The sequence below is a fragment of the Vitis vinifera genome, chromosome 17, assembly GCF_030704535.1.
Source record: "Vitis vinifera cultivar Pinot Noir 40024 chromosome 17, ASM3070453v1".
Taxonomy (NCBI): domain Eukaryota; kingdom Viridiplantae; phylum Streptophyta; class Magnoliopsida; order Vitales; family Vitaceae; genus Vitis; species Vitis vinifera.
This window is the reverse complement of record NC_081821.1, coordinates 12577738-12721916: the sequence shown is the minus strand read 5'-3', so window position 1 is coordinate 12721916 and position 144179 is coordinate 12577738. Positions and strand designations below refer to the sequence as shown.

At 35.3% G+C, this 144179-nt stretch overlaps 9 protein-coding genes across 22 annotated transcripts; 4 read left to right on the top strand and 5 right to left on the bottom strand.

Annotated features, from left to right (window-relative positions):
- Positions 1-2934: 2934 nt before the first annotated feature.
- Positions 2935-13292, top strand: LOC100256953 (uncharacterized). The gene is made up of 20 exons (XM_002276465.4): positions 2935-3131; positions 3223-3309; positions 3591-3659; positions 3768-3900; positions 4000-4046; positions 4178-4264; positions 6136-6197; positions 6579-6621; positions 6727-6807; positions 7223-7339; positions 7932-8037; positions 8648-8711; positions 9135-9177; positions 9566-9835; positions 9918-10079; positions 10459-10587; positions 11620-11769; positions 12072-12158; positions 12732-12800; positions 12914-13292. The coding sequence occupies exons 1-20, from the start codon at positions 3000-3002 to the stop codon at positions 13022-13024; spliced, it is 2049 nt and encodes a 682-aa protein (XP_002276501.1). The 5' UTR covers positions 2935-2999; the 3' UTR covers positions 13025-13292.
- Positions 13293-39138: 25846 nt separating this feature from the next.
- On the bottom strand, positions 39139-43181 carry LOC109121447 (two-component response regulator ORR26). Its single transcript, XM_019226626.2, has 5 exons — positions 42888-43181; positions 41461-41613; positions 41000-41365; positions 40763-40881; positions 39139-40315 (listed from the first exon to the last, which is right to left on the bottom strand). The coding sequence occupies exons 1-5, from the start codon at positions 42910-42912 to the stop codon at positions 39614-39616; spliced, it is 1365 nt and encodes a 454-aa protein (XP_019082171.2). The 5' UTR covers positions 42913-43181; the 3' UTR covers positions 39139-39613.
- A 10751-nt stretch (positions 43182-53932) lies between these two features.
- LOC100250227 (two-component response regulator ORR26) lies at positions 53933-57956 on the bottom strand. 2 transcript variants are annotated; one of them, XM_002274637.4, is made up of 5 exons: positions 57713-57956; positions 56569-56721; positions 56091-56480; positions 55854-55930; positions 53933-55114 (listed from the first exon to the last, which is right to left on the bottom strand). In XM_002274637.4, the coding sequence occupies exons 1-5, from the start codon at positions 57837-57839 to the stop codon at positions 54149-54151; spliced, it is 1713 nt and encodes a 570-aa protein (XP_002274673.1). In that variant the 5' UTR covers positions 57840-57956; the 3' UTR covers positions 53933-54148. The 2 variants fall into 2 exon arrangements, with proteins under 2 accessions (XP_002274673.1, XP_010663038.1); XM_010664736.3 differs by having other exon boundaries at positions 55854-55927.
- A 10056-nt stretch (positions 57957-68012) lies between these two features.
- On the top strand, positions 68013-70073 carry LOC100245103 (adenine/guanine permease AZG2). The gene has a single exon (XM_002274667.4). It carries the CDS (start codon positions 68273-68275, stop codon positions 69857-69859), a length of 1587 nt encoding a protein of 528 aa, XP_002274703.1. The 5' UTR covers positions 68013-68272; the 3' UTR covers positions 69860-70073.
- A 196-nt stretch (positions 70074-70269) lies between these two features.
- Positions 70270-95143, bottom strand: LOC104882266 (uncharacterized). Of its 5 annotated transcripts, none has more exons than XM_010664740.3 (6): positions 94968-95143; positions 75276-75452; positions 72143-73130; positions 71645-71719; positions 71291-71466; positions 70270-70696 (listed from the first exon to the last, which is right to left on the bottom strand). In XM_010664740.3, exons 2-6 carry the CDS (start codon positions 75408-75410, stop codon positions 70445-70447), a joined length of 1626 nt encoding a protein of 541 aa, XP_010663042.1. In that variant the 5' UTR covers positions 75411-75452; positions 94968-95143; the 3' UTR covers positions 70270-70444. The 5 variants fall into 5 exon arrangements, with proteins under 5 accessions (XP_010663042.1, XP_010663041.1, XP_019081883.1 ...); XM_010664739.3 differs by lacking the exon at positions 94968-95143 and adding an exon at positions 76359-76494; XM_019226338.2 differs by lacking the exon at positions 94968-95143 and adding an exon at positions 76359-76483 and having other exon boundaries at positions 75276-75447.
- A 14455-nt stretch (positions 95144-109598) lies between these two features.
- On the top strand, positions 109599-116050 carry LOC100251822 (E3 ubiquitin-protein ligase AIRP2). 4 transcript variants are annotated; one of them, XR_009464555.1, is made up of 7 exons: positions 109599-109966; positions 110591-110753; positions 110886-110952; positions 111282-111516; positions 111624-111786; positions 114152-115097; positions 115188-116050. XR_009464555.1 is itself a non-coding variant. In XM_002276684.5 (5 exons), exons 1-5 carry the CDS (start codon positions 109884-109886, stop codon positions 111832-111834), a joined length of 759 nt encoding a protein of 252 aa, XP_002276720.1. In that variant the 5' UTR covers positions 109605-109883; the 3' UTR covers positions 111835-112036. The 4 variants fall into 4 exon arrangements, 1 of the variants encoding a protein (XP_002276720.1); XR_009464556.1 differs by having other exon boundaries at positions 109603-109966; positions 113098-115097; XR_787981.3 differs by lacking the exon at positions 115188-116050 and adding an exon at positions 113098-113190 and having other exon boundaries at positions 109603-109966; positions 114152-114248.
- LOC100251794 (GDSL esterase/lipase At3g48460) lies at positions 114318-115894 on the bottom strand. Its single transcript, XM_002274774.5, has 2 exons — positions 115247-115894; positions 114318-115047 (listed from the first exon to the last, which is right to left on the bottom strand). The coding sequence occupies exons 1-2, from the start codon at positions 115892-115894 to the stop codon at positions 114541-114543; spliced, it is 1155 nt and encodes a 384-aa protein (XP_002274810.1). The 3' UTR covers positions 114318-114540.
- Positions 116051-117999: 1949 nt separating the features above from the next.
- On the bottom strand, positions 118000-125932 carry LOC100246682 (phosphopantothenoylcysteine decarboxylase). 6 transcript variants are annotated; one of them, XM_010664749.3, is made up of 6 exons: positions 125719-125903; positions 125558-125605; positions 124788-125389; positions 123564-123656; positions 120598-120945; positions 118000-118610 (listed from the first exon to the last, which is right to left on the bottom strand). In XM_010664749.3, the coding sequence occupies exons 5-6, from the start codon at positions 120943-120945 to the stop codon at positions 118317-118319; spliced, it is 642 nt and encodes a 213-aa protein (XP_010663051.1). In that variant the 5' UTR covers positions 123564-123656; positions 124788-125389; positions 125558-125605; positions 125719-125903; the 3' UTR covers positions 118000-118316. The 6 variants fall into 6 exon arrangements, with proteins under 6 accessions (XP_010663051.1, XP_002276901.1, XP_010663049.1 ...); XM_002276865.5 differs by lacking the exon at positions 124788-125389; XM_010664747.3 differs by lacking the exon at positions 123564-123656 and having other exon boundaries at positions 125558-125623; positions 125719-125901.
- A 5474-nt stretch (positions 125933-131406) lies between these two features.
- LOC132252770 (uncharacterized) lies at positions 131407-135304 on the top strand. Its single transcript, XM_059733970.1, has 4 exons — positions 131407-132475; positions 132710-133294; positions 133420-134552; positions 134653-135304. The coding sequence occupies exons 2-4, from the start codon at positions 132736-132738 to the stop codon at positions 135187-135189; spliced, it is 2229 nt and encodes a 742-aa protein (XP_059589953.1). The 5' UTR covers positions 131407-132475; positions 132710-132735; the 3' UTR covers positions 135190-135304.
- Positions 135305-144179: the final 8875 nt, after the last annotated feature.

Sequence of the window (144179 nt, the reverse complement as noted above, 5' to 3'; positions counted from 1 at the left end):
ATGCATGTGATATATTTCGTGCTCTATATTGTGTACTGACTTTGTTTTTATGATAGCGCATCGCTCGTTCGTGGCCCAGGTATGCATCCGTTCCTATTCTAGTCATTCTCTATGCATGTTCTGATTCCCATATGTGCATAATCGACTCGAGTATCCATTGATTTTCCTATCGATTGTCACGTCAGCTTCATTTTATTTGTAGAGACCCGACTTTAGGGACTTAGAGGAGTGCTACGGTCTCTACCGTACCTTCTCGATAAGTAACCTGACCCCCGAACCCGATCCGGTTTTTCACAGACCACCTTTTCCAAAACCAGGAGTCACACTTAGGGTTTTCTTTCTTATTTTGTTTACCCTTTAAAAATAAAACAAAAATAAGTGGCGACTCCAAGTCAATTTTTCTTAATCAATAAAAATCAATTTTTCGAAATAAAAATCGAGTTTGCCATCGAGTGGGAAACGCATGAGCCGAAATGCGGGGTCCACAAAAATGCTTTCCTTAAAAATGTGAGCTTGAAAGAGGAGTTATAACTTTAGTCAAATCTAGAGTCAAGATAATCTTTACTATTTTATAAAATGTATTATCTTTTGAAGAATACTTATTCTCAAATAAATATTTATCATTATAAAAATAGTGTTTGAATTGTTTAATAACTTCTAAATGTTTTAAATATATTTAGATAAAACTTTTAAAAATGGTCTCATATAATTTGGAGTAGATTTAGAGTACAGTGTTTTTAAAAACACGTAATAAAAATTCTAGATATTAAATAAAAAATAATTTTTTATTTTTTATTAAAATAATTAATTATAACTCATATAATTATATCAAACACACATTATTAGTTTTCATGCTGGTGGGTATATAAAACACTGCCATATTACAGCAATTGTTTTGGATTACCGTTAAAAAAGTTAGAAGAACCACTATTATTTCAGATTTGTTTCGTTGACATTTCACTTCATGGAATTATCCTTAAAAAAACCTTTAAAACGAGAAAAAATGGTTTATTTATATATTTTTGGATAAATTATACAATATTTTTTATTATATATATAAAAAAAAGTCTATTGTTTTATTTTATTTTTTACATGCATAAAACAAACAAATTCTTTCTAAAATTTATTTTCCCATTTTGAAAATAGAAAAATATTCTTAAAAAAAAAAATCGTGCAGAACTTAAAAAACATTTTGCCATAATTTTATTTTGGACTATGGTTATAATGTAAAAATGGAAAAAGATAATTGCTATCAAATAAAATAAATTCAATCACAACCATAAAATATATAGAAATTATTTCCTTATAATTTTTATCAAATAGTTAAAATCAAATATAAATATAAAAAAAATACACCATTAGTTAAGCGTTCACAATAAAATAGAGGATTATTTGATCAAAAAGGTAAGTGAAAACTCAAATTTGAAATTTAGAGTTTGTTTGGCAAAGTTTTTAAAAACTGTTTTCTATTTTTAAAAATAGAAAATAGTTTTTAAAAATTTATAACACTGTTTACTTATTGTTCTTTGTTTCTAATTTTTAAAAACAAAGTGAAATAAAGAACATCTTTTAGAGAACAAGTAAAATTTGTTTTTACTATACCTTTTTAAAAATAAAATAAAATAAAAAGACACATACACTCCATTATTTATCTTCTACATAGAATTATTATTTTTTTAATTTTTTTCACTAAGCAAATTAACTCTAAATTAAATAAGCTTAATGCGTTGGATTTGTTAACATGCCTATTAATTTTTTAAAATAATTAAAAACTTAAATAATAAACTCATTAATACCATAAATTTATGAATATAACAAAATATCATTTTTCTAACATATAATAAAATAGTATATTTTCTACTTAAAATATAATTTATGATTTTATTATAATATTATTATTTATGTTTTACTAAAAACTATATATTTTTTGGTATATCTATAATTACAATTTTTTTTTCATTTTCAATAAGACTTCAATTAAATTTAATTAATTAATATTATATAAATTGAATTTAAAATGTTTTTACAAAATCAAAACAACTTTTTAAAAAAAGAAAAGAAAAAGAAACAATTTTTTCGAAAAAGTCCTTTTGTTTTTTATTTTTAAAATTCTTTTATAAAAATAACTTACCAAATATCCTCAATTTTATAAAAAATTTTAGAAATTTTTTATTACTTTTTTTTTATTCTTTGACTTAAAAAATTTCTAAAAAAAACATAAGAAATCATGATCAAACAATTTTTTTTTTAAAATAATTAAAGTACTTATTTGTATTAAAAATGAATATTAAAATGATTTTTATGTTATAGAAAATTTTGTTTTACAACAATGAAAAAATTGTTTCATAATTAAAAAAAAATATTTATCTTTAACTCATACATAATTATAAATTTAATTTTTATTTTTTAATAAGACTTAATTTGAATTTAATTTCATATTATTATAAATTAATTGTATAAAATAAAAGTAATAGGTTGTCTTTAAAAACAATATACATATTTTTTCATTCAAACAAGTTTCTTGTTTTTTATTTAAAAAAACCATTTTTTAAATATCTTGCCAAACACTCTAGCTTTTAAAAAATTATAAAAAAAAACCATTTTTTTGTTCTCTATTTAAAAACACACCATCCTTAACCCTTTTACCTTTTTTTGTCTCATTTTTCGACAAAAATGTTATATTATTTTCTTGTAAAAATAACCTCTTGTTTGAAAACTTAAATATAAATGCTTGAAATGGTGAAAGACATTTATGCTAAAAATGAATTATTTTTCAAGAAAAAGTATGGGAAGGGTTAGATTCATAATTTGAGAATTATTTCATCTTTTTTAATAAAATATTTTTTAAATAAAATTATTTATTTATTATTAAATCGAAAATTTGGTGTTCATGATACGACGTCGTTATATACCGGCAATAACAACCCTACGGTGTCTCGCGGCCTCTTCTGTTCTGAACTGTGAGTTGTTTCGACAGCGTAGTAGCAGCGGAGTGGGAAATGGGGAAGAAAACGAAAAAGCCCGGGAAAGGAAAGGAGAAAACAGAGAAAAAAACTGCGAAAGCTGAGGAAAAGAGAGCTCGCAGAGAGAACAAGAAGATCTCCGAAGAAGATGACATCGATGCCATTCTGGTATAATCTATATTTCTCTTAATCGAATTTATTTTCGCAAGAAACAGATGGGAATTGAATCATGAATGATGTTGTGTATTTGGTTCCGCAGTTGAGCATACAGAAGGAGGAGGCTAAGAAGAAGGAAGTTCACATCGACGAAAATGTCCCTGCGCCGACGCCTCGCTCCAACTGTTCCGTACTGTTCTTTCCTTCTTCTCACTTATTTTTTTTTTTTTCTGATAAATTTCTGAGTCTTACACATGTTTTGGTTTAAGAAGTTCTGTTTTAATCGCAAAACCTGAGAGAATGAATGGGCATGTTTTCAAAGTCCAATCATTTCAAAGTCCAATAAATGCCATTCTGTTTATTGGTTTTATTTTCGAAAACAAAAGGGTTTATGAAAAAATCGTTTTGATTGTGTTACCAAACAAGCTTGAATTTTACTTCAATTTGATGATTTTGTTATTCATGGTGTAGCTGACGATGAATCCCTTGAAAGAGACGGAGCTGATTCTTTATGGAGGTGAATTCTACAATGGCAACAAGGTTAACTTTTGTATAATTGAGACATGATGTTCTGTTTTTAGAGAATCTTGATTTGATGCTAATCTTTGCTCATATTTGGAATGTGTATATGGAATTGGGATGTTTCAGACATTTGTATATGGTGATCTTTATCGACATGATATTGAGAAGCAGGAGTGGAAATTGATATCTAGCCCTAATAGTCCACCTCCTCGTAGTTCTCATCAAGCTGTTGCTTGGAAGAATTATCTCTATATCTTTGGTAGATTGACAAAATCCTGGTCCTATTTCTTTAAAAGAAATTGTGACAACATATGTTTGGAATTTGGGATATAATGATATAACTGTTGTTTTTCAATAGGTGGTGAGTTTACGTCCCCGAATCAAGAGTGCTTCCATCACTACAAGGTACGACACTTGCCATGTTTCTTCTTATTTTGAAGAAAACAATGTAGTTTATTGTTCATTGGAGTCTTGGTTGTGTTTCTATAATTTGTGGTCAAGGTTAGAACAATGCATTTGCTATTTTGCTGTTGCAGGACTTTTGGGTGTTGGACCTGAAAACAAATCAATGGGAACAACTAAATCTGAAAGGATGTCCAAGTCCACGGTCAGGTCATCGAATGGTGAGTTCTGATCTATTAAAGGGTGTCCAACTAATCACAAGAAGATCTTGCTATTCTTGTTTTCACTGTTTTTTTGGAAATAGGCTTTAATGAAACTTGAGTAGCATGCCTGTTATTCCCACACACATATCTGTAATCAGTAAAACACAATTTACAATGGAGAATTCAATTTAAACATAGTTTTGGTGCAGTAGCAGTGGAGTGGATGTGATGAAATTTGCCATGGTGCTTTTGGTGGAAGTGGTGTTATGAAAGAGAGGATGATGGAAGTGGTGGAGACAATTGGAAATGTTAGTTTGTGTGGATGGTAGTGGTTGTGTCAAGTTTTTGACAACTTTCCTTCAAATGATGAATGATGAATCCTCTTTAACCTAAAAGTTTACCTTAGAATTCATAAGGGATTTACTTGTATATACATTGTTTCATTCGATCTTTTTGGGTCCTAACTTCGCCTCAATTTTGATCCATGAGAGACTTTTCTAACCATGACATTTTTGTTCTCTTGAGCATTATGTTTAAATATATTCAACCTTTTGTTTCTGATAAAGAAAAGGGAAAAAAGAAAAGAGATAAGAATAACATCGACTAGTGGATGTGGTGGTGACAAGGTGGGGGTGATATTGTAGTATAGGAAGCTGGAACTAAAGGTGGAGAAGGTGGCTCTGGAGCTGGTTTTGTAGCAAAGATGGAGTTGGTGGTGGTGATGCCATTAATGGATGTGGTGTTGTGACATAGTGATGGTGGTGGGGATGTCCATGGTGGTTAAATTAGACTATGAAAGATTCAGATTTGTTTTATTGCTCCAGGAAATGTTTGGGTTGGGTAATCATTCCTTAATGGAGTTTCTTGGTTGTTTGGAAGGGATTAGACTAGCTTAGGTTCTTAGTTTCTTTTTCTGCTTGTTTTCTTTTTGCCTTTGTGATTTTTGTATACTTACTATGTACAAAGCCACACCTCTCAACCTTTTTAGGTAATTATTAAGATATCTCTTATTTCAATATTCAAAGGAGAAGAAAAGAAATCTGTTGGTGTCAGTAGGCAGGAGCACTATGGTAGCTTTGTTTTGAAGGTTGAGATGGGATGTTTACTGTTAATTAAAACAGAGGGTAAAAAATTATCTTCACTTAGAACTTAAATATTCAAACTAAACATGAGAATTTTAAACTCGAAGGATTTTGGAGTTTTGGAATCTAGAAACCTGTTGATTTTGGTCAAAAAAAGGCTGGCTTGGGTGAAGTCCCAAGATTTCAAAATCCATGGCTCTAATTCTTTCCAAGAGGTACAGGTTGTATGACCAACTCAAAATTGTGTCTTTGTTTACTAGTAGTACCTTTACATTCTCTCTTAACTCTTTTGAGATTGAGTGCTCCTTTTGTTTGGACAATTAAACACCAACATGTATGTTAGAATGTATGAGTGTCATAAATTAATTAGAGGACTATGCTTACTGGAGTGACTACCTATTTTATTTGAGGAATGGTGAGTAAAAAGATATAATTCCATATGGTTAAGTCAGAAGATCCATGGGTTGAACTAATTGCCGAAATATGCAGAAAAAAATATATATTTTCTTGAAATTTGATTTAAGTTGAGCATGTTTATGCTTATTCTGTAGCTTAAGGAGAAGTAATTAGTACTTGGAATATATATCACTGAGGATATCTATTCATTTCACCAGCACCATGAAAAGTCATGAAAATTATTCTTTGTTGTAATATTTCTTGTGATTGCACATGTATGATTCAACACTGAATTATGAGGGTTCTAATGTCTGTATTCTATAGGAATGTATCATAGGTCATTTATTCATCTTATTTGATATTTTGCACTTTTTCACTTTTTAAATTAATTTTATTTTGGACATGTTACAGGTTTTATACAAGCACAAGATTATTGTTTTTGGTGGCTTCTATGACACTCTCAGAGAAGTAAGGTTGTTTTTTTGGCCTTTATCAAGCATTGTTAAGGTGGCATGAATCTGATGAAGAAGTTTGGCTCTTGCTTAAGTTGCTCAAGAAAGCATGGTTGATGTATATTGCTCAAAAAAAAAAAAAAAAAAAAAAAGAAGAAAGAAAAAAGAAAAAAGAGTATTATTTTCCCCACTAATTTGAGATTTTCAGCTTGTGGCAATTTGGAGGATCAAAGGCAAAACTTTTTAGTTGTTTAAGAAAATCTGAAAGATGGTGGCTGAACCAAAAAATGTAGAACCTTGGTAGTTATAATGCCATTTACTTGCCATGGCATTTCATTCTACCATGTGAAGGTTGATATATTTTTTTTCCTTTTTTTTTTTTTTCTATTTTATGTTTTGCAGGTATTTTAATGATTTGCATGTATTTGACCTGGATCAGTTCAAGGTGAACATATTTGGCCATTATTGTACTATGCTAACATTATGTAACTTTTTTAAGTTAAGGTCCATGTTTGTTGTTTTATTGAAGTAATTGCAATTTGCATTGCAGTGGCAAGAAATAAAACCTAGGCTTGGTTCCATGTGGCCAAGTGCCAGGAGTGGTTTTCAGTTTTTTGTGTTCCAAGATGAGGTGGGTGATATAGAGATCCTCTTTATTATGGTTGTTGTGGAATATTCTCTGCTTATATTGAACTTAGTTTCTAATTTAAATATTGCATGTGTTTATTGGTTTATTTAATTGCATGCAAGGTGTGCTGCAGTGTCCAGTTTTTATAACTGTCAGTTATATATGGGAATTCGTTTCAGGTTTAGGAGGAATTTATCATATGACTATGAATTCTTGTTTGATTTGTGGGTACATTTTAATGTGTTTTAGAAACTGATGGTCCTTCCAATTTTACTAACTTGATGATTTGATATAAAATTTGTAATGTCAATGCTCCTTTTATGAATTTTATGGTGCCTTCTTTTTCCTCAGTATTAAGTAAAGTACGCTTGACAGAAAGTTGAATCTTACATTTTGCTTAATACCTTTATCATTTCAGATCTTTCTGTATGGTGGCTACTCCAAAGAAGTTTCATCTGATAAAAACAACTCAGAGAAAGGAATTGTTCATTCAGACATGTGGTCCCTTGACCCTAGGACTTGGGAGTGGAACAAGGTCTGTCTTGTTTTCTTGCGCTGTTTCTATGGTGCTTGTTTATAAAACTATATTATTGTCTATTTAAAAAAGAAAAAAAAGAAGAAAAAAAGAAAGTGGTCTGGATTGTTTTCTTTTTGTAACTAATCAGTGATGTATATGTCAAGAAAGGGAGGATTAAATGGTTTTTCCATGTTCAAGGTTTGAATCTTATGTCTGTGGTTCATTGTGCTGCATGCCTTACTTTTTATAGTTTATTCATTTAGTTTCAGGTACTTCATTTATTTGTAAGTCAAAATATTTTAGTGACATTGCTCCTAATAATTATATCACAAACCCTTGTAGAGGATTTGCAACCAAATGTTGGATATAAATCATTTAGTTATTTTTTTATATAATTCATAGGAATATTAATAATTCTGTAATCTTTTCAATATCAAATGATAATTCATGACAATTTTAGAAACTCATGCCTTGCCTTAGTTATACATTTGCATATATCTTCTTTAAATAAATTAATGCTAAGTAACTAAAAATTTTTGACCGCCCTACTTCTCCATCAAAGAGCATGCCTGATGTCTATGTTTCTACTTCTGATTTTCCTTTCTAATAGGTGAAGAAATCTGGGATGCCTCCTGGACCTCGTGCTGGGTTTTCTATGTGTGTCCATAAAAAAAGGGCTGTGCTATTTGGGGGTGTAGTTGATATGGAAGTTGAAGGTCAGTTTCTTTTACTTATACTAATTTCTTTTTCCTTTTTGTGTTTTTGTTACTTAAGTGGCAAAGGGGATGTATATCTGATAGAGTTTTGATTGATTTATACTCTCCTTTCAAATATATCTTGCCGCTGTTGGATCATGGTTTTTGGTCTGAGCTTCCTCTGTTCTGTACTTCTCTGCACCAAAGTTTTAGAATTTTATGAGCTTGGAGCTGTAAGATTCAGTGTTTCCTCCTATTGAAAAAAGATAATAATAATAAAAATAAAAATAAAGACAAAGACAAAACCATAATCTTTCTTTTCATCCGTAACAGGGACACCTAGGTTAATAGGATGCATGTCATGTAAATCAAGTGGAAAAGGCCCCACTCAACCAGTTGGGAAGGGGCTTTGTTGACTGCAGTTGGTTTTCTTCCCCATTTCTGAATTTAAATAGACATATATAACAGATACATGCCAGTTGAACCAGAATTAAGTCATGATTTCATTTGTGAAAAAGATTAAGATTTTGATTTCATTTATGAAAAAGATCAAGACTTTGATTTCATTTGTGAAAAAGATCAAGACTTTGATTTTATTTATTTATTTATTTTCTTTTATTGTTTTTTTCAGGAGATGTAATGATGAGCTTATTCTTGAATGAGCTCTATGGATTCCAATTAGATACTCACCGCTGGTGAGTTCCATGCCACCTCATTTTAACTTTCAGCAAAGGTCAAATGATTTAACTTAATATCAGTCCCCTTTTCATTCTCACATATTTGTTGTGACATTGATTTGGTACTTTTGTGATTTTCTTCCTATTTATGGCATTGATTTGGTACTGTTGGACTTTTGTAGTACAACTATGGTGCTTCTTTATGTAAACAGTGTGCTACCTATTAGCCTAAATGGTTCTCTAGGTAAAAGGAAAATAATAATATATTTCCCAGTGGATCCAATACGAGGCACTGTAATGCAGAAAAATTATATTCATCTTTTTCTTTTATCTCCTCCATCTTGAATTATTTTACAATACAGTGATTGAAGTTTTATTTGAACACTTTTTTCTGAAGATGTGGTCCAACTCAGTGAAAAATTGTTCAAACTTTTCATTTAGGTACCCATTGGAGCTGCGGAAGGAAAAATCAACTAAAGATAAGGTATTCTCTAGCAAATTTGTTATATTAATAGTTATTATTAGAATGTGCCAACACTACTCCATCATTATCTGTGTTAACATTTCATGTGTGTATACCTGTCTGTCTTATTTAGTTGTGGGCTATGTCAATGAAGCAAAAAGCTGTGTTATTACATTTATATAACGATGCAACTATACTCATGTTCATATGGCAGAAACATATGGAGTTAAAATTTTCTCATGTTTAGTTATTCTTGCATTTTCCCCAGAAACTACCTATTTTTGTTTTTGGAATAAATTGCTTAATCATCAACATATTTTATAGTTTCATGCAGGAATTATTTGGAACCTATTAATGTGGTATTTGTATTCTCTTGATACCATATGGTGGTTGTTGATTGCTTTTGCAGGTCAAAAAGAGTTCTGATAAAAAATATAATGGGGCTACTCTTGACAATAAGATTGGTTCTATTGATCTAGAGAAGTGTGAGGAGAATGATGGAGATGATAATTTGGAATCCCATGAAGAAGCAGCTGACCTAGAAAGTAGCATTGATGAAATATCTCGTCATATGACAACAAACATTACTGTTAATGATGGTGGACCATCCATCAAGTCTGATGGAAGACCTCATGAATCTGGTGCCCAATTGGATCTACAAAATTCCATTTCATCTGAGGTTTGTGATAGTGGATTGCAATGATTGTCTGTCACATTTATTTTCTTCCAATATTGATTTGGGAATCTGGTTTAACTTCTAGATTGTGAAACCTTGTGGCCGTATCAATTGCTCCATGGTTGTTGGAAAAGACACACTATATATTTATGGGGGCATGATGGAAGTCAAGGATCAAGAAATTACACTTGATGATTTGTATTGCCTTAATCTCAGCAAACTTGATGAATGGAAGTGCATCATACCGGTTTGTTGCATTTCCTTCCCTTTTACATGATTCTTGCTACTTGTGCTTGCTACTTGTCAAGTCTTAACTAAATCTTGAACTGATCATTAAGATCAAATGTGGCTGGATCTCATATAGTATGAAAAATAATCAATTCTTTGGGATGCTTTTTTTGGTGCTTCACTTCTATGTATACTTGTTTTTCCTATCAAAATAGATATAGTATGACAAGGTCCCTTGAAGCTTGCATCTGGATGGAATGCCATGCTTTCTTTGATTTTATAAATGAAATTGTTATAGACATCCTTATTTGTTTTACAAAACATAGTTTTGTCAGGCAGACATCTTGAACTGATTCTATCTGCCTTACAGTGCCTGCTCTTTTCCTTTTGGACTTCAGGCTTCTAAATCTGAGTGGATAGAAGCTTCAGAGGAAGAAGATGAGGATGAAGACGAAGATGATAGTGAAGATGAAGACTGCAATAGTGGAAGCAATAGTGATGAGACTGACGACGATGATGATGTAGAGGTGTCTCTCTTTCATTGATTAGCAAGAATACCTGTGTTGCTTTGTAATTAGCTAGCTCTTGATCCTATTGTGAATTAATTACTCCTTTTCTCTAAAAGGAGTTTTAGGTATATGCTCCCCCACACATCTTCTCTCTCTCTCTCTCCTCTCTCTCTCTCTCTCTCACACACACACACACACACCCTTCACACGCACACAACTTGCCAATGTCAAGCTTGCTTGGTGAAATTACACAGACACACTGCACACACACAACTTGCCAAGATCAAGCTTACTGTGCATCACAAAATGAATAAAAGAAAAAAGAAAAAAATACCCAAGTACCAAAAACTATAAGAATGCAAATTTCCAAACCATGAAAAACTCAAGCACCTTCTCGAGCAGATAAAGCATTTCATTGTCTCTTCCATAAAGTCTACATTGTTTCTTCTAAATTAGTGCATTTCCATATCTCAAGAGCGATTCTAACTCGTGGTGAAATATAAAGGTGAGATCAATTGGAGTATCTGTTTTAGGTAGTAGGGTGCATTGGCATGAATTCATATGCCTTTTCAGATGATTCTGACACCATTTAACTCTGACTAAATTGACCTAAAGCATCCCTGCTTCCATTTACCCAAGATCCACTGCTAATACAATGTCGAAATCATAACCTCACACTCTGATCAATCAGTAATAGATGTGAGAGAGAGAGAGAGGGAGAGGGAGGGAGGGAGGGAGGGAGAGAGGGAGTGAATTGAAGCATTCTGTAATGGATGAGAGCGAGGAAGCGAATTGAAGCATTCGGTAATAGATGTGTGTGTGTAAGAGAGGGAGAGAGATAAGGAGGGAAGGAGGGAATTGAAGCATTCTGTAATATAATGCATGCATTGAACAGAGGTGGTATTTGGAGCTTGGAGAAACATTCTGTGTTAGTTTCAACGTATGCACACACACATGCATGCCCAAAACTAAAACAATTTTAGATGTTTTGCATTGAACAAATGTGTGCCTTCTTTGATTTGTTCTCTACTTTTTGTTCATTCTATGAAGGCTAAGGATGGATCAAGATCCCTCGAAATGGGAGATGCTGTTGCTATAATCAAAGGTGAAGGAAAGAATCTTCGGAGGAAGGAGAAGCGGGCTAGAATAGAGCAGATCAGAGCCAATCTTGGCCTTTCAGATTCACAGAGAACCCCAATTGTACTATTTTTTAATTTTGTTTCAATTTTTATAACTTTTCTTAGATTTCATTCTGGGCTATAGGAACTGATTTCCCATTTCCTGAATCTTTTAAGGAAATGCATTTACATCATGCACTCCTGATAATAAAGGGAGGAGCTTTGCTCATGAACTCCTGATAATAAAGGGAGGATCTTTGCTCGGACCTGCTGATTGTAGTTAGTTTTGTGTTGTGCATCTAAAGGCACATTTAAACTCCATTCTTTTCATCTCATCCATCATTACTTTGTCAACTGATTGCTTATCATTTGTATTTTGTGAAGCCTGGAGAAACCTTGAAGGACTTCTATAAGCGTACCAATTTGTACTGGCAAATGGCAGCACATGAGCACACTCAACACACTGGAAAGGTCTGTTCATAAGTTTTAATATTAGCTGGTAGACATTTTGCTCTCTTAGCTCTTGTTCATTGTCTTCAATTTGCTTGACCAATCAATTGAGGTGAAGGTATATTTTATTTCAATTCTTGAATGTCCTGCTTCCTTTTTTGGTTGTGGTGGTGCTGGTGGTGGTTGTGGTTGTGATTGGTGTGTGTGGGTATGGCATAGTGGGTAGAGACTTAAGAGGGGGTTGAGGGATGGTTGTTGGTGGAGAGCTTTGTTGGTTCTTGCTAGGTCTTGATCTGTCTCTTTGTGCTCTGGATAATGTTGAGCAGCTCTGTTCCCTGCAGTAATGTTTTTCCTTTCACTATGCTGATGATTTTATTTACTTGAATCCTGATTTCAAATCTTCTTCTATTTAGACAATGAAAGGTGATGAGAAAGGAAAGAATCCTTGAAATTTTCTGAATGGTTTTGCTTTTGCCATACTTTTCTAATACTTGCCATGTGGTACTAATGGTGTTGAATAGAAGTCTCCCTATGCATTGTGTACTCTCTATGAACGCATTAAAGTGTGTTGATATGGTCTCCTTGGAACTGCAGGAGCTACGAAAGGATGGTTTTGATCTTGCTGAAGCTCGATACAGAGAGCTTAAACCAATCCTTGATGAGGTGATTCTTTTAATTTGTTTTCCAAGATGTGTATGGTGCTGCCAACCGAAGATGAAACATAATTATATTAATAAGAGTATGGCATCATGTCTATCTTCTTCGTGTGCATACAGTTGGCCATACTAGAGGCAGAGCAGAAGGCTGAAGAGGCTGAAGGAGTGGAGACTAGTATGAGAAAGAGAGGCAACAAGAAAAACAGCAAGCGTTCAGCTCCCCAAAAGTAGTTCGAGCTTCAAGATGTACCATCAGTATGAATTATTCAGGTGATTTAGTTGTAATATTAAAAATGTCACAGTTTTCAGTACAAATACACGGACACATGCCTGCCTGCGCAGCCCCGCAAGCACACACACCGTACATGCACCCACCTTGGTGCTGCACTGAGTTGTTTTTAAATATTATTAGCAGGAATTGATCCAATTTTTTGAGGCATTGTTGTACATTGTGGTGGTTTTGTTTGCCAAATATAATAGAGCTGAATTAGCTTTTACAGATGCTTACGATATATCACATTCTTTCTGTTATTATTGAAAGCAAATTGGATTTAAAGTAGTGGTCAGTTTTGAGGAAAATCTTTATGGAAATGCTTTTTAATTTAATTTTATTTTTTGTAGTTCTTTTACAACTGATTCTATATAAGTTTAGGTAAAATTATGTTAAAAAATTATTCAATGATTGATACAGCAATTTTCCCAGAAAATCAGCACACCACAGCACTTCAAATTGCAGTACCAAACACACATTAAACAACTCAAAAAGGAGGTATAAGGCAATACGCCAAGGATGATTTTAGAAATATAAATGAGAATATTTCAGCAATAACTAGTGCTGTTGATCGTGAAGTTAGAAGGTTAGGTTAGTCAAAGCAGTGTGCTTGGCATGGATACATCAAAACGGTACATATTTCTACATTTATCTCACTACATCAACCAAAGAAAATGCTCTCTGGTTTTCCAGTTGCTAACAATGGTAGCCAACCCCTGAGGCCTGGCTTGTGCCGTGAATAGACCTTGGTCTACAACAGGATTTTGAATTGAATCTCAATCATTACTCCATTTAAACCCCAAGTGATCATAATAGCATGTCTCCTCCAGTTCAGCAAGAATTTCTGAATTGTAGTAGTTGAAAAGGTCCATGTCCTGGAGCCCAATGCTCTCGGTATAAGCACATCCGACTTGAGACCCCAAGGAGGAATCGCCTACTGCAAATACCTTTTGTTGGGAGGGCTCCCAGTCGTTCAAGCAATTCAGATTGACCACCTGATTTTTCATGCCAACTTTTGAAGCAGGAGATAGCATCTGAGGTTTTTGGATCTGCAATCCAGCGATTGTCACTTCTGGATTGCGAGCACAGAGGTGTGATCATGACAGAGCCGGACTTATCTCTTTCTGGAACTGAAGTTTCCAGACCAACAGCATAAGCAGAATATTGGAGATCAACTTGGAGAAGATGCTGTGAAGCAGACTGCAGTGCATGACTAAAGTCATCATCCAGCAGAGCACACAGATCAGGATCTTGATCTGGCGGCTGTTTAAATTGCTCCATTAGGACTTCATTTCGCGTCTGGGTGGTCGTATGATTGGTAGTTGAAAGAATGGGAAAGAATGGTTTTAGAACTAACACTTGCCTCTGACGGTCAAGGAAATTACTTGCTGAAGTTTCTTTGAGATCCACAGACAAAATCGAAGCTGTAGCCTTCTTATCAGCTTCACGGCAGATTCTTGTGCCCATGTCTATGAGAAGCGTATTGTTGCCTGTATACAGAGTTGAGGTTTGAAAGCCAAAACTTCCAGGACGGGTGAAATCTTGCTGCTTCATCCCTTGAGAAGTTTTTACTTCATTTTCCTTCAGCAACTTACTCAGGTAGAACCGGTACTTCTGCATAAAGGATAAAATTTCTTAGAGAAAATCCACTGACAGGCAACCATATCAAACAGTCAATAAAGAATTTTCCTTTTCTACATATGTTTCACTGCTGTTAAGGAGCCAACTCTTAAGGTTTCAACAGAATTTAAATCTTGTTTACTTTTGTATTGAAGTAATGGTCATTTCTACCAATTTTGTGTTCAACGTTTTATGTTCCCATCAAATAGACAGCAAGGAATTACTCGATCCCTTATATACATGGTCCTGAACACTTGCATGTCTGGGACTAATTGACCAAAGCTTTGCTTACAAACCATTATTGAAAGCTCAACACAGTCATCTGTGCTTATTGAACTTGAACAGAGACCTCTTTAGCTTTCAGAGTTAAGCTTACACCAGGATGTGATTGTCCTAAAGTGGTAGAATTATTTTTTCATCATGTAACCTAGCTAATTGTCATTTATCATTGTGACATAACCAGAGAACAAAATGAGAGAATTACCTGCAGATGGCTAGCAATATTTTCTCTTCAACCAGAGTGCACCGAGTCAAACTAGACTTAGTTCCCACTAATCATATAGCTAAAGACCAAGGACCATATGTAAAGTTTCGACGAATTAGTTTCGGTACAAGATGAATCTATGTAGCAAACAACTTTAAAGTTGAGATTAAGGGTATTAGAATGTGTAAATTGGAATTGTGTAGAGGATGTACCCTATTCCTATATGATATATATATATATATATATATATATATATATATATATATATATATATCTATGTAGCAAACAACTTTAAAGTTGAGATTAAGGGTATTAGAATGTGTAAATTGGAATTGTGTAGAGGATGTACCCTATTCCTATATGATATATATATATATATATATATATATATATATATTATATATATATAGTGCTCTGGATATCGGATTGAAACTTGGTCTCCGAGTTCATCCTTCTTGGTTTAGTTTTTCAATTTAAATTTTCATGATTCAGTAATGGAGTTATATTTGGGAACAACATACTTTGGTTCTGGATTTATTTTGGATAAGTTTTATGATTCTTGACATTGATAACTATGTGTTGTCTAATACTAATGATAGTTATTATTTGTTAATGACTATTTCTAGAAATGCGTGTGATAATGTGATCATATGACATGCTAGACTTGGACATATTGGATAAAGAAGAATGAATAGACTAGTTAGAGAAAATCTTCTTGGTCAATTCACTAAAAAAACAAAAATTGATATGTTAATTTGTGAATGTTGTCTAGTTGATAAAACTACAAGAAACCCATACGAAAAGGGAACTAGAACTGAAATACCATTGCAATTGATCTGTTTTGATATTTGTGGTCCTATGAGTATTAGAGCAAGGTATGGGGCCTTTTACTTCATCACATTTATAGACGACTTTACTCGTTACAGTCATGTTTATCTTATTTCTCATAAGTTGGAAACATTAGATTGTTTTAGACACTACATTAATTTAGTTAAGAATCAATTGGACAAAAGATTAAAACATAAGGAACAAACTAGGGTAGAGAATATCTATCAAAACAATTTAAAGATTTATGTGATGAAAAGAGTATTATCACACAATAAACTATTCCAAGGACTCCACAACAAAATGGTGTTGCTAAGAAGAGGAATAGAATGTTGTTAGACATGTTTAGGTCAATGGTGGCTCAAACAAATCCTCTTATTTCATATTGGGGAGACACATTATTGACTACTTCTCATGTATTTAACCAAGTACCCTCAAAGTTTGTTCCATCTACTCCATATGAGTTATGAAATTACCAAAAGCCTGATCCTAGCAATTTACGACCTTAAGGGTCAATGGCCTATTTTCATAATCCTTCTCATAAATATGGAAAATTGAGTCCTAGAGGAAAGAAATGTATCTTCATAAGATATAGTGAACACTCCAAAGGGTATATGTTCATAGGTGAACATGAAGATGAACAATAACTGAATTAGAATCACGAGATGTCACGTTCTTAGAGGACGATTTTCCATGTATGGGTGAGATTGATAGGGATTTACATCTTTATGAAATGATGGATCCCGAAATAAGATCCATACCTGAACATCAATTGATGCTTGAATCGAGTGGGAGTGAACTAGTACTTGTAGCAAGTATAGTAAAAGAGTCAATGTTGATAAAAAAGTTCTCGATAAATTATTCATTGACGACGATTTGAGATTAAAGGAGAAGTTCATATTGTCACTCAATATGATGATGTTGAGCCTAATTCGGTTCAAAAGACTCTTACTTGTCCAGCTAAGGATGAATGAAGAAAAGCAATGGAAGAGGAATTGGAGTGAATGCAAAAGAATCAAGTCTAAGACTTGGTGTGGACCCGCATTTCTCATGTGCGCCCCCACTCGATCGGTGAGACTCGTTTTTTATTAGTGAAAAACTTTGTTTTGGAAAAATCGGAGTCACCACTTATTTTATTTTATTTTAAAGGGAAAATAAATTAAGAAATAAAACCCTAAAAAGGTTACTTATTGGGAAGGTACCTCTAGGAGGTAGCACCCCTCTAAGCCCTATAAAAGTCTCTACTGACTAAGTTAAGGGAAATGTGGCAATTAATTGGTTAATTATAGATACCTAGGTAGACTAAGGTGATTTCAGAATTAACATACCAAGCCAGAAAGTCCAATCATGATCATAAAAGAGAGTCAAAGTGTGTACCTGAACTACTTCTTAAGCACTATCATAAAACATCAAAGTTAGTTCAAATAATATATCATCCAACATGCGCTTTATCAGAAATAATCGAACAATGAAGCATATATATCAAGACACCCAAGCACTATCAAACATAGACATAATTCACAGTGACAAGCATATTCACGGAATTTAGAAGGTGGGTGTTAGAGGGTGTACCTAGATAGCATAAGTAACTTGTAACGTGCTTCCGTAAGACATGAGGGGTTAGATAATAAATAATAAAATAAAGAAATCCTAGCATGCTTGTTATCTAATTAGCATAGCAAAAATGATCAAAATATACAAAATCATCAATTTTCACATACATCTTGTATACAATTCTTAAAAAAAAAATAGATAGATTACAATAAGTAGCAAATGTGGCAACAAAGATGAATTTTGAAAAAGAATGATTTTTATGTAAGGGTTTCACCAATTCCCCAATTGATATGCACAAATCTAGCCCAGAATTATCCCATTTATTTGGGACCACAAGCTTGGATTCGTGTCTTACCCAAAACCATAATTTTTATTGAAAACTAAGAAAGAGGCAAACTAATCAAGACATGATTGCATGTTATTTAAAAAAAAAAGAAATTTTGATTCTAAAGACTCTAAATGATTTTTTTTTTTAAATAAAAATTTTAAAGGGGTCTTTTGAGAAAAATGTTTTGTTTTAAAATAAAATAAATTAATTTTAAAAAACAGCATAATATAAGAAACAAAATACCAAACAAAAACAAAAGAAAATGAAATCACAGAGTAAATTTTTTTTTTTTAGTAATTAACAAAAATGATAAAGATGAAGGTAGAGGCCAATCTTCATGATTTTCCAATGGCCTTTAAAAATTGAATTTTAACAAATGAACACCCAAAACAATAAATTAAGAATTTTGGACCAAACTAAACAATGAAGCATTGATCAAGAACTATCCACTAGAATATCGAAAGCACATAAAATAAAACACGATTGGATCACAAACTAAAATTAACAAACTTGAAAACATGGAAACAATAAATATGAGATTAATTAAATCAATTAGCTGAAATCCCAAAAAACACACATGATAAATATTTAAAAACTAAAGAGTAAAATCAATGAGTTAAAAAAAATATGCAAACGAACTACAAAATGAAATATTTGATAAATCAAAGCCTAAATTAACGAACTTCGAAATATGCAAACTAAAACACAAGATTAACTAAATTAATTAACTACGATTCTAAATAGCAGCAAAATTAATGACAAATCAAAACCTAAATTAATAAACTTTGAAAACATACAAACAATAACATAAGGTTAACTAAATTAATCAATTGAAATTCCAAAAAAAACTTAAAAATCGCAATAGTCAATCAAACTTACGAATCATCAATTAAAAAAGTAAGCATGGATTAAGCTATGATTAAAATTATGACTAACTTAACAAATATTAAGAATTAATCAAACTAGCAAGTTATCAAATAAAAATAAGCATAAATTAAACTAAAACTACAATTATACCTAACTTAATAACTAACTAGAATTAATATAACTAGCCAATTATTAGTTTAAAATAAGCATGAACTAAACTAAAGACCAAAATTATAATTAACAACTAGCAAGAAGTAATCTAACTAACTAATTATCAACTTCAAATTGACACGAATTAAATTAATACAAAGCAAAATTTTAAACCTTTAAAATTTATACAATGAATCAAAGACAACACTAAACAAAATTCAGATTTTTTTTTTTTTTTTTATGGCATGGGAAATAAACTAATAAAACAAACCTAAAACAAGATTAGAAACCATTATCAACCTTTGCAAGATATATATATTTTTTTTTAATAACATGGAGAGCATCCTAACAACATGAAACTAAGTGTGACAAAAACAAGTAAATGTTAAATCTATTAGACTTCATAAGGTAAAAAATTACATAACATGGGAGTGAATAGCATTCTAATACCAAGAGACCATGAACAATGAATAAATAAATAAGTACATAAAATAATATTAAAACTAGTCAAACTTTGCAACATAAAGATTTAAATAACATGGCTAAAAACAATAAAACTAAATTCTAAACTGTAAACTGCTTAACAGGAGACTTTTCAAATGCGTGGAAGACAATATGTACATTCCAATGACCTCTAGGATTCCTTCCCAAAAGCCTGAATCCCTCTCCTAAACATGGACTGATTCCTTCCCAAATAGCAGCCTCCTATGCCCTCTCCTAAATACAGACTGATCCCCTCCCAAACAGCAGTCTCTTAAGCTATTTCAAAACACAGACTGATCACCCTTACAACAGTCCCAAAATGCTCTTTCAAAAACCCGGACTAATCACCCTTACAGCAGCCCCAAAATACTCTTTCAAAAACCCGGACTGATCACCTTTACAGCAACCCCAAAATGCTATTTCAAAAACCCAAACTGATCACCCTTATAACAGCCCCAAAATGCTCTTTCAAAAACCTGGACTGATCACCCTTACAGCAACCTCAAAAATCCCCTTCAAAAACCCGGACTGATCACCTTTATAGCAGCTCCAAAATGCTCTTTCAAAAACCCTAACTGATTACCCTTACAACAACCTCAAAAATGCCCCTTCAAAACATGGAATGATTCATCAAATTCTCAAAAATGACAGTCTCACTTATTCTATGAAACATGGACTGATTTCCTCCAAACAATAGCCTCAAAAATCCCATTTCCAAAACACGGATTGATTCCTCAAATTCTCAAAAATGACAACCTCACTTCTTCTATCTGAAACATGGACTAATTTCCTCACAAAAAAAAAAAAAAAATCTATTTTCCAAAACACGGACTAATTCCTAAAATTCTCAAAAATGACAGCCTCACTTCTTCTCTCTGAAACATGGACTGATTTCCTCCCAAAAAAAATATTTTTTCCAAAACATGGACTGATTCCTCAAATTCTCAAAAATGAAAACCTCACTTCTTCTCTCTGAAACATGGATTGATTTCCTCACAAAAAAAAAAAAAAAAAAAAAAAAAAAAAAAACCTTTTCCAAAACATGGACTGGTTCCTCAAATTCTCAAAAATGACAGTTTCACTTCTTCCCTTTCAAACATGGACTCATTTCCTCCAAAAAAAAAAAAATCCAAAAAAACTAGCCTCACTTCTTCTCTTCTCTTCTATATCTTCCCCAAACGTGAACCCTCACTCCCCAGAATGATCCAACTGCCGCTCCCTCAATGGTGCGTCTCTCACGCCAAGAATGGTGCAGTTGTTCTTGAATTTCCCTCAAGGGTACGTCTCTCTTTTCAGACCACCTTCTTCATTTTTTTCTTTTTTCTTGAACACAACCTCACTTCCTGTCCACATACACGCTGCACCATTTCCTTTCACTTGCCAAAACCCAGTATTCTTAATCTTCTTCCCATAATCATCCCGTTGACTCCACCAACCACCTTCATCATGCTAATCTTTTTCCCATAATCATCCTTTTCAATAATCTTCTTTCCAATATGGAGTATGTAAAATCCTGGGTAACATAATAATAATAATAATAATAATAATAATAATAATAATAATAATAATAACAAATAAAAAAATAGAAGAAATAAGGGTTAGAATAATTAAAAAAAAACATGTAACTAATAATTAAAAATCCAAATTACGTCATTTTAAAAGAAATTAAAAATATAGATCACTTGCATAACTAAAATGAATTATCAACTCAAGCAATTCCTTATCAAAATAAATTAATATATAGATAAATAAAAATGAAATGAATATGATTATTAAGCTCATGCAATTTTCTAAAAATAAGTAAATAAATGAATAAAACTAATAAATAGAGAAAGATAAAAAAACAAAAGCAAAAACAAAATCAAGCACATGCAAGTCATACGAGCTATGCAACCGTGCAAGCCATGCGAACCATGCATCCATGCAAAAAATTATCTAAATGGGCTTAGGGTGCCTAAGTGGGCCTAAGGTGATGCCTAATGGGATAAGTGTGCCTAAATGGACCTAGGGTGCCTAAGTGGGCCTAAGGTGGTGCCTAAGGTGCCTAAGTGAGCCTAGTGTCACGGACTTATTCGTTCACTAAGCTCGTGCGGCACTTAGACAAGCCAAGACGCTTGATCTTGCTAAGTCAGCCTTGCTCCCCAATGCTTCGCTTGTTAGGCTAAGACACTCGCGACTCAAAAGCTTAAGAAGCTTGGTAGGCAACTCCTTAAAGAATGGAAGCTCTATTAACTCAAGAAAGCCTTTACAAGTGCTTGGAAGCTCACTTGCTTGGTGCCTTGGCCAAATGAGGCCCTCACTTATTTATAAGCACCAATGGAACTCTCTGGAACCTTGGAGGGTTCCTTACAACTCAAGACTATTCTAGAATGTCCTACATCTTTCTAGGTATAAGCCTATATACAAGGATATACAAGAGACTTCTGGAATTCTCTAGAAAGCCCTAGACTCCTCTCATGTCTTCCACCATAGTTTAGAATTGTGTGGATTCCTCCAGGCTTCTCTAGAACCTTTCACACTCTTCCCACTCTAGGAGTCTCCAAAAGCTTCCTGGCTCTATATAAGGCCATGGGGAGGCTCATTTGAATCAACTTGTGACACTAGGGTGGTGCCTAATGGGCCTAGGGTGCTTAAGTGGGCCTAGGGTAGTGCCTAATGGACCAAGTATATCTAAATGGGCCTAAGGTGCCTAATGGGCCTAGAGTGCTTAAATGGGCCTAGGGTGGTGCCTAATGGGCCAAATGTGCCTGAATGGGCCTAAGGTGCCTAAATGGGTTTAGGGTGCCTAAATGGACTTAGTGTGCCTAAATGGGCCTAAGGTGCTTAAACGGGCCTAAGGTGCTTAAACGGGCCTAGGGTGCCTAAATGGGCCTAGGGTGCCTAAATGGGCCTAGGGTGCCTAAACGGGCGTAGGGTGCCTAAATGGGCGTAGGGTGCCTAAATGGGCGTAGGGTGCCTAAATGGGCCTAAGGTGCCTAAGTGGGCTTAAGGTGCCCAAAAAAATTCCATTTTTTTTCCAAAACACAAACTGATTCCTCAAATTCTCAAAAATGACAACCTCACTTCTTCTCTCTGAAACATGGACTGATTTCCTCACAAAAAAAAAAAAAAAAAAAAACCCTTTTCCAAAACACGGACTGGTTCCTCAAATTCTCAAAAATGATAGCCTCATTTCTTCCCTCTCAAACATGGACTGATTTCCTCCAAAAAAAAAAAAAATCCATAAAAACTAGCCTCACTTCTTCTCTTCTCTTCTGTATCTTCCCCAAACGTGCACCCTTACTCCCCAGAATGATCCAACTACCGCTACCTCAATGGTGCGTCTCTCACGCCAAGACTGATGCAGTTGTCCTCAAATTTCCCTCAAGGGTGCGTCTTTCTTTTCAGACCACCTTTTTTTTTTTTTTTTTCTTTTTTCTTGAACACAACCTCACTTCCTATCCACATACACGCTGCACCATTTCCTTTCACTTGTCAAAACCCAGTCTTCTTAATCTTCTTCCCATAATCATCCTGTTGACTCCACCAGCCACCTTCATCATGCTAATCTTTTTCCCATAATCATCATTTCCCATAATCATCCTTTTCAATAATCTTCTTTCCAATATGGAGTATGTAAAATCTTGGGCAACAAAATAATAATAATAATAATAATAACAAATTAAAAAAAAGAAAAGAAATAAGGGTTAGAATAATAAATAAATAAATACATGTAACTAATAATTAAAAATCCAAATTACATCATTTTAAAATAAATTAAAAATATAGATCACTTGCATAACTAAAATGAATTATCGACTCAAGCAATTCGTTATCAAAATAAATTAATAAATAGATAAATAAAAACGAAATGAATATGATTATTAAGCTCATGCAATTTTCTAAAAATAAGTAAATAAATGAATAAAACTAATAAATAGAGAAAGATAAAAAACAAAAAACAAAAACAAAATCAAGCACATGCAAGCCATATGAGCTATGCAACCGTGCAAGCCATGCAAACCATGCATCCATGCAAAAAATTATCTAAATGGGCTTAGGGTGCCTAAGTGGGCCTAATGTGATGCCTAATGGGATAAGTGTGCCTAAATGGACCTAGTAGGCTTAGGGTGCCTAAGTGGGCCTAAGGTGGTGCCTAACGGGCCTAAGATGCCTAAGTGGGCCTAGGGTGGTGCCTAATGGGCCTAGGGTGCCTAAGTGGGCCTAAGGTGCCTAAGTGGGCCTAGGGTAGTGCCTAATGGACCAAGTATATCTAAATGGGCCTAAGGTGCCTAATGGGCCTAGGGTGGTGTGTAATGGGCCAAATGTGGTTGAATGGGCCTAGGGTGCCTAAATAGGTCTAGGGTGCCTAAATGGACCTAGTGTGCCTAAATGAGCCTAGGGTGCCTAAATAGGTCTAGGATGCCTAAATAGGTCTAGGGTGCCTAAATGGACCTAGTGTGTCTAAATGGGCCTAGGGTGCCTAAGTGGACCTAAGGTGCCTACGTGGGCCTAAGGTGGTGCCTAATGGGCCAAGTGTATCTAAGTGGGCCTAAAGTGGTACCTAATGGGCCTAAGGTACCTAAGTGAGCCTAATGTCACGGACTTAGTCGTTCACTAAGCTCGTGTGGCACTTAGGCAAGTCAAGACGCTTGTTCTTGGTAAGTCAGCCTTGCTCCCCAATGCTTAGCTTTCTAGGCTAAGACACTCGCGACTCAAAAGCTTAAGAAGCTTAATATGCAACTCTTTAAAGAATGGAAGCTCTTACTAACTCAAGGAAACCTTTACAAGTGCTTGGAAGCTCACTTGCTTGGTTAGGAAGTGATTTGGGTGGTGTCTTAGCCAAATGAGGGTCTCACCTATTTATAGGCACCAATGGAACTATCTGGAACCTTGGAGGGTTCCTTACAAATCAAGAATATTCTAGAACATCCTACCCTATTCTATGTACAACCCTATGTACAAGAATATACAAGAGATTCCTAGAAGTCTCTAGAAAGCCTTGGACTCCTCTCATGCTTTCCACCATAATGTAGAGATATGTGGACATCTCTAGGCATTTCTAGAACCTTCCACACTCTTCCCACCAATGGCTTAGTGTAGATGACTCTAGGAGTCTCCAGAAGCTTCCCTCCTCCTATATAAGCCCATGAGGAGGGTCATTTGAAGCATCTTGTGACAATAAGGTACCTAAGTGGGCCTAGGGTGGTGCCTAATGGGCCTAAGGTGCCTAAGTGAGCCTAATGTCACAGGATGCTTCAAATGACCCTCCCCATGGGCTTATATAGGAGGAGGGAAGCTTCTAGAGACTCTTGGAGCCATCTACACTAAGCCATTGGTGGGAAGAGTGTGGAAGGTTCTAGAAATGCCTAGAGATGTCCACACATCTCTACACTATGGAGGAAGGTATGGGAGGAGTCCAAGGCTTTCTAGAGACTTCTAGGAATCTCTTGTATATTCTTGTACATAGGGTTGTACATAGAATAGGGTAGGATGTTCTAGAATATTCTTGATTTGTAAGGAACCCTCCAAGGTTCCAGAGAGTTCCCTTGGTGCCTATAAATAGGTGAGGGTCTCATTTGGCCAAGGCACCACCCAAAATCACTTCCTAACCAAGCAAGTGAGCTTCCAAGCACTTGTAAAAGCTTCCTTGGGTTAATAAGAGCTTCCATTCTTTAAAGAGTTGCCTACTAAGCTTCTTAAGCTTTCGAGTCATGAGCGTCTTAGCCTAGCAAGCTAAGCATTGGGAGCAAGGCTGACTTAGCAAGATCAAGCATCTTGACTTGCCTAAGTGCCACACGAGCTTAGTGAACGACTAAGTCCGTGACACTAAGGTACCTAAGTGGGCCTAGGGTGGTGCCTAATGGGCCAAGTATATTTAAATGGGCTTAAGGTGCCTAAATGATCCTAAGTCTAAATAGGGCTACCAAGAGTCATAATGGGGTTAGGTAAATCCCTCAACCAAAGTCCCCAAGGTGGCTTAGAAAAGATTGGCTACATGAGTAGTAATAAGCCACCAAGGAATTGCTGTAAAGTATCGAACAAATACCTAATAGGACATGTGCTAGGAGGACAAAATGGAGGGTTTACACTTGGTTGATCTACCTTCAGATTGAAAAACTATTGGAACAAATTGGTTCTTAAAATAAAATGAAAGGTAGATGGATCCATTGAAAATAATAAAGCTTGATTAGTGACTAAAGGGTATACCCAACAAGAGGGTATAAATTATGAGGAAACCATATCTCTAGTAGTTAGGTTAATTTGTCTCAATTCGCCTCATTCTAGCTATAATAGCCCATATGGATTTAGAGCTACACGAACTGGATTTTAAAACAACTTTCCTTAATAGGGAGTTGAATGAAGAAATCTATATGGAACAACTAGTAGATTTCATTATCTAAGGCCAAGAGCACAAAGTGTGCAAGTTAAATCGATTAATTTATGGCTTTAAACAATCATCCAAACAGTGGTACTTAAGGTTTCGTTGTGCAATAACTTTGTATGTTTTCATAATGATTATAAGGAACATTGTGTTTATATTAAGAAAAATACAAATAATGTGTTATTATCTTTATACATGGATGATATACTTATAGGTGAAAATGATTTGGAGTTTGTTTTAACCATCTAAAGATGGTTGTCATCTTTTTTTGAGATGAAAGATATGGGAGAAGCATTTTACATTCTTGGAGTAAAGATCCATAGTGATCGTTATCATAAACTAGTGACTTTTTTACAATAGCACTCTATTAAGAATATCCTTGAATGATTTAATATGCAAGATTGCAATCCCATTGGCACTCCATTTGCAAGAAGTGAAAACATAAGTAAAGAAATAACTCCAAAGACTCCAAAAGAAAAGAGAAAAATAACTAATGTACCTTAATCTAGTGTTGTTGGGAGTTTAATGTATGCTATAATGTGTACAAGACTATATATATATGCTATGTTGTTGGGATGGTGAGTCCTTACCACGAAAATCATAGAATGATGCATTGGAAAACAATAAAGAGAATTCTTCAGTATCTAAAAAAAGAAGCATTGTGGACTATTCCATTTGTTATCAAGGCAAAGAATTTCAATTAGTGGGTTATTCACATGCCATTTGGGTAGGTGATTTAGATGAGGGGAAATCAACATCTAGATACACATTCTTGCTTAATAATGGTGTCAGCTTATAGAAAAGCAAGAAACAAACTTGTATAGCTTTGTCAACCATGGAAGCTGAATTTATTGTTTGTTCAGTTGTAATATAAAAATCCGTATGGTTGAAAAGATTTTTGCAAAGCTTGGGAATAGTTAAGGATATTTTTTAGCCAATGACAATATTTAGTGACAGTCAATTTGGGACCATTTATGTAAAGGACCCGAAATATCATGGAAGAACTAAGCATATAAATTCTAAGAATAATTTTATAAGAGATATTATTGCACAAAAGGAAATGATCCTGAATATTTACCTACATGTGAAATGGTTGTTGATCCATTCATGAAATCCATTCTAAGAAACATATTTTCTATAGATGTGAATCCATTAGGATTGTGTAGGTTATGATTTATATGGATCATATGTCATGGATCATTATTGATTAGATACAAGAACTTTATACATGATAAGATGATATGGGTATTTGTTATTCATCTAATTGAATATGTAATTGATACTTACATATATATGTATGTCAACAGGCAGAGGTTAGCTCTCTCACATGAGCAACCACCCCAGTCAATATGTTTATGAATTAGGATGAGATACAGTATACTAATAATGATAAATGAGTGAAAAGTATACAGGACATGATGAGTGTCGCCTTGATTAAGTATCAAGATAAGGTCTATAATAAATGACATCTTGACCAAATGTAACTGCCTATAATTACATTTATCTGTTTGAACCAAATTTGAGTTTTAGCATAAAAAGTTTAAAAAGAACCATAGATGTAAAACTCAAACAAGCTACTAGTGTAAAGCTCTTAATTGAGGTGTGTATGATGCTAGTTTGACATACACTCTTTAAGTGAAGAGAAACCACCATAGCATGTATTTCATATTACATGTGTTTGAATGTGACTAATAAGGAAAGTGAGTGATTAATCCCTGCATCCTCACTGTGTGAGATCCTTAGGGCTTATTACAATTATAATAGCCTATTATTGTACTCTTTGTAGTTTTGACTATGTATTGAGGTGACAAATTAATGTTACTACTTTGGTATGTTTCCGACAGAAATGAAATAATTTATCTTTATGGGACATATTGGGCAAGTAGTTAATTTGAATCTAAAAGGCATGAGTGTGGACCCACATTTTTTTCACATGTGTCCCCACTCAATTAGCGAGACTCACTTTAGATTTAAGGAAAAATTATGTTTTATAAAAATTTGGAGTCACCACTTACTTTTATTTATTTTTAAAGGGGAAATCAAGTAAGAGTAAAACCCCTAAAATGACTCTTAACTTTTGGAAAAGTTGTCTGTGAAAAACTCGAGTCTGGGTCTAAGGATTAGGTTACCTATTGGGAAGGTACCTCCAAAGTGATAACACCCCTTTAAGCCCTAAAGATGTCTATACTAGCTAGTTTGAGAAAAGTATGACAATTAATTAATTGATTGAAGGTACCTAGGTAAGGCTAAGGTGATTTCAAAAGTCTGTTAATTCTAACAAGCCAAACAAGGATTCAAACCACAATCATAATCATAAAGAATGAATAATATGTGTGCTTAAATCTATAACTTAAATGCTATCACAAAACACCAAAGTTAGTTTAGGTATTATATCACTCAACATGCACTTTATTAGAGGAAATCAAATGAACATCAAGGCACCCTAACTCAAATGGTGCGTCATACGGAGATATTTTGTGGTGTGCATGGCTGGTTATTTCCCCTCAAAGTTGCAGCCCACGTGGAGGTGCATTGGACTATGCGACTGTCATATGCTAATAAGTAGCCCACATTTTCTCTCAGAAAATCTGGGCAACATCCCCTCTATATCCTAAGTGGTGCATGCCTCTTTTAAAATTTTGGTAGTGTACCCTTAAAGATGGTAGCCCACCCCATTTTTAGATGATCGTGGAGAGCTTTTCAATGGGCAGCCTTCTCCAGATTTCTATGGGTCGAATCCTCTTCAAAATCATTATCTAGAACGCTTCATATATCTCTAAAAAATCACTCACCAGAACGCTCAAAATCCCCCCTTCCTCTGGACATGGCAGCTCTCCCTTCTAAAAATTAATAAATCTTTACCTTCCTTCATGGAGTGGTTGCATCTCTGAGCTTACCTAGAAATCATCACTACTCAATACCAGATAATCGAATTGCTCCCAAGCTTGGACTCGAGACGAAAAGCCACTCTAAAGAAACCTTGTAGTGGAGGTCAAATTCATATTTCTTGATGGTTGTTGTAGGTGGCATAATGCCAAACATACATGATGGTCATGAGGAGGAGAGTTAGGAGGATGGGTTTGGACCAAAATTGCTATCTGGGTCCTTTTTAGCTAAACCAAATGGTGAAGTGGGTGATCATGCATGCAAAGACTGCATGCACAAGGGAAGGTTGAAAAAAAAAAAACTAGTAGGAAATGAGTGGTGGAGGAAGTGGACCCCATGACAAAGGAATTCCTCTTTTTTTTTTTTTTTTATTCAGTTTTGGGACTGTCCAACTAATTCTTGCATTAAGATCTTCAGTTCTTGAGCTTATTGTTTAGATGCATGGAAACACAGTGAAACATGGAGCTCGAGACCCACATTTTGAACCATTTCAACTACTGCAAGGGAACCAGACCAGACATACTTTCCCATAGCTTAGCAGTCTTAATGTTTACAGGCTCAACATCTGGGTAAATAGTTAACTATTTTAGCATCTTCAAGGAAACAATCTGTCATTTTAACATTCCTTAGATATGGCTTCATGAATTTGAACAAGTGAGGAAGTGCAACAATCAAGAACTCCAAAAGATGATAGATTCGAAATATGTGGCTTATCTTAGAAAGGTGATGCCATAGATAAATGTGCTCTCCCATGAATACCAAAACATCATATTCACTTTTCAACAGCTTTTAATAATCATCAAAGTGGATAATTCCAGGAAGACCCAATTTTCTCGATTAGGACTTTTAGAGCTACCTTGATGAGTCTTCTTCTTGTGAAACATCTGGATACAAAGTAGCATCAATTGGCCCATTTATGATCTGACCCTCTTCTGAATTATTTTCAACAATCCCATGAACCCTTTTAAGCTGAAGAATGGCCATCCGTGGGAAGTTCATCTAATAAAAGGATACGTAAAATAATGACATAGACCTATAATGTTCTGCAGATGAAAACGTGAGCACAGTTGCATACATGGCAGGAAATGCATCAACACAAACCAAAGTTGTAGTAAGCACAACCTAACACCATCCTCAGAAATGGGGGAACAGAGAGAGGACAGGGAGAACCAGATATAGATGAACAAAATGTCCCAAAACAGAGTATGGTCCAGAAGAACAAACAAAAGACCTATTAAATGGAAACCCATTTCATGTAGAAATCAATGGGATCTATGATCAGTGGCACAATTGAAACCACATTGATAGGTCCCAATCAGTACAAGCACAACAAACACAAAGAAAGTATTCTCTTTGGGTGAGAATGAACCACAAATTCATTAACTTCTGATCTCCCTTTTCCATTCTCTTCTTTCCAAAGTTATACATCAAAGAAACAACTAAAATGAATCTAATGGTGTCCGAGTCTGTAGGAGACTCATTCACCCACTACCCATGACTTGTAGTCGTGCTAATAACCGCCCTAAAACAAAAGTAAACCAGCAAATATTAAACCAGCAAATACAATAAAAGGAAATGATGCTGAAGTAGGAAAAATGGGCTTGGCTTCTAAACATGGACATCAGTCCATATAGCGTGAGTTGGGCCTCGGGGTCCGACAGGATCTTCTGGGCTTATCATTGCCCACCCCATGAAGAGGATGCTTGTCCTCAAGCATCAGATGAGGAAACTGGTGGCAAATAGTATCTGTGGACTCCCAGGTGGCTTTTTCGTGGGGTAGATGCTTCCAATGCACCAAGCTTTCTTCCATGAAGGTGTCGCCCTGCTTAATCCATCGTGTATCAAGTATCTGTTGAGGTTCAAGGGTTATGACGCCATTATCTGCAAGTGGAGGTAAGTCAAGTGGAGTGACAGTTGGAGTGCCATTGTATGGTTTAAGCAAAGAGACATGGAACACGGGGTGAATTCGAGCTGTAGGTGGCAATTGCAGGCGGTATGCTACTGCTCCGATTTTCTCCAAAATATGATAGGGTCCATAGTAGCGGCTGGATAATTTTTTATGAGCTCGTTTGAAGACTGTTTGCTGACGATATGGACGGAGCTTTAATAGGACTTGATCACCAACTGCGAATTGGATATCTCTTCGCTTGGAGTCGGCTTGTTGCTTCATTCGGTTCATGGAAATCTCTAAATTTGTCTTGAGTTGGTGGAGCAGCTCGTCATGATGCAGGAGCGTTTGATCCACTTCATGAACTGGGGAAAGGCCCTCCGGATAGGCTGGGATAAGTGGTGGAAGGCGGCCATAAAAAGCTTGGTACGGTGTCATTTTTGTTGAGGCGTGGTAGGTGGTATTGTACCAATACTCTGCCCAAGCGAGATAAGTACTCCATTTTCGCGGCCATTGGTGAACGAAGCAGCGCAAATATTGTTCAACATAGCGGTTAACAACTTCAGTTTGGCCGTCTGTTTGTGGATGGTAAGCTGAACTGAGCATGAGTTTGGAGCCGGAGAGTTTGAAGAATTCTTGCCAGAATTTGCTGATGAAGATTGGGTCGCGATCACTGATGATGGAGCGTGGCATTCCATGGAGTTTGACAACTCCCTCAATAAAGTTTTCTACAACAACTTTGGCCGTAAATGGGTGAGTTAAGGGAATAAAGTGGGCAAACTTAGTGAGCCTATCGACGACCACCAGAATTGTGTCTTTTCCATGAGAAGTGGGCAACCCTTCAATGAAGTCGAGAGTGATGTCCTCCCAAACCTGTGCAGGAATTGGTAAGGGCTGTAATAATCCCGCCGGTGCCTTGGTCTTTGGTTTAATGCTTTGACATACCTCACATTTCTGGACATACTCTTGAACAACTTTATGCATCTTTGGCCAATAAAATTGTTGCTGCAATCTTCTATAAGTTCGAAGGATCCCCGAGTGCCCTCCAACTTTAGAATCGTGAACTTCATACAACAATTTAGCCCTTAAGGAGTGATCAGCAGGCACCATAACCTTCCCTTTGTAAAGCAGCAAACCATCACGCCAAGTCAAGTTGCCATGAGGAGGATCACCTGCCTTTTTTCCCAAAAGCTGCACATAGGAATCTGATTTAGAGGCCTCGCGGATCTGCTTCCAAATATCCACCTCCGAAAAATGAAGAGCAACCAATAATGGGCTTTCTTGCCGCCTAGATAAAGCATCTGCAACAGAGTTTTCACGACCCGGTCGAAAGATGATTTCATAATCGTACCCCAGTAATTTGGCCACCCATTTTTGCTGCTCCGGAGTTGCAACACGTCGATCTAAGAAAAATTTGAGGCTTCGTTGATCGGTTTTGATGTAGAATTTGCGGCCAAGTAAATATGGTCTCCACAATCGTATTGCTTCCACGATGGCTAGCATTTCCTTTGCATAGATTGACCAAGTTTGCTTAGTGATTCCCAAGGCTCAACTCATATAGGCAATTGGTCTATTTTGTTGAGTTAGAACAACGCCGATTCCGTTTCCCAATGCATCCGTTTCAATGGTGAAAGGTTCGGTAAAGTTTGGCATGGCTAGTGTGGGGGTGGATGTCATGGCTTGTTTCAAAGCTAAGAAAGCCGCTTCCGCTTCATCATTCCATTGAAACTTCCCTTTTTTGAGGAGGTTAGTTAATTGTCGAGCTATTAATCCATACCCTTGAACAAACTTGTGGTAGTAGCCGGTGAGGCCTAAGAATCCACGGAGCTCGGTAATGTTGGAGGGTCTTGGCCAAGCAACCATTGCTTCAATTTTCTTTTCATCAACTTTGACTCCACGATGTGTAATTATGTGGCCCAAATACTCTAGCTCTTGTTTGCCGAATGCACATTTGCTCATCTTGATGTAGAATTGGTGTTGCCGAAGGACGGCTAATGTAAGTTGGACATGCTCCAAATGCTGCTCCCATGTCGGACTGTAAATTAAAATGTCATAAAAAAACACCAAGATGAACTTCCGCAAATACGGTCGAAAAATCGAGTTCATTATTGCTAAGAATGTAGATGGTGCGTTGCATAGCCCAAATGGCATAACCAAGTACTCATAGTGGCCATTGTGAGTGCGGAAAGCAGTTTTAGGAATATCAGGGGTACTAACTCGTATTTGGTGGTATCCTGCCTTGAGATCCAGCTTAGTAAAAAATGCAGCTCTGTGTAACTTATCAAGCATATCATCTACTGTTAGAATTGGGAAACGATCCTTTACGGTGGCAGCGTTTAATGCTCGGTAGTCTGTGCAGAATCGCCATGTGCCATCTTTTTTCTTCACTAGCAGTACTGGAGAAGAAAAATGGCTAGTGCTTGGTTGAATCAACCCTGCATTGAGCATGTCTTGAACCTGATTTTCAATCTCAGTTTTTTGGAAATATGCGTACCTATATGGCCTCACATTAATAGCTTCGGTTCCGTCTTTGAGTGGTATTTTGTGATCAATTTCGCGTGTTGGTGGTAAGCTGGTAGGCGCAGCATAGACATTTGAATATTCTTGTAGCAATGCCTGCATATCTAATGAGAGTTCCTCATTGTTCTGCTGTCCTTCGAGCTGAACATATAAAGCAAACACAGCTTGTCGTTGTCGAAAGTCCTTAGTGAAGCCCTACAATGTGGTGTCTTGGATCGGTGGAATTTCAATTCCCTGGAGTTTCTTAGGCTGTTGCTCCCAGATGAAGTCCATGGTTCGCTTTTTCCAATCACAAACTACTGAACCCAACGTCTCTAACCACTGAATGCCTAGCACCATATCCAAACCATTTAAGGGCACATAAAAGAAGTCGAGGTGGAACTCATTACCTTGTAAATTAACCGTGAGCTTCTCATATTTCCCTTTACAAGATAATCTTTCCCCATTGGCAACTCGGACAGTAAACGGTGTTGTGGGCTTCACGGGCAAACGAAGCGTTTTGGCTACTCGGTCACTAATGAAATTATGAGTGGATCCACTATCGATTAAGGCAACCACCTCATGCGCTCCAATAATTGCCTTAATTCGCATTGTTCTCGGTACAATCCATCCAGTTAGTGCATGTAGAGTGATCTCGGGCTCCTTTCCATTGTCATCTTCCTCAATCTCGGATATTTCCCTTGTCGTGTTTACCCCTCCCATTTCCTCTGGTGTTTCATCTTCCTATATACAGCCCTCTAGGAGCATCAACTGTGGTGCTTGACACTTGTGTCCAAGGGTGAACCTTTCATTGCAGTTGAAACATAATCCTTGAGCTCTACGTTTCTGCATCTCATCCCATGATAGCCTTTTGATTGCCATTTGTGTGGAACCCTTGGGAGGATTGGGGTTACTTACAGGAACAGAAGCTCGTAAGGCACTTGGCCGTGCGAATCGCCTCTGTCTCGCAAGCTGATCGTCCCTCATTTTCGCCAAGCTAATTGCCTCTTTCACAGATTGAGGCTTGAACATTCTTATTCCATCAGCTACCTCTGGTTTCAAGCCTCCCATGAACGTACCCACAAGAGCCTTTTGGGTCCATCCATGAACTCGATTCCCAAGCCGTTCAAATTCCCGTTGATAGTCTCGCAATGTTCCCGTCTGTCTCACTCGGGATAGCGCTTCGTCGAAGTCTTCAGAATCAGGGGGTCCAAAACGAGCCCTTACTTCATCTTCGAAGGCTTCCCACAAGATACTCCCCTGTCCTTCAGCGAATGCTTTTCGAAACCACTGCCACCATTGATTCGCCTCGCCTTCGAGGTGGAACGAAGCTAGACGCAACTTTTGATCAGCGGCTATCTCTTGAAACTCGAAGAACTGGTCCACACAATTGAGCCATTCCGTCGAGTCATCTCCAGAAAAACTTGGAAATTCCAACTTTGCAATCTTGGAAGAAAATGGCCGGATGTTTTTGCCGGTATCTCAGTTGGTTCGGCGGGATCCTTCTTGCTGATAATTATTATGGCTAGGTGATCCTCTGCTTGAGAGGAATGCTTCAGATAGTTTTGCAATAGTCTCTTCTAGTCGTTGGATCTTGTCGGTGATTCCCACCTCCATTCGCTGCATTCCTTCTTGAACTCCTCCAAGCTTCTCCTCTAGAAGCTTGATCCGTTCCTTGTTTATTGTCATGAACCTGCTCTGATACCAATGATAGGTCCCAATCAGTACAAGCACAACAAACACAAAGAAAGTATTCTCTTTGGGTGAGAATGAACCACAAATTCATTAACTTCTTATCTCCCTTTTCCATTCTCTTCTTTCCAAAGTTATACATCAAAGAAACAACTGAAATGAAGCTAATGGTGTCCGAGTCTGTAGGAGATTCATTCACCCACTACCCATGACTTGCAGTCGTGCTAATAACTGCCCTAAAACAAAAGTAAACCAGCAAATATTAAACCAGCAAATACAATAAAAGGAAATGATGCTGAAGTAGGAAAAATGGGCTTGGCTTCTAAACATGGACATCAGTCCATATAGCGTGAGTTGGGCCTCGGGGTCCGACAAGATCTTCTGGGTAGTAATAACACAAGTTCACAACCAAACAATCCAACCATGTTTAGAAGCCACAGGAGAGAATGAAAAACAGAGCAATAAATGGAAACAAGCAAGGAAGTCACAACAAACTTACCTGAAGATCCTCCTCTCAAGTAAGAATATGCTTGGCTTTCAATTCTTCTTCCTCCCCTCTTTGTTCTTTTTCTTTTTGCTTCTTCAAAACCTTTTCTATTAGGATTTCTCCATCTTCCTTTTCTCTCTCTCTCTTTCTTTCTCCAAATATCAGAACCCCCTTTTTCACTTCCTGACCAAAACTTTTTAATTTTTCCAAAAATCCAGCACATGCCTTCTTCCCCATGGTCTTCGTTCCACTTTCACACCAATATTTTTTAGAATCATTTTTTTTACCTAAATAAATAGGAAATAAAATAAATAAAAAGAAAATAAAGATATTTTGGAAAAAAAGAAATGGAAAAGATAAAAAAGATAAAAATAAAATTTAATAGTAATAATAATAAAAATAACAATAAAATAATAATGATGATGGTGATAATAATAATAATAATAATAATAATAATAATAGGAGCAGTAGTAACAAAGACAATTCTAATGATGATAACAATAAAAATAAAAATAACAAAAGTATACAATGACTATATATATATAAGAAAAATGAATGAATAAATAAATAAATAGAAATAAGTACATCTCATATATTCATAAAGAAAACATGCAAGTTACATAAGTTATGTAAACTACGTAAGTCATGCAAGCCACGTAAGCCATGCAAACCACGTAAGCCATGCAAACCACGTAAACCATACAAGCCACGTAAGCTATGCAAGCCACGTAAGCTACGTCAACCATACAAATGACTTAGGGGTGCTAGGGTAAACCTAAGTAGACTAGGTTCACCTAGACAAGTGTGCCTAATGGACCTAAATATGTCTAAGCAAATTGTTATAAAAGTGTACCTAGTATTTAGAATGACTCAAAGAGGTAAGCTATATGAGTAGCAATGGGCCACCAAGAATTGCTATAGAGTATTGAAAGAGTACATAATCAGGGCATGTGCCAAGGGGACAAAATGGAGGGTCTACAATGAGCTCATAAGAAATACTTTTTTGAGTTACAAAATGTAGTGTACCGATTATATTACTTATGTAGATGATATAATTGTGAATACATTTATAATGTTGGATAGTATACAACTTTGAGGGATTAAGTGTATATATTAAAAATGTAGTTAAATAAGTCTAGGGTACAACGAGACATGATTATTATTGTTCACTCATAATTTTTGTTTTTTTTTTTAGTTGAGCTAATATGCATCCCTAACAAATGCATAAGTTTATAGCTCTTAAATTGCAGGTGTGCTCGCATGGTCACACGACCCATTTGCCTGTATGAATGAGCTTCAAAAGTGGAATATGATAGACTTAAATGAGTTATCAGGCTAATTTAGCCCATCTTGTGCAAGTGGGAGACGTTGGAGTTGGGTTTGGGTGCCCGAGTGGGCTGACTCGACCAAACCCAATAAATGGGAGAAATAAGGGGAGTGGTTTTTGGGAGTTTTAAAACCACCCAAAAACTGCAACTATTAAAAATAAAAAATAAAAATTATTCTCTCTGTGAAACCAGAGAAAGAATAGGTTTTCTCTTCTCTCTCTAAAAAAACTAAAAAGAGAAGAAATATGTTTTCTTCTTTTTCTTGAAAATCAAAAGAAAGAATATAATTCTTCTAAAAAAAACATGAAGTTCTTTCTCTTGAAGATATTCATATTTTTCTCTATGAAAACAAAAGTCAAGGCTCTTGTGCTAAGAGAAAAGAATGGTTCTCATTTTCGTGGTTTCATTTATGACTTAAACGCGAAAATTGGTTAGTGAAACAACTAATCAAGATTCTTGGGCATTTCAAAAGATAACCCAGAAATCTAATTTTTCATCATTATATATTAAGATTTTTTTTAAGAAATAAAATCAAAATAGAAATGCCCCAACCTCAAATTTTGAGTTTTCAAAAAGTAAAAATATTTACAATTAAATGTTGAAAAAAACACTTTCTATATTAAGATTTCAACAAAATTTTAAAATAAGTAAAATATTTTATCAAATCCATTTAAATTCATGTTTTTTTTTCTTTTCATCAACCAGTATCCTAACTTATTTGTCGTGAAAGCTTTTTCCTTTTGTAATGATATTTTCTAATTTTTTTAAAATTTGGTAGTTGACGTTTTATTAAATAAGTTTCTTAATGATAGCTTATCATTGGTTTTCATTTTTAAATTTATTTTAAATTTTGTACTGTTTAATTTTTGTAAAATTTTATTTTATTTAATTATTTATATTAATTATAATGGATAATTTTCTACTCCCATAAAGTTATTTTTAAAATGTTATGTTTGGAATTATTTATAGAAATACTAGGAATGGATCAATAATCCAGATTCATAGCCTAATTATTGGGTTCCAAGTATAATAGGCGTTAGGTCCGAACCCCATTTTATATGCTGAAGATGGGTAAGGTAGGTCACTTCATTTCTCATGCATTACCCACACAAGAGTAATGATAAAGTCACAAGGTCTTTCCACTGCCAGTTAGGCAGTTACAGCCTAAAAGAATGAAATTGGTTAAGAATGAAAAAAAACAAAAATTCTAGAAGTCATGTTTATATGTCCTGATCATGACACAAAATGTTGATGATAAACTTATATATAATAGTTCACCTACACCCAACTCTTCAATCCATAAGTGAGATATTTAACACTAATGATACTTAAATGTAATATTGATATGAGATATTGAGGCCAATTAAATTACAATTCAGTCCTGTAAGTATAGTTAAAAAAGTGCTAGTCTTCTTTTTAAATGCTATATCATCCTCTAAAAAAGGTTTATTTTATCTTTATTGCTAAAATTTGCTCAGTGCTAACATGTTAAACTCTTCCATTCAGACTTGAGAAGATAATCACAAGCTACATGTTGAACACCTTTTATCACTCGTTTCCCCATCAACAGACAACCGTGCAATTTCACAAAGCACTTCTTAGAAACCAAAGAAAAAGGAAAGTGGAAGTGAAGAAGGGAAAAAAAAAATACTCATTATCAACAGCAAGTACATGAAGACCAGGGAATGGAATGCATCAGTTCTTCGGCAAACCCACTTTCCATAATTGGGACGATCAGAGATCTGAGAATATAAATGATTGAAGCTAAGGCTTTTGGTAGCTTTCCTCTTGACGGTGTGTTATATAGTCAAGCGGGAAGAGTTTTTAAATGAGGTTACCGTTACAAACCGACCATCTTTGGCGCGGGTTCCTTAAAGTAGCCCTCCGGCGGGCGCGTGTTAATTTAGTCCCACCGCCACCCTAGAGGGGAGTTTTTTTTAAAAAATAAAATAAAATATATTGAGGAATTTTATTAACATTCCATAAGCTAAACTATTAGTTATATTTCATTTTTAAATTGATTGAACAATAAAATTTAAAAAATTAAAAAATTTTAAGTATTTCATTTAATTCTCAAAACATTATGATAAAATATTTTTGTTCATGTTGGTTACTTAAATATCGTTTTTAATTGATTTCCCTTATTCATTTTAGTTAAAAAATTTAAATGAAGTTAAAATATAATGTAATAATTGCACTTTTTGTAATTTTCAATAATTTTATCATAATATATATTTTTATTAAAGGCCAATTATTGTCGAAGGTGAATAGAATAAAAGAAAAGGGGAAATCAGTGGAGGATATTTTCTTTATACTCCTACACACACCAAACACACACCCACCTTGGTGCTGCAATGAGATGTTTTTAAATATTAGTGGCAAGAATTGATCCAAGTTTTTGAGGCATTGTTGTACATTGGGGTGGTTTTGTTTGCTAAATAGAATAGGGCTGAATTTGCTTTTACAGATGCTTACGATACATCACATTCTCTGTCTTTATTTAAAGCAAATTGGATTTAAAGTAGCATAGTTTGGAGAAAAACTATGTTAAAGGACTATTCCATGATTGATACAGCAATACGCCAAACACCCAGAAAATCAGCACACCAAAATGGTAGATTAGTTAAAAAGGAGGCATAAAGCAATATGCCAAAGGATGATTTTAGAAATACAAGTGAGAATATTTCAACAATAACTAGTGCTGCCGATCGTGAAAGTTAAAAAGGTAGATTAGTTAAAGCAGTACGCTTAGCATATATACATCAAAATGGCACACATTCCTACATTTATGATCAAATTCAATCTCATCACATCCACCAAAGAAAATGCTCTCTGGTTTTCCAGTTCCTAGCAAACCCCTGAGGCCTTGGATTGTGTCGTGAATAAACCTTGGTCTACAACAGGATTTTGAATTGAATCCCAATCTTTATTCCATTTAAACCCCAAGTGATTATAATAGCATGTCTCCTCCAGTTCAGCAAAAAGTTCTGAATAGGTCTATGTCCTGGAGCCCAATACTCTCTGTAATAGTACATCCAACTTGAGACCCCAAGGAGGAATCACCTACTGCAAATACCTGTTGTTGGGTGGGTTCTCAGTCGTTCAAGCAATTCAGATTGACCACCTGATTTTTCATGCCAACTTTGAAGCTGGGGATGGCATCTGAGGTCTCTGGATCTACAATCTGGCCATGATCACTTCTGGATTGCGAGCACAGAGGTATGATCATGACAGAGCCGGGCTTATCTCTTTCTGGAACTGAAGTTCCCGGACCAACAGCATTAGCAGAACATTGGAGATCAACTTGGAGAAGATGTTGTGGAGCAGACAGCAGTGCATGGCTAAAGTCATCATCTAGCAGAACATACAGCTCAGGATCTTGATTTGGAGGCTGTTTGAATTGTTGCTCCATTAGGACTTCATTCCACGTCTGGGTGGTCGTATTTGACTGACTTGATTGGTGGTTGAAAGGATGGGAAAGAATGGTTTGAGAACTAACATTTGCTCTCTGACAGTCAAGGAAATTACTTGCTGAAGTTTCTTTGAGATCCACAGGCAAAATGGAAGCTGTAGCCTTCTTATCAGCTTCATGGCAGAATCTTGTGCCCTTGTCTATGAGAGGCATATTGTTGCCTGTGTATTTGGGATTGCCATTAGCTGCATGTTTTTGGTGCATCAGATTTGAGGTTTGAAAGCCAAAACTTCCAGCAGGACGGGTGAAATCCTGCTGCATCATCCCTTGAGAACTTTTTACTTTGTTCTCCTTCCGCAACTTACTCAGGTAGAACCTGTACTTCTGCACAAAGGATAAAATTTCTCAGAGAAAATCCCCTGACAGGCAACCATATCAAACAGAGTCAATAAAGAATTTTCCTTCTCTACATATGTTTCACTGCTGTTAGGGAACCAATTCTTTAGGTTTCAGCAGAATTTAAATCCTGTTTACTTTTGTATTGAAGTAATTGCCATTTCTGCCAATGTTGTGTTCAGGATAGCAAGGAATTACTCAATCCCTTATATACATGGTCCTGAACACTTATATGTCTGGAACTAATTGAACGATGCTTTGCTTACAAACCATTATTGATAGCTCAATAGAGTCATTTGTGCTTATTGAGCTTAAACAGTGACCTCTTTTGCTTCCAAAGTTAAGGAGGCCAACCTTCATTTGACTTTGTAGTAGTGTTTCCTTGCAGAATTGTTTTTTTCATTATGTAACCAGGGAACAAAATGAGAGAATTACCTGCAGATGACTAGCAACATTTTCTCTTGTCAACCAGGGAACATTCATCAAGTCCAGAATTTTCTTGGGCCTGGCTTCTGTCAGATGAATAACCATCAAGACTCCGTCAATGCAAAACCCTAACACAAGTTAACAAATTGTAAACCATAACAAAAGAAAATTTTCCAGTTTGATAAAAATTTGAAAGGTTGATGATCTATCTTAATACAAACTAGTGAAAAGGAAATTAAAACTCACTATCATAGCCAATCTGGGTTACAACGTCCACAAACTTCTGATGTAGATCTATGGACCAAACCACTCTGGCTTTCTTTGATGTTGATGGCTCAACTGACTTTTGGTCATCATGCCTTCTGTTTTCCATATCTTTTCGTTTTCTAGTTGCACTCACCTCACCTCCATTTAGTTGCTGCCCATCATCCAACTCATTTGATGATCTACTTATCATCACCTGTGAGTTTTTTCCCTCATGTATTTTCTTTCTCAAGACATGCTGCCATATATTCTTAAGCTCTTCCATTCGAACAGGCTTGAGAAGATAATCGCAAGCTCCACTTTGGACGCCTTTCATAACTCTATTCATTTCCCCATCAACAGATATCACTGCGCGGTTTCACACAGCACTTGTTATTAGAAACCAAAAAGAAAAAACAAGGTATGTGGGAGTGAAGAAGGGAAAAAATACACAATGGACTCACAAATGACAGGGAGATCCATCTCAACTTCAAGATGTTCCAGGAGTTGGAAGCCGTCCATATCTGGCATGTTAACATCACTAATTATGATGTCAAAACTATTTTTTCTTTCTTGGAGCATGCTCAAAGCATCTCTTGCTACACAGCAAGTGGTCACTGCACATACATGAATAAATGATGATAAAACAAAATTATTAGCAAAAAATAAACGGTCCTTGTTCAAGGGGACCTGAAACACAGGCTGCAAGTTATTAACAAATGGAACCTAAATAACCAAATGGAGAAAAATTGCATGTTATGCAATCATATTTTCTAAGATCAATATTCCCAAGCAACTATGCTTCATAAATATTGAACAGACTTATGAGAAGATTTTGATCCATTACAAACAGTCAATTCTCTTAATCTCATCAATAACTTGAATCATCTTGCATACCTGATCACACATAGGGATTTTTGGATGCCTAAAGATTGGTTTGATCTTTCCTGGTTATTTTGGTGTTTCCAAAATATGGAATTTGTCTAAACTTCCAACTTCTATTAGATCACTATACAAGGCTTCTAGGTTTATGGTATTATCCATAATCTGACAAACCAATTTTCTTTTGCATGAAATTTGGACAACTTCGTATGAATTTTTGAACCAAAGAAACCTCTGGCCAAATAAAGTTTAGGAAACATACGACAAATTACCCCAGCGAAGTTCAATTTCTTGCGAAAGATGATCAGGAGTATCTTAGTGAATATTATAACAAAGAACAAATTGCAAAAAGCTAATGTGAAATTGCAGTAACTGACCAACAAGAGAAGTTGGAAGAAAACAAAATGGAATCAGTCCTGCGCAAAACTAATCATTTACTCAAAGATGGCTAATAGGCAGATGATAACAAGAAAAATTAATATGTGGTTGATATATATTTGATCGATCAACCTGCAGATCAACCTTTGATAACCTAACGATGACTAAACAGAAAGAAACCGTGTCATAGACCCTTAAATAAACAGAAAGAAACAAATACATCCCAGATAAGTAAAAAGTGTAAAACCCACATAAATTCTCTAATTTGTTGTTTGGTTTCTGTGAAAATTGAGGAGAACCCAAAACCCTAAATATCACATTTTGCGTTGTTTACCGTATCAGAAATGGAGAAGAAAGAAAATCAACTCCACTAACGCCAATAGTTTTAGACCAGAAAGTTTTAAACCAGGGCGCATTCTAGGTCATGAAAATTTAGAATCCATATTTAAATTCTTCTCCTTTCCCACATTTTCTCAGCAACCAAACACACAAAACAAACCAAACACAAGCAAGATCCAACTATCATCTTTCTACTCAACCATGCAACTAACAATTGCAGATTCTAGATGATGAAAACTTGAATCAATATATGATTTTTTTCAAAAACCTAGAAACAGAGAAGCAAAATCACTTTCATAAGAACACTTCTTGAGCATTTTTTACACAACCTTGAGCCAAGCTGGATCATCATCAACAGCAAGTACACGAAGACCAGCCGGGAATGCATCAGTTCTTGGCCCACTTTCCATGGGGGTGTGTTGGTGTTATATAGACCAACGGGAAAGAGATTTAAAATGAGGTTACCGTTACAACCCGACCTTCTTTGGCGCCGGTTCCTTAAACTAGTTCTCCCGCGCATGTTAGTTTAGTCCCACCGCCACTCTAGCAGAGGAATTGTAAGGGGATTAATTAGTGGCTTTTCGTAGAAGAGATATTAGATTATTAGTTAGACGTACACATAAGAAGAGATTTGAGGACTCCTGTTTTCATTTTTTTGTTTTTTTTATAGAGTTTTAGGTTTTTCTATTATTTTCTAATATTTTATTTTCTTGGAAACCAAACATGGGTTGTGAAAGATAAATCCTCCTCCATTTTTTGGCTACTATTTGCATTATACTCCAATATATTCTCTAAGTAGTTCCTTTTGATCAAGGGACAATCAATACTTAGTTTGGTTCTAATGATACCTAATTATCTTTTAATCATTGGATAACTCATTTTGATTGATTGTATACAAGATTAAGACAAATCTCATGGATCAATCTAAGGCTCGACCATCAAAGCGAGAATTAAAAGTTAAGTTTGATTTAAAATACTTTTGTGATCTAAACTAAATTGTCAAATCAAACTTTCAAATTAAAACTAATCTTAAGATATAGTTTAACTTTAGACTGATTCCTTAACCTTCAAAATAGGAAAAGTTATACTTTCTCTCTCAATGGATTCAAAATCAAACTTGTGATCATATCCTTACAATCATATTTCATTATTTTATATTTAAATTAAGTTTTCACTATTTTAAGCAAATAATTAGTCTTTTTAACCTAAAACAACTAAACAGGTGATTGTTGGTCCTTAAAAAATGACAATGCAAATACTACAAGCCATGGTAATCATATCTCCAATGTTTCTTTACCAAAGTTATCACATAATTTAGGCTTTAGTATTTATTACAATGAATATTTATTGTTAATAAAGTTTAGCGGTTATCGAGGATGGTGTTGTTTTGTTGTTTTTGGTAAAAAAAATAAAAATTAATTGTTTGCTTTCAAGTTATGTTAGGTTTTTATTTTTTGTTTTATATTTTCTTTTATTAAATTAACCTATGTTGTATTGAGATCTTTGTTAAGTCAAGTTGCTAAAGTCCAAGATTTGGAGTTTGTAGTGGAGTAATAGAGCAATGATTACTACAGCTATGTTGGAACATCACCTATCAATTTACAAATTAGTAAGTCAATGTCTAAATGCCAGGCAAACATAGGAGTATAAATCAATGAGAGGCTATCTAAGTCCCTCATCGGTTCATCCTTCAACTCATCGTACTCAACCTACCAGTAACTATATACCATATTTTGAATTTGTTTCTCAATCCAAGGTGGTGTTTATTTTTTTGGCTTTTTATTGAAAGCAATTTAGTTTTAGAATTTAGGTTGTTTGTTTTTCTACTTTTTCATGACTTATTATAAATTTTTTACTAAATAGAAAAAGCCAAAATATATAGCTTTTTCTAAATAGAAAAAATAACATATTGATTTTTTGTACTTTTTAATACTTAATAGAAATAAAATACTACAAAAACAAACAACTTAATATTTAACACTATTAAGCATTAAGGTTCTATTTAGAATTAAGTAAAAAAACAAACACCACCTAAGTGTATTAAAAAAATTTTCCCAAATCTAGGTATAATTCTCCACATAGACCTCCATTTTTATTGAAATCACTTGCATATTTTAAACAATTTGAGAATGAAAGAATAGACCAATATTGGTAAATATACTCAAACTTGTTCCATTCTTTCCCTCAACAACTTTGTTGGACTGAGCATCACTATTTTCCATGCCTCTTCTCGTCGTACCTTAGTGAACAATTCTTCAATTTCAGGTAGAGGTTTGGTGGCTAGAATTCTACTATGAACAACATCGAGGTCTTGGTTGAGTCTTTCTTAACTATAAAATCTAGGCAGAATTCTTTAAGTTTGAATAAAAGAGATTCAATGAGTCCCATCTTTTTTTCGCAATTGGATAACACGAGTTGTTGTTTTGGATATCATCATTCATGGATTTCACAAGCCATGATATGACAATATTGTTGTTTGCAAACTAGGTTGTGTATGAAGGATACGTTTTTGTTGGTTCTAAGATTGAGTCATCAAGGAAACCTTGTTTTCCCCATCCTCGGATCGCCATTAGAATCACTCTTGACCATTGGAGAAAATTCTTCACATTCAGTTTCTTTGTTGTAATCTGTAATAGGGTATTTTCTGGAGTGACTATGGTGGGAGTAATTGTAGAGGGCGTTTGAGAGGTATCCAAAGATTCCTCCGTGACATTGCCTTTGCTTGCTCCAACCATGGCTATTTTAACCATTGTTTTTTCTCAACTAAGAACTGGCTCTAATACCATGTCACCGAGAAGGAAAAAAACTTGGTATGTACCATAATTAAATCTTCATTACTTCAAAGAATAACATACCACCCTAATTTATTTTGGGACTCTTCAACAAAATCCTCAATATCTAGGAAATCATAATTTAAACTCAAAAAACAAGATAATTACCAAATAAATAGCTATCTTTATTTTTAAACTTAGATAAGACTACTAATATATAAGTATAAAACTTAAATAATAAAGACTACTTCAAATAAGTTATTTGAAACTAAAGGACAATTGACTCTAACTTCCAACAAAGACATAAGCCTTAGCCTAGGTGGCTTCTTTTTTTTATTTTAGGAATAGATAACTTAGTTATAGAATGTTTTTTTTTTCTTTTTTTTAGTTTTAATTATTCTTTAGTCATATTTATCCATTTCGAGATTGTTTAGATGTTGAGTTATGTAGCTTAACAATCTAAAGAGCTTTTGAGTTGTTACATAGAGTTTGCAAATTTTTTAGGGATACAACATGCATAGACCCTTAAAGATGGTAAGGGTAACTTCTGATGCATTTCCAAGATGGTAAAGCTCCTAAAGATACGTTGCATTGAGGTAAATACCTTAGGTTTTTCATTTTTAGTAGTTAATTAAGTTCCATTCAAGGAAGTTTGAGATTGATGAAAGCACGAGACTTAAGAACCTAAAGGTGATTAGATTTAACTAGATTTTAAGTTTACAATTCATAAAAAGTGCAAACTTCGAGCTTGGTGCAATCACTTTGAAGTTTTTAAGGCCAATGAAGGTTATTTCCAATTAGAACACCTTTAAAGTGAAAGTCATACTTCAATTTTGAGTTTCCAAACTCATTTAGAGGTAATATGAACTTAAAAAACATAAAGAGGAAGTTTCCAGAAAGTGAGTTTGAAAATTTAGAACAAAAGGTACTAAATTTGAAATGAGATGAGCAATTAAGAAGATAGTAATATTAAGATAGAGCTGTTGAAAGCATGACATAATGTAACAAAATAGTCTCATAAATAAATTTATTTATTTATGATTATGGTTCCCTTTGTCTATCCTTATTTGCATTACTTATTATATGAGCATTCATACTCCTATCACTTGCATTGTATATGACTTAAGTGCATTAGAAGCCAAATCATAGGTTCCTCGCAAGATGATAACTAGTAGTTTAAAGTTGATTTATGGGTTTGTGTAATCCTTTAGATACTGTAATGCACTAGCTCCTAATTGGAGGGATGACTTTTATAAGTTATCAAAATGATTTTTCAATGGTGAGCACACTAGTCCGTATGGTTAAAAATTATATAGAACTTATGGTGAATCAAGACATTAACTATCGAATAGTCATGATTCACCAAGTTACTATGTTGCATGAACTTTTAACCTTGAGAAAATATTGAGCTAGTGCGATGGTTATGAGTGGCTATAACCTATAGGTGAGACACCAAGATAGTCATATACTCCATATAGATTAGGTCACTATTGATTAACGCAAGTGACAACAGGTATTCTTAATAGAGGCACCATAATATCTCATAGATTTAAGACAATGTGTCCCTTTGGGTGATTCTCAAGACATGTTATTAAGAAAACTATGATTGTAATAATTCCTTAATTGGATTTGATATATGCTCATTGTGAGCTTGAGTATATAGTTAATCATATAATAAAATGATCTATAACTTAAGGATTAAAGAGGCAATCTTAAGAGGATTATAAAATATATCTCAAACATCAGTTCTTGGAGAGTTTGTATGTAGTGGATAGTAAGTCATGGACTCAAGTTTTGCCTCCTTCTAATATCATAAGATACTGTAGTGTAATTGGCTCTTTGTAAGGAGTTGTTGAGTCAACTTTAGAATTGGATTATAAGGAAGCTAGTATTTTCTCATAGGTCTTCGTGGTCCTTAATTGAGTTCCTAATTCATGGTAACATATTTTTTAAGAGAATTATGAGTTTCTAAGACATTTTGATAAAATGCAAAGTTATACTAGATCTTGTGAATGATCTTTCTAAATTAGGCTAATTATTTAATTAGAGTCTAATTGAACTAATTAATTAATTAGGACCCAAGTGAGTTAAATTGAGTAACTCAACCCAAATTGGGCTTCAATCACTTAAGCCCATAGGAAAGCTTATGTAAACTCCCTTAGAGAGAAGATCACCCTTTTCTAGTACCATGATCCATGAGAAAGAGTGATTGGGTAAAAGATTTTTGGGTATATGAGATCTATGACACTTACAAAGTTTCTTCATCAAATTAAAATTGATCTGGGAACATCCAAATCTAAGGTAACACATCCTTAATTTCTAGATCAAGGTTTTTATATTTAATGTTTTCTATTGTATATGGATCTGAAGAGGCCTAGGACTAATTACATGTACTCTAAAAGATCTAGAGATGGGAATAGAGATATCTAAGTTTACCTACAAGCTGAATCTTTCAAACAAGAGTTGGAAAATTCGAACAAAACAAGTACTATTCAAAATGCATTTCAAACAAGGTTTTTTTTTTTTTTTTTTTTTTTTTTTTTTTTTTTTTTTATGTCAAACAAACCTTGTTTTTGCATGCCACTTCTCCTCTTCCAAAACCCTTTGAACTCCTCCATCTTTACATTTTTTTCATCTCCCAAGCACCATTACTACCCTTTTGCACCATTTGGAGGCCTCCATTATTAATTTTACGCATCAAAGGTATGTTTTCAAATTTTATTTTGGACTTTTTTTCCATGTGAAAATGGGCTTGTTTATTTTCTTGATTTCCTATGACTTGGACTAATTGCAATCCTCCATGAGAATGCAATTAATGGGTGCAAACAAGTTTGTCAAGACTAGTTAGAGATTTCTCATGGATCAATTTGTTTGATTTTTTCCATATATTTTCATTTAGGTATATTCCATGAAACCATAATTTTCATGCAAGTTGCATATATCTCATAATTGAGTTTTGAACTTTGGAATCACTTCTATTGGCATTGTTAGCTAGGCACTCTGCAACTTGATCATGGTAAAGATTATGTCATTTCTTTGAATTTATGTGTTATACATGCATACACCATTTTTCACACATTACAAGAAAATTATGTTTTTCATGCCAACATTGTAAGTGTTCTATTCATTTTTCTAATCCATTGTACATGGATTGAATGGATCATCTAGAAACATGTTTAAGGTATCCACCATTGTTACCCATGTTTCACATACTAAGTTCCTACATGCGAAATATGAGGAGAATTATGTATGCTAGTTTCTTTAGTCCTAATACCCCATGTTGGTCATTGCTTTGGCATAAATTAGTACACTAGATGGACCAGTTCTCATAAGAAACTCGTACTCTTTCATGTACCTAGGTTTATTAAATATGAGTTATTTTACTTGTTTCCATGGTCTGAGATAAATAAGGTGATGAAATAGAAGAAAGGAGAAAGAAGATATATCAAGACAAAATAGGAGAATAACTGATTATATTGCCATATTGCTCAGTGACCATGCATTATAAAGTATATTCTTATATACAAAAAGGAAAAAAAGAATTCCTAACAAACTATACATGTGGAGCTATGTAAGAGGAAATAGGATTCAAATATGATATTCTAACTAATTAGCAATTTACAAAAGATAATTACATTTTTGGCTTAACTTCCTCCTCAAGTTCATTGGTCTAGTGAGAACGGTTAACTTGTAATGCAGAGTTAGGAATTTCTAAGTGGAAAGAGGCTTGGTTATGCAATCAACAAATTGATCGTCCACTAGTGTGAACTTGATAGAGAGTGTTGAAGTCAATTTTAGCGTGCATGGTTTGGGCATGCAAAATATGGTTTGGGGCTAAGTACGTTTTAAACTAATATTGTCACATAGAATTAGGGGAGTCCGAGTGGGAGAAATGTAAATTTCACGAAAGAAGGGACTTAGTCCAAACTATTTCAACAGCCCCATTCGCTACCCCACAATATTTTGATTTAGTACTTGATTGTGATATCATGACTTTCTGTTTTGATGATGACTAAGAGACCAAATTGGAGCCAAGAAAAACACAATAGCTACAATACTACGCTTCTCGTCAGGGCAAGATGCCTAGTTGATATCTGTATAACTTGTTATGTTGCAGCCCAAGGAAGGTTGCAAGGAGAGACCAAAATAAGACATAACCTTTAAGTACTGGAGAATGCATTTGATAGCTTGCCAATTAATATTGGTGGGATTATGTATAAATTGGCACACTTTATTCACAACAAAAACTATATTCAGGTGTGACATGGTACAGTACTACTAGAGGGCACCAACAAAGCTTTTGTATTTCAAGCTATTTTCAAGAGTCATACCATCATGAAGAGAGAGATTAGTCTTACATGACATAGGCATGGAAAGTGGCTTGGCATTTAACATAGAAGCTTGAGTAAGAAGATTTGTGATATACTTCATTTTTGCTAAGGTGGATACCAGTAGGGGTTCAGTGAACCTCTAAACCCAAGAAATAATGTAGAGGTCCAATATTATTTAATGAGAATGGGTAACGCAAAGTTTAGATAAGTTAAGTAACCTAGTTAGAGTGGCTCCCAGTGACGATTATATTGTCCACATAAACTAGAGCAAAAGTAACCCATGAGAAGAATGAGAAGCAAATAAAGAAAAGTCACTTTTAGACGTAACAAACCCTAAGTGTAGTAAAGAAGTACTGAGCTTAGCATATTAAGCTCAGGATGACTAGTTTAGATCTTAAAGAGACTTATCCAACTTGCAGACATGAGTAAAATAAAGAGAATCAACAAATCCAAGTGGTTGTTCCATGAAAGCATCATCATTCAAGTCCCCTTGTAAAAAGATATTATGATTTCTATGAAATAGTGAGAGTGGGCACAATACGAATGATAAGAGGCTTGATAACAGGACTGAAGGTTTTGAAGAAGTCAATGCCTTCGATCTAATGATATCCCTTAAGCCTCTCAATTTGTCCATCTAGCTTGAAATTTAACTTATAGACCCACTTATACCTATTACCCTGCCCGAGGAAGGTAAAGGAACAAGTTGTCAGGTATTGTTTTTTAGTAGGACAACAAATTCCAACTCCATGGCCTGCTTCCATTAAGGATCCTTAAGAGCTTATTTAAAGGAAGTAAGATCTTTGAGAGGACCTATGGATAAACTTAACATAAGTTTAGGTTTATAAACACCAACCTTAGACCTGGTCACCAAAGGATGATTATTGTTAGTCCAAGAATAAGCTAATAATAAGTATTCACACCAGATATATGCATGTCCACTACCAGGGGAAATAAGAGACGAAGAAGAAGAAAAAACGGACATAGAGTATGGGGAAGAAATAAGTAGGAGGGGTGGAAGGCAAGGAGATGAGAAAAAGTGCTAGAGATAAGAGGGAGAAGAGGAAGAAGGATTTATAGGTGCAGAAATAAGGATAGGGATGGAAGGGAGAGGTAACGGAATGGACAAAGGAACAGACAAGTAGGAGGGATAAAGAGACAAAGAGGGAGAGGAGGACAGATTTTTGAATGGAAAAGAATCCTTATGGAAAATCACATAGCAAGAAATATACACCCTACCTAAATGTATGTCAAGAGATAAATAGCCGTTGTGCTATGAGTTGTAACCAAGAAAAGCACACTCTAGAGACTTGTATTAGAGTTTATGACTATTATAAGGGTGCAGGCCAGGTATGGAAAACAGGATGAACCAAAAATTTTAAGATGAGGTATGTTAAGAGTTTGTGATAAAGTGCAAAGTATGGTGATTTTTGGCGCAGGACAAGGGTTGGGAGACGATTGATAATATAAGTGGCAATCTAAAAAGTGTAAGTCCAGGAAGACAGGAGCATACTAGAGTGAACAAGAAAGAATGACCTCATTTCAACCACATGGCAATTTTTCTCTATTGACTCTCCTATTTTGTTGTGATGTGTATGGACAAAATAAACGATGAAGGATTCCTAGATTAGAAAACAGTGTGGAGAGAGAGTGAAACTCACCTAGCTAATCAGATTGTATAGCCATAACTTTGTTGTCAAATTGATTTTCAATGAGAGCTTTAAACTGTAAAAAAGTACAGTATGCTTCACCTTTGTTTTAAGCAAGTAAAACCAAGTAAATTGAGTATTATCATCTATAAAAACCAAAAAATGTCAATCACCAGAAATAGAGCTAATGGGAGAAGGAACGTGTAGGTCTGCATGAATTAACTTAAATGGTTTCATTGCAATAGGTTAAGACAAAGAAAAAGGTAGCATGTGGCTTTGCCAGCTTATAGGAGTTATGTTCTATCAATATTACAAGAATCTAAGATTTGATTGACAATAGATAAAGTTGGGTGTCCTAGCCTCTTATGCCATAGATTTGGATCCTTGATGTTAGCTATGAAGACTCTGGAAGGAAAGGAAGTAGTGGAAAGAGGTTGTGATGGGAAAGATGGTTGAACTTTGTACCATGATCAAGTTAACCTTAAAGAAGGACCCTTTGAAACCTGATCTTTGACAAGAAAATGGGTGATATCAAATTAAAAAAAAAACATTTATTAGAACACAACTTGGTAACACTAATAAGATTATTTGAGATTTTTGGAGTGTGATAGACATGATGTAGAATAAGAGGAGAGTATGAGGATGGTAGTGTTGCAGTAACAAGATATGAAATAGAGATTTTTTTATTTTTCCCTACTATCACTTGATCAGATCCAGTGAATGGTATCACACTTTCAAGCATGTTGATGTTCAAAACGAAATGATGTGTGACACCCAAGTCCATGTTCCAATTTGTATCAACAATAGTAGTAGGTGTAACAGCATGATTAGCCATTGTAGGGTAAGAAAATTCTAGAGGATTAAAGAGCTGGGAATTTGGCATGAGTACAGTATTGAAAGATTGAGGAGAGGGTTGTGGTTGATAGTTCAAATTTATATCATGGAAGCATATAAGAGCAGTATGTCCAAATTTACCAAAACTTGGCACTAAGGCTTTTGGTTCTGGGTTGGAGTGTTTGGTTTCCATTGAGATTGAGGCTGCCTCTGTTGTGGTTTGCCTAATATGCTTGGTTGATATTGGTTGGTATTTGGCTGGAAAGGAGGAGACTATCTGGGTTAAGTTTGAATTTGATTGAACGTAGGTTGAGAGGGTGGTCTTTAAGGTTTCTTATTCAAATAAGCCACATGGGCTTGGGCAAAATTGATAAGAGCAACAAAGTTTTGTTGTTCAAGACGAAAGTCATAGCTGAGCAATAGGCTATGGATTTGCTCAATTATCGGTGGATTGGGTCAATTTTGAATGGAGGTAACAAAGGAATTGTGCTTGCAATCTAACCCACCAAACAAGGAATTGTACTTGCTCACCTATCACTAGAAGGCTGTCGTATTGTTCACTGACTATACAATTACAGAGTACGTTGTTATATACAAAAAGGAAAAAGGAATTCCTAACTTACTATACGTGTGGAGCTATATAAGAGGAAGTAGGAATCAAATATGATATCCTAACTAACAATTAACAGAAGTGAATTACATCTTTGGTTTAATAATCTAGGATTATTTTGCTTTTCCTTTCACTTAGGCTTTGTATGCTTATGATTGATTGGATTATATTGCATAAAGGTAAACCCCATTTCTATCATTTGCAAGATCCTTACAGAGGTCATCCCTATTATTGAGGTCTCAAAGAGTGTAGTGGGAGAACTAGCAGAAACACTAGAGCATCATCAACTTAGATTTATGGTGCTTTATGGATAACCTCTAGGCATGAAGAGCTTAGTTGAAGACTCATAATTTGAGAAAGAACTCGAGTCCATCTGTGTGTCACTGAAAGGTCTAATTTTTTAAGTGAAGGTTCACCATTTGTTTATCTTCTTTTGGTTTATCAAACATAATTATATGAATAAGAGTATGTTATCATGTCTATATTCTTTGGGTGCATACAGTTGGCCATACTAGAGGCAGAGCAGAAGGCTGAAGAGGCTGAAGGAGCAGAGACTAGTATGAGAAAGAGAGGCAACAAGAAAAACAGCAAGCCTTCAGCTCCTCAGAACTAGTTTGAGCTTCAAAATGGAATTATTCAGGTGATTTGGTAGTAAGATTAAAAATTTCACAGCACAAATGCGTGGACAAAGCACCCACATTGATGCTGCACTGAGTTGGTTTTTTAAATATTATTAGCAGGGGATTGATCCAAGTTTTTGAGGCATTCTTGCACATTGTGGGTTTTGTTTGTTAAATATAATAGGAGCTGAATGAATTTGCTTTTGCAGATGCTTATAATATATCACATTCTTTCTGTTCTTATTCAAAGCTTGATGCTTGTCTTTGTTCTGAAAATTTGCCTACTGATGGCGACTCGTGGAACCAAATCGGGTTTTGGTTTCGGATGGAGACAGCAGATTGGATTTAAAGTAGTGGCCTGTTTTGAAGAAAAACTTTATGGAAATGATTTTTATTTTTCTTTGAATTCTTTAACAACTCATTCTATGAGTTTTAAGGTAAACTTATGTTAAAAAATTATTCAATGATTGGTACAACAAAGTTTCCCAGAAAATCAGCACTTCAAATTGCAGCATCAAACACCCATTAAACAACTCGAATGGAGGCATAAAGCAATACGCCAATGATGCATTTAGAAATAAAAGTGAGAATATTTCAACAGTAACTAGTGCTGTTAATCAGTAGATTAGTTAAAGCAGTGTGCTTAGCCTGCGTACATCAAAATGGTACATATTTCAACATTTATAATCAAATCCACTCTCAGTACACCTCCAAAGAAAATGCTCTCTAGCTTTCCACTTCCTAACCAGGGTAGCAAACCCCTGAAGCCTCGGCTCGTGCCGTGAATAAACTTTGATCTACAAAAGGATTTTGAACTGAATCACAATCATTGTCCCAGTTTAACCCCAAGTCAGCATAGTAGCTTGTCTCCAGTTCATCAATAAGTTCTGAATTGTAGTAGTCCAAAAGGTCTATGTCCTGGAGCCCAATACTCTCGGTATAAGCACATCCGACTTGAGAACCCAAGGAGGAATCACCTACTGTAAATATCTTTTGTTGGATGGGTTCACAGTCGTTCAAGCAATTCAGACCAACCATCTGATTCTTCATGCCAACTTTGAAGTTGGAGATGGCATCTGAGGTCTCTGGATTTACAATCTGGCTATGGTTGCTTCTGGATTGAGAGCGCACAGGCGTGATCATTACAGAGCCGGGCTTATCTCTTTCTGGGACTGCAGTTCCTGGACCAACAGAATAAGCAGAACATTGGAGATCAACTTGGACAAGATGCTGTGGAGCAGACTGCAGTGCATGGCTAAAGTCATCTTCTAGTAGAGCATACGGCTCAGGCTCTTGTTTTGGCGGCTGTTTGAATTGCTCCATTGGGGCTTCATTCCACTTCTGGCTGGTCGTATTTGACTGACTTGATTGGTAGTTGAAAGGACGGGAAAGAATGGTTTGAGAACTAACATTTGCCCTCTGACTGTCAAGGAAATTACTTGTTGAAGTTTCTTTGAGATCCATGGGCAAAATCGAAACTGTACCTTTCTTATCAGCTTCACGACAGATTCTTGTGCCCATGTCTATGAGAAGCATATTGTTGCCTGTGTATTTGAGATCGCAGTTAGCTGCATCTTTTGGGTGAATCAGAGTAGAGGTTTGAAAGCCTAAACTTCCAGCAGGACAAGTGAAATCTTGCTGCTTCATCCCTTCAGAAGTTTTTAGTTCATTCTCCTTCTGCAACCTACTTAGGTAGAGCCGGTACTTCTGTACAAAAGATAAAATTTCTCAGAGAAAATCCCCTGGCAGGCAACCATTTCAAACAGAGTCAATAAAGAATAATTTAAATCTTGTTTGCTTTTGTATTGAAGTAATGGTCATTTCTGCCAATGTTGTGTTCAGGGTCTTTATCTTCCTGTCAAATGGACAGCAAGGAATTACTCAATCCCCTATACATACGGTCCTGAACGCTTGTATATCTGGAACTTGGAGAAAACAACTTGCATAGCCAAACCCGATTAGTCAGGGTGTAGCTTTTTTGGTTTCTAGTCCAACCTCCTAATGGGGAACTTGGGAGCAAAACAACTTGCATAGCCAAACCCAACTACTTGGGTTGTAGCCTTTTTTGGGTTGTGCTTGTAGTCCAACCTCTTAATGGATCTTTGCCTTCAAATATTATGGGGGTTAAAAAAGAAAGAAAAATTCAATCTCCAAGGCAGAAAACATGCCCCAATCTTCACACAAATTGTCTTGCTTGACAACTAATTGACCAAAGCTTTGCTTACAAACCTTATTGAAAGCTCAACAGAGCCATCTGTGCTCATTGAACTTGAACAGTGACCTCTTTAGCTTTTAGCATTAAGGAGGCCGACCTTCATTTGACTTTGTTAAGCTTACACCAGGATGTGATAGTCCTAAAGTAGTAGAATTATTTTTTTCATAATGTAACCTAGCTAATTGTCATTTATCATTGTGACATAACCAGGGAATAAAATGAGAGAATTACCTGCAGATGGCTGGCAACGTTTTCTCTTGTCAGCCAAGGAACATTCATCAAGTCCAGAATTTTCTTGGGACCAACTTCTGTCAGATGAATTATCATCAAGACTCCGTCCATGCAAAATCATAACATATGCTAACCAATTGTAAACCATAAAAAAATAAAAAATTCCAGTTTGATCTAAATTTGAAAGATTGATAATCTATCTTGATACAAACTAGTGAAAAGGAAATTGAAACTCACTATCAAAGCCAATCTGGTTTACAGCATCCACAAACTTCTGATGTAGATCTATGGACCAAACCACTCTAGCCTTCTTTGATGATGATGGATCAACCAACTCTTGATCATCATGCCTCCTGTTTTCCATATCTTTTCGTTTTCTAGTTGCACCCAGCTCACCTCCATTTAATTGGTGCCCATCATCAAACTCATCTGATCTACTCATTATCATCTGAATTTCACGCATACATTCATAGCTTTCAACGTCTTTTCCCTCATGTATTTTCTTCCTAAAGACATGTTGCCATATATTCTTAAGCTCTTTCATCCGAACAGGCTTGAGAAGATAATCGCAAGCTCCATGCTGAACGCCTTTCATCACTCTACTTGTTTCCCCATCGACAGACATCACTGTGCGGTTTCACAGGGCACTTCTTGTTAGAAACCCAAAAAAAGGTAAGTGGGAGTGAACAAAGGAAAAAATACACAGTGGACTCACTAATTACAGGGAGATCCATCTCTAGACCGACATGTTCCAGGAGTTTGAAGCCATCCATGTCTGGCATGTTAACATCACTAATCACGATGTCAAAACCATCTTTTCTCTCCCGAAGCATGTTCAGAGCATCTCTTGCTAAACAGCAAGTTGTCACTGCACATACATGAATAAACAATAATGAAACAAAATTATCAGCGAAAAAATAAACCGTCTTTGTGCAAGGGGATATAATTGCATGTTATGCAATCAGATTTTCTAAGATCAATAATCCCAAGCAATTACGTTTTGCAAATTTTGGATTTAATTATGAGAAGATTTTGGTCCATTACAAACAGCTTTAATTCTCCTAATCTTAGTAACTCGAATCATTCTGCATGCAAACCATCTCATCACATGTAGGGATTTTAGAACGACCTAAAGATTGGTTTGATCTTTCCTGATTATTTAGGTTTTTCCAAGCAACTAAAATTACAGAGACTTCAAAGGGAAAAAAAAACCTTCAAATTGCAAAATATGAAAATCGACTGAACTTCCAACTTCTATTAGATCACCAAAGTTCACTTCCGGGAACTATGCAAGGCTTCTAGGTTTATGGTTTATCCATAATCTGAGAAAGCAATTTTCTTTTGCATGGAATTTGGACAAATTTGTATGAATTTTTTAACTAAGAAACCTCTTCATAGAAAACAGGAACTTGGCCAGACAGAGTTTGGGAAACATTCCACAAATTGCCCCAACGATAACTGCATCATCAACCCATAAATAAACAGAAAGAAACAAATACATCACAATAAGTTAAAAGTGTAAAACCCACATAAATTCTCTAATTCCTTGTTTGATTGCTGGGAAAATTGAGGAGAACCCAAAATTCTAAATAACACATTTTAAAGGAAAAGAAAGAAAATCAACTCCACTAACCCCAATAGTTTTAGACCAGAAAGTTTTAAACCATTGCGGATTCTACACGATGGAAATTTAGGATCAATATTTGATTTCTCCTCGCCTCTCACATTTTCTCAGCAACCAAACGGACAAACAAACCAAACACAAGCAAAATCCAAGGATCATCTTTCTGCTCAACCATGCAACTAACATAGAAAGACACTCAATAACAGAAAACCCAGAACCAGAAAAGCAGATTGACCTTCATAAGAACACTTCTTGAGCATTTTTTCAAGGATTTTGAGCCACGTTGGGTCATCGTCAACAACAAGTACACGAAGACCAGCTGGGAATGCTTCAGTTCTTGGTGAACAAAACCCACTTTCCATGGCTGGGACGCTCAGAGATCTGTGAATAGAGATATTGAAGCTAGGGCTTTTGGTAGCTTTTTGTTGGCAGTGTGTTATGTAAAGATGATCGGGAAAGAGTTTTAAAATGAGGTTACAGTTACAAACCGACTATCATTGGCGCCGTTCCTTAAACTAGCCCTACGGCGCACGTTAGTTTAGTCCCACTGCCACTCTTGCAAGGAAATTGATTTTTTTTTTTTTTAACTAATTGCTTGAGATATAATTTTGAGTAGTATATTGAATATTTATTTATTATATTTGTGTAAAAAAAAAGAAAGAAAGTATATTTTGAGGAATTTTATTAATATTCCATGAGTTAAACTTTAATTATATTTCATTTTAAAATTGACTGCAACAATAAAATTAAAAAATTTGAAGGACCTCACTTAATCCTCAAAACAATATGATAAAATATTATTGTTCATGTAGGCTATTAAATCTCATTTTTAATCGGATTCCTTTATTTATTTTAATTAAAAAATTAATGATAAAATTTAAATGAAGTTAAAATATAATGTAATATTTGAACATTTTGTAATTTTGGAGAATTTTATCTTTGATATTTTCATCAAAAGTCAAGGATGGATAGAATAAAATAAAATAAATCAATGGAGGATATTTTCTTTACACTCGCATATTTTGGTATAGTTTGTAGCAAGCAAATCACTTGAGGAAGTTATCCCAAACAATGTATGAATCAAATGAACTATCACTCATGGAGGCAAAAACTTTGGCTCAAACTAACCCGTTACTTTGTTTATGATTACACTTAAAGTAGCAACAAGTCCAATTTAAACAACAAATATAGTTGTTTCCTCTACACGATGAAGCTCCAAGGAAACGGAGGAGTTAAAAATGGATGCAAATACAACTTTGACACTCTATCCTTCCATTAGTGTTATTTAAACCACACACTAGTGTTAGATCTCATTAGGTGGATTCAATCCTCATTGTTGAGGATAATGAATCAATTAGGAAGGACACTATTTGTTTATATAAAGAAAAAAGTTTCTTAGGGATGCAACTTAATGAATTGAAAGCTAGAGATGACTCCTTGAAGGGAGGATATACCATCAACTCATTTATCAAATGGTAAGGGGATTTAGTAGAAAGATATTGGAAAAAAGGTTCCTTCAAGTTTTATTTTCTCAAACTTTCAATGAGATAAGCAATTCAATAGACCATTTAATGTGAAATTAATGATTTTGATGTTGGTGAATGACATTTTTCATTGCAATGTCTTTCTATCAAGTTTGCATTAGTCTAGTTCCCCAATCTACCAAGTAGGTTAGCATCATCATTCAAAAGAAAAAGAAAAAATTACCTTAGCAAGTTCTAGGACTAGCTTAAAAAGCAGTTAGAAAGTAAAAGTAATCTGCTAATATAAATGGAACTCAGAAAAGAAAACAAGCCTAAGAAGGAAGGTCTAGCAACATGGAGAGAAGAATATAGCATCAAGCCTAAGAATCATATTTGACATTTACTAAGTTGAATTCACTATATTAACATGTTTTTAAATATTTTAGCAAGTTCTAGGACTTCAAGTGGTCCCCTCAACCAAAGGGAGATGGTCGAGAAAAAAAAAAAGAGCAAGTATTATTCATACCATCATGTCCCTTGTCACATTACAAATGAGTGCAAGAGTCTTTTCTTCCACTTGATGGTTCTCTCCTTAAACTTACCACCAATGAAGGGTGGACTTCTCTTTCTTAAGGGATGGAAGTTAATGTTCTCTCCATCTCTCTATAGAAGACACTATGGAACTCAAGTGTCTAACCTTATACCTTTAGAGGGTTTATATAGACTTCCTTATAAGATAAAGTGACTTAAGTTTATCTTAGGCTTAGGTTACTTAATCTAACCCATTGGGTCCTAATTAATTAATTAATCCTATTGAGCTCCAATTAATTAATCAGTTATCCAGAAAAACAATTTACAAGATCTTGTACAACCTTACATTTTCACCAAAATTCCCTTATGCACACATATGAATAAATAAATAAAAAAACTCATAATTACATGCCACTAATGAGTATGAGCTCAAGTAGAGACAACTGAGACTCATAAGAAAATACTAACTCCCCTAAAATCTAATTTTGAAGTTGATTCAATATTCTACTATTGATAATCAACTGCACTATAATATCCTATGATATTAGCTCGAAATATAAAACTTTGGTCTATGACTTATCAACCACAACATGAAGGCTTACCATGAACTAGTGTTCGTAATATAATAATGTAGAAGCTATTGCCTCTCAAGATTAATACAATCCTTAAGTATCATATGCTCATATTATACTCTAAATCATAAAAAGTATATGGCAACCACTAAAGGAATTACCATCACCATAAGTCCTTAGAATCACCCAATGGGATACATTGTTTCAAACTCATGAAATGTTATGTTACCTATCTTGAGAATACTTGTTGTCACCTATCGTAATCAATAGTGGTCTATATAGGGAATATATAACCACCTCAAAGTCTCACTTATAAGTCAAAGTCACTAAAGACCTTAGCACTAGCCCAATATCCTTTTAAGGTTGAGAATTCATACAACATAGTAGCTTCATTAAATTATGACTACCTAGTAGCCAATGTCATGATTCACCATATGTTTTATTCAATGTACAACCATACACGCTAGTGCACTCATTAGAGGAAACTTATCTAGATGACCAAAACAAGCATCCCTCCAATTAGGAGGTAATGCACTATGGCCTCAAATGGATTGTCTAAGGTCCATGAACTAGTTATGAACTATTCATAAATTTGCAAAGAACTCATAACTTAGATCTTCTATGCAAGTCCTAATGCATTCAAGTCATGTGCATTGTAAGAGATGCAAGTCTAAATGCTCAAATTAACTATAATGCATAAACAGGATAGTAAATATGAAATCATAATATTAATGAAATCATATATTGTTGCATCATATCATGTTTTGAAGGGTTCTATCCAAACATAAAGTATGTTGTGTAGATGTATATTTGTAGGGGAAATTTGCAATAGTTTGTGAGTAATGATGGTGGAATGGTTGAGGAGACTAATAAAATCAACTAGGACACAGAATATACCATGGGGTTTTCAAGGAGAATAATCATCATCATTCATAGCATTGATCAAGGTGCATTCATACTAGGCGTTAAGGAAAGTTGGTGAATGCAAGTGACTAATTTGGAGGAAGTTAATCAAATTAGACTAAGAATTTGACTAACAGGAACCCATTAACCCTATCAAGAAGACTTAGAATTTAATTTGAGTAGAGAAGAGAAAGTGACCCATTGACACAATGATGCACTAGTAATCACCTTGCTAATTGCTAATTATCAAGTTAAGAGGATATTGCTAAACCCAAGAAACTATACTGGTATTCTTTTCTTGAACACATTAAATAAGATGCAAATAATGTTATCCCAAAGGAGTGGTAGTAGCAACACCCTTGTTTGATTTAGAGAGGAGGCAATGCATGCTAAGGGTAAAGTTTCGCTTCTTGTTAGTATTGGCCCATCCACTTTGATGATAAGTTTTTTAATCGTTAATATGGTTTACCCTTATAACACCATCTTGAGAAAAAAGCAGATAAATAATATGAGGTTGTGCCATCAACTTTTCATCAAAAAAATACTCTTTTCGATTGCACATAGGATGGAGATACTAGGAAACTAGATTAGTGCATAGTGTTACCATTATGCATCCATTAAGGGCTTTTTTAAGAGAATTAAAATGGTGTTGCGTGAATTATAATAATTATAGCAAGTGGTGAGGAAGAAGGTGAATTCTTTCTTAGCCATAAAAGATATGAAAGTTGCAAACTTCTGGAATATCCATTGAGGAATTTGAACCCATCTTAGGCTCGAGTCACTTGATTAGCTCATTGGGCCCTAATTAATTAATTAGTCATATTAGACTCTAATTAATTAATTAGTTAAAAAAAATCATAAGCTCCCATGTAATCTTACATTTTTACCAAAACACTCTTATGTACACTTATGAATAAGAAATTCATATGTCCCTCAAATGATGTATCACCAAGGAATGCGAGTTCAAGTAAGGATCAAAGGGCCCATAGGAAAATATTAGCTCCCTTAGAATCCAATTTTGAAGTTGACTCAACATCCTACTATAAAGAGTCACTGCACTTCATTATCTTATGCTATTAGATCGAGTTATAAAGCTTAGAACTATGACCTATTATCTTCTATATATAGACTCCCCATGAATTAATGTTTGTAATATAATGAGATAGATGCTATCAATCTCTAAAGATCAACTCTACGATCTTTAAGTCTTAAAACCTTTGATTATGTAATCAACTAATATGTGCTCACTAAGAGCATGTCAAATTTCACAAAAGGAATTACTATGATGTCATAGATTTTATGATCACAAGTTCCTAAGATCACCTAGGGGACACATTGTCTCAATCCCATGAAATATCTCGGTGCCTCTTATTATTACCCTTAATCAATAGTAATTTAATCCATGGGGAATACATGAACACATTAAGGTCTCATGTATAGGTCATAGCCATTGAAGGTCAACACTAATTCAATATGCCCTCAAGGTTAAAAGTCTATGCATCATAGTAGCTTGGTGAAATCATAACTACTCAATAGTCAATGTCATGATTTACCATTAGTCTTATCTAATGTGTAACCTTACACACTACTCAATATGGAAAACTCTTTCCAATACATAACCAATACAAGTCATCCCTCTAACTAAAAGATAATGCACCATAACCTTAGATAGACGCTTAAGTCCATGAATTGATTATACATAACTCATCAACTTGAAAGGAATTTATGATTTAGATATTTTAATCAACTTCTAGTGCACCAAAGTCATACACAATACAAGTAACACAAGCCTGAATGCTTAAAATATAAATGCAAATATGGATAGAATAGTGGAAACTAAAATCCCATTTGTTACATCATGTCATGCTTTTAAAGGCCCTATCCCAACACCCACTTCTTAGTTAGGGCTTCAAATTAGTTTTATTTTTCTTAAAACCCTGACATCTCAAAGGGATAGTACCATCATTCTTGAGAGTTTAAGAACACTTGACTTTGGCTAAGCGAATTATATTTACAAGGATCACCATAAATGGTATTAGAGTTAATAGCACTAGTTGAAAATATTTGACAACTCATCTAAGATGTGTAAATACATCTTAAAGTCATGAAGCCAAAATGGATAATATTTACACATTGTTATCTTGTGTCACTTATTTAATTGCACACATTTTAAAGATGTGAGATATTTACACTAAAAATTTAACAATATTAATGAACAAGTATCCGCATGGGTTGGATGAGGTCGCTATAGACCTAAAGAAAAAAAATGTCCATACAACTTATCATAAAAGAGTCAAAACAAATAATATCTATTATGTGAGACAATATCTACAAGGAAATAATCCTTAAGTAAATGAAAGCATGTCTCAATGCAGACATCATCCTATGCTAAGCTTCTTCTCACACATGTGAAAAATAATAAAAATAAGATTAGCTTTCAGACAAAACTACTTGGATAAACTTCATTGCAAGTCAACTTGGGATGCTTCCATGCATATCATTGCTTTGCTAACTCCTAATGCTATTAATGCGGAAAAAGGAGCATGAAAATGACATTTGTTAGGATAATTTCCATGTAAAAACACCTTGGTGGCAGTGCTTCATAGCTCGATATCTGCAATAATGTGATTGATCTCGAATTATATTAAACATTCCCACAGTAAGTTGCAGATATAAGCAAAGGTGGGTTGTCTTTAGATAGACCAACCTTTTATTTTTCTCATTGTTTTTGTATAGAGCTTTGCAACCTGGATGGTGAGGAGACTTGATAGATATAAATTTTTACATAAAGGAATGTGGAATGTACTACTCAATAAAGGTGATATTGAAAGAATGTTGCTCATTGGCATGAAATCTGTTATAATATTAGTAGTGGGATATGCATAGAAACAAAGGGTTATGAGGTGTTGGATGCCCATTCAATTGAGGGAAAGCTTCAAAGTGATGTTTTTTTTTTTACAAGTATGTGGATGGAATTCCACAAGCAGATTGAGATGTTGAAGGGAGATTCCTCATCATGCACTTCGATTTTACTAATTAGTCTCTCTGCAATATGGGACATCAGTTCTTAGCATAAAGCAGGTTCTAAGAATTCATAATTGTGTATGCCACCTATTAAAAACTATGCATCTTCTAGAGAAATGGTGACCATGGATTCATACGTATGAATTCTTTCTTGTTAGTTAAAGTTCCTAATTATCTACTGCAGTCAAGCCATTTCTTCATATGATATACAGAAAACTTTTGAAGGAAAAGGAAGTTGCTTATAATATGATATATACATATACTTTTTAATATGGCCAAGTATAGGGCTAGGAACATAGCTAAGTAATCCAGTGCCAAAAATGATTTGATCCATGATTCCCCCATTATGGAAGATGGGTTTTCTCTCTCTCTCTCTCTCTCTCTCTCTCTCTCTCTCTCTCTCTCTCTCTATTTTTATTTTATTTTTTTTTAATTTTTTTTTTGAGTGTGTGTTTTTTTAAACTTAGGTATTAATAAAACTTTATGCAGTAGGATGTTTAAAGGGGGTTCTTTTGGGAGTGGAAGGGTAAGAGCCTCAAAAGCAGGCTAGTTCTATAAAGGAAAATGCCCACTAACACTTTCTTTTGTATTTTATAAATAGGTTTGAAGAGTAGGGGAGAAGAATGATTGGGAGCCATGACACTCAAATTTTGAGTGTTGCTTTCATCCAACAACTTTTCTAATTGCATGAAAAGCTTGAAGTTGCCTTTTTTGAATTACTTGTACTATGTTCCAATATACTTTGATACATACTAACAAACTTCATCATATGGCTTTAAGGTGCTTTATGATCCATTAACCAATTGAGTTAAGAGTTTCATTATCTAATTTCAATTATTATTGGTGAAACTCTAAAACACAAGAAACTTTCTAAACCCAATTGTAATATCCCCGAAAGTTAAGCATCATTGAAAATATTTATAATTGTACTTGTTATGTAGAAGACTGTTCCTAATGCTATATGTATAATTAGCTACTTTTAATTTGGTAATCATATTTAAAGCTACGAGGGCTTGTTGAGTTTAAAGCAGACAATATCTATATGCAATGTTGCATATCATTGACTAAAATTTTAGAAAAACATATAGAAATAAAATGTACCACAAAGTTTATCAAGTTTGCTTAAAGTACAAATTGTACAAACTTAAACCTTCCGTATCCTTTTCCTCACAAAGAGCATTTTTCATACAGATTATGCACTTTTCATAGCTAGATCAAATATATATAAAGAGTATTATTACTATTTAGAAATTCATTTTTAGAAAAAAAAAAAAAAAAAAAAAAGAACTAATAAATGGATGATTTTTTATCATTTTACAAAATTTTTAAGATTATAAATATTCATTTGAAAGAATTTATTAAAAAAAAACTCTACTTTCTTAAAGCTCTTTCTTCAAAAGCTATTGTATTCTGACTTTGATGGAAAATGAATTAAAATTATTAATTCAAACTACTTAAATATAATCCAATAACCCATGAAGTTCCTTCAATTGGTGCACTAATAGGGTAATAATAAAGTTCCTCGCTGAATTTTTTGTGGCAACCACAATGATATATATGGTCCTGAATTTATGTCATTGCCCCAAATGGGCTCATGCACATCGACCCATTTTGGGCTTCTAAGCCCAACCCATAATCCAGGGTAGCAACAATTTGGAGTGCTTTGGGCTTCCCCCTATGGACCTATTTTTTGGATTCAATTGGATGGTACTTTGGGCTGAAGCCCACCCATGTAGTAACTTATTCTCCTAAATTACTTTAAATTCTCCTTTTAATATGAGATATTTCTAAGAATTAATAATCAGTTAAAAGGCATGAAATAATTTCTAAATTTGTCGATCTAAACCTTTTTATGTTTTTATTTGAAAAATAATCACTTTTTATATAAATACCCTTTAATATTTCAAGTATGTATATTTAGATTTTAAAAGAAATTATTATTTTTACAAAAAAAAATAAAAAAAAATGAAGGGTTAGATTTCGAAATTTGGGTTTTCATCGACCCTTTTAATTAAATAACCCTATTTCTAAATTAAAAAATAGATAAATATATTAATAATTTTTAATGTATGAAATACAAATAATTTTCCAATCATTTTTACCATCAAGAGGGCCCAAAATTTCCATGATCCAACTTATCCAACAAGGCAGCATAAACCCTAACCTATACAACATGTAGTAGGTTCTTTACCTTAATCACTATATGGCAATGGGTGAAATGATGAGGTGAACCCAAAACCAATAACCTTAAAAGAAGGGCCTCCCTTAACAACAACAACAACTATAAATAAATGAACATTTTCATCTCTCTTTTTCTACCACAAGTAATGCCTATGCAGTATGCACTGACATATACGACCATTTCACTTTCTCAAAAGCATAACCCATATTAAAATTTTTCTATCTTGTCACGCATGCCACATACAAATTTATATAATATGATCAAAATTTTAGTAATTACATTATTATTTGGCAGCCCCAAGTACATATGGGCATGTCCCAAAAAGTTGTGCCACCGCCACCCTACAAGCTAATGGCAAGTACCAGCATGCTTGCTCCAAAAATAAATTATTTACAAAGAAGTATATATTAAAAGGGGATTGGTGGGATGGAATCTTACAAGTAACGAGGGAGCAAGATGATCTAATTTTGTTTGGACTTTAGTTTGATGTATTTGATGTCTTGTGGGTATGGTGGTTTAGGAGTTAGGACAGTCCAAGTCAAGGCTGGAGAGATTCCTTCTAACCTATTGAAATGATTTTTGATCTTTCAAAGATTTGAATTTGGACTCTTTCACTAATAAAATGGTTTTTCCAGCATTTGAATGTGGTGGACCAAGTCAATTGATGGCTAGAATCACAGTCCATGTTAAGGTTACGTTTGGTTCAAAAAAACTACTAAAGAAAAAATATTTTTTTTATTTAATTGTATTATAAAAAATATGATTAAAATTAAGTATAAATTTATACATTTTAAAATTATTTAATAATATCTCATCAAAACCAAAAAAATAAAAAATAAAATAAAATAATCAAAAGGAAAAAAAAAGTATGTGAAATTGAAATTTTCAATTATTTGGAAGCTACATTATTTTGATATATACAAAAAAAAAAAAAAAAGGGCTAAAAAACATTTTTAAGAGGAGAAAAGGAATTTAACATCGGGACGACGTGTTGTAGCTATAGTTGCTTGCAAGAAAGAAGTAAAGAAAAGAAGAAAAAAAAAACATGGTAAGAAAATATGTAATTTATTAAAATTTTCTTAAATTTTTATTCTCTATTTGTTTTCTTCTATCTTTTCTTAAATTTTTTAACAACTAAACGTGCAAAAGTTTTCTTTGATTTATTTAGGCTATGTTTAATTTCTAGAAAGTACTAAAAAATTATTCAAAAATAATTTTTTTTATATTTAATTTCACCATAAAAAATAAAAAATCAAATCAAATATAATTAAAATTTATCAAAAATTTATAAGTTTATAAATTATTTAATCTTTATATAATAGAAAGGCAAAAAGACATATGAAAATGATTTATTGAGTTTAAATCAAAATTTTATTTTTCTTCATTTTTTTTTTCTTTTATATTTTCTTTCCCCTATTTTTTTCCTCAAATAAAAGAAAATATATTAAATTATTGAACATCTTTTTTAAAAACTTTTATCATCTTTAGTTGAGGAAAACCCGGAAGAAATTAATTTTCTTTAATATTTTTGTTATTAAAAAATAACAAATTTAAAAAAAAAATCTTCAAAGATTTTTTTCATTATTTTCCTTAAATAAAGGTGATCTCAGTTTTCCTTAAATAAACGTTTGTCTTTGTCTTTACTTGCAACAAATTTAGTCTTTTTCTTATTCTATATTTTATTTATTTATTTGAACTAAAAAAGAAAAGACGAAAGTGGGAAAATCACACATAATCCATAATAGGATGAAGGGGATTTCAAGAATATCATAAAAAAATACATACCAGGAATAGCCATCCCAGAAAGGTAGACCCATTTATTACACAACAGTCTACAGTCTACACACTACACATGGGAGCATGACCTGTTTTAAACCATTTTCTCCATTAATGGATTTTCGCATTCTATACATATACATATAACAGCCAAGAGCCATACTCATAACGCTCTTCAGTCTCATTTATTATAGAACACCCAGCCTGATCCTCTTTGTACCCACATCAAGTCAGAAAGCCAGAAATACGGTGGAAGAGATAAGATGTATATATGGTTATATACACGCATGGCTAGATAGATAAGACAGAGATCAGACGCTGTGTACGTGAGCTTTCAGAGGAAAATGGGAACTGGGTTTTGTACAAAACTGGGAAAAACATGGGCGAAAGCGGAGAAGGGTTTAAACGACGCCGTTTCTAGGAGTTTCGTCGGAAAATACTTCAAGTTACAGGCCAGAAAGACTTGCTTCACCAAGGAGCTCCGCGCCGCCACCGCCACGTTTCTCACCATGGCTTATATCCTCACCGTCAACGCCACCATTGTCGCCGACTCCGGCGGCACCTGCTCCCTATCCGACTGCACGCCTCCGGGGGGGCCGGACTGCGTTGTCAAGCCGAACTCCGGCTACGAGACCTGTCTCGCGAGGATCAGAAACGACCTCGTGGTGGTCACTGCGTTGTCCGCTATGATCGGCTCGTTTTTCATGGGTGTATTGGCGAATTTGCCCCTGGCTGTGGCTCCAGCCATGGGCCCAAATGCTTACTTCACTTACGACTTAGTGGGCTTCCATGGAACTGGGTCCATGACGTACGGAACTGGGCTCGCCGTTCTCTGTGTCGAGGGGTTAGCGTTTATCTTCTTATCGGCCTCTGGCCTGAGGGCTAAGGTAGCCCGGTTGATCCCCCAGTCAGTTAGGCTCGCATTTGCCGCTGGCATTGGACTGTTCATTGCTTTTGTGGGCCTCCAGGCCCACCAGGGAGTGGGCCTTGTTGGTCCTGATCCATCCACATTGGTCACCGCGGCCGCCTGCGCGCATACCGACCCAGTAACCGGCGCGTGCGTCGACGGGAAGATGCGGAGCCCTACGTTTTGGCTGGGCATGGTGGGGCTTGTGATTACGTGTTATGGGCTAATGAAGGAAGTGAAGGGTAGTATGATATATGGAATACTGTTTGTGACCCTGATTTCATGGATTAGAGGCACTGCAGTTACATATTTTCCTTACACCAAGGTTGGTGACACCAAATTCAACTACTTCAAGAAAGTGGTGGATTTCCACAGAATAGAATCCACGGCTGGGGCCATAAGCTTTACTAATTTTAACAGAAGTGAGGTCTGGGTGGCCCTAATGACGTTATTGTATGTGGATGTGCTCGCCACCACAGGGATACTGTACACAATGGCTGAGCTTGGGGGCTTTGTGGATGACAAGGGAAGCTTTGAGGGTGAATACATGGCGTACTTGGTTGATGCAGGGACGACAGTTGTGGCATCCACGCTCGGGGGATCTCCGGTTGCAACGTATGTGGAGTCATCGGCGGGGCTGAGGGAAGGCGGGCGGACAGGGCTGACAGCGGTGATTGTATCGTTTTATTTCATGCTGTCGTTGTTTTTTACTCCATTGTTAACCAGTGTACCTCCATGGGCAATAGGGCCATCACTGGTGATGGTTGGGGTGCTGATGATGAAGGTGGTGAAGGACATAGAGTGGGGTAACGTGAAGGATGCAGTGCCGGCTTTTGCCACCATGGTTCTCATGCCACTGACTTATTCCATAGCAAATGGGATCATAGGTGGAGCTGGAATCTACATTGTGCTGAGCTTGTATGATTATGTTGTGTGGGTGGTGAGGAGGGCGGCCAAGATGAGAAGAGAGAAAAATCAAGTGTCTGCTGCAGGTGGTGGAGGTCAAGATGTGGAAATGACTTAAAATTAAGTTCTTTTTTTTCCGGGCTATAAATATGTTACCTTGTAAATTTAGAACTGGGTTTCCTTTGGCTGTTGGGAAGCTTTGAGGGATAAATTTTTCTATTCTCACTTCCAATATTAAATCAGTTCATCTTACAGTCTTACTGATCAAAAACCTGTAAGAAAGAGTGTGATAAATAATCTTAGAATCATACAGGTTGTTTCTTTTACTTGGATCATATCATTTTAATCAAACAATTATTTAATTATTTTAATCACTACAAAAATTAACTTAAATAACTTATGTAGGTAAGTAACATAAAAGAACATTTTAAATGTTCAGAGTAACCCAAAAAGAACTTCAACCTTCAAAGAAGGCCAAGCCTAGCACAACCCACCCACCTTTAGGCTGGAGAAGGGGAGCTATGTAAATTCCACATCAAAATCCATCAGAAGCACACTTATCATATACAGGATCCACCAGTCAAAATAGAGGTAATTCACATATGGCAACAGCTCCATAAAACTGTGCTAGATTCTTGTTTTGCATGCATCACTTGGGTAAAAAAAACACCTAAAAAGAGACTTGAACTTGTTTGAGCTTATCTTACTTTTGGACAATGCGGACTGCATATATGCCCTTGAGTTCGTTTTCCAGCGTGAAAACACACTCATCTCCTGGCTGAATGTTATTTGCCCGGCTAAAGTCTTCCCACCCACTCGTCAAAGCTTTGAAACCCTGTCTCTCATGGTAGAGCACCGGCCATGATTTCTTATCTGGATCCTGAAGAACCACTACCTTCCTTTCCATTTTTGTTCTTCCCCTGTATGAAAATGAGGGCAAGCTTGCTGGCAGCTCCTGCATGAATATCAAGGAATGCAAAAGAAGGTTTTAGAACACAGAAAAAGAGAATATCAAACCAATACCAAGTATCAACTACAATAGAGGATAAAAAAAAAGGCCTCAAGCTACTCTTTTTTGCACCAATGAGAAGCACACGAGGATTAGAATTTGTGATTAGTGAACAAGTCAACTTGGTTGGATGATCAAGTCCATCCAACTGCATTTGTTAAATAAGCTTGGCAGGAGATTTAGCTTTCCCTTCCGAAACTCAGCTTCACCATTTGACTGCCAACTCAAAATTGAATTCAGTTGTTCAAGCTAAAACCCTCAATGAATAAGAAAGGTGCAATTAAGAGTGTGCCATTTATTAATACTGTTTACCATTTTTATTAATTATGCTTCTTCTATGCTTTCCATCATTTTGTTAAACCACAACAATTATCAAAATAGTAGCATACAAGTACCAAATGCATCTGTCTGCAAATATCACAACAATAATTATGGAGAACAGCAAGGTTGGCCAAAAACCTTGATAAAAGAATAACAATGATCAAAATAAAAGCAAGCAACTCAGAAATAGGAAAGATACTATGGAAGTGAAGAACATACAAGAAAGGATCGGTCGTCTGTCCCCACAATACAGGACAGGTTGGCTGCAATTGGCAGGGGTGAACCAATAAAATCAACAGCTTCAGTTTTCACCACTTCGTAGACTTCATCATTATCTTTTCTAGTTGGATTCCAACTGTGATGGTGCAACCCTTTCATCAACTCCAGTGCCCTTTCTGCATTTCATTGACTGCATTTTATTCAAAAAGGAATACAGAGAAATAGGTGCAGGTGTCATGCGGAATGTGGGTGCAGGAGCAGGTGTAGGTGTGGTGGTGGTTGTGGCTGAACATGCAGCCACAGTACCAGGAGAACTCCAGCAAAAAATGAATGAAGTTAAAAATAAAATGTAACCTCCAATCATCTCCTCAAGACCATGCATTTTTGAAGTCATCTCCACACATTCTTTTTTGAGACCCTTCATATCAACTGTTCAAAGCAGGTAACTTTAATTGAGAAATCACACAAGAAATATCAAGAAACTTCAACAAAAATAACATAAAAATGAAGCTTTGGAAAAAAGAGATAGCTGCTCCCATAAGTTCAGGAAAAGATAGCAGCTGAAAGGAACACAAACTTGATTGGCAATTTCATATTCCAACAGTAACAGGACATTCACAGGACTCTGACACTCCAGAAAATTTCAGCTGGACACTTTTGACCATTGCCAATGAAGGAAGTATGTTTCTTTTCCAATATTACCATCTGATCATTTTCTGACACTCATTCTGAGGATTTGTCTAGTAATAAAAACTACAATGAATATATTGATGATAAAAAGGAAGTAATATAGTACAAAAAAATGAAACAAACACAAGATAACCCACAAAAGAGCAAATAGAAGCTACTAACTTGAATGTGTATTGATGATCTTCATCTCAGCCATCTGGTGTTCTTTGATGCCTTCATTTCCCAAGTCTGAACTATCTTTTCCATTCTCCCCAGGTTCCTCAGCAGATGTGGTCAAAAATTGCCCAGACACCTTGTTATCACAAGAATCTTTATTGTGCCTCAATATTATTTTTTCCACCACATCAGAGTCCTTTTTTTTCCCTGTTTCAAATTTAGATGCATCTGAAGCCACCACTTTTCTCCCTACCTCTTCAGCCACTGTATATACATCAGCTACCATTGCTTCAGTTTGTGATATGAGTAATTTATCAGCATGATGAGGGGATTTTTCAACTCCAGCTACAATTTTCTTGCTTCCATCAGCACCAAATTCATTATTCTGCATTTCAAAGTTTGACAAGTCAAATATAGAGCTTCTGTATTCTCCTCGTTTGTATCCCAAATCTCTGTCAATTATGTAGTATGGTTCTTCAACATACTCTGCTTTGCAAACCGACTTGAGCTTTCCATTGCTATTCTTACAATTCGAAGTGTTCTCTACAATCATTGGTACTTTTTCCACATCAGTTGCATCACACTGACTTTGGATTATTCCAATATCTGACCCAGAAAGAACAGAAGTGCTTGAAACCTGTTCATTTATCGAACCTTTATCAATTGTGCGGAATGCACGATCTTTAGAAATTGGACTTCTTTTATTCCTCGTTATTTTCTTATGTTGACCATTCTCAGAATATTTCGGTTTTTCACATCCAGTTCTATCATATATCTGAGTGATAAAATGCGATCCCATAATATAATGGAATACCACAAAATCTCCAATTTCTAGGCGATGATCTAGTGCAAAAGCATGCCATCCTTGATGAAAAGCAAGTGAGCCATTAAGATTAGATACCGTTATTTCCCATTGCCGCCCACTCGAATCCTCAAGATGGGTTTTTTCATCCACCAATGCTGACACTGTACGTGCAAATTTAGGGGGCAAGAACTGCAGAGGCAAGAAATGTAAGAAAAAATGTATAGTTAGTCCATTAGTGGGAATAGGAAATCTGCTGAGCTTCCAAAATCTGCAGTGCCACATCATCACTAGGTGAAATTTTATTGTCACACCCAAGTAGAAAAGCTTAAGCTCCAGGTCCTGTGTAATATACTAATAGAAGTACTTGAAAACAATATTCAAAATTATTGAAACAGGAAATGAAGGTCTTTTTATCATCTCATATAGATGGTACTAGCCATCCAGCCAAAGTAAAAAATAAAAAATGCCGATATTGCTACAGTAATTTTGTAACCTTTTCATGTTAGCTGGATCAATTTTGCAACAAAATAATTGAAAAAGAAAAAGGCAAATCCAAGGGAGATCATATTACTGGTAGACCTATCACTTAAGAAAAAAAAGGAAACACCAATTCTAGGAACAGCTTTTGAGAATGGTTTTTTGGAAACTGTTATATGATGTTTTATAGAAAACAAAAGTCTATTTGGGAACCTGAAACATGTTTTAAATATGTTTTAAAAGTGAATTTTATATTTAGTGTTTTATTTTTAATCATTCTTTATATTTATATAATTATTTTTTAAAACAACCCTTAGATAAGAACATAAAATTGTTTTTTGTTTTCTAGCTATCAAACTTGTTTTCCTGTTTTTTTGTTTTAGACAACAAAAAACCATTTTCAAAAATAGTTGTCAAACAAAGCCTAATTTACCAAATGGAGCTTGAAATTTAGAGTGATAGGAAGAGCTTTTTGAGAACAACATCTATATAAAACTAGAAAAAGTTTGTTGCGACTGTCATCAGCACACTTCGTATAAGTATAAAAAAGAAACAAACTCTTTTTTTTTTTTTTGCCAGTATAATTGTCTACTTAATCACAGGGTAAAAGCAGAAAAACCACAAAAACCTAACCTCAAAATACCCTACAGTCATTTTATAGGACTGATTGTAATATCCATTTCCTCCCTGCTCCTTGTACATGATTCTTCTTCAATCTTATCAAAGAAAAACCTTAAAAATAAAATCCCATTAGGGCTTTACTGACAATCTGGCTTGTTAACCAAAACTTAGATTCTGTATTATTTTATGGTTATTAAACCAGCAACATGAGTAGAGATTCTAAACCTTAAGCAAGATCCAAGGTACTTGATACAGTAGGGAAATCTTTTTAGCAGACAGTGTGTTGAGAATATTCTGCACCAATTCTGGGTAGAATTTCTTTTATCATTGCTCAAACAATCCAATAGAATCATGCAATATAGTCCAGTCTAGATGTAGAGGTTTTAAATCCTACAGCTTGATTGAATGTTGCTAGCCACAAATGAAGGTTTCAGCATAAAAAGTATATCAAATTATACTGCACCAAATTTGCGTCAAACTAATTTGTCACCTAAAATCAATCGAGCCAAGTGACTAAAAACATAATTACATTAATGAGTAGACCAAGAAAAACACATCATTCAGCATCCACACTAAAGTAAAATGCATTTAAGCAGTAGTAGAACCAAATCAAGATGGAAGCACTTTATCAATAGACTTCTAGATGTGGAGTGCAAGGGACGCATGTGAATCTGATTAGGTGATTATTTTATGTAATATCTCTTTGCTTAAAATAATTAAATTTTAATTTTAATGTGTTCATGTTAAACAATATAAAAATAAAATAAAAAGATGAAATATTTACAGTTGAGAGAATGTGAAGGATGCAGGGAAATGAGAGAAGTTGAGAGAGGTGAGGAAGCAGAAAGAAATGGTTACATTTTTGTCATGAATCAAGCATTTGAAGGGGGTGTATTTGGTATATTTTTATATGGGCAAATGAGCTTGAGAAAATTGGATTCCCTCTTTCTAATGAGTATAGATGCAATAAAATGAAATCATCCAGAGATATGAAAGCAAACAGCATAAGGAAGGCAAGCTAAAAATATGAGTAAAATGTGAAGCAGATAAAATCAAACTGGGAAGTATCCAAACACCACAAATTTTAGATTTTCATCAATTCATAAGCATAATTTTGCAACTTCATCAAATCCAATAGTTTAGATAAGGAAAGAAATTAATGATGTCAATTTATGATAAAGAAGATAAAATAAAAGAGAGTGCGAAAAAGAACAAAGGATTGAAATCTAAATATACCAGAATTTCTGAGAATTTATCGCCAATCATGACTTTGAAAAAAGATGAAATATTGGGAATAGGACGTTTCTTCTTTTTGTGAAGTAGTAAACATTGTTTGGTGCACTCCAAGCATGCTTCTTCCTTGCAATCCATCCCTGATAGTTCTGCTGGATACACTATCCGTGGCAAGCTTTTCTACACGAAGCAAAATTTATTAGAAATATAGGAAAAGAAACAACACACAACATGAGGATATCTCTTGAAAATGCATAAACCAGGACAAGGGGTTGCAGCATAAAACTTCCAAAGACCATTAAGTGATGGCACCCACTTAGCCAGAGTTCATGTCCCATAAGATCCAGTCAAAATGAGAAGCAAACTCAGGAAAGGTCAGCTATTTCTCTACAAATCTGACAGGGACTCCAAGGCGTCCAATCACCATTGCCAACAGACAATATTATCCCAAATGTGCTTTAAAACTTGGGTTATTTTTTAAATATATACAGGTTTTTGAAAAGCTAAGCTGGCAGCTTACATCTTTAACAAGTCCAACCACTAACCCTAGCAAACCATAAAGCCATAACTAACAGTGATGATAACGACAAAATTACTAAAAGATAGGAGAACAGAATCAAAATTTATCAAAGAACTAACACAATAAGCCAACTAAATACGCCCATCAAACTTCTCTTTCATAGGTTGCTCCTTAGTCTTTAGGCCATCAGGCCCATAACCCTATATGGCACAGAATGTCTAGCCAAATAGCCATACCTCCATTTTTGCAATAAAATACAAAGTTCAAGCTATCAAATTTAGTAGAACGCGATATTCAAGTTCCCAAGTGTATGATCACAACTGAGAATTGAGTAAAATTCTACAATGTAACTAAAAGGTTTTGCTTTATCTTTTAAACTCGACTAAAGCTCGATTCCTCATTGCCTCTGGCTATGTTTGTTTCAAAGGAAAATTATTCCTGGAATACGGAAAGCTTTTTTCATTTAAATTCGGAGGAAAAAAGAAATTATCTTTTTGCCGGGTAAAAAGGAAAAACATTCCCCAGAAACGAACGGAGCCGTGAGAGGAATGCAGAGAGGAACTTACCCGCAGAAACCGAAAACACGTACCGATTTACATGCCCTAATGACTACGGATTCATCCGTCGAGCCTCGTTCTCATCACCCTCTCTCTCTACTCCAAAAGAGAAAGCGCTAGTCTTACTGTTTATACTCCGTTTTTCTGTTTATGTCACGTGTTTAATTTTTTTTTTTTTTTGTCAAGAAAAAAAAAAGTTTTTAAAAAATATAGGCCTATTTGGAAACTTTTTTTAAAAATAATTCTGAAAATTAGTTTTAAAAAACAATTTTAAAAATTTTCTTTAATATTTTGTAAAATAAAAGTCTATTTAAAAACTTAAAATATTTGTGATATTTTTAAATATAGTTTAAAAATAAAATTTATATCTAGTGTTTTATTTTTAATCATTTTATATATCTATATAATTATTTTTTTAAATAGTCATAAAAAAACAAATGAAAACAATAGAAAACAATGTGTTTTCTGAAAATACCTTATTTTATGTTCTTAAGAATAAAAAATAGAAAATAATTTTCTAATTACCAAAACGTGTTTTTTTTTTTTTTGTTTTACAGAACAAAAAAACTGTTTTAAAATATAATTGCCAGACCCATACATTTTTGTTTTTCAAGCTCACGATAACATGAGGAAAAAAAACCACCATTTCATGCACTATAACATTGATTTTGATAAACTTCCAAAAATACGTTCAAAACTTCCAGAATGTCATGTGAGCAAGTTTGTTAGGAAGATAAAAGGAGAGATCTAAAGTATTAACCTGTCAAGATTAAAAAATTCCTCCACAATAATAACAATCACTCAACAATAATAACCACCTTCTCAAGAATAATAACAACATAACAAGAATCAAGAATGGTAATCAAGAACATTCAACCAAAGAGAGGACACTAGATATAATGTGGAAAAACCCTTTGGATAGAGGTAAGAAACTACGAAGAAAATTTCTTCCACTTCAATAAATGGGGATACAATAATTAGGTCATCACTTGAGGTGGGAATTCATCACCCCATAAAACATGAATAGAAAGAAATCATGAAGAAAACATACCATAAGAATTCCCTAAAAGGTTGATGAAAAGAACCTGTTACTTCAACCTTGAGCCCAGTGACAAAAAAAACAACCCTGATCTTCTTTCATTTTCTCAATCAAATGCCCTTCTCTCTCATAATACCAAAACCCTAATGTTATTTATATATCCATATTTGAGCTTAGAGAATACCCAAATATAAAACAGCCTAATATATGGGCTTATGGGTTGGACAAACATAGCCCAACAATCTCTTCCACCAACACATGAGGGAGGAATGTCAATATATAATCCCATCACATGGAGTTTAAATTTGTTGTCCCAATGCACAACTGAAGCTTCTGCTTGGGAATAACCTTCGTCAACATGTTTGAGGCATTGTTATTTGTATAAATCTTATTCCAACTTGGTTGCATTTTCTTCAACTATATCCCTTAACCAATGATATCTTACATCAATATGCTTGGTTCGAGAATGATACATGGTGCTCTTACTTAGATCCATGGCACTTTGGCCATCACAATAAACCACATACTCATCATGTTCTAAATTCATTTCTTGGAGAAAACTCTTTAACCACAACATCTCCTTCATTGCTTCAGTGGTTGTTATATACTCAGCTTTTGTTATGAATAAGGCAACACACTTATGCAATTTATAGTGCCATGACACAACTCCCCCTACAAAAGTGATCAGATACCTTGATGTAGATCTCTTGTTATCAATGTCACCAGCTATATCCGCATCTGTAAATCCTTCCAAAACCATCTAAGCTCCCCCAAATCACAAGCACATGCTTAAGTTACCTTTCAAGTACCTAAATATCTATTTTATAGCCTCCCAATGCTCTTTTCTTGTATTAAACAAAAACCTACTCATAACTCCAACTGCATGAGCTATATCTTGCCTTGTGCATACCATAACATACATTAAACTCCCCATAGCTAAGGAGTAAGGAATACTTTCCATCTTCTTTTTCTCTTCATCTAAAATAGAACAATTCTTGTTAAGCTTGAAGTGACCACCAAGGGGACAACTAACTTGCTTAGCTTCTTTCATATTGTACCTTCCAAACAACCTCTCAATATATTTTTGTTGAGACAACCACAACTTCTTGAAATTAAGGTCACGTATGATTCGCATCCCTAAGATCTATTTAGCACCTCTTAGATCTTTCATGTCAAAAACACTTGACAACTCTTTCTTCAACTTGCAAATCAATTTAGCATCTTGTCCTGCAATAAGAATATCATCCACATATAATAATAACATCACAAAACTATCGGCATAATATTTCTTGAAGTAGACACAAGGATCTGCTTTAGTTCTTAAGAAGTCATAGCTCGTCATAAACGAGTCAAACTTTTTGTACCACTATCTTGGAGCTTGCTTCAACCCATTAAGACTTTCTTCAATTTGAAGACCAAATGCTCTTTGCCTTTTATGGCAAAACCCTCTGGTTGATCCATATAAATTTCTTCTTCTAAATCACCATGAAGAAAAGTTGTTTTCACATCTATTTGCTCAAGCTCAAGATTTAAACTAGCTACCAATCCCAAAGCAACTCTAATGGAAATCATCTTCACTACTGGGGAGAAAATTTCATCAAAATTCATACCTTTTTCTAACCAAATCCCTTAACAACCAACTGAGCTTTATATTTCACTAGCTTTCCACTATTGTCCCTTTTGAACTTGTACACCCATTTGTTTTTCAATGCTTTTCTTCCTTTAAGAAGTTGTACCAACTCATAAGTTTGATTTTTCTATAAGGAATCCATCTCATTGTGGTTCCCCCTCATCAATTACTAACATATACTTAAAAGGAGGATATCTAGTAGAGGGATGAAGCTCTCTAGTAGACCTCCTAACTTGGGATATCAAATCCTCCTACTCCCCCTGCTCTTCATGCTCAACTAGCTCTTGTGCAGGTATGTCGCTTGCACTATATCTCTTGGTAGCTCATCAATTTCCTTCTCTTCATTTTTGGACCGCTCTAATGATAGAGGAATAGGTACCAACTTAATGAAGTCATCACTTGTACCTTTAGATTGATTAGCTTTGTTAAAATCTGCCAAGGTTTGATCCTCTTGGAAGACTACATCTCTACTTCTCACCAATTTCTTATTGGTTGGATCCCACAATTTGAATTCAAACTCTTCATCAAAAGACCCAACAAAGGCATGTGGAATTACTTTATTATCAAGTTTGGATCTCTGTTCTTTGGGAACATGCACAAAGGTTTTACAACCAAAGACCCTTAAGTAGGAATAAGAAACATTTTTTCCTATTCATGCTTTCTCTGGAACCTCAAAGTTCAATGGACCTTATGGAGATCTATTTATCAAATAGTAAGCAATCTGAGCAACTTCACCCCAAAACACCTTAACCAACTTTTCAGTCTTCAGCATACACCTAACCCTCTCAATGATGGTCCGATTCATCCTTTCAACCACACCATTATGTTGTGGAGTGTCAGGAACTGTTTTCTCATGCCTTATACCATTCTTAGTAGAGTAAATTTCAAACTCCCTTGAGGTGTACTCACCTCCATTATCAGACCTGAGACTCTACAATTTTCTTCAACTCTCTCTCTCAACCGTGGCATGAAACTGTAGAAACTATTGAAAGACTTGACCCTTTTATCTAAGCAAATAAATCCATACCTTTCTGGTAGCATCATCAATGAAAGTGACAAAGTACTTGTTTCCTCTAAGAGTTTCCACATCCATGGGGCCACAAACATCAAAGTATACCAACTTCAAATTCTCTAACTTCTTCTTAGATCTACTACTAAAGGAAACCCTATGTTGTTTTCCAAACAAACAATGATCACAAGAATATAAGGATTCATTTTTTGCCAAAGGAATTAAAGACTTCCTTTCCAAAATGTGCAATCTTTTCTCACTCATATGCCCTGACCTTTTATGTCACAACTCCATAAAAGTACCCTTTGTATCATGTAACTCATTATTACAAACTTTTCTTTGGGTCTTGTACAAAGTGCAACATGCTTCTCCTTTTGCAACAACCAATAAGCCCTTAGTGAGCTTCCATTTGCTTCTGCCAAAGTGGTTTTTATAACCTTGTTTGTCTAAGGCAAAACCTGACATTAAATTAAAGTGTAAATCTAGAACATGCCTTACATATTTCAATGTCAACTTGCACCCCATATTGGTTTCAAAGCAAACATCACTCATCCCTACAATCTTGGAATGACTAAAGTTTCCCATCTTGATTGTGCCAAAGTCTCCAACTCTATAATCAAAAAACAACTCCAAGTGAGAAGTAGCATGGTAAAAGGTTATAGTGTTTATAATCCACTCAACTCTTTGCTCATCTACATGCAAACACTCATTTAAGAGTACTAAAACTTCATCACTATTGGATATAAAGGCTGAGATATTTTTATCATCTTTTTTTTTTTTTTTTGCTTATTTTGTTCCCTTTTTTTAAATGCAACAATTCCTTTTCATATGTCTATCTTTTCCACAATGGAAACATTTGATTTTATCTCAGGATTAAGACCTTCCCTTAAACTTGTCATGGTCTTTTTGTCTTCTATTCCTATTTCTCCCTCTACTTTCAATGATGAAGGTTTATGCATTTTCTATGGTATAAACCTTCCTTCTTGTATCTTCATTGAACAAATTTCCCTTCACAAGCTCCATAATCAATGCACCGTTTGGAACAGAGTTGCTAATAGTCACAACAAAGGTTTCCCAACTATCTGGCAGTGAACACAACAACAAAGATTCTTGCATCTCATCATCCATAACCATTTTCACAACAGCTAACTAATTAAAAACTCTGAAAAACATTCACGTGATCTTTCATTAGTGTTCCTTCCTTTAACTTCATATTCACCAACTTCTTTAATAAGAAAATTTTATTCCTAGCAGTTTTTTGTTCAAATAGTGATTCCAATTTCTTCCAGAGATTATAGGCATTTGTTTCATTTGTCACATGATGATGTGAGGATGTATCAATCCATTACCTAATATAGGAAATTGCTTTTTTGTTCATCTTATTTCATTCCAAATCAAAAATATCTTTAGGCTTAACTTCTTCACCCTCAAAAGTATCTGACAAATCTTTTATGGTGAGAAAATCTTCCATCATGGACTTCCACATATCCCAATCTAAATTGTTGAGTTTTATCATGGAGGTTGAGTTTCTTTATATCTCCATTCTTTTCAAGAATAAAAGTTTTCACAACCAAGCTCTAATACCACTTGTTCGGAAGATAAAGAGAGAGATCTAGAGTATTAACCTGTCAAGATTAAAATATCCCTACACAATAATAACAATCACTCAACAATAAAATCCACCTTCTCAAGAATAATAACAACCTAACAAGAATCAAGAATAGTAATCAAGAACATTCAACCAAAAATAAGACACCCAATATAATATGCAAAAACCCTTTAAATAGAGGTAAAAAACCATAGAGAAATTTTTTTCCACTTCAATAAATGGGGATACAATAATTAAGTCCTCACTTGAGGTGGGAATCCATCACCCCAGGAAACATGAACAGAAAATAATCAATAAGAAAACATACCACAAGAATTCCCTAAAAGGTTGATGAAAGGACCTGTAACTTCAACCTTGAGCCTTAGAACAATGCCTAGAAAAACAACCCTGATCTTTTTTCTTTTTCTCAATCAAATATCCTTATCTCTCATAATACCAAAACCCTAATGTTATTTATATATCCATATTCGGGCTTAGGGAATACCCAAATATAAAATAACCTAATATATGGGCTCATAGGTTAGACAAACATAGCCCAACAAGTTTCAAGTCAGCTCTCCACCTAAATTAATGACATGGATACATGTTGACATCCAATAAAAATGGTGCACATGGATTGGATTTTAAAATATATATATATATATGAAGAGAAAATTAGGCAAATCTTATCTCCTCTAAACATCAATCCTTTTTTTCTTTCTCCTTCCTTCACCATTGGGACAATGATCTCCTCATTTTGTCACCAACCACAGCTCCAAATATTCAAACATCAACCCCAAATAAACCCTACCACCATAAATAACCTTTTTTATTCTCCTCTATTCACCACTGATGAAATCATTTCTCTATCTTCCTTTCCTTACCCCATTTAATTTTGCTTTCAAGAAATAAAAAGAAATAAATATAGACAACGAGCAAACAAAGCATAGAAATATTGTAGTTGCACTTCACCTTCAAAGCTAAGGTTTCTCTAAGAGATATATGTATTTTATTAAATTTTATCATTTTTTTATGTTCTTAATTTTATTCTTTGACATTTGAAAATTGTCATTTATGTGATATTAGACATTTTGTGACTTAAACTTGATAACATTCCATATTTCTACATTTTGAATATTCATTAATAATTTTTTTTTTACATTTTATTTTTTTTAGGGTTTATTTGTAATGAATTATGGTTTCAATTTTCAATAAAGGTTTAACATACTTTACCCCCCAACCTATAACGTGTTTTGCATATTACCCCATTGAGTTCAAAATCGAGCAATGTACCCAACTTTTATAATTACATGCAATGTGCATTTTTTAAGAGATGGTGTTAATTTTTTTTAATAGAAAGGCATGTGTTATCCACGTGATCAATGGCAAAATGGTCAATTTTTTTGGGTTTATTACACTTTTACCCCCCAAATATAATGTGTTTTGCACATTGTCCCCTTGAGTTTCAGAATCAAGCAATGTACCTTCTATCATTTATAATTGTATGCAATGTGCATTTTTTGGGAGACAACATTCTTTTTTTTATATATATAAAAAGGCATGTGCTCTTCATGTGACCAAGAGCAAAATGGTCAATTTATAAAAACCCTAACCAGTTTTCTCTTCCTTTTGTTCTTATTATTCTCTCCATTTTTTGTCTCTCCTTCCTATTTCCATTGTGGTCGGTACTAGATAAGCATTTGGACATCTGTTTTTCACCTACAAAAAAATACCCACCAAGGAAAAGTTTTGGTTTCGCTAAAATTTTTGTCAAAAAAAATGTAGAATTGTGTGATATGGGCCTTCCAAATTTTTAATTTGGGTTTTTTCAAAAAGTTTGGTTTTTTTGGATTTTTGGTTTTGATCGGTAATCATATCGAATTGAAGTATTTTTTCCCTCTTTTAATTCTATCTTTTATAGGGTTTGGAGCTTTGACATTGAAGTTGGATTTTCAAGTCCTTATAGCCATAAACCCAATTATGTTGTATTGTGGGAGCTGTCGGTTTGAATAAAAAAAATTGGGTCTGGAATTTGGGTTTTTTGTTGTTATCATCACATCCTTCCTCAAAGCCCATCTCTAAATACTTACCCTAGTTAGGTTTCAAGGTTGAAATTTCAAGAGATGTAGTCATCGATTGGGGGAGGAGAGAGACAGAGTGAAAAGAAAAGAAAAAGAACGAAGAAAGATGAGGGTAGACTGGTTAGGGTTTTATAAATTAAACATTTTGCCATGGTCACATGGAGAGCACATGTCTTTCTATAAAATAATCATAACAATAATAATAATAATAATAATAATAATGTTATCTTTCAAAAAATGCACATTGCATACAATTATAAAGGATAAAGGGTACATTGCTCAATTTTTAAACTCAAGGGGGCAATGTCCAAAACACATTATATGTTGGGGATGTATGGTTCTTTTCTTTCCTTAATTTTTGTGTTTGTGCTATGTATGGTTCTTGAGGAGAATGTAGAAATAAGAAGAAAATTTTGACTATTGATTAAGAAAGGAATATAGTTGTTAAGAAATTTTAGCATTTTGCTTTATTTAATCTTGTTTATCTAGGATTCGAACTTTTTTGTTTTTTAGATTTGTTAATTGGATACATTTTGAAATTTATAGGAAATGAAGAATATGGGGAAATTAATGACAAAATGAGATAATAGAGTGTAGTTTGTTTCTAGGATTTATCCAGTTTGTACATTGTTCTATCACAATTACTCCAAGGGGTTTTTTGGTTAAATTATGATGGGTCTTTCTATACTTAATTGAAATAAACAAGAATAAAGTCATGTTTGGGACCTATTATTAAATATGCTAAAGGCTCTAAGGCAGATGAAACATCTCAAATAAAGCCTTAACTAAAAATGTGTGGTTAGGCTATGTAGATTTTTGTTTTGAGCATTGATTGTCTTCTAAATTGTATATATACTATGAAAAGTTGTGAATGAAGTAGATTGACTAAGGATTTTAACAGATGGTTGACTAAAGCATCAATATCACATATTTCTCACTAAAATGTTATATGACATGCCAATTAAGGCATGTAAGATATCATTTTATTATAATGGGCTTATGTTGTCATTTTCCATGGACCTTTACTTGCCTCCTTTACATCCATGAACAACATGTATTGTAATTTAACTAATAAACAATGTCTCCAACTCTAACTTCATTCAATTATTTAGCGTTGTCTTGCTTTTGTTTTGATTTTCAACTATCTAGGTTATATTTATATGTTTATTTAATGGGTTGATGTTGTTGATCCAAATGAGGTTGTTGAGTAATTTTTTTTCATCGTCATTAATTGGTGAATTCAATGCATGGGAAAACAATTTATGTTTATTCTTAAGTAAATGAATATAAATTTAAAATGAGATTATTGTCAGTTTTATTGGAAGTATACTTTGAATCCTATTCTTCATAGAAGTTTTCAATTTCTAATGAATGAGGGTTGAATTGAAGAATAAAATAAAACAATGGTAGTAAGGCAAACTTGAATTGATGTGGGCATCAAGCAAAATAGTAGTTGACCCTTAGTTACAAAGGTTAACCCTTAAACATGAATATTGTTTTGTTTATATGTGGCTAATGGTCATAATAAAAGGCCAACCCTTTGATCAAGGGGTTGCCCCTTATTTGGTTATGATATTTGGACATAATCATTATTTTGGTTTAAGGTAAATAGTAAGCAAAATAGAGGTCGACTCATTTGTTTAGATGTAGGCTCGTGGTTCTAAACATTGTTGTGGTTTGATGTGGGCAATAGGCAAAATAGAGGTTGACCCATTATTGTAGATATTAGCCCACAAATATGGACATTATCACATTTTTGCATGAACATTGGGCAAAATAGTGGTCAACCCATAACTTGAGATGTTGACCCCCCAATTTATATAACATAGAAAATAAATATCAAATAAATTATAATAATTGCATTGCTTAATGTAAGGTATGCACTATATGTGTCCATATTTATAACATTAATTTTAAACCATAAAGTGTTAATGAAACTCACTTTTATTGTTCCTAAGCTAAATAAGGCATTAATATATGATGGCCATTGGTGTGAGCATGACAATTGTTATAAGTAATTTGGTTTTGGTAGTGTTATTCATAAATTAGTTATTTGTTTCACCTTTGCTAAAGGTCTTTCTATCTAAATAGGGGTTGCATAAGATCTAGTAGTGTTTAGATGGATTCAAGTAATGCAATTTATTGTTACCTTCACATAGAAGATGGACTAGTAAGGGGTGAACATGGTAATATGGAATATAGGGAAGGTAGACAACAAGGTATATGTGTAGATCAATCAATGACATATAATGATTTTGTTTCAAGGGTGTGGGAAAATGAACACCAATGTGGTTGGACCAACATTTTCATACTCTCCCACTTAACCTATATGCACTTTAACAATTGAAAAATGATGAAAGTCTGAAAAATATGTTCCAATTTTGTGAGTGATTCGCATGTGTATATATATGCTTAGCAACTACAATTGAAGGCGATGAAATAATTGAAAATAGAATATAGGGGTAAGTTATATGAAAACAAGATACAATCTTAAATGATAACATTTACTTTAATTGTTTTTTTATATATTTCTGTTCATTCAATATATGATGAGTTGATAAATAAACACATTTATAATGCAGATTAAATGAAACAATTGTTGAGTCAAACTCACTAGTCCTATATTCAACAAGAGATGATGATATTGAATGCAATCACATGGATTTTATCCAAGATGTGTCGAATCACATGTTAGTCTATTGAAGTCAAGTCGTTTCAAGAGTGTAATATGGGTAGTAGGCATGCCTTTTCTACAGAAAATGACTTTCAAAATTCAATATATCTCATGTCAATAAAGGGTGTTTTAGATATAAGTTCAAGAGGAATTGTTCTAAGCATATGACTGTAATATGTGTTGTCGAAGAATACCCTTAGAAAGTAATTGTTTGTACTATTGGCACAACAAAAATAGTTTAGGTGCATGTATTTGGAAATTAACATAACCATTCTTTAGAATATGTGACCTTTTTTTAACCAGAAATTCATTCTAATTGAGTCATACCTATGATTGATGATGTTATTCATTCATGTCCAAATTATTTGTCACAAAAAATATGTAAAAACTTTCTTCAACAATATGGAATGCAATTGAGTTATTCTCAACCATGGAACTTCAAAGAAAAGGCTAAAGAAAAAATTCACAATGTACCCTAATGTTCATATAAGTTGTTACATTGGTTGTGTATACGACTTATTGAAACAAATTTGAGTATAACTGCTAAATATAGATGTTCAGATGATGGTCATTTCATACAATTGTTTGTTACACTTGTAATCTCAAAACATAAGTTTAAAATGGGGTGTCGTCCTAGTATATCAATAGACTCATCCCACATGAGTAAGCTTTACAAGGGTGCTATGTTTTCAACTTCTTCATATGATGTTGATGATGACATGTTTCCACTAACCTATGACTTATTTAGTTCTAAGAATTATAAGGACTGGCTATGGTTCTTAGAGAAGTTGAAAATGGTCATTAGTGAAAAAGATGTTATAATAATATTTAATAAACACTAAGGGATTATCAGTAGTGTTTTGAAGGTATTTGGTGTTGAATACCATGCACATTGCTATCATCACATTAATGAGAACTTTAATAGCTTTCTTACAAAGCATAACACTCAAAGAAGGAAAGGGAAAGAAAATGGCAAATGCTCAATTCTATTGCGTATGCGAGGTTAGATTAGGATTATGAGGTTGCGATGGATACTAAAAACATTTAACCTTAATTTGAGTAAGTGGGTTGAAGAAAATAACCCTTAGCATTATCTTAATTTAAGAAGATACGTTGGGACAAAATAATAAGTAATCTTGTAGAGTCTTTTAATTCTTGGTTAAGACATGAACATTAACATATCATTTGTATTTTCTTCATTAAGCATATGGATAAGTTAGGATCTCTTTTAGTCGAGCATGAAAATGGACTTCTAACATGAAATAGGTGTGTTGGTCCTAAAACGGAAGAAAATATTATATTGAACATTGCAAAGTGTGAAAATTACACCACTCATTTTACACTTGGGTAGTTCTATTAAAAAGTATCCAATGGAAAAGCATACCTCGATGTGGACTTGATCGAACAAAATTGCAAATGTCTGAATGTGGACCCGCATTTTTCACGTGCGTCCCCACTCGATCGGCGAGACTCGCTTTTTATTTGTGAAAAATTAATTTTAAAAAAAAGTTGGAGTCGCCACCCATTTTATTTTTATTTTAAAGGGAAAATAAAACAAGAAAGAAAAACCCTAAAAAGTGACTCCATAGTTTTGGAAAAAGCATGTCTTTGAGAAACCCGAGTCTAGGTCCGGGGATCAGATTACTTATTGGGAAGGTACCTCTAGGAGGTAGCACCCCTCTAAGCCCTAAAGAGGTCTCTACTGACTAAGTTAAGGGAAGCGTGGCAATTAAATGAATTAATTATGGATACCTAAGTAGGCTAGGTGATTTCAAATATTGCATGCCTAAAGAGAAAACAAACCATAAGAGAGAGTCGAAGTGCGTACCTAAATGGCTTCTCAAGCGCTATCATGAAACATAAGAGATTAGTTTGGAAATATGACACAACATTTGTTTTATCTAAGCAAATCAAGCATATATCAAAACACCCAAAAATCACATCATGTATGGATATAGTCATCAATAACGCATGTGTCCATGGAATTCTCAAAAATAGGTGTGAAGGAGCGTACCTGGATGGCGAGCTAAAACGCTACTATGGGAAACAAGATTGCTTAATAATAGGTGCATAATAATCTCACGTATCTCAAAGAGAAAGCACAATTAATCAAATGTCAAACAAACACTATTGAAGAGGATATCATGAATGTCGGGCCCCCACCAAAGCCCTAATTAATTTCGCACGAGTTGATTCCATAAATTCCATGACTTGGAATTATGGAGTTTGTTCGTGCTTGAGAAAATCGGAAAAATCAAGAAAATAGTTGAAAATAAAAATAAATAATAAAATAAAAAAATAGTGAAAACTTGTGCCAGAAGGAAAATGGCAGCAAAAGGGTGTTGAAATCTGGATTTTATTGCCTAGAGAAGGTCTAAAGATGATTCTCTAAAATCAGGATTATTTGGATGAAAACGATTTTGAAAACACAATTCAAAACACGTAAAATCATGAGGAAAACAAGAGGGGTGAGAAGGGAAGAGAGTAGTGTGCACCGAACTGGTCATGGCGAGTGGGGTTTGGGGGTTTGGCTGTGACTGCGTTGCTGGTGGTTATAGGCGCTGCTGTCATTTTCTCTGAATTTTTCCCTCTACTCTCTCGTATGCATTTAAGTGCTTTACATCACTGTGTTCTTGAGCTTTTCCCCATTTCTTCTTATACCTTGACCTGCCACCTCTGCTGGTGTGTTCTGTTGAACTAAGTAAACTTGCTGGCGCGTTCTGTTGAACTGAGTGACACTATGTCTACTTTCAAATTTAAATCCTTTAACCTTATCCATCAATAGGGATGCCTGAATTTCAGGAGCCCGCAACTCATTCGGCAATGCTGAGGGAAATGGCGTTGTAAATGTTGCTTGAGGAGAAGGCTGCTGTGGAGGATGTTTTATTATATCCTTACTGACATATTGACATGGCGTGAGATGATACACCAGCAATTTGAGTAGTTTGTGGTCAGCCCAATTGAGGTTGCTTTCAAACTTTCGCTACAAAAAAAGAAGATCGAAGATGACGAAATCCATGTGAATCGCTCTACGGTTCTGGCAGCGAATGAGGATTGGACATGCAGATTCTGGAGACAGTGACTTGAAGCTTCTTGCGAATCTGTAGCAAGTTTAATCAGACCACTCTTGAGGGCAACTTCTTTCTTCAAACAAAGTCATGCATTCCAGAGTACGCAGCTTTCCTCTTTCTGAAGTACAGAGCATGCCTAAGATCTATGTTTGGGGGCAAAATGTTTTCGTAATCTGCATGGGATTGCGCTTTATTGCTTACAAAAACATCATTGAATCTCACCATTCCAGAATGGCACATAAACAGTAGCGGACTTTGATGTTATCTTCATTCAGCTGTTAAGTGACCATCATTAGTCTTGTTTCTATCTTTTAGAACATATACAGGGATGTGCCTTAGGAAGTTCTGCATTGCTTGCATCTCGCTTGACCTTTTGCTCAATAATTCAACCTGAGTACGGGGTTGAGACATCTGGGTTGCAAAGGTGACTATGGACTGTACATTCGCTTGTTTCTCTTCCCACTATTTTCTGAATCAAATTACCTGCTGCTGTATCTATTGAAGCTGTAGCCTCATCTAACAATCTCTCAAAAGGCATAAATATCAGATTCTTCAACTATGCTATTCTCAGATCACCTCAGCAGTATAAGGGGTTCTATGCATTTAGGAACCATCAGCAATGCTTGGATTTTTGGGATATTATACAGAACAAAGCAAAGTTGTGCGACATTTCCCTTTGATTATGAAGATGAAGTCGAAGATGGCAAAATTTTGTAAAGACTTTCAAGGGGATTCCCTCCACGTTTGTCATCAAAGATGCTTTTTGACGAATTTCCCATAGTCAACTTGATTGAGGCAACAAGAACAACTTTTTGCTTACTCTATGATGCAGTATTAAGCATGTCAAACAATGAGTGAGCCACCTGCTTAGCTGACTTAAAATCTCTGATATTCTCAACATCGAGAGGCTCAAGTGAAGCTCTACTGAATATAACATTTCTTGACTCCAAATGTAACACAGTTATCAGTTGATTCACGGAATTGATTGATGCTTCGCAATGAAGAAAATCAGGACTGCTAAATAGTATTTTCAACAATTCAGACGCTATGGCCTTAGAAGGGTCTTGAGGGCTTAAAGACAAGTACTTGGTTAGAGCACCCAATGCTCCAGCTTCAGCCATGATCAGTTTGTTCGCATCAGACATTAGTTCAAGGGGTTTGGCACCTTCCCTCACATGCATCTCAGAATGAGCCTTCATACACTCCCAGTAGAAATAGTTTCAGAATCTGCATTTATTATAGTGGCTTTAGTTTCGATGTCGTCTTTTGAGAGAGTCATTCTCTACCAAAATCACAATCTAAGCAATCGTCAAGCATTAGGTTTGAATTTCTTGTTAGCATCATTAGTAATCTTCAGCAATCAAGCTCACTGAATCGTCTCCTGAGTACCCATGACAGAAGAAAGCTGATCATTCATGACACCCAAGACTGAGCCATGGTGATAACTATTTAAAGTAGTGTTTGAATTAGCTGATCCGTCAAGACTTTGATGGGATGATACATTCCTGATGGGTTAAGTGTCATCAGTTGACATGGTACTATTGCTTACAAAAAATTATGAGCCCAGGTTCTTCTTCCTGCTATTGTCCAATTCTGTAGGAGTAATCTGGTCTTTTCCAGTTTATTAAGCTCCATCATGCCTGCCTCAAGAAGGGCCTTTGGCGTATATGTCAGTAAGTTCAAGTCTGGACAGTGTCCTAGTAAACAGATGCCTTCCCTGATCTCTATCAGTATGCATCCTCTGATTAGGATTGATTTCTGGACTGATCTGATCAAAGATCCTCGAACTGTTTAAAGTCCCATGATTCTTTTGGCTTTGAGAGTCTTCTCTGGTTTTCCTTGCTCAAGTAATCAAGCAAATTGCCCCACATGAATAGAAGATGCCACAAGTTTAGCAGTGCATTTTTCATCAGTATTCAAATCAAACATTGGAATTTTCTGTAGGTTGGCGGAATTGTTGGCAATTTCGACATCATATATTGCAGCAAGGCCGAAATTCTGACTTACACTTCTAAGTGTTCCAGAGAACTTAGTCATGTCTGCCTCCTATGTCATCTCTTGATAAATCTGGTTCTCTTCAAATGCTTCCGAAGGTTGAAATTAGTACCCTTGTTCGTCTCAAGGAAACAAACCGAGAGGTTTGGACAGTAGGATCTGCACTTTCTCCACAGAACTGGAGCACCTTTTCAGAAGTCCCTTCTTTGGTCTCAGCAAAAGACTTTAGAGCTTCAACAAGAAAAGTAAGAAACTCTTTGGCCAGATGCAATCGTCTTGCTGTGGTCTTTTTGCATTTGAAAACATGTCCTGGAGTAAAGCTTCTCTGGTCAAATCAGGTCTTCGTCCAAAAAGCTCTTGTACAGGGCATTCGAGAATTCAACTGCTTCAAGTCTCTTTAGTATATAACAATCAGCCAAGGCCAAAAATAAAATAAAATTGCATCACCTGATGTTCCTTTCCCCAAGGTTAAGATCTCCAGATTCCTTAAAGAAGACATTGCTGTCATAACCAGCGAGTGAATTGAAGGAGCACCAAAAAAATATTCACTTCAGTGGCATTCGGATATCTACGACACATATCCTCAAACTGTTCTTCAGATATGTTCTGATTTTCGAGATTCAGACACCTCCAGAAGTCTTCATGAGAACTACCAGCTCGCCACTACTTACAGACTGTAGCAGCTCGACGAAGATTAATATAGTCCAAGAAAAGGAAACCATGTGCAATAAGTCATCTGTACGATCCATCCGAACTTCTAAATGTTCCATTTTTGAAGTACTAAATCCATCTCCTTCTTTGTCTCTCCCACTGGCAGTGCAGCTATGGACAGATAGTTTGATGCAGTAGGCTTATCATCCTTCATAAGAGTTGCCATCAATTTACCCCGTTGGGTTCTCATCCCAATAGTAGTCACAAGCATTTTGCAAGACCCATCCTGAATTTTAGTTCTGAACAAGAGAAAAAGGATTCTCAGAATTCACATGAACCGTCTCACTTTCTCCTGTCAAACTGAACTCATTTATCGACAAAGAAAAATCCCAAAACAAAAAGTCTATCAGCTGGGACCTGATCTCCAATGGAAAGATGAACAATATCACCTAGAATTAGATCATATACTGATATCTTTTGCCTCTGTCCACTTCTCGTAACTTGAGCTGTCTTTTCCTTCTCTGTGTCCAAATCTTTGAACTGCAAAGATTGTCTATAATCACTTATAGCGGTGACACATACAACAAGCAGAACACTTGCAACGATTCCAAGTCCATTTTGTGCACCCTTTGGCCATCCCTTCATCATTATACTAATAAGAAAAGACACAAAGGCACAAATAGCAAGTATCATAATGGTCATACCATGGAGGACTTCCCACACAAAAAACCCAGAAACCAAGGACTTTGGTTTAAGTGAATTCATTAATTCCATAAATTTCCTTTCTTTTATTCAACAGATCATCAGCCATAGGAATACCATCGGTGGTTGACGTGGAGAGCTTCTCTGCAATACCCTGAACCTTACCATGAATTTTAAGCCTTTTAGTCATGACTTTCCACAATTGATCCCAACTCATCAGCACAAATTTGAAAACCTGCAGCTGTTACTTCCTCAGGTGCAATGTAGTCACTGGACAAACCATGAATAAACTGAAGTGCGGCCTGTGAAACTAGAACTGCTACTCTAAACTTCTCCTCATTGGAACGTCGAATAGTTTGAGCTTCGAATCACTTGCTGAGATTAGCAGTGAAACGGGACCTTCGCTTAGGTTTTTAACAACCCAGCGAAGCTTTCTCCGTGTGAGCTTTAGGTGGACCTGAAGCCTGAGCTTCCAGAATTGCTTGGTTAGCTGTCTCATAATAACCAGCTGAGCGGCAGAGCTTTGCATATTGAAGCCAGCAATCACCAACTTGAGCACCAAGACCGCTTGCACCAAGAACCAATCTTTGTAAAGCCAGAAGTGACTCTCTTGCCCAAAGGGATGGCTGTGTAAATCTGAGCTGATCTCCCCAATTTTCCATCATTTTTGTAAATCTCAGATCAGCCAAATCAATTGATTTCAGCAACAGCTAGAAGAGCAATCAGAGCTCGTTTGGACAGAGCAATTTTCTCAGCAACTGAGAATTGGTCTTTCTTTATCAGGGCCTGAGGAATTTTCACAACATCCATGTCAAAGGAAGCATTATTCTCAGAGCTGCTGCAAAGTAAACCTTCCTTGTCAGTCCCATCAAGGTACTCATCCATCAATTCCCACTTGCTAAGCTTCCATGCTGCCTAAACACCTTGTATGCACCAAGTTTTCTTGTATTTATGAATTTTAGCTATTAAAGCATCCACGTGAATAACCATAGTCTGAAAGTGGCACATGTCAGTAAACAATTAAGAACATCTGAATGCCTCTGTACTGAGGTAGGCTCCATCTGCAAAGCCTGCTCTGAAGAAGTTAAAACTTCTGCCCAGTTTCCTGCTTTCTTGTTGATTAGAAAGCTGGTCTTGCAAACTTAATGACGTGTGCAAACATGCTAGGCCAGATAGACCATCAGGCTCATCCAAACCACTGTATATTTTCATGAGGTATCTTCATCCTCTCTCTAAAATTCTGGTGCTTCTCTCTTTTAAGTGGTCGATACTCTTCTTTCCAATGGTGATTCTCGCTCCATGGTTACCCACATTGCACATATCCCGAAATCACTACATTCCGTGTAATAAGGTTCTTATGGGGCATTTTATCAAACAACTTCCGAGCAAAGGTAAAGATCTCCCATCTTGGCACATGCATTGACCATTACAATCTGATACACCAAATTTGGCTCACAAATTGATGAAAACATCCATTAGCAAGCAGCCAAACCACCCAATTCCTGCATACATATAAACTAACCACTTTGAACATATGAGTCATACTCGAACCCACTTTTCAGAACGGCACCCTGTACAAACGAATTGATCCCATGCATCAATAGCTGAGCGGAGGTACGAACCCAGAAGGTGAAAGTGTAGTTATCAGAGACCAAATAACCAGCAGAAAGATCCTCTATTTCCAGAACCATGCTTCTCAATCTGTCCTTAATCTGCATATCCTTAACAAGCGAATAAACAGCCGACAAGCTAGAATTTTGAAACGTTTGTTCTCTTTGCTGAATCTCATGACTGCATGCCCAAGCTTTGGAATCACCCCCATATAAAGAATTGATGGCCATAGGACGGATAGGAAGAAAAGCAAAAACAAGTATGGTAGAGAATAGCGGAAACGATGGGAAAACAGACATGGGAGATTAAAAGAAAATAAAGCCACATCTCATAATTTTTCAATAGGCTCTGGTTAGTGGGAATAGGCACAGAGATATATGCTTCCGAAGGCATTAATGACATCCAAAATCAAAACAAGGCAAACAGGCAAGTAACCAATCTCAACAAAGCAAATTGTGGCCCTTTTCGTCCACACAAAAATCAACAAAACAATTATATATTCAGGAATCGAACTCACGGAAAAAAATCAAATATAGGTAAGAATTCCGAAAGCAAGGAGGTGCATACCTGGACAGCTTTGGTTGCAATGGCTCGGCTTCTGGCTATCTTTTCTCTTCCTTCTGAGGACAATTCCCAGATAAAAATCCTCTTTTTTGCTTGTTCTTTCTTCCTCCTCCTCCCTCTCTAGACTCCAATACGTGCTCTGCCCCCAAGAAAAATCCTCCCTTAATAAAAAAAAAAGCTCCCCTTTTCTCCTTCCTCTCTCACGTATATATACGCCTTTCCCTAAAACTAAATCTCCCTAAAAAAAAAGGCCAAATCTCCTATTTTCTCTCTTCTTTTCTCCTTATCCTTTTTTAAATCTTCCAATTCAAAAGCAATCTTCCCAACTTCAAATTCTCCTCCAAAACCTTCCAAGGAGAGTCCCACTTTCCTTAAACTCCAATGGTAAGTTTCCTTGCAAAAACATGAAATTTTAGAAGTTAAATAATTGCATGAATAGATAAATAAGTAAATAAATTAGAAAATGGTAAAAATAATAAATAAATAAATAAGTTGAGGAAAATAATATAAAGAGGAAAACGAAATAAAATAAAATAAAATTAAACAAATTAACAAAAAAAATGGGCCCTACGAGCCATGCAAACACGCAAGTCAAATAAGTCACGCTAAAAATGTCCAAATGGGTCAAGTGTGCCTAAACGGGCCTATGATGAGACTAAGCGGGCCTAGGGTGGTGCCTAATGGGCCAAGTGTATCTAAAGGCTATCCTAAAAAAACAAGAAAAGCCTAAGTCTAAATTAGGGCTGCCAAGGGTCACGATAAGGGATCAAATAATCCCTTAACCAAAGTCTCCAAGGTGACTCAGAAAAAGGTAAGTCGTACGAGTAGTAATGGGCCACCAAGGAACTACCGTGGAGCACTGGAAGTGGATTTAAAGACATGTGCTAAAAGGGCAAAATTGAGGGTCTACACTGAAATCCCATGTGATTACACTTATGCAACAATAGATCAAATGGGGTTTGATGTATTCAATTATGTTGATGATTGGTATAAGTATAATTTTCAAGAAAAGACATACTCTGGAAGCATGTGTACTTTGGTAACTCATAACGTGCCAATGATTTATGAAAATGGAATCATTCGTGATAGCTTGGGTTATACTTATCCCTTTTTTAATCCTCTAACCACAAAGTACCTTCTTAGAAGACTTAGGAAACATTGAATCGAGTCTTAATTCATGTTGAAAAAAAATGGTTCATTATATTCAATTTAATGAGACCGGGCATAATCATGCGAGATGCAACAACCCATTACCATGAATATTTGCTTAAACTTTATAATGTAACATTAACTCTATATTATTGTTTAATTGTTTGGTATTCTTCGATGTTGTTTTCCTTATTATAATCAATTATTAATTTAATGGTATTGTAATGTTTAGTGTAGACATTGTGACTATATGTTGTTCTTGAATTTTATAGGATATGTTATATAATAATGTAAGTCTATTAGCAAAATGCGTACTTTGGTGAAGATTGTTCAAACATCAACTTTAATGACATAGATTCACATGTCATTCCATTCAGATAAACATTAAATATAAGAACATAATATGATATGAAATAAAATAAAATATATGCAGTACTAAAGAGGTAAAACCAATTGGAATGTGATAATGTATATTTATTTGTTTTTACCTTTAACTTGAATATTTACTTTTTAATAATTGACTGCCTTATTTAAATCTTGCCCACATCACTTAGGACGAATAAGATGGACAACTTCAAATGTATAGATGTCATCAATCATAATTTACATTTCAATAAATAAAACCAGCATGGGGGTCATACATTCACACAAAAGGACAAGTTCAAACAAGTTTATAGAGCTATATTAGTTTATATTATATCATATGAATTTGAAGTATAAGCAAGCGACAATAAAGAAATTATGTATTATTTATTTCAAAGTGCTCATATAAAAGGCATAAGATCAGTTATTGAAGTAATTTGGATTCGAAATAGTTATTTGTATACTCTAATGAATGTAAAGTAGTGTTTTAAAAATTGAATCGGAGTGGTAGGTTCGATCAGTCAAATCGTCAACCAAACCTTGATTCAATGCAATTCAACTTTTAAACTATTAGAGGCTTCAAATTAGGCACAAACCGATAGACCGGTGGTTGGAGCACTAAATCGGTAAACTATTTACCAATTCTAAGCTGATAACCAATTTTATATATATAATGGCAAAAGCCTAATTGTTCGGACTAACTGGGTCTTCCATGGGTTGTAAGGCTTGGTCACCACACAACTTTGTGGGTGAAAGAAGGCTATTTAAAAGCTTCAAAGGAAACTTCATTCCTTCTCTCCTTCCAATGTAGGACAATTATGAATGTTGAAGTTTTAAAAAGATTCTACAAATTCCATATTCCAAAGCTTGAACCTAAGACCTTGAATTCAAGGCACAATAAAGACGTCATTGGACTACTTATATTATGTTATTAAAACTTGTACAGAATAAAAATAAAATAACATAATGTATTTCAAACAATTTTGTAATAATAAATAAATAACTATATATATATATATATATATATATATATATAGTTATTTATGATTATTTTTAATTGTAATAATATAAAAATAATACATTTATGATGTTATCGGTTCAACTATGGTGATTCGTTCCCAGCAGCGGCAGTGGCAAAGGCACCATTTGATTCGAGGTTCGATCCCCGACAACGGCGCCATTTGATTCGTGCCCAATTGGTGTCTCAGCTGATTCGTGTCCAGCTGGTGCTTCTTGATTGAGGGATTAATCAACAAAATTTATAACCTATTACACCATATACTAGGGTAGCAAAGACAAAGCTACTATAGCATAGTGGCTCTAGGATCGTTCACTAGGATGGGTTTTCACTTTGCAAATGATATTAATTCAAAGCTGAATTGGTGTCTTTTCATTTCAAGGTTAGCTTTAAAAGAAAACATAAAGATGTTTGAATGAAAAAGGTTTGGTTTTAAGCTAACCAAAAATAGTAACTGATTTTACTTACAAAGAAAAATGTTTCTTGGAGTTTAGATCACTAGGCTCAGGTTCCTCATAAAAAAAAGAGAGTTCCGGTCACTTATTTCTTTTCCTCGCATTAGAGAATTAACATATAGTTCCTTCTCCAACCGGTATTGTACAGATGCTTCCCATTAATGGGTTCAAACAATAAATCTCTCTCACTGATGCACCTTGCAATGGCTCATACCTCTCACCTAGCACTTGCCATTCAAGGTAATCTTTAACCTTGGACTTCCCTTCTCAAGCTCGCAAGAGATAACTAATGGATGTCTCCTTGGAGTCTAAAAGCTTACCAAGTGTTGGCAATTCCAGAAAATCCTACCTTCAAGTCACCTCCCAAAGGCTCGCAAGGGGTAAACTAGTGCATCTCCATGGACGGAGATCACTTGCCTTACCAAGTGTTGGCCCAGGTGATTTAAAGGTGTTTTAAGTTAACTAAAAAGATAAAAACCATTAACGGGTCACACTTTCTCTTCATTAAAAACTAAAACAACAAAACTTCCAAATTATGCATGTGGAAACTTACCCGACTTTCCTTACTCCAAGAGACAAAAAGCTTAGCCTCTCATTCTCTGAGGAAAAATCCTCAGAGTTTGGTTGGCTAGAAAGAAAACTAACGAGAAAACAAGAATATATATGAAAAACAGAGCAAGTGCTCTGTTCGTTGATTCTATATATGATATATCTATATATTGATCGATCTGATTACAATGGATGCAAGGGAATATATATAGAGAAGTTTTTCCAACCTTCCTAACTAAGAAATCTTATGGTTGGTGGATTACAAGGAGAAGAATGGAAATTTATACAAAAATATCTGAAGAAAAATATCCCAAAGTGTCGGTCACAAATATCGGGAAGCACTAAGGACCATTTCGCAGGTGAAAACGAGGTCTACGAGATTTCTCAGACATCCAAAAAGGGCTGCGAAATCACTTCACAACAAAAGGTTATTCTCGCAGGGCTGCGAAGTTGGCTTTCATCTTGAGGTGCTTAGCTTCCAACTTGCGGCATATATCGGGAAACTTCAGGAGGGAATCCACAACACTGTACAAAAAGGCTGTGAAATCATTTCGCAACAAAAGGGTGATTCCACAACACTTTTGCAAAATGCTTTCTTCAGCTTAGAGTGATTGACTTGCAGTGGCTGTAACTTCTTCGTTTCAACTCCAAATTGCGCATCGTTTGAAGCATTGGATTGTCCTGAGCTTTAAAATGGTATATAGCATGTAGAAAATGGACTTCGGAAAGTACTCCAAAAGTGTGAAAGAAGACTGCAGCTGCTGTCCTCTGTTTTCTTCACTCTGTTTTTCCTCTCTCTGTTGTTCTTTCCTTACATACTTTGAACGACTAAGGCAAAGGACTATGAGGCTCCAAAGCTTGGTTCTTCATGAATTTGAGCTTCCAAAAGCTTTTCCATGAACTATATACAGCTCTCCCTCATTCTTGGATTGCTTTGGTGATCAAAAAGCTATCAAAACACCAAAACTTAACACAATTTGATTAGAATTGATTGCAAGGGTCCTTAACATGTTAATTGGGTTAAAAAGCAATAACTACTACTCAAAAGTGTTTAAAAGAGTTAATTACAAGCTATCAAATAGCACTTTTTGAGTAGTAATCATTCAACCTCCCATCCAACCAGTAAATCGTAAACCAGTAACTTTTTTAGTTCAATCACTATTCTGGTTTTCAAAGCATTGATGTAAAGTAAATGATTTTTCCAACCAACTTTAGCTTTTTTTTTAATAAGTTATTTGTCAATTGTCAAATGTTAAAGATTTGTGGTATGTGCAATTGTCCTCATTATATGCAAAATTGAATTGAAAAAATGGAGGGTATTGAAGACATTCATTAACTTCATGTAGTATAAAACCACAAATCTCTTTTAATTTAGATTGATAGTTAGTGTTGTCTTAGATTGTATTTATATGGTTATGTAATGGTTTGATGTTGATAATCCAAATAAGGTGGTTGAGTCATATTTCATAGACATTAATTGGTGAACTTAATCCATGGGAAAGCAAATTGTGTTTATTCATCACTAGATGAATATAAAAATAAATGGGATTATTGTGATTTTAATGGTACTATACTCTAAATCATTTGAATTATTTTCTTCATAAAATTTGTCAATTTCTCATGAATGATGGTTGAATTGAAAAAAGAAGGAAAGCAATTATAATAAAAGAGGGTTGAATTTATGTAGGCATAGGCAAAAAAAAGGTCAACTCTTATATGTAGAGGTTTATCCCCGAACATGAATATTGTTTTGCTTTTATGTGGCCAATGGGCATAATAGTGGTTGACCCTTTCATCGAGGGGTTGTCCCTAATTTGGGTTATGACCTTTGGACATAATAATTCTATAACACTAACCAACCTTATGGTACATCACTAAATAAAATGCCTAATTTTTTACTTCATAATCTCTATTTCATTTTGCTAAATACCAAAATATACAATTATTATGAAAAAAATGAACTTTCTCAATATTTGTTTACAATCAGTAATGACAGCCAACACATAATATTTATTCTTGTAAGTTTAATATATCTTAAAATTTTACTTTTAATCTCTAGGTTCATAAATTTTAAAGAATTCTAAAGTATGAAATTAAATTAACACACATAAAGTGTTTCATCATGTCAATTTCTTCTTCTTTATGCCTAAAATAAGATCGTCAATGATTAATCATATAGGTGCAAATGCATTACTTGATCCCACCCTTCAAGATCAACACAATAGCCACCCAATCTTTTCTTAAATATTGATGTTGAAGTCGATGTACTCATGAAACCACTTATTTCCTATCATATGTCATTGAGAGTGTGTTAACATAATGTTATACTCAAGGATGAAAATTTCAGTAATCACGGATATATCAGTACTTCAATTTTACGGATATATCAAATATATCGAAGATATATTAGTGGATATTTTGACACAAAATATCGATGAGCCTAAAATTAATCAAAACTGGTGGAAATGTTGAGAAAAATTCTAAAAATGATATAACATTCAATAATAAACTTTTTAAAGTTGTTTTTATAAATAAAAAAAATGAAATATGTATATGATATAATTAATTATATTTGATAATAATATCACATACGTTGATAAAAAAAATATAAATTTTATAAGTTTATATTTATTATTAAATTACATCAAATATTATTCAATAATAATATTGTGATATTTGATTATGATATATTTAATATTCAAATTATGATTCATTTTAATTCAATTGTATTAAATGATATAAAATAAATAATGATATATGAATAAATTTTTTTATATTTAATTAATATATAAAAAAATTGTTAAGAAAATTATCAAAATAATTTTTATATTTTTAGTGATCAATTAAATGAAATTTAAAAATAAAATAATTAGAATTAATTTGTTTATTAAAATATTCTTTTAATATTTTGTTTTTATGAAGATTTTAGTATGTGTATTCTAGTGCATATAATCTAATGAGGGAGTAAGGTAGCCTAGTGGTGAGCCAAAGCTGTGTTTGTTTGTTTCACCATGCTTTGACCGAGTCAGCCACATTGACCAAACCATTGACCGCATTGACCACATCAAAAAATCGGTAAAATCGTTGATAAATCAATAAAAAATTGTTGAATTCGTGGAAATATCACCCCATCAATATATCTTCTCAATATTTCTATTGGTGGTTGCCAATAAATTGATATTTCAAGGATATATCATCAATATATCCCGAAATTTTCAACCATGCTTATATTAGGGATAACATTTGGTGTAATAGGAAAAGAAACATCACCCTAAAGTATGGAAATAAAAAATGTCTACAATTGGGATTCCCTTCCTTTACATTCATGTTTCGGCATGGCATGGAAATCCCCTAAAAATTGTGACTTACTTCATTAAAAGAGTGTATGCAAAATTAAGGAGGGTGGGAAGGGGGGAAAGGGGGGAGTGGTGTTGGTGTGGGCATTTATGATAGAGTTTAATGAAATATCAATGAATCCTTTCCCAGCTAAGCATTGCACTTGTTCACATGTCATACCATAGCCACCATATACACAAATCACCTCCCTTTTAATTATATCAACCACAAGGGGTGGGAATAATTTTTTTTGGGAGACAAATTCATTATTATCATATTGTAAGAACAATGGTTGCTAAACTTGTGATTTTGGACTCACCTAGAACCAAGGATGAAAATATCGGTAATCACGGATATATTGGTATTTCGATTTTACGGATATATCGGAGATATATCGGTGGATATTTTGGAAAAAAATATCGGTAAGCTTAAAATTGTTAAAAACTCATGAAAATGTAAGGAAAACCTCATAATAACATAATTAGAAGTATAATAGACATTTTAAAGTTATTTTATTGAAAATTTTGATATATGTATAACATGATTTATCATATTTGATAATAATATCGTATGCATCGATAAAAATATGAATTTTATAAGCGTACATTTATTATTAAATTACACCTAATATTATGATATTTGATTATAATATGTCTAATTTTAAAATATATATTAGTATTAAAATAAGATCCATTTAATTCAATTGTATTAAACAATATAAAATAAATAATGATATATTTATATATATATATAATTTTTTAATATTTAATTAATTATTAATGATATTAAAAACATTATGAAGAAAATTATATAATTTTTATATTTTTGGTAATTAATTAAAAGACTTTGCATTTAATTATAAAATAATTATAATTAATTTGCTTTTTAAAATATTCTTATAGTTTCTTTATATAATGAATTTAAGTATATATATAGTTGTTACATATTATGTATCAAAGGGCAACTTAGCTCAGGTGGTAAACGGGTGAATCCCAAACCTTTTGGTTTGGGGTTCAAATCCTCTCGGCAGCAAACAAATGTGGAGGAACTGTAGCACATGCACTGTAGCGCGTTGACGGGCACTATAGCGGGTCTGACTTTCGTTGACCCGCGTTGACCACGCCATATATCGGAGAAAAATCGCCTATTTATCGCCAAATCACCGATATATTGTGATAAATCGCCGATTTCTCGCGATAAATCCTGAAATATTGCCGGACCGATATTTCTCCATGAAATATCGTGTCGAAACCCTTCGATACACGATATATCGCCGAAATATCGCGACATTTTCTTCCTTGCCTAGAACCTCTCGACTCATCAAACACATAGTCAACAACATGTGTCTCTTTCATATTCAACCTTCTGTATTATGACACATAAAGTTGTAAAAAAGGTCACTTACACAGTTGCTCATTGCCTATGACAACATGTTTTGTTTTTTATTTTTTGCAGTCATATTTCATTTAAGGCTTTTGGATCTACATCTGCATTATTGTACCCATATGATAGAGTTTACCAAAATATCAATGAATTCCTTTCTAGCTAAGCATTGCACTTGTTCACATGTCATTCCATAGCCACCATATACACAAAACACCTCTCTGTTAATTATATCAAACACAAGGGGTGGGAATAATTTTTTTGGAGAGACAAATTCATTACTATCATATTGTAAGAATAATGGTTGCTAAACTTGTGATTTAGGACTCACATAAGATCTCTTGACTCATCAAACACATAGTCAACAACATGTGTCTTTTCCATATTCAACCTTTTGTATTTTGATACATAAAGTTGTACAAAAGGTGACTTAGGATCTCTTGACTTGTGATTTAGGACAATGGTTGCTAAACTTATGATTTAGGACTCACCTAGGATCTCTCAACTCATTAAACACATAGTCAACAACATGTGTCTCTTCCATATTCAACCTTTTGTATTTTGATACATAAAGTTTTACAAAAGGTGACTTACACAATTGCTAATTGCCTATGACATGTTTTGCTTTTTATTTTTTGCAGTCGTATTTCTTTTGAGGCTTTTGGATCTACATTCACATTGTTGTACCCATACGATAGTGTTGGCTCCATCATATTGTGTTATCTAACTTGCAAGTCATCCTTGTTTGTAGAAAACACACATTCTTCTACATAAGGTATTTCAAAAACTCTTTCGTAAGTACATCCAATACCACCTTAAAAAAATAATAAATAGATAAATCTTTACCTACCCGATGTCTACCTTGCATTTTTCACATGCATCCCCACTCAATAGAGAGACTCTCTTTTTAATGAAAAACTTGTTTTTATAAAAATTGGAGTTGTCATTTTTTTTAAGAGAAAACAAAATGAAAAAAAAATAAAACTTTAAAAAATGACCTCTTATTTGGAAAAGTATGTCTTTGAAAACCAAATCTAAGTCCAAAGGTCATGTTACCTATCAGAAAGGTACCCATAAGGGAGTAACACTCTAAGCCCTAAAACATGTTTCTATTGATTAAATTAAGATATTATTAATCGCAACCATCATTGCCTCTAAATCTTTAAATTTTGGCATTGAACTAGATTTAACATTTGCCTTTTTAAGAATCAACTTTGTTCCAGCATGTGAAATTCCCATCCTGATCCCTACATTATGAGATATCGAAAGGATCGTCTTCCACCTAAATAACTCAAGTTGGGACTAAGCAATGTTCGTTTTGCTCAACAACCAAGAACATAAACTTAAATTCAAGTCATTGCAACCTATTTGCAATAAACCCTCGTCGTCGAAACCAAGTTCTCTAATGGCATTCTTCCTCACATCAAAGAGCAATTGTATTCTTATAAGGAATCTACACCTAGAATAACAAGAACATATCATCATAATATCACTACATTAAACAACCATAATTCATTACTAAATAAATCAAATGTTAGAGACATAGCTATTCACTCATACAATTAATGTCAATGTGAATAAGATATTCTGATATGCAATCATCATAATTATGAAACAACAATGACATACATTAACAAAGAAATGAGAAACATTTTATCAAATCATCGAAATGAAAATCATTAAGATAGGTTAGGGTTAGCCTCATAATTACATGGCTAGCGTGAGGATTAGTCTTTTAATTATAGGGTTTGCAACTATTATGCCCACAACCTACATAAAAGCACACAATATGCATTTATGAGGGTCAGCCTCTATTCTACCTATTATCCAAGTCAAAGTAAATAAATGTTTACATCCATAAAATAGTCTCTAAAACAAAAGGTTAGCTTTTATTATGTTACTACCCACATAATTCAACCTTAAGACCCAACCCCTTTAGTACAACTATTTTATTTTTATTTTTTATATAAACTTAAAATTTTAATAATCAAATCAGGAAAAGTCTTCAAACAAATAGTTATCATAAAACCAATATTTCATTTCTCAAACTTTGAAAACTTAACACTCATATATTCTCAAAACCCAAATTGGAATCAAATCTTACATTGCAAGTTCAAATTTTGATTTTCCAAAATTTTGCTAGATTCTCCATTTCCTTTAATTTTCACAATATATCCAATTAACAAAGATAAACAATGAAACATTCTGAATCCCAAAGAAACAAGATTAAACAAAACAAAATGCTAAACAATGTTTCTTAAAATCAGACTTCTCATTTAATTTTCAGATTTTCTTTCCATTTTTTGCATTTTTCCTAAGATCCAAATAGAAACAAACTTGTTACTTAAGAAAAGAAAAGAAAATCAATAAAGATCAACAAGATCTCATTTGACATCATTCTTGAAAATTGAAACTATAATTCATATAAAATTGACCTTAAACAAATTAAAATATAACAAAAAGATAATTAATAAATAAAATATTAGTATAGAGATATGTAATGTAATCAAGTTCAATTCAGAAAATTGCGCACTTCAACGGGTGCCTCATCTTCATCTTCCATGAGTTGATGGTAGAAGGGCTTTCCAAGCAAATGGATATGGTAAAAAATGAACAAAAAAACTAAGAGCAAAAAACTTAAGAGTTGGTTTTTAAGAGCTTCAAAAGTGTCTTCCTTCCCTTAATGTCCTTTAGCCCTTGGTTGGCTCTTGTAACACTTGAGTCAAGAGGACAACCTCTTCGAGTTATCTTTTAAAGAGAGTGTAAAACCAAGGTTTGGTTAATCTTGATTTTGATGATAGCAAAATAAGGTTTGGAACTAATGATTATATTTCAAGTGTGACTAGGCAAAATGATTTCTAAAGTGGTAATCATAAAGACAAAATCAAGTCAAAGGGAAATCAATAAGAAGAAGAAAAACTCAAAGAGAAGTGTTTTTCAAGGCCTACACTTCATAGGATCTTTGTAAGGTTGTTGATGCACTAAGTTTTTCATGCATTACATTCTTTACTTATGTACCAAAATCATCCAAGAGTTATTTTGTTTTAAATCTTTTAAAATTGGATGGTTTCATGTTTTCAACTAAAACATTGTGTCAAATGCTTTTCAAACTTGTTTAAAAGGGTTTTAAGTTGAAAATATGGTTGTTGAGCCAAAAACAACTCAACCACGCGAGTAAGGGATCAACTTAATCGGTTGAGAAATTTGCTCAACTGGTTGAATCGGTTGAGGAACCGTTCGACTTGTTCAACTCAACTGGTTAAAAAGGTGCAAAAAATCTTCTCTCTCTTCTAGACCACTTGTTTAATGACCGAAGTTGAACCCCATCTGATTGAGTACCAGTCGAGGGGCAATCGAGGTTCAATGGTCACTTGCCATGCATTAAATGTCAATGGCTAGTTTGACATTCTCCTCTATAAAAGGGCTTCAATCTTCATTATTTCAAGAGTTTAACCTTCATAAACCTTTCTTAAATATATTTAAGTCTTAGGTGAGTATTTTTTTAGTGCACCATTGTTCTAAAACTCACATATCATTAGTGCACCATCCAATCCTAGTTTATCTTGTATCATTTAAGCCTAAGTTTTGTATTAGGATTTTATGATATTATTTCCTATCTTCATTTGTAAATCTTTGAGAAGAAAAATCTAAGTGTGAAGTATCACTTGAGGGGTTGTTTAAGAGTGAAGTATCTCTTGAGGATTTGCTTAGAGCCAAAAGTCTAAGAAAGTTGAATGGAACCATAATCCAATTATATTGCTTGAAGGTTTGGGTTGGAAGCCTTAAATTAGTGGAACCTCAAGCTTGAAATTGAAGTTAGAGGATAGTGGATGTAGGTCAAGTTGCGTCGAACCACTATAAAAATCTTATGTTTGCATTTTCTCTTCCCTACACTTCTACTTTATATGCAATTCTTTTTATATTGTTTTATTATATATTTGCATATAATTGTCTTTTGCATTCACATAATTTAAATTTTCAGAACGAGACCATAACCCTATCCACTCTCCCCCCCCCCCCCCCCCCCCCCCCTCATTTCTCCCTCCTTCTAAGGTGATTACCTTAGGTTAAATTAGCCAATTTTTTCTATTAGAGAGCATTTTTTCCAAACGAGAAGAAAGAAAAACAACAAGCAAAAAACAAAGTTCTCAAAAGCTTTTTTTTTTTTTTTGCTTGATGTATGGTTGCATAACTCTCCCAAAAAAAATAACCTCCCTCATTCATTTTATAGAAAAAAAAAATGGCTTCTTTAGGACACTTTTACCATTTTCATTTTGTTCTTGTAAAAACATCATCTTCCCACTTATTTGCTTCATTTCATTATTTTTCCAATTCATTTACCTCTCAATCTCTCTTTTTTTCCTTTCCTATTTAAACTTTGACACCAAAACCACTTTCAAATAACAAAAAAAAAAAAAAAATGAATGAAATTTTAGTTGAAATAAGGGTGATAGTAGGTTTCGTTTGATAGAGAAAAAAGATCAACAAGAGAGGTGAGTTAAATGTGATTACACAAAAATAAAGTTACACATATTATTTATTATCTAGAATAAATACAATTCTTTTGGAATGTATATTATTATGACTGATAAATATTAATAGGCACCATCACACTCTTAACTAAGTTGTTAATATATGTATTGCATGTCATGGATTATTATGGGGATAATGTTGACCTTAAGGGTGACCAATATTGGGACATTGAATGGTCGCATGATATTCTTAAGAGGAATATGTATAACAAATATTCATCTCATCATTTTACTATCATGCCTAAAACATCATTTTTCAATAACACTCCAAATTTTGATTATTGGTGTTTCATGTAGTGGTGATTGTGGAATGTTCTTAATCAAATATGTAGAATATTTTATGCATGACCATTAATTCAAGATTCTAATCAACAGCCTTATGGACTGGTTTTGAGAAAAAATAACAACAAAATTATTCTACTTTGAGAATTTGTCCATGTAATGAATTCATGAATCATTGGGGGTTGGCTCTTAGTTTCAAGGAATTTTACTCGATGTTCGAAGTTTAATTTTTTACTATAGTTTGATACATTAAACACATTTTCAAACCAAGTGAAATTTTTTATTAGAATATTATATTTTTTTATTAACACTTTCGATATTGCTAATAGATACATAATCAAATTCATGTGAATAGTTTGATTTATAGAATTTAACTCATTAATGCTTTGTAAATGAATCATAACTTATAGTTTAAGTGTAGGTGAAATTTTATATTCAAAACTTAACTAATGTCAAGTCCAAGGTGACCATTATGAGTGAAAACTTAACTTTATATCTCTTTGTAAATGACAATTATAATTAAATTCAACTAAAAAAAATACTTGATTGAGAATTTAAATAGACAAATATTCTAATTTTAGAGAACTTAATATAATAGTTCTTTCCTGATGAAACTTAGTCAATCAAAATTTAAGCTCAAGTGAATATTTTTATTGTAGTTAAATCAAATAAATATTATAATTGAAAACCTAATCATAATTAAATTCTTTGTAAATAAAACTTAATAATAATTAAATTTAGGTAAATATTATGATTGAGAACTTAACTTCTATTAAATTCTTCATAAATGAGCGTAGAGGGTGTTTGTTTTTTTTAACTTTTTGTTGGAAGCAATTTGCTTTCAAATTTTAAATGTTTGTTTTTGTACTTTTTCATAACTTATCATAAACTTTTTATTGAATAGAAAAAGTCAAAATATTTGACTTTTTCTAAATAGAAAAAACAACATGTCAATTTTTCTTTACTTTTTAATATTTAATAGAAATAAAATATTAAAAAAACAAACAACCTAATATTTAATAATATTAAGTATTAAAATTCTATTTAGAGTTAAGTAAAAAAAGGAACACCACCTTAATCTCCTTTTTTTTTTTTGCCACTAATGGTGAAGTCGGGATTAGATTTATTTTGAAAAGTAATATTAATTGTTTACATATCTTAATTTCCCTTCATGTCGATTAATGTAGATTAGATGAGATAATAGTAGAAGTTAAACTTTCTTTTGTTAAAATAAAATAACAAACTGAAAAATAAGGAAAAGCAGTGCACCGGCGGAAACAAAAGGAAAGGGACATTTTTGTGGTACAAGAATCATTTTAATCTCGTTTGAGAGCAAGGGGGGTTTATAAGGATGGGTATTAATTGAATCCTTTTAGCCAAATAACCATTTTCTCACCCAGATTGGGATATAATATGTAACTGCTTTTACAGAATTATAGTGGTGAAATTCTTCTGCCAATGTAGCACATCAATACTTCTAATAAAAATTCAGGAAAAATAAGCAAATTTTTCTTAAATAGAGGGTTGAGGGTTGGTTTGTTTGGAAGAAGAAAAGCCTCTTGGCCAAGTCATACACCTCACGGCAAAGCAATGAAAAAGCAGTCAAAAAGCAAGATAGGAAGTCAGAGATCTTAATAATGAGTGGAAAGGGTCAAATTTCAAAACAAAATGGCAGGCTAGGACTGACTCACTCGCTCGCTCTCTCTGTCTCTCTCGCCATATATATGGTATGTTTGAGGGAGATTACAATCCCACCAGTAATCCACTGCTACAGAAGACTGGCAAACCCCAGGGCTTGAGTTTTGAATTGTGGTTCAAACCCCACCCCCACTAAGAGAAAAGACTCAGTAATATGTTGGATTATCAGCTAGCAAGGTCTTCTTTCCGAGACTCCCTTAAGGCTCTTGAGGCTGACATACAGCACGCCAATTTTCTGTGAGTTCTCTGTGTGTGAGTGTGTTCATTTGTACGTGTGGGTGTGGCTGTGAAGGAAGTGGAATATGGGTGTTTTTGGGTTTTCTCAATTGGTTTGTTTGCTGATCCTGTATCCTGATTTAATGCATATCAATCAAGGAACCGTACTTTCTTTCTCTTATATTTGTTGGCTGATCATGTCTTTTGATCGTCTTTCTGTCACTTTAAAACTTTACCACTTTGAGCCTGAAAGATTTGCAAGGGATTTGTGAAAGTGGCCCTTTTTCCCTCAACTTATATTCTTTTCTTCCAGTTTGGATTTGGGAACATGGGTATGAAAAAGATTGCAAATTTTCTGTGTGGGATATGTGGATTTTCATGAAAATGGCTCTGTTGACGGTTCTATTGGGCTTTTCTTATAACTGGTCAACTTGGTGTTGTAGTCGTAAACAGATATTGGGTTTACAGGAATTTGCAAACTGGGGAGCTGAACGTAGTTTGATCAAGCGCTCAGCCAACTTAGAATTTGTGCTCTTGCTGCAGTTGTTTTTACTGTTTTGTCTATGGAGCTTTTTCATTTTCTGAAATGAAACTGAAATTGGTTTTTGGGTTTGTCATTTGATTGCATTTGGATTATTTTTGCAGGGCAGCTTCAATTCCCAGAACCAAGAATGGTTCTTGGCTTCAGATGAAATTGGCCTACAATAACTTAACGCCAATATTTCTTTTCTTTATCCAGTGGATGAATTGCTCATGTACATATCTGCTTCCCAGTTATTTAAACCTTGTCCACATAGTTATATACAAGGTTGGTTCCCTACTTTAATGTCTATGCATTTCTAATATAAATAAATTGGTTTTTCCCCACTCTTCCGGGTGGGTTGGGGAAAGAAAGGCTTATTACTTGGTAGTCTTAGTGGTTGATTTCTACATCATTCAGGTGCACCCAGAAAGGCGACTAAAGATCTCATCATATGGAAGGAAAGCAACATTAAGGGAATTCTATGGTTTGTAAATTATCTGGTACTTTTTCCTTTTTCGACACTGTCTGATATGTTGTAATGGTGGTAGGAGATCACAACCAATGGTTCCTTTTTGTTTTACATGGTATTTTGAAACAAGTCCATCTTGGTTGCATTTACGCAAAATGAATTCATGTTCTTTCCTCCATGGTTCCAGTTTACTTAAACCATTGGATTCCAAAAGGATGGACTTGTGATTCTAAATTTACTTTTTGAAAAAGGAAGGTGCTTTAAAATTTTGTGGAAGTAAAAGATGGAGTTTTTTCCTTCTCCACATGCTTGTTTTGCATGTTCTAAAAGAAGCAAAATTGCAGCTGTGATATTACCATCTCTTCAACATCTGCATAGTTATTCATCTGAGCTAGATTATGCTCAAGAGGAAGATCAAAGGTTGCAGCCAGTTGTTAGGAAGAGACCAGAGGAGAGGAAGAAGCTTTTGAATGTTGATTTGGAGAGAGAGGATGAATGTGGGATCTGCTTAGAGCCTTGCACCAAAATGGTGTTGCCTAACTGCTGCCATATGATGTGCATAAGCTGCTTCCGTGACTGGTAAATAAGACCACATTTCTCCTTTCACTTGTAGTGCATTTGATTGTGACAATATAAGTGAATTTCTTCTTCTTAACCATCTCCATTTTGCCTTTTTTGTACAACAGGAACACAAAGTCAGAATCTTGCCCATTTTGTCGGGTTAGTCTAAAGAGAGTGAATTCAGGGGACTTATGGGTTCTCCCCTGCAGAGATGATGTTGTTGACATGGAAACTGTATCAAAGGAGGACGTGTTGCACTTTTATCTCTATATACACAACCTGCCAAAGGTTATTCCAGATGCTCTTTTCTTGATGTATTATGAATTCTTAATCTGATCAAATGTAGAAGAGATGAATGATGTACAGAGATTTTCTGCATGTCACCTATAAATGGAGTCCCTACCGAGTTTCATGCTTAGATGTAATCTTGTAAGGTTCATTGAATAGTCAGCTCCCTGTTGATGTTTGTGCAGAATAATGTATATGCTCATTGTAAGAGACGTGATGATTCTATGAAATTTCTCATTTTCTTCACCAACTTGAAATTCTCTTTTGTGACACTTGTTGAAATTGCACAAGAATATGGGAATGATATGATTTTTTTAAGGTGCTTTACTATGTTATGATGAGAAGCTCAATTTGATCAGTGAACCAGTCTATTGACTATGGCTAATTTCTTCTAAGGCATGCTTTTGAGTAGGCTAGAATTTATCCCAAAGTGGCACCAGATTGTTACTTTCTGATTTCATCGGTATTCACTATCTCAATTTATCCACATATCAACCTGAGCTAGCTTGGTTTCAAGTGCTAATTACGAACATATGATAGTATGGAGACAATAGAATAAGTTACAAGGTCTAGAGAATAGTTCTTAATTCAGAACGAGAACAACATCCTTGAACTAAATGATTTTCTTAAACTAGAACAAATAACTGTGAGGAGATCTTTCATCTTCTTATGAGAAATAGTAGAAACCAATAATGCCCTTAAGCTAAGTTAATGGACACTCCAAAGAAAATGAATTAGTGTGTTGATGGACAAAAATAAATACAAGCCTCTAGTTCATTGTAAACAAGCTTTGACCAGGTTGGGCATTCTATCATTGTTACACATCAAATTTGGTCTAGGGTATAGAATGAGAAAAAATGGGCTTTGTACATCAACATCCAAAACATGTACCCAGGTTATGTAACACAGTCCTTAACTAATCCAATACCATGAAATAAAATTCAGGGTGATCCCCCAATAAACATTTACAAATAAAAGCAGGCAGAAGGGGAAAGATGAGAGATGCACACTCATTGAGGTTACTGATTGTTGCTTTGAAGCGGACGACAAGCAATTAGTTGTGGTTATAGCTCAAGGCCAGGGAAGGATTGTTAGTAGTCAGCTAGTTTAGACCTTCCAAGTATTATAAACATGAATCTTAAATATACTCAAGCGGATGATGAAAATGTGAAAAGGGATTCATGTTGCCACCCTTAAGTGATTGGATCATGACTTTGTTAAGCTACACCTATTCATTTCAGATTTGCTTTTAATGCTATTTATCATGGTTGACTCGACAATTTCTGCTAATTGAATCTTGCTTTGTGTCAGAAAAAAGGCCACACAAAGCTTTAGAGGTCCACAGGATTAATGGAAGACAAAATGGTGCAAGTGTGCAACCGCTGCAGTTAATAGCTTTATGAGGTTCACATTTTGCTTTGAAATGTATAAGATTTGAGCAGTAACATTTTGAATAATTCTATTTCTTCCTTTATATGAAACACATATAAATACAAGATGTTTTATTATTCCAACGAATGCCTCCATTTTCCCATTTGGTCTTACCCTCATTGACTGCATTTTACATGATAAACTTGATGTATTTCATTTCCATGTACTTACAGCTGACACAGGAACTTGAGCAATAGAAAGCCACCCTTTGAGTACCAACTAGTAGTTTAGGCCAGGTTCAAATGGTTTACTAGACCTAGCCTGTGATTTTTCTGGTTCAAAAATAGGCTTCCCCTGTTAGATAAAGAGGGAAATAGCAGTACTGAGCTACATCTGAGATGGGAAGGAAAAGGAATTTAACTTGATGGAACTGGCCTTTTTTCAAAAATTGGATCATATTCGCAGTAGTGATACACTTTCTACTGAAAGAGGTGATTTTCTTTAACAGAAAAAGGATGGATTTAGTCCAGTAGTTGGTTAGATTTTCTCAGTCAATCACCTGCCTTGATATTCATTAACCACGTGGAATCACATAATATCGTAGAACTGATGTTAAATGCCTCAATGTAGGTTGTGGTCTCCAAGCACAAGTTTGCTAAAATAAACATCCTATTCTAGGTATACCCTTCCACAGAGCCATCCTGTTTTAACCATAATACCCATTTGTGTTTTCTATTGTGCATTTGAATTGAGGCATTCCCATTTCTTTTGATGGTGAACTTGTGTTCTTCCTCCTTATTTTCTTTTCTTTTTATTCATGATTTTGTGTTATCCTTTGTCTGTTGGAACCTAGCCTCAAGCTCAAGCAGGGGATTTTGGTCGATTTCTTAGTTCTCTGTTTTCTTGCTCCCTGTTTAATTTTTGACAATTCTGATTAAACTAGCTACCAGTTTATGTCAATCTCCGGTCTTGTTTTGTTTCCTATTTTTTGCAGAATGTCAGTTGCAAAAGACCAACGCAGTTGAGTGCTCAAGATTTACCCACTTTTTCAAACCCCAATAATTTCCCTGTTTGGGGAAAGAAACATCTCAAAAAAAGCTTCAATCAGAGTATTTAATCATGCCAGTTCTTAGTTCATGTTTCTAACTTTGGAAAGGATAAACTTCAAAGTACTGCTTCTATCATAGCATGTATTTATATGTAATGTGAATTCCTGATATAAAAGTACTAGCTCAACATCATAGTATATGCATATCTGGGTCCTCAATATCAAACTATTAGCTTAACAACCAGCAGCAGAACAAAGCAAGATGGGATTAGTTCTACTATCCGACAAAGTTCACAGTGACAAGGTTGCTTCTTAATCCAACAGTGCTGAAAGGTTCATCCCAAATGCTGTTTCCTGCTTAACAAGTAATCAAATGGAGGGTGACAGAATCCACCGTGGAGAAACGAATTAGCAACCACCTTATACATGGCCTCTGTGAGGTGAACTCCATCCCAATTGATGTACTGGGAAGGATTTGGACAAGCACTTGCAGAAGATGAGCCACAGGTGGCAAACACATCAAAATTATAGGGGTCACCACCAGATCCACAGCAAGTTTTGAATGGCTCCTTGAAACCATACCTGTCTCCATTCTTCATGATGGTGTGGTAGGCATTCCAGTAATCAGCATAAACAATGACAGCATGGGGAAATTGTACCCTGAGATCATGAAGCTTGGCTTGGAGGATGGTGTTGTGGCTGTAGCTCTGCTTGTTCACACTCCCAACACACCCTATTGCATCTCTGTCATCATCAGGAGCCAGTGTCAAGGCCAGTGTGAGACATCCAGTTGGTGGCAGACCTTGGACCACAAGGTACTTCACACCTTTCTTCAGCAATGCCTGCAAACCAGCAAAAACACTAGAACACTCGATCATCTGATCCCAAACAGGTTAGTTTTGTTGATTTGTTCAGTTCAATTTGCTAAATGCACATGGATTATAAGATCATGAAATCACAGAGAAAAGCCCTTATTGTGCAGAAACTAGACTACAAACATCTCATGGCTATGAAGCAGTTCATGTTCAGTTATTTCAGTACCTGTAGGAAGCTGGTAATACTCTTGATACCAAGCTCCTGAATGGTGCTGCCTGGCACAGAAGATCCAACAGTGTATGCATAGTCATTGGCTCCGATCTCTCCAACCCAGAACAATGTATCATCAAATGTGCAACCAGAGTTTTTGGTGGCCCCTCTGCATCCTTGCTTCTCCAAGAACTCATTGAACCAAATGAGCTGAGTTTGGATTGACTGAGGAGTGATATCAAGAGTTAGGTTGTTCTTCACGAAGAACTCATGGGGTATAGCGGTAGACCCTGCAACCGCAAAGTTCACACCAGTGGATGTATTGGCCTTCTGGCTGCGGTAAGGTGGCAAGAAGGGCAAAGACAGCGCCTGAGCAACAAAGTCGATCACTAGCCTTCCATCGGAGTATCGGTTGGTGGGGTGATGAAAGAAGGTGCTGCCATATGGGAGGTTTGATACATAGGTGAAAGCATTTGGGCCAGTGGCTGACCTTGTGTTGCCTGTGTCAGTGTATGAGTCTCCAAAGGCATAGATCCTCTTGAAGGGAGGTGAATTAGTCCCAGTTGGAGCAGTAGAAGCAGTACATAAGGAGGACAATAGGATGAGGATGAGGATGGTGGTGAGAGAACTCAGAGAAGAGAACAATTTGAAAGAGGAAGCCATTGTCTCAAGCCTTCTAGCTTCAAAACTTTTTACCCTCTGCTTCTGCTTTGCATCTTATATATTTCCTATCTATTCTACGTTGAGAATGATCTTGATTTTAAGAAAATACACTGTTGGCAGATGTCTATAATTAAAGAGAAACCCAAGTTTTTTTTCTTTTTTCTTTTTTCACATCATTTGATTAAAAAAAATGTATTAAATATACTCAACTTTATATTCACCAATGAGTAACTTGTATTTTAATTATTTTAATTATTTTTAATATTTTTATTTCAATTATTTTAAATACTCAACTTTAAATATTTTTATTTTTATTATTTTTTTAATCATTTTTCTCTGTACCAAATCATAGTCACAAGACAAATTTGTACCCTGGTTATATTATAAATTTACTCTCAGAAAAATATTATTAGTTTGATTTTTTTATATATATATATATTTGAAAAATGCCTCTAACATAATTAAATGACGTGTAGAGAAGAGAGGAAGACAGTGAGAGTCACGGAGAGCTGACAGATGAATGGGCTTGTGCCACACATTTGAGATCCAAAATTGAAAGTTGGGCCACGTGTGTTAATGAGGGAGGTGAGGGCAATGAATTCGGAGAAATGGTCTACAAGTAGTTGGAAACTTGGAGTAAATGACCCAACTGTTTTTCCGGTGACTTGGCTGACACTCATCCCAAATTTATTTATTTTTCTATCTTTTCTCCTTGTAAAAGGCCTCTCCCAACACCATGCTCCATGTCATTTTATACACATCGGTATACTTTAACTTTGAAAATAAGAATAATTTTTATATTTTTTCAAAATTCAATCAAATAAAAATTATACTTTCCACATTTTATAAAAAGCAAGATCTCTCAACTATTAATAAAAGTGAATAAACATTTAGGGTTCGTTTGACCATATTTTCTACAACTTGTTTTTAAAAATTGTTTTTTATTTTTTAACTTAAAAACAAGTTTTAAAAAACATAGTCAAACGGTTCATATTTTTCTTTTGTTTTTAAAAAATAATGAAAGCAACTTTTATTTATTTTCTAATATTTATTTTTATTTCACTTTATTTTTAAAAATTGTTTTCAAAAAACAACAGTTAAAGAGTGTTAAAAAAAAATTAAAAACAGTTTTTTATTTTTAAAAACAAAAATCTATTTTTAAATCACATGACCAAAAAGACTCTTAAATATTTTCTCACACCATCTTTAAATATTGCATCTAACCTTCCAACAATCCTCTTAACTCAAAAAGTTTTGATAATAAAAATAAAAATGTTCTGGAATTGAAAGGTAAAATGCAAAATATTTTGCTCTCAACAACATTCACCGTTGGCATTGAATTGAAAGGTGAATGCATAAATCAAATAGCATTGTTTTTTGAATTTATGAATATCTGGAAAACTGTTGATTGTACTGTTTCATCTGACTTCCACGAAAGAGAAGTGAGAATTTGGAAAATTTTGTTCTCTTCATTAACTCTCGAGTCTACGAGTATGGCAGTGTTTGGTGCGTAACTTTAAATTTTCCCAACTACCAATGTGATCTACAGGTAGTTGAGCTAAATGCACTGCAATGCTTGGGGCAACAGCCATTTACAAGTCTAGAAAATCGCTTGCTCACCTCTTCTTCCATCTCAACCCTTTGGAGGGCCATTTCCCAATGGGTATTGCGTACATAGCCGTAGGAAATCCAATCCCAGTCTCTTCATTAACTGTGAGCATGGACCATTCTGATACACAGGTAGCTGAGCTAAATGCACTATAATACCTGGGCAACCACTTGCTGAGTTGTTCTTCCTTCTCAAACTTTCCTATTCCATTTGAACTTTTGGTCTTGTTCCTTATTAGGATTACCTATAACTTGACTTAAAAGAATGCATGCAATTCTCAATTCTTTAGTATTGAAGGATGCAGCTCTGGTCTATTTGCAGCGTGGCAAGACTATGTAAATGGTGATAATGAATAAAATTTAAAAACCCTGATAGGTATTACAGAAAAAGGAAGAGGCAGAGTTAAAGATTTGGGGGAAAGATGGTGAGGTAGTAGAAATAGGTTCAGATGAAGTCAACAATGAGATGAATTTCTATGCATTAAGCTGAAACGGAATTTCCAGAAATCAGAGTCTATTTATAGGAATGTATCATCAAGCATGTCTACACAGAGATTGAGAAATTTAGGAGACTGATACATTCTCCCTCACCATTAATACACAAGGCACATAACATTCAAAAGGCGCTACTAGAAATATTGAGAAACAGGATATGCAAATCCACCGATACCAACAATCTACAAGACGTAGTAAGTTTAATGGACGGTCATAACAAAATCAATGCAGTCCAAGTGAACTACGTTTAGCATTTCCAACATGCCATTTCAGCCAACTCTCTGGTGACTTCTCCAACAGACAGATTAACCATACCCAATTACTGCACATTACTGCTACTTGATTGAGCCCGTGTCTCCAAGAAGAGTCTTACGGTTGAGTGGATGAGAAAAGGTTCAGCCATTGCACCAGTCCCATAATCTCCGCAAGCCAGCCTTTTAGTGACAGGTGGAATAAGAGAAATTCCAAGTTCATCAATTGTCATAAGATGGCGTTCTGTGAAAGGATTGGTCCACATGAAGGTGTTCATAGCTGGCGCAACAAACATTGGCTTGCTGTAGTCCCACGCTCGCACAATGCATGTCAGCAGGTTGTCACACAGTCCCCCGGCAATCTACAAATAGAAGATATAGTAAAGAAACAATTGAGTATATCAAGATGAGATTTATGATTGTGTCACACCACATGGCAAAAAAAATAAAATCACAACAGAAGTCATTCAGTGACATATAGGGATGACTCATAGATTATCATGTACTTTGGTACATGCACACACATGCACTAATATCCAACAAAATCAGTAATCTCGATGTTACTAAATATCCAAAATAAAGGGAGCTATATAAACCAGCAACATATGAGTTGCTTGGTAAAGATTTAGAAAACCGCGTGCAAGTCAAACCTGTTTGAATGAGTTAACTTGGTTAGTTTTTTTTTTTATAAGTGCAAATTGTATAAAACCCCAAAAGGGGCGCACCAAAGTACACAAAATGTATACAAAGGCCATTTAATAGCGCCAAAAAGGATAGGGAAAAGAAAAATACTCCCTCCCTCAATCCATTCCCAACCAATCAATAAAATCAACTAATAACATAAAAGTATGTTCTATAAACAAGTTTGTCCAAAATAAACTACACAAAAATAATAACTTCAGTCTTTGAACAGAAAGTTCTATATTCTCAAAAGATCTTATATTTCTCTCCTTCCAAATTGTCTGGAAGAGGCACAAAGGCACTGCTCTCCACAACTTCTTTCTCTTTCTTCCAATGAACGACCCCTACCACCCTAAAAGGGTCTCTCTAATGGAAGCATGAATCACCCGATACATCCTGAACAAAGAGAACAAGAGCTCCCACAATAGCCTTGCCTTCCCACAATGCAAGAGTACATGGTCAATTGACTTAATTTTGTATTTCACATTAACTTCAGGCTTGTAACTTGACAGCCCACAGACCAATGAAAATATTAAGTTTAACTGCAAATTATGTTGAGGGATCTGCATCAGACAAGCTAGAGAAACTAGCATAAAACAATTTGTACTGAATCGCAAGACATTCAGTTTTATAAAAAATATTAAGCTTGGCATGTAAAAAGCTCTGTTATTTCACAGATCTCAGTCATCTGTCACTATAGATCTTAGATCAACCAAAAGATGTGAAAGTAGAAAATAAAGAATAGTACTATCTCCAAGTGGCTACAGAAAACAATTTTTGACTATTTGGTCGACATGACCTGACAACTTCACAATGTTCAGGAAATATCATAGGAACCAAGAGATGTAAATTTCATTTTATTGTCCCTAGGAAATGATTTGGCAAATCAATCCTCTGGATAAGAAAGAGGGCAACAAAGGAAATAAAATCATCAACTTTGTGTTTCACATTTTTTTAATGCTTATTCAGAACACACTGCTTAGTGTTTTCAAAGTTTCATTTGAAATTATGTCCTTTTTTATCATTTTTATTTTTATTTTTTTTCTTTTTAATAAGCAATCAAAAGATAGATTCAAATTTAAAAGTGCCTAATAAAAAAGGTGCAACCAAGGTACACAGACAGCATACAATGATCACCAAACAACCAAGAAAAGAGGAAAAAGACAAATAAACCTCCTTCCTTTTAACTAGAGACACGACCAATCAATAAAGCCTTATAAGGACAAAGATGCCTTATCAATGAATATTTGAGACCAAAGAATAAAGGTACAAAGCAATAAAATTTTTGTGCATGGTCTTCTCATCAGTTTGTTGTACTAGCTTTACTTGACTATATACTTGAGTAATGCCTGCCCCATGATGAGATTTGAGTGCTAAACTACATAATAGTAGCATTTATTTGCTTATGAGATTTTCAAATGCTCTAAATGATAACCTAGTAGTAATAGCAAACTATATAATAGTAGCATTTTAAGCATATTCTTTTCCCCTCTCATTCTTCTGAATGAAACAACAGAAGCATGAGTGCTAAAATTTCAAGTTATACAGAATTCATCAATTTGCACAAAACGATTGTTCTCATTACCATGCACTCTTAACCATATTTTTCTAATTGTGTGTTAAAGGAAGCTGAAATCTGAGGGATAATTTCTTCAAAGTTCATATTACCTTGCCAAGTGTATTTGCTGATAATGGGGCGATTACCATGACATCAGCCCACCTACGGAGCTCAATGTGAAGCACACTGTCTCCTAATTTTGTCCAACTGGACCATTCATCATCATCAGTGTAAAGATATAAATCCTTAGGCAGTGCTGCTCTATCAATGAAGTGTAAAGAAGCCTTTGTGACAACTGCTCTTACTTCTGCCCATTCACAAAAAGAATGGACGAGATTCCCAAACTTCATAGCAGCTACACTCCCACTAGCAGCAAGTAGAATCCGGGGTCTTCTGGGAGCAATGTTGACTGGTATCGCATCAACTTCTGGACTCAAAGGTTCTGCATATGTCATCATCTGTTAAACAAAAGCCAAAATTATTAAGTGGTCTGGAAAAATACAGACACTGAACATTCTCATCCATGTTAGCAAAACTACCAGTATACATCAACAAATATTTAGCATTCAATTAGTAATCTCATTGGAACAGAAATTTGCAAAGGGAACTGATAACAAAACTCAAAAAAATCCATCATCGGAAAGAATGCTTAGAGAAATAGAGATACATACAAAGGAATTCACTAAACAATTTCACAGCAATTATGTACTAAACAATCAAGGATAGATCGATAATGAAGAAGAAGAGAAGAAACCCTACCTCATTCATGCATGCAGATGAGACAAAAAAATATTAGTGTAATCATGGGTAAAAAAATACAAAAAGTGCAATCATGAGTACAATGCAAAATGTACAATGAGGGAAATATTTATGCCCAAACATCATCTTGCCAAGGATATACTTCATTAATTCTCATGTTGGCAAAATCTGTAACATATACATTGAAATTTTATGAAAGTGACCCACCTCTAGATAAGTTCAAGTTCCTAGCATCAAATTAAACAACCATCAACCTTAAAGTCTCTAACTAATTAATACTATAATGCTGCCTAAACCCCTTCTCGAAGTCAAATTAAAGTAAGCAACATTTGCATAATGTATAAATAAATGAAGGTTTCACCTCTTCTAGCAGAAAAGAAACAGTAATGCCCCTATTTGGCCAATGAGAAAATTGAGGAAAATAAAAGAAAACAGAATAACTTATAAACCAAGCTTTCTCGCAGCTCCAGGGCTGCAAGACCTGCCACTTTTATCAATCTTGGGCAATATTTTGCCAGGCTCTGAAGGCTTATCCAGAGGCTTTTCCACAATGGGGGCAAAGGTACGAAGAGAGCTTTGAGGAGAAGATAAAAATTTTGAGTTGATTAACAATTTGGTAGGAAGGAAAGTATCGAATTGAGAAGAAAAAGAAGGGTGATTGAAGTTGAAACTAAATTGGGATTTGACGAGTTTGAAGAGTACAGAACAAAGCTTGCCTCCATTCTTCCGTTCTTTGCTTTTGAGAGTTGAATTCTAAAATGGTGTTACAATATGTTCTATTTTTATTACATTTCTTAAATATCATAACCTTTGAGAGACATTTTGGTTTCCAAAGAAAGAACATCGTTTTCTCTCTTCTTGCAAAATGGCAACTAGAAAAAAGGATTAACAAATAAATAGGATCAATAGTTTGAAGTAGAAATGTGGGTAGTTTGAACATAAAAGTTGATAAAAATTCAAATTATTTTATGTGTCAGTTAGTAGTGATATGGAAACATTAAGTAAATTTTTTAAAATAAAAAAATTTTAAGATTAATTTGTAATAGAAAACCTAAAATTAATAGTTCATTCTTCTAAGTGGTTTGGTGGAACATCTTATATCATTTGGCTATGAATTTAGACATAATAACTTTAAATATGAAAAACTACTTTTATGCATTTTAAAAGTAAGACACCACTGGTATAAGATAAATTAGAAAAAAGTGACTATGGACATTAACAGATATTCCTATGCAATCTATTATAAAAAATAAAAACAGGACAATTGTTTATGAAGAAGTTTCTCGATTTGGAAAATGAGCTGATAATGAAAGTATTAAACTAGTTGCCATGCAAGCTGTAGTTATTCAGCATCCAACGGAGCCTAAAAGCATACTAGTGGTTCCATTCAACAGGATCTGTATCAGAAGATCAAAGAGGGCAATAGATCCTATCAATCCACTTTCTTATAACCGATATTAACCATCATTTATCAAGTCTTGCATGACATCCAACCAGAAATCAAGAGTGAGTCTAGGTTAGGGTCAAATAAAGAAACTGAGATATGAGAGAATATTAACCAATATTTTCATTTTACTACTGACTTATGACGTATAATAGAAGAATCAGCTGAAGATATAAGAACATATGACCAGGCCAAAATTCTGTGATGGAATTACCTCTATATTCAAGCAGATATTTTTCACTTTTTATCAATTACTTTTGTGTGGTTCCTATATATCATACAGAGAGAGAAACAAAAAGAAATAAAGAATTTGCATTTCATTCTTCTTTGCAGTTCCTATATATTACTTTTGTGTGGTTCATATAAATATTATTTTCCATATAAGATGAAAGCAGGATAGTTTAACACTGTAAATGAGGATGAGGATGACTCTGATGGTGAGAATAAAGATGACAATGATGGTGCAAATCTAGATGACAACAATGATGATGTGGGAAACCTATCTACCAGCATTGGTTATCAAGAAACTAACCCAGATTTTAGAGGAAACCTCATCAGCAACAAGACAAAGGACAATCTAAGGAGAAAGGGCTTCAAGAATCAAAAATACCTCCTAGTAAGAAAAACAACATTTTGAAAACTAAAAAGTGTGAAAAAAAATGGTTTAAATCCATTATCAAATAGTAAATTGGAGACGGTGATTGATACTGTTAATCCTTAGAGACCTTGGTAATTGCCCACTATTTTTTTTTTTTTGATAAGTAAACACGGAATATATTAACACAAGGCAAAAACGCCGCATAGCATACAGGGAGTATACAAGGCGACAAAGGCCTCACAAACAAAATAGACAAAAGAGACAAAAAAACCTACCAGCCCTTAAATGGAGGCTAACCACTCCAAGAATCCTATAAGGGAACGTGGCTCCGCTCCACTATACATAATTGCCCACTATTTGTTTTTATCCTTCAAAACAATTGATCTAGGTTAATGGAAACAAAAACGGAGTAGAGTAATAATCAGACAATTTAAGGTAACATTAGCTTCATTCTGAACTGAAACACAAGTAGCCCATAAATATATGTGAAACCAAACATAAATAAAATAAGTCTCCCACCATGGCAGGGGGGAATGACTCCAAACTTGAGTACAAGAACTAGAATGAAGTAAATTGTAGAGGTTTGTTACTAAACATAATATCCATGAATTGCTAGAATAAAATGACAAATTATCATTGCGGAGATTGGGAACAAACCTAACCTACTACAGTCTTAAAAGCACAAACAGGGCAGAGTCATGGGCACAAACAGGGCAGAGTCATGGGGTCTGAGATTTTGTAAACAGGAGCTATTCTCCATAGGAGTTATGACTATACAGTAGTGGTTAGTTCTCCATTATCAAAGCTTTCACATTGGATGACACATAGTTGACTATGGAAAGTTTGGTCTTGGCAATTGAATTAGCAGATAAGAAACCTGTCTAAGATCTTCCACAAAGTCCTAAAACAACTTCAATGGAAGTTGGAGTCGTTGGACAAAATGAAATAGCAGACGAATCCACTGAATAATGAGGGAAAGATGAAACACCTACTTTGAAAGTGGTGATTATAAAGTAAAACAACATGTGGGGAGGTTCAACACTGAACCAAATCCTAAAAGCCCAAGCATTGAATTTAGAGTTTAAAATCTCTTAAGTTTCCATTTTGAACTCCTAGCTAAGCACATACTAAAGAATATGATATTGTATCAAGATAAGACTGACTGAAAGCTTATCAAGAAGGGTTAATGTTATTTTTAGAAATTGAGTTAGATATTATGGTTAAGACTAGGGTTCTATTAGTAGTTTAATTTCTCCCACATCCCTAAATTTTCTCAACAACCAAGCATAGCTAAAATAAAAGGTCATAAGTCAGATATCAATAATGAAATACACCACCACAAGCATCATTCTGATTCCTATTTCAACAAAGGAAGCCTTAAGCTTATTACAAAAGCTGAAACCACTAACAATACACACTATTAGAAAAATAAAAAAGGCCCTAACTTTAAACAAACCATGAAGAAAAAAAAAACCCTAAAGAGAAAATTAAAGAATTACCAGTTAAGGTAGAGGTAGAGGATCTGAAGGACTTCCCAACGCCTCCAGTAGTGGCAGATTATGGAGTCCACTGAAGGTGGCCACCTCTTGAGGCCAGTTAGGGCTTGTCCATGTTGGAGTTCATCAGTAAGAGATGGATTAGGGCTTCTTAGTGGTGGATTTCGCCGGTGAGGAATGAATTAGACAATCGCCAGTGGTAGAGTTCTCCAGCAGTGCCCAGTAAAGACATGAATAGATTCCACCTTACCTGCAGTGTTTATCAAGGTCTCTGAGGTGGGGTGTGGGCTCCAAGGGGTTTGTTTGTCTAGCTCGCTAGCGATGGTTGGTGAGTAGTCGGATCTCTTAGACTCCAATGATTTTGGGATTTCGACGCAGGGGTGTATGAGAAGAGGGGCTTCAGATTGGGAAAAGAGAAGCGAAAAGAGTTTGGATTTTTTGTTTTTTAATTGTCCAAAATGCCACTCAAAGAGGATTCTAAAGTCGGAATGTCTTGATATAATTTATAAATAGAGACGTTACTATTGCTATTCCCCAGTTCTCCAACATTAGAAATTTTATTGAAGGTGCATCATAAGTCTCCCATTTGAGATAAAACTATAACACTGTAAACGAAATCAAGTCATTCAAGATCGATAAAGCTCAACAACGAACAAAATTCAGAAAAGTCAAAAGGTTTAATTCAAAAGAAACGCAAATGAAATTCACAATCCTGACTAAAAAACAAAATTCAAAAATTCAAAATCAAACAAGTAGATTCGAATTTAACGAACCATTAACTTTCAAATCAGCCTCAACTCGGAGAATTGCTCGGGAAAATTCTGCAAGAAAATAAAAGGCTAGGGTTTGTATTAAATAAAGCCAAGGAAAAAAATACCAGTAGAGAGAGATGAGCGTGTTCGAGAAGAGGAAAAGGAAAGAGAGATTGGCGTACAGAGAGAGTGAAGCCGAGGTCGGGGATCGAGAGCGAATGAGGGCCGTGGCAGTCTCTCCCAAATGGAAGTGCTTCTGCCGCCCATTTTTTGAAGTTAAACTCTAAGCTTTCTTTTTTTTTTTTGTCTTCAATTTCCTGGGAATAACGTTTTTATAAGGGCCTTTTTAGGGATTCTCTCGTCTGGAGGACAACTTCAGAAAAGCGCTTTTTTGATGCCTCGAGCGAGAGAAGTGGGTGGCCCTTTTGAGTTTTAGATTCATGAGAACAATTTTCCTCGATATAAATAATTATTAATTATTAATTATCCATGATTAAACAATTTCGATCATCATTATTTACTTTACGCGCTTTTCTAACTTTTGCAGCAATTTTAAAAAATAATTATTAAAAAATGGTAGTTGGGAAAATATTGATAGATTTACGACAGTTTTGACCACGTGGAAGGTGTCTTTTGAAGAGACACCTTCCACAATTTTCAAAATCATGATACATATTTAAAAGAATTGAATTTAAACTAAAGATGTCTCTTGAAGAGACACCTTCTACAATTCTAGAAAATTAGATTTATATTAAAGGTGTCTCTTGAAAAGACACTTTCCACGTGGCAAAAATTTCAACATGCATTAGAGGTGTCTCTTGAAGAGACACCTTCCACAATTTGACAAATTTGAATGTCTCATGAATTTGATTTTAAAGCTAAAGATGTCTCTTGAAGATACATTTTCTATAATTCGTAAAAATTTTAATTTATACAAAATGTGTCACTTGAAGAGACATTTTACACAATTCCACAAATTCCATATATATACTAAAGGTGTCTTTTGAAGAGACATCTTCTACAATTCAAAAAAATTGGATTTATACTGAAAGGTCACCATCGATAGAGGCTACGTTGTGGAAAGACACTTTCAGTATAAACCCAATTTTTTTTAAAATTGTGGAAGGTGTCAAGAGACACCTTTCACAATTCCCAAAAAATGGAATTATATTGAAGGTGTCTCTTAAAGAGAGACATCTTCAGCTTTAAAATCATTTTCACAATTTTTAATACATATTGGATTTTGTGAAATTGTGGAAAGTGTCTTTTCAAGAGACACCTTTAGTGTAAATCCAATTTTTTGGAATTATAGAAGGTGTCTTTTCAAGAGACACATTTAGTGTGTATTGGAATTGTGGAATTGTGGAACGTGTCTCTTCAAGTGACACATTTTGCATAAATTAAAATTTTTATGAATTATAAAAGGTGTCTCTTCAAAATACATCTTTAGCTTTAAAATCAAATTCATGAGATATTCAAATTTGTCAAATTGTGGAAGAGACACCTTTAATGCATATTGGATTTTTTGTCACGTGGAAAGTGTCTTTTCAAAAGACACCTTTAATATAAATCCAATTTTCTGGAATTGTAGAAGGTGTCTCTTCAAGAGACATCTTTAGTTTAAATTCAATTCTTTTAAATGTGTATCATGATTTTGAAAATTGTGGAAGATGTCTCTTCGAAAGACACCTTCCACGTGGCCAAAACTGCCGTAGATCTATCAATATTTTCCCAACTACCATTTTTTAATAATTATTTTTAAAAATTGCTGCAAAAGTTAAAAAAGCCCTTTACTTTACTGGGGGTTGGAACTTGGAACCCTGGGTTCTGGCTACCATTGAAGTATAATGCTCTTTGATAATATATGTTCATTTTAAATTTGTTAAGGTTCATCATTAAAAAAAAAATCTAATTCTAATTATTTTATTTTAAATTATATTTAATTGATTGATAAAAATATAAAAATCAATATTATAACTTTTTAATAAGTATTTTTTTATATTATTTATATGATAATTAAATATAAAAAATATAAATATTAAAAAAATCATACATGTATCACCATTTATTTCACATTATTAAATGCATTTGAATTAAATAAATTATAATTTTAATATCAAATGTATCATAATTTATTTCATTAATCATATTCTAAAAAATTATTATAACTTCACTTTTAAATTTTTTATATTTATCTTTTTAATTTTGAATGTTTTTATTTTAAAATATTAAAAATATAAGTTTATTTAATAAAACTAAAATATAAATAATAATGATAATAATAAAATTCTAATATTTTATAAATTAAAATTAATTTGATAAGATAAATAATAAATTATATATTAAGACATATATATCCTTGCATATAGATATTTTTTTCATAACAATATCTATGTCGATTTCATTTACAAAATAACTTTAAAATCTGAATTTTTATTTATTTTATAATTTTTTAGAGTTTTTAAAAATATTTTCATGAATTTTAAATAATTTTTATTTTATCAATATTTTTGTCAAAATATTCACCGATATTTCCAATATATCCATAAAATTCAAGTACAGATATATCCGTGCTTACCGATATTTCAAACCTTACACGTGATTTATTTTATATACTTTTTAGGACATTTACTGATTTTTATGAAACGGAATCATAGGATAAAAGAATAAAACATGTAAGAAAAAAAATAATCATAATGGATAATTTTATTGAAGGAATTAGTTCCACTTCAAATACAAACTTAAATAGTGTCGATTTTACTCCAAAAATTCATATTTCTGTATATCAAAAACAAAAATCTCCTCCTATGTCACCTACTCATTTTGATATATATCCTAATCAAGTTAATATTATTCATAAGAAAAATTATAAAAAGATTCATTTTACTCCTAATATAGAATGGATTAAAATTAGATTATTTTTCCCCTCATAATAATACTAAAAGAGCTTATTTTCAAATACTTCCTCCTCAAGCTAGAAATGCATTAAGAAAACAATATGAATAATATATGAATCAACAGAAAATGACAATTCTTTTTTAATAGGTTTTTTATACTTAAAAAACAAAGAAAACAACTTATAACTTTAAGAAATAAAGAAGGACATCGACTAGCAATAAAACACTCAAAGAATATCCAAAAAAGAATTTTAACAATAACCTTAGAATTAGGTTCCCAACTACCCTTAAATAATCATCAATTTAATTTTGATAATAATTCAATTTATGTCTCACCCTTCAAAATTCCAATAACCAAAGATGAACAAAGTCCAATAATTTACAAAGATATTAGACAAGTTCAACAACAATTAAATTATACAAATCATTCTCTTCAACATTTAACTCAACAAACAACAAAAATTTCTCAATTTTTGTTTTCTTCTGCCCCAAGAAGGAAGATAGGAGAAACATCAAAATCAATTTTTTCTTCAACTTTATCATCATCATCATTTGCTCAGTCTTTAAAACAACCTTTTATTATTCCTATAAATGTTGCAAAATCAAATATACAACTAGCTACACCAACACAAACAATGTTAAAAGAAATACAACTTAGATTAGATAAACTTAGTATTAATGATATTAATCAAAATAAGAATCAAATTCAAACTATAACAAAAGGAAAATCATAAATCCATAAAATAGAAGAACAATTCAAAATGTCTCTAGATTCAAACCCCTCAACAATCAATGCAATTTCTAATAATTTTGTAAGTAGAAAAAATTATTATTCAAAACTCTCTTTTAAAAATTTATTATTCAAAACTCTCTTTTAAAAATTTATTATTCAAAACTCTCTTTTCTTGATGTTTAATTAGAAGAAAGAAATTATCAATTAGTTGCTAGTAATGATGGTAGTAGTTTTTATGAATGGAATATAGATGGAATGAGTGAACATCAAATAATTAATTTACTTCATGAAATGATGATGGTTGTTAATACTTATAGAATCAAGACTAGTAATTATGACTTTCATGCTGCTGGTGCCTTAGTCATAGGATTCACTGGTTTGCTTAAAGGTTGGTGGGATCATTATTTGAGTCAAAATGATAGAGAATATATATTAAATGCAAAAAAAAAACAATAATCAAAGAAGAAGGAACATCAATCCAAACTTATGAATAAGACATTGTTAATACGTTAATATTTGCAATAACAAAATATTTTATAAGAGATCCTTTCTATTTTCAAGAAAGAACTTCTGAAATCCTTAATAATCTTAGATGTCCAAAGCTTCAAGATTTTAAGTGGTATAAAGATATGTTTTTAGTTAAAGTTATGTCAAGACATGATTGTGGAAGCCATTATTGGAAAGAAAAATTTATATTTGGTTTACCAACTTTATTTGTAGAAAATGTTAGACAAAGAATAAGAAATATTCATAATGGAAGAATTCCCTATGGGTCATTAACATATGGAGAACTAATTACTTTCATCCATAATGAAGGTCTAGCTCTTTGTACAAACCTCAAACTAAAGAGTCAAATGAAAAAAGAAAAACAAGATTGTAGAAAATAATTAGGAAATTTTTGTTGATCTTATGGTTATGATACAATAATAGCCCCTTCAAAAAGAAAAAATAAACAAAGTAATATAAAAGGCAAAAAAAAAAAAAAAAACCTTCAATAGAGTCAAAATTCCAAAAGAAATTTTTAAAATTTAATCCTAATAAATCAAAATCTTCAAATAAATCAACTTTAAAAAAGAAAACACTCACATATTATAAATGTGGAAAAGTAGGTCATTACTCGAAAGATTGTCAATTAGAAAATAAGATTAATTCTTTAGAAATAAGTGATAAACTCAAAAATTTAATGATGGGATTAATGATTGATAAATAAAATGAAGATTCAAGTGAAGATTATGAATCAGAAAAAGATAATCAAATATTAATAACACAAGAAATATCAAGTGAAGAGTCCAGTCAAAATGAAGAAGAATCTGATGATAAAAAAGATTGTGATGGTATTTGTGCATATTCTTATAAATCAATAAATTTTATTTCAAAAAATTCAAAAACTCCTTTAAATATTCTTATATACAATTATGTGTTCCTCATAAATTCAATATATTTTCAATTTTGGTATATTAAAGATAAACTCCTTAGATATTTTATTTATGCTTCAAAAGGTATACTAAATTTTGAATTTTCTTTACAGATGGAGTAAGAAGTGATTAAGTTTGGGAAATTCACTCTTCCAATGTTTCCTAAAAGTAATCTGTCATTTCGGATTCATAAAGATATAGAAGGTTTAGGCATATCACAAAAATGCATTTTAGACAACCCTTGAAATGCAAAAAGTGATATTCAAAAGTTGAAAGCTTTAAATGCTTTGTATTTTCATTTTAAACAGTTAAATGATAATTTAGACAGTTTTCCTAACCCTTCAAGTTCTGATATGCATTGCATCCCAATAGATATAGATCTTGAAAGTTTCAATTGCAAGAAAATTGCAGAAGAATCTAAAGCTACATTTTCAAAAAAAATTCAAAATGAATTTCCAACACTTTCTAATAAAAGCCTAGAATTTCAAAAATCAAGATTTTCATTTTTCAAGCAAAAGAATTTGAATCTCCCTCAAGACCTTAGACAGATAATAAGTCAAAAGGCTCAAGCTATAGGGGAAGCTAGGTAAGAACATATAATACAATTTCTTGTTGACTATAGTGTTGTCGCCTCGCGTATCCGATGGTCCACGTTGCTGCTATATGGATGGACACGTGATTCTCAACACACAAGGGGTTCTTGATTCAGTGGTTGCACCTGCAAAAGGCATCCGGACAGGGTGTCCGGACGCACCCTCCGATGGTTTTATTAGCCATGGTGAGAAAGAGATATATAAATCAGTTGGCTTTTTTCTAGGTATCAAGAGGTTACCAGGAGATCCCCTTTCTTCTTCGTGCGAAGGTATATATATCCAGCTTCAGGGGTACTGTTCCTCTCATTAATGGTGAGGAGATCTTTTCTGTTGTGATGATGACAATAGGTGTTAGTAGGAGCACTATCATCCTATGAATGGCTGTCAGAGACTATGGTAGGTGATGCGGCCGTCAGAGATCGTGGGAAGCGATTATGCAGAATGATCGTGGGAAGTGACTTGCTGTCACTTCCTCTTGTCTTCTCATTCTGCAGGTGATGGGATGTGGGCCATGGCTGCTTGTTGTGGTTGCGTGTAAGACTCGCTTTACTTTAATTGACCATCCAGAAGATTTATATCCGGATGGCTCATGCTGACTATCCGGATGTGTTGTGGAGACTATCCGGATGTGTACGCTCTGCCAGCGTCGTTTGCTCTTCCTTGGATAGGAGAAGATGAAACGTCGTTTGCCTTTCCTTGAGGCGGTCCGGATAGGATGTCTACACCATGCATATCCTTAGGGGAATCCGGATAATGATGGTCCGGCTGATAACACGTGCCACGCGTCACTATGAGCTGCGTGCCACGTGTTTCCCAAGGGGAGGGGTCCCTACATTGCCCCCCTTTTTAACTTGCCTATTTTGCCCAAAAAATGGGCGGGTTAAAAATAACTGGCTTTTGAAAACTGAAGAAGTCTCTTCGTCTGACTGGGCCACGTGGCGAGTGGGGGTGCGGAAGCCAAAAAGGCATTTTTTATGACGAGCCGCCGACCCTGCGTATCCCCAGACAATATGTCGTTTCAATGATAACATGGCTGTTGGTTTGGCTTTCCGAGGGGCTGTCCTGCTATAAATAGGGTACTGTACCTCTTTTTGTATTTTTTCCTACTGCATTCTCTTGAGAGTCTTTCTTCTTACTGCTTTTTCTACGCCCTTTGCTTTTCTGAGAAAAGAAAAAGAAAAAAAAAAAAAGACTCCGAAAGCTCTTTTGTACCAGTGCTTTTGTATCGCAACTTTGTTGGTTTGCTGCTGGTGATTTCGTATCAAGGCGGTACCCGTTCTTCTTCTTCGGTGCTGTATTTGGTACGTATCTCTTTGCTACTGCCGTTCCTTTGGTTGCGTTTGCTGGTTCTTTACACTTGCTTTCTGGCTTGCTTGGGCATTGTTTTGGACGAGTCGTTTGCAATTGTTGTTGAATGTTGGTACTTTGTTGTTGTTTGGAGGGGTTTTTGAGGGGTTTTTCTGACGGCTTTGAGTTAGGGTTTGTGTATTTTCTGATTGCTTGGTCTGAACCGTTTGCATTGTTTTTGCGTGTAGATTTTGCTTTGGCTTTGTGGTAAGAAATGGCTCCAAAAAAGATTGTTTCGTCTGTCCGGGTCAGCGAGGCTAGCGAAAAGGCGATAGACAAATTAAATGCGAAGGAGTTCCGGGAGCGATTCCTGATCCCCCATGACGTATTGATAGACCTGGTGAACGAGGAGGCGGCTATGCCTACTGAGAAAGGTGGAAAAAACGCTATCCTCTTCACAAAGGAACAATTCAACGCGGGGCTCCGGTTCCCTCTGCCGGCGTTGTTCAAGGAATTCCTCCACTTCTCTCAAATTCCCCCCATCTTTATTCACCCCAACCTTGTCCGGGTGCTGATGGGATGCAGCATCATCAACATGCTGTACAGCCTCGACCTGACGCTACTGGAAGTGTTCTTTGTCTATTCCCTGAAGAAAGCAAAGAATGATATCTTCAGTGTGTCCGCTCACCTGCCCTCCCTTCAAATGGTGACAGAACTGCCAGATTCGACAAAGGGAGGGGCGAAGGGGCTGGTGGCAGTCTGGGGTGGATGGGCGGGGCTATCGCAGCATCCGTCGAGGCCTTTTTCTCCGAATTATACCCTAAAAATTCCGGGTAATCTTGTTTTGCGATTTTTTTTTTTTTTTTTTTTTTTTTTTTTTTTTTTTTTAGATTTTGCTTTGCTGATTTTTTCTGATCTTTCCGGGCGGAATTCTCACCTTTTGTTGCTGACAATGCAGGTTTGGAATTGAGGGGCCACCTTGTGGATTGGGTGGAAAAGGCATCCTTTGCCTGTGTCTGCAAATTATTTGAAATAGATCCCAAGGAGAGGGCCTACAAAACATTGCTCTCGGCGCGGAATTTGACAGAGGTCGTCCGGGAGCCCCAGGAATATGTTATCAACATCCTTCCTAGGAAATTGGCAAAGGATGAGATAGTGCCTGGGGAGCATTATACAGTGAAAGAGCTCCCCCTCTATCAGGAAGCTAAAGAAGCTGACGCTGAAAGGCGGCGAAAGCTCCTGGAGGATAGAGATCAGAAAAAGACTGAAGGCACTATCCGGAAGGCTCCCGGACAGAAGCGGGGTCCGGACTCCCCTCCGAAGAAAACTTCAGGAAAAAGGGGGAAGCTGGTGAAGAAGCATGGGAAGGATGCGAAGGAACCCACTCCTCCCAAGGAGTTTCCTCCTCCACAAACTACCTATGAGGGGGAAGTAATGATAGAGGAGCCAGTAAATGCTGCTCCGCATTCTATCTCAAGCGGCCCCGGGCGCATGTCGGGGTTGAATCACTCAGGTCCCTCCTTAGTCGCGGCTGCGCTTCTAGCCAACGTGGCTGAGGAAGCTGCATCTATCAACCATCCGGGCAACCTCAATCCGGATGCAGCTGAAACGGCCCCGTTGGAGGAAGCGGGGGCAGAAAGCCAAAGTCAGCCTTCCGACGACCCGGATCGCCTGGCTATAGTCCTGGTGAAAGAGCCTCCCCTCAAGAAGCCGCGTTTGACGCGCGATCTACAGTCCGGACTCTTTGAGCGGCTTCAAGAGCGGCAGCAAGAGATTGAAATTAGTTGCGCTTCTGCCCATGACGCTCATCCGGATGGAGGCGAGGTGGAGATGGCTACTGAGACCTCAGCCGTTCCGGCAATAATTCCGGCTGAGGATGCATCCGGACCTATGTGCCCGGACGAAAATATGGGGGCTCCGATTCCGGGACACGAGCTACCCTCTCCTTCCTCATCCGAGGAGCAATCTGCTGATGATGCCGCTCCCGCTAGCCCTTTCAGCTACGCGGAGTTGGAAGCTAAGTTAAAGCAGATTACTCCTGACTGGAAAGCCATCAAGCCCTCTGCTAAGATGTTTGATATGATAGAAACGGTACGCCGTTGTCTTGTGTTTTTGCTTTTTGACTTTTTGTTGCACTGATGTGTTTGTTGTAGTATGATTTATGTTTTTGCTTTTCTTGTTTGTGTGTTAGCTGGTGAGGGGCCTCCGCAGCATGTCTCAACAACACGCTCTTTTTACTCAGCTGCTGCAGACCGCAGACTATATGAGGACCTTCTCCTCTCGGCACCAAGAGATTGAAAATCAACTGCGTCTGAGAATGGAGGAGGCTGAGGCCAGTCTATCCACCATGCGAGAGGAAAATGAAGCCCTCCGGGTGGAGTTGGCTGAGGCAAAGGGTCAAGAAGAATCAACTGCGGGCCGCCTTCATGAGGCGGAGGGTGAGGCAGCCCGGCTAAGGGATGAATTGAGTCGACTCCGGACAGAAGTTTTGAATGAAAAGAAACAGAAGGAAGACTTGCAGCTGCGTCTGGATGTGCAAAAAGAGGAACTTGAACGGGAGTTTGCTGTGGAAAGGGAGGAACTTGCAGCGGATTACCAGAGACAAGTGGATGATACATTTATCTTTGGGTATCGCTGCTGCATGAAGAAGAACGGTATAAAGCGAGATACCCCTTCAATTCCTCCAAGTGAAGAAAAGAAGCTCCATGAGAAACCTGCTCCCCGATAGTTTATATCTTCTTGCAATTTTTCTGCTGTAATTTTTCCTTCTGTATATTTTTGTGGTCCGGATGTCTCTTTGTAATTTACATTTACTCATATCAATAAAACTTACTTCTTTCTCATTTGCACTTGTGTACACTTTCTACTGATAATACTGCTTTAAATTAAACACATTCCATGGTCTGAGTAACGGAGTGCCATCTAGCTTTTGTAAATGATAGGCTCCATTTTCATTTGCCTTAGACACTATGTAGGGTCCTTCCCAATTGGCTTGGAATTTTCCTGCGCCTACTTCAGCAGTATTTTCAAAAACTTTTCTAAGTACTAGCGTACCATTTTTGAAGTTTCTGGGCCTGACTTTTCGATTGTAATGCGCTGATGCTCTTTGTTGATAATCTGCCATCCGGATGGATGCGCTTTCTCTGACTTCGTCTGCCCAGTCCAAATTTCTTCCTAGTTCCGTGTCGGCATCTTTTTGCTTTGCTGCATCAGTCCGGATAGTAGGAAGACCTATTTCAGTGGGAATGACTGCATCCATTCCATATGTGAGGGCAAAAGGAGTATTTCCTGTTGGTCGTCCGGGTGTGGTCCGATAGGCCCACAGGACGCCGGGTAGTTCCTCCACCCACTTCCCTTTGGCTCGCTCCAGCCTTTTCTTCAAGGCATTGACTAGAGTTTTGTTTGTGACTTCCGCCTGGCCATTGCTTTGAGGATAACGTGGCGTGGAGTATGAATTCCGGATATTCAATTCCGAACAGAAATTCCTGAATGCAATGCTGTCAAATTGTGGACCGTTGTCAGCTATGATGATTTGGGGAATCCCATAACGGCAAACAATGTTCTTCCATACGAACTTGGTAACATCTTTATCTTTGATGCTTGCATATGCTTCAGCTTCTACCCATTTACTGAAGTAATCAGTGGCGACAAGAAGGAATTTCTTTTGGGCGGGTGCTGCTGGGAGGGGTCCCACTATGTCCATGCCCCACTGCGCGAAAGGCCATGGGCTTGAGACCGATTTTAATGCGATTGATGGTATATGTGGAATGGGAGCGTATCTTTGACATTTATCACATTTTTGGACATATGCTGCCGCGTCTTTCTTCATTGTTGGCCAATAGTATCCTTGTGAATGAGCTCTATGTGCTAGGGATCGTCCTCCCGTATGATTTCCGCATACTCCTTCATGTAACTCAGCTAACACATACTGGGCCTCTGAATGCCCAAGACAGCGAAGATAAGGCCCTGTGAAGGATCGCTTGTACAGGTGCCCTCCAATCAGGGTGAAACGGGCAGCTTGCACCCGGATTTTGTGCGCTCGTTTAGGATCTTCGGGTAAAGTTCCTGTCCGGAGATATTCTGCAATATCATGCGTCCATTCTTGATCATCCGCTTGGTTTGCTTCAATGGAGTTGCAAGTGGAATTTTCTGCGACAGAGGGATTGGCTTGTACATGGATAGGCAATAGAATGGCTTCTCTGATGGGGAGGGAAGCAGCTATACCGGCCAAGGCGTCAGCGCGCCCGTTGTCAGCTCGCTTAATTTTTTCAATTGTCCACTCGGTGAATTGCTGTAAGGTGCTTCTTACTTTGGCCAAGTATCGCGCCATGCGTGAGTCCTTAGCCTCATATTCTTTCTGGACATGCCTTACCACTAGTTGCGAGTCGCTGTAGATTCGGAGTTTGGAGACGGATAGCGCAAGAGCGAGGTCCAATCCGGACAGGATGGCCTCGTATTCTGCTTCATTGTTAGACGCGGAGAATCCCAGCCGGATGGCCTGCTCCAGATGTTCCCCAGTTGGGGACTGCAATAAGAGCCCAACTCCAGAGCCTGATGAGCGTGAGGCTCCGTCAACTCGTAGAGTCCACCACTCCTGTTCACCTGATTCGTGGTGCTGGTCGGGTCTTCGTGAATATTCGAGCACGAAGTCGGCCATTACTTGGCCTTTTTTGGATAATCTGGGTTGGAATTCGATTCCAAATTCGCTCAATTCGATGGCCCACTGTAGCATTCGCCCAGTTAAATCTGGCTTGTGTAGAATGCTACGAAGGGGCTGGTCGGTCAGTACAATCACTGGGTGAGCTTGAAAATAGGGGCGGAGCTTTTGAGCAGCACTTCGAAGAGCTAAGGCTGTTAGCTCCATTTTTGAATACCTGGTTTCTACATCTGCCAAAGCTCTGCTGACATAGTAGACAGGTTTCTGCTCCTTTGGCGAAGGGCAGCGGAATAGAACGGCGCTGATTGCCCATTCTGAGACAGCTAAATACATATATAGCTTCTCCTTTGGCATGGGGCTGCTCAAGATGGGCGGATGCATAAGACAGTGTTTAATTCTTTCCAACGCGTTTTGGCAATTGTCCGTCCATCCCTGCGTTCCAGCTTTTCGTATCGCTAAGAAGAAGGGTCGCAACTCGTCAGTGAAGCGGGCTATAAAACGTCCTAACGCAACGAGCTTGCCTGTGAGGCGTTGTAACTCCTTTTTGTTCCTGGGAGGAGGTGTCTCCATGACTGCTTTGACTTGATCCGGGCTGACTTCTATGCCTCTTTGGCTGACCATAAATCCCAGAAATTTGCCAGCACTCACGCCAAAGGCACATTTGGAAGGATTTAGCTTCATGTCATACTTTCGCAAGAGGTAAAATACTTCTTGTAAATGGAGGATATGCTGCTCTCGAGTTTTGCTTTTAACCACGATATCGTCAATGTATACCTCGACCGAGCGGCCTATCAGAGGTTTGAAGATTTTAGTCATCAATCTTTGATACGTGGCGCCAGCGTTTTTGAGTCCGAATGGCATGACTTTGTAGCAATAGAGGCCGTGTGGCGTTATGAATGCTGTTTTTTCTTCGTCATCCGGAGACATGGGAATTTGGTGATAGCCGGAGAAGGCATCCAAGAAAGAGAGCATCCCTTGCCCGGAAGTGGAATCCACAATTTGATCTATCCGCGGTAAGGGAAAACTGTCCTTTGGACATGCATTATTGAGATTGGTGTAATCAACACAGACTCGCCATTTGCCCTCTTTCTTTGGTACCACTACTACATTTGCCAACCAATCCGGATAAGATACCTCTCTGATGAATCCGGCTTCCAACAATTTGTTAATTTCTTCTTGGATAACTCTTTGTCTATCCGGGTGAAATCGTCTAATCTTCTGTCGAATGGGTCTGGCTGCTGGAAAGACGTTAAGCTTGTGAGAGGCGATAGAGGGATGAATTCCCTTCATATCCGAATGTGTCCATGCGAAGATGTCATGGTTACTTCGAAGGATATTCTGTATGCTCTGGGTTTCTTCTTGTGTCATGAGGGAACTGATGTTTGTGAGGTGATCATTCTCTTCTGAGATTTGGATTGTTTGTAAGGGATCTGCTACCGGGGGATCCTTGTCCACCGGACCCAATAATTGCTATTGGTCGCGCGCAATGCTAGGTTCAGGGGGAGATGCATCTTCCTGGTTAGCGACTGCTTCACGTGCTATTTGGTAGCACTGGCGAGCGGCTAACTGGCTGCCATACAAGTCAGTTTGCCCTTCATTGGTGAGGAAACTCACCATTTGATGATATGTGGAGGGGATGGCTTTCATGTAGTGAAGCCATGTGCGTCCCAAGATGATATTGAAGGGTGACAATTCTTGCACCACCGAGAATTGCACGTTGAGAGTGACTGGTCCAGCTCGAACCGGCAGTATAATGTCTCCTAAGGATGTTGTTGATGATCCGTTGAATCCAGATAAGATTCGTCCGGGGTTTTCGAGACCCGCGAGACTGTGTCCCATATGGCCAATGACTGATGCTTGTACTAGATCGGCTGAACTGCCTGGATCAACCAAGATACGTCTTACATCAAAATCTCCTATTTCTAGAGAGAGGATGAGGGCGTCGCGATGTGGCTGTAGCGTCCGGGTGGGATCTACTGGTGGGAAAATGATTGTCCCATCTATGGGGCGAGGGCCCTCTCCAGTAAGACCCGGCCGGATGGAATTAATGCGCTCGCGTATTGACGCGGCCCGCAGCAATTTCTGCCTTTTACGCCTGGAATCGTATTCCTCGTCAGACGGGCCCCCATTGATATAGTTTATCACAGCCTTGGGGGCGACTGGGGCCCTCGGGGCCTCAGAGTTATGATGCTGAGATACGTCCCTTCCTTCAGTATCTGAGCGGAGGTACTGTTTTAAATGTCCTGCTTTGATGAGCCTTTCAACTAGATACTGGAGGGATCGACACGTCTCTGTTGTATGACCATGGTCTTTGTGGAAGGCGCATTTCTTGCTGCGGTCTCTTATGGATGGGTCCGTTTCGAGGGGTCTAGGCCACCTGAAGTCGGACAACCCTTGGATCATTGGGAGAAGTTTTTCGTATGATACGGATAGGGGTGTGGCGGGCGGCCTATTCGGACGACTCGGCCCGTCCTGTCTTCGGTCAACTGGTTTTGGACGGTCTGGAGGCTTGGCATGCCTGTCCGCGTTATCTCTAGAAGCCCGTCCGGCAACCAAAACTTGTTGAGTGGCTGCACGCACGTCATCTTCGAGCATTGAATATTTGTTAGCACGTCTGAACAAATCGTCCATCGTTGTGGGAGGCTTTTTTGCCAGTGATTCAAAAAATGGAGTGCCCGGACAAATGCTTCTCTTGAAGATTTGTAGGACAGCATCCATGCTGCAAACCTCTATTTGGAGTACGGCTTGGCCAAATCGTTTCACAAATTCCCTCAAGGATTCGTTGTCTCTCATTTTTATGTTCTGGAGGGTGCTGATATTCTGCTTGTGTCGAGCAGAGCACAAGTACTGTCCCACGAATGCTTCAGAGAGGTCCCTGAAATTGTCAATAGAGTTAGGAGGTAGGCGATGAAACCATGAGAGGGCCTGCCCTTGAAGGCTGGCAGGGAATACTTTGCATAATAATGCATCGTTGCCAATATCGAGCGTCATAAGCTGTCGATAGTGCATGATGTGATCGAAGGGATCGTTGGTCCCATCGTATGTGGAAAACTTTGGTACGAGGAATCCTCTTGGGGGCTCGTAATGGGTGATATGAGAGCAAAAGGGCGTGGAGAGCATGTCATCCAGCCTTTTGCTGATGGAGCCAATGGGTGGCTCGTTTGGGAGGTTTCTCCCAGCTGGTCGTTCCGCTAGGTGTGAATGAACGTTCCGCATCGCTAGGGTGACCATGGGGTCACGATGCGGAGGTACGTTCTGCACCATGGGAGCGATCATAGGATCGGGGCGTGGCGCCCGGGTTGTGGCTGCTGGTGGCCTTGATCTCCCAGGCTCTTGTGGGCCTAGTCTTGCGCGCATAGAACTTGACAACTGTGATTTTCTATCACGCTGTCTTTTTGCTGAGAAATGAGTGGAATCTGAGCTTTCCTCACGGGGAGCTCGAGGCATGGGTGTGCGTGGCTCATGGGGCCTTGCGTTGTACGTTCCTGGGATAGCTCCTGTTGACCCAGGATATATTGATTCTGGCTCTGGCTTTGAGTTTGCCACCTGGCCTTTTGAGCGCTGACGACGAGGAGGTCCTGATGTTGAGGCTTGAATGCGTAACACAGCATTTTCTTCCCTTAACCTCTCCGTCTCCTGGAGGAGAGCTTTTAGCTGTTTTTCGCTTGCCAACTGTCTTTTTTCGATGGCTTGACGCCATTCGTGATTATCTTCTTCCTCTCTACCAGATGATCGACTTTGGGAAGGTGTGGCCATCTTTGCCAGTGACTGAATCAAAATAAAAAGTAAAAGTTTCCCACAGACGGCGCCAATGTTGTCGCCTCGCGTATCCGATGGTCCACGTTGCTGCTATATGGATGGACACGTGATTCTCAACACACAAGGGGTTCTTGATTCAGTGGTTGCACCTGCAAAAGGCATCCGGACAGGGTGTCCGGACGCACCCTCCGATGGTTTTATTAGCCATGGTGAGAAAGAGATATATAAATTAGTTGGCTTTTTTCTAGGTATCAAGAGGTTACCAGGAGATCCCCTTTCTTCTTCGTGCGAAGGTATATATATCCAGCTTCAGGGGTACTGTTCCTCTCATTAATGGTGAGGAGATCTTTTCTGTTGTGATGATGACAATAGGTGTTAGTAGGAGCACTATCATCCTATGAATGGCTGTCAGAGACTATGGTAGGTGATGCGGCCGTCAGAGATCGTGGGAAGCGATTATGCAGAATGATCGTGGGAAGTGACTTGCTGTCACTTCCTCTTGTCTTCTCATTCTGCAGGTGATGGGATGTGGGCCATGGCTGCTTGTTGTGGTTGCGTGTAAGACTCGCTTTACTTTAATTGACCATCCAGAAGATTTATATCCGGATGGCTCATGCTGACTATCCGGATGTGTTGTGGAGACTATCCGGATGTGTACGCTCTGCCAGCGTCGTTTGCTCTTCCTTGGATAGGAGAAGATGAAACGTCGTTTGCCTTTCCTTGAGGCGGTCCGGATAGGATGTCTACACCATGCATATCCTTAGGGGAATCCGGATAATGATGGTCCGGCTGATAACACGTGCCACGCGTCACTATGAGCTGCGTGCCACGTGTTTCCCAAGGGGAGGGGTCCCTACATATAGTACTTTTGGAGTTACTATTCAAGGAATGAGTTTCACTTTGATTACTCATTATGGCAACACCAATAATGATTGTCCAAAGCTTGATCCATTGTGTAGGGAAATTCCACTAGAAATGCATGACTGTAAGTGTGCTCTTACTTACAGTATTTGCAAAGCCAACATTGACTTAGACAGATACAAACCAATAGTCATCAAGTTCAATAATGAGTCCATAGAACTAACCCCTACTCTCCTCATGGACTATGAATTACTTTATCAACTAATTTTCTCTCATCCTAATCAAAATGATGGCTTTGGAATAAAATTAGCAGTTTATGTTTTAAATGCCTTCATCCGGGATTTCAAATCTGTTGAACTCATTATTGAAAGTAATTCTCCTGAATGGTCGAATGATGGAGGAGTTTACCTTGCTCAACACCTAATCCTTCTCAAATCCAATCACAGAAAACTTCTCAAATCCAATCATAGAAAACATCAATTATTTGGTACAGAGGAATCTTGGCTTTGTACTAAAATCAGCCTCAAAAAACAAATCAGACATTGGATGTCAAGAATGATTGTAAGAAACCTTGATTCTAAGATTTATAGTTCTTATTATAATCTCATAACTAAAGACAATATTCAAAAGATTATCTTTGCAAATGATTTTCCAGAAATCATTCTTCTGTTCAAAACTCAAATTTCTTATCTTGTTAATAAGTACAAAAATGATTACATCATTGAAAAGGAAGCTTAACAAGTTTTTGAGAAATATCTCTTAGAAATGCTCAGTAAAGAGATATTAAGAATCTTTTGTACAATTGTATATTTGTACATCTATCTCCTTGTATTTATCAAGTAAAAAAAAAAACTATTCAAATAGTAGGGAATAGTGTCAAATAGTATTGTACTATTTCAATAGTAAAATTTGTCTACTAATGTAATTTTCAAAAGGCAACGTGGAGAAAGAGAATTCATTCTCTTCTGATTTCTTTTACACCTCTCTAACACAAGAAAAGAAAACTCACCTCGACAGACTTCAAGAATGCAACTAGTTATCCAAGACTTGATTGTAGATTTCAAAACTTTAAAGCACGCCAATTTCATCAAGACTCAAGTCCGAAAATTTCTCTATAAATAGAGAAGTGAACTTCATCACTAGGCAGAGTTGAAAAAAGTGGAGATAGCTCAAGAGTGTCACGTTCTGCTTGAGAATTGAGTGGTATTATGAGTTGGAACAATATTGAATCACTAATTTAGTTCTGACTTAGTTCAAATCGAATTTCCTATGAACGGCTTGGTCAAACTAGATAGCGGTGTTTAAGGACAAAAGGAGCGTAAGTCCCGTGTTGATCTGCTTGTGGTGGTTCCTGTTTAGGAAATTATTTGAATTGATTAAGGACAAGGTTGTGATTATTTTTTTTATGGCAATGAGTAATATTATAAAGGGATTAAGTAGATGTAGTTCTTCCAGATCTCTTAGGTCCCATGATAGTTCTACATCTTCATAAGATAATTCTACATATAATATAGACAGTTCTTCATATGAGTTAAACATATTTACAAATTCATTACCTGCATCATCATTAGTTGTATCATCATATAATCATCACATAAAATCTAATAACTAAAAATTAGTATGATGCTCAGTCTATGTTGGTCATTTTTCCTAAGCCTTTTGTATAAAGGTTCACAAATGATTCTCAAATTTTTTAAATAATCAGAAATATAAATTAAACAACTTAGAAATCTTTGCAATTGGTTTTTATCTTTTATTTCACTATAAAATTTGTCAACAAATTCTATTAAACTTTGAATAGGTTTTGTTTTACCTTGATAAATCTCATGTCCTAAAAATCTAATCTTTGTTTGAAATAATTTCACTTTTGGAGCAGAACATGCCATTCCATTTGCTTTAATTACATTGAAAAACTTCTTTAAATGAACAAAATGTTTTTCTAATGAATCAGAAAATACTAGAACATCATCAATGTATACAACTATGAATTGAAAATGAGGGTTAAAAATATCATTCATAAAATTTTGAAATTCAAAAGGGGTTTTTTTGAGACCAAAAGGCATGACATTCCATTCATAATGACTAAAAGGGACTGTAAAAGCAGTTTTCTATCTATCTACCTCTTTAATTTGAACTTGCCAAAATCCTGATTTCATATCAAATTTTGAATAAATTACAGCACTATGAAGTCTTTTGAATAGATCTTGCTTGTTAGGAATATGGTATTTTATCCATTGTAATACTTTATTTAAAGGTTTATAATTAATGACTAATCTAAGTGCACCTCTTTCTAGTTCAACAACATTTTGAACATAAAAAACGGCACAACTTCTTTATTAATGAATCAATTTCTTGTTTACAATATTCTAAAATTTTTTCATTCATTTGAATAGGTCTAGCTTTAGTGGGAATTTTAGACTCATCAAAATTTTGAATGTAAG

Excerpts from the sequence above, each read along its gene's own strand:
- LOC100256953 (XM_002276465.4), top strand. The coding sequence starts at position 3,000 with ATGGGGAAGAAAACGAAAAAGCCCGGGAAAGGAAAGGAGAAAACAGAG. Across the intron at positions 6,198-6,578 it reads GACACTCTCAGAGAAGTAAG|GTATTTTAATGATTTGCATG; the intron begins GTTGTTTTTTTG and ends TATGTTTTGCAG. Across the intron at positions 9,836-9,917 it reads AAAATTCCATTTCATCTGAG|ATTGTGAAACCTTGTGGCCG; the intron begins GTTTGTGATAGT and ends TTTAACTTCTAG.
- LOC109121447 (XM_019226626.2), bottom strand. The coding sequence starts at position 42,912 with ATGCTCAAGAAGTGTTCTTATGAAA. Across the intron at positions 41,366-41,460 it reads GATGGATCTCCCTGTCATTT|TGATATCTGTTGATGGGGAA; the intron begins GTGAGTCCATTG and ends GAAACCGCGCAG. Across the intron at positions 40,882-40,999 it reads AACCCAGATTGGCTATGATA|GGTTTTGCATTGACGGAGTC; the intron begins GTGAGTTTTAAT and ends AACTTGTGTTAG.
- LOC100250227 (XM_002274637.4), bottom strand. The coding sequence starts at position 57,839 with ATGGAAAGTGGGTTTTGTTCACCAAGAACTGAAGCATTCCCAGCTGGT. Across the intron at positions 56,722-57,712 it reads CAAGAAGTGTTCTTATGAAG|TGACAACTTGCTGTTTAGCA; the intron begins GTCAATCTGCTT and ends ATGTATGTGCAG. Across the intron at positions 55,931-56,090 it reads AAACCAGATTGGCTTTGATA|AAGTTGGTCCCAAGAAAATT; the intron begins GTGAGTTTCAAT and ends TTCATCTGACAG.
- LOC100245103 (XM_002274667.4), top strand. The coding sequence starts at position 68,273 with ATGGGAACTGGGTTTTGTACAAAACTGGGAAAAACATGGGCGAAAGCG.
- LOC104882266 (XM_010664740.3), bottom strand. The coding sequence starts at position 75,410 with ATGGATTGCAAGGAAGAAGCATGCTTGGAGTGCACCAAACAATGTTTA. Across the intron at positions 73,131-75,275 it reads ATAAATTCTCAGAAATTCTG|TTCTTGCCCCCTAAATTTGC; the intron begins GTATATTTAGAT and ends TTGCCTCTGCAG. Across the intron at positions 70,697-71,290 it reads CAGACGACCGATCCTTTCTT|GAGCTGCCAGCAAGCTTGCC; the intron begins GTATGTTCTTCA and ends ATATTCATGCAG.
- LOC100251822 (XM_002276684.5), top strand. The coding sequence starts at position 109,884 with ATGTTGGATTATCAGCTAGCAAGGTCTTCTTTCCGAGACTCCCTTAAG. Across the intron at positions 109,967-110,590 it reads ATACAGCACGCCAATTTTCT|GGCAGCTTCAATTCCCAGAA; the intron begins GTGAGTTCTCTG and ends TTATTTTTGCAG. Across the intron at positions 111,517-111,623 it reads ATAAGCTGCTTCCGTGACTG|GAACACAAAGTCAGAATCTT; the intron begins GTAAATAAGACC and ends TTTGTACAACAG.
- LOC100251794 (XM_002274774.5), bottom strand. The coding sequence starts at position 115,894 with ATGGCTTCCTCTTTCAAATTGTTCTCTTCTCTGAGTTCTCTCACCACC. Across the intron at positions 115,048-115,246 it reads GTATTACCAGCTTCCTACAG|GCATTGCTGAAGAAAGGTGT; the intron begins GTACTGAAATAA and ends GCTGGTTTGCAG.
- LOC100246682 (XM_002276793.4), bottom strand. Across the intron at positions 118,611-120,597 it reads CAGCAAATACACTTGGCAAG|ATTGCCGGGGGACTGTGTGA; the intron begins GTAATATGAACT and ends TTCTATTTGTAG.
- LOC132252770 (XM_059733970.1), top strand. The coding sequence starts at position 132,736 with ATGGCTCCAAAAAAGATTGTTTCGTCTGTCCGGGTCAGCGAGGCTAGC. Across the intron at positions 133,295-133,419 it reads TTATACCCTAAAAATTCCGG|GTTTGGAATTGAGGGGCCAC; the intron begins GTAATCTTGTTT and ends CTGACAATGCAG. Across the intron at positions 134,553-134,652 it reads TGTTTGATATGATAGAAACG|CTGGTGAGGGGCCTCCGCAG; the intron begins GTACGCCGTTGT and ends TTTGTGTGTTAG.